At 46.7% G+C, this 109,671-nt stretch overlaps 2 protein-coding genes across 10 annotated transcripts; both read right to left on the bottom strand.

Annotated features, from left to right (window-relative positions):
• Positions 1-44,737: 44,737 nt before the first annotated feature.
• Positions 44,738-56,126, bottom strand: CLEC19A (C-type lectin domain containing 19A). Of its 3 annotated transcripts, none has more exons than XM_032983534.2 (5): positions 55,806-56,124; positions 50,005-50,170; positions 49,419-49,512; positions 48,516-48,648; positions 44,738-44,908 (listed from the first exon to the last, which is right to left on the bottom strand). In XM_032983534.2, exons 1-5 carry the CDS (start codon positions 55,894-55,896, stop codon positions 44,895-44,897), a joined length of 498 nt encoding a protein of 165 aa, XP_032839425.1. In that variant the 5' UTR covers positions 55,897-56,124; the 3' UTR covers positions 44,738-44,894. The 3 variants fall into 3 exon arrangements, with proteins under 3 accessions (XP_032839425.1, XP_032839424.1, XP_032839423.1); XM_032983533.2 differs by lacking the exon at positions 44,738-44,908 and adding an exon at positions 47,137-47,670 and having other exon boundaries at positions 55,806-56,125; XM_032983532.2 differs by lacking the exon at positions 44,738-44,908 and having other exon boundaries at positions 47,701-48,648; positions 55,806-56,126.
• A 4,023-nt stretch (positions 56,127-60,149) lies between these two features.
• On the bottom strand, positions 60,150-101,118 carry SYT17 (synaptotagmin 17). Of its 7 annotated transcripts, none has more exons than XM_042798953.1 (8): positions 101,029-101,118; positions 97,672-97,689; positions 96,112-96,260; positions 90,905-91,053; positions 89,857-90,476; positions 78,609-78,729; positions 77,628-77,783; positions 60,150-61,332 (listed from the first exon to the last, which is right to left on the bottom strand). In XM_042798953.1, exons 1-8 carry the CDS (start codon positions 101,041-101,043, stop codon positions 61,136-61,138), a joined length of 1,425 nt encoding a protein of 474 aa, XP_042654887.1. In that variant the 5' UTR covers positions 101,044-101,118; the 3' UTR covers positions 60,150-61,135. The 7 variants fall into 7 exon arrangements, with proteins under 7 accessions (XP_042654887.1, XP_042654888.1, XP_042654889.1 ...); XM_042798954.1 differs by having other exon boundaries at positions 90,905-91,069; positions 101,029-101,117; XM_042798955.1 differs by having other exon boundaries at positions 90,905-91,069; positions 97,672-97,694; positions 101,029-101,110.
• Between the last annotated feature and the right edge of the window lie 8,553 nt (positions 101,119-109,671).

Here is a 109,671-nt window from a genome sequence, read left to right as displayed (position 1 = left end):
AATGGCCCCATACACTATTTTCTGCACATAGCAGACTCAAAGCCCACGTGATATGTGGCCAGTCTGTGCAGGCATAGAGAGCCCAGGGGGGCCAGAACATACTGTACTTGTGGCACGGGCACAGCCCGTCAGCGCATGCACGGTAGGTCCCTCAGGACTCCTACTGTTTTCTTCATTAAAAATGTCGGCAGGTGTAATGATTTATGGAGATTGTACTGCCGAGCAAAGATACTGTCTATCATGAACAAACGGTGCAGTCCATATTGGGCCTACCTTGTTTCATCCCATACTGGAATTTTTCCTAATCTTATGGGGGTGTATTCATACAGAAAGCCAACATACAAACAGCCCTAATAGCAAGGCATATTGAACCATTCTAGAGTTTTGTGTTGAAAATATTTTTAATGCAAAAAAAGCCAATCTTATATTTTAGAATTCCATAATAAATGCACTGTGATTTGAATACTGACAAAAATAATCTTTTACCTTCTTTTTTTTTTTTAGATAAAATACTAAGGAAAATATTATTTTACTTTTTCTGAGTATTTATAAAACCACTTTGAATTTCAGTGGGATAGCACATGGAACCATCTGTTCCATTTCCTCAAGGTCTCTTAGAGGATAACTTTTACTGAACAGTATTCTTCTACATCAGTGCAACAAATACAATACATTAACTTTTTCAGAACTTGCATTTTTGCTCTACTGAATTTCTTTAAGGCTATTTCATCTTTAAGGCATTTTACATCTCCTAGGTAAAGGAGCATTACGTACAGTATATGAGTAAATATTTGAGTGGCTGTCACAGTTGTTCATTATAAATTTATTGCATCACAGACTACAGAAGTCCTTGGTTATGTGTATAAGCTGTTTCTTCATTTTCTGTTTATTTACTATAAGCTTCCTTAAATGTTTTAGACAACATTTACATATTACCAGCAACAGTCATATAAACCGAGCACTTCTGTTTAAGTGACTGGTTCCTAAACAAGTAGTTGTGGAATTACTTTGACCTGACAAATACATAGCCTAAAATAGTTGTAGGTCTTTAAATATTTAGATCTTGAAACGTCCAAGGAAAAATGGTAGAAAAGTGAACTTTTTTGTCGATACAATCTGCCATATTACATCTGTTAAACTTCAGCCAGGGTGAAAATGGTAAAATATCCCAAAGCAGTAGTTTCCATGCTGGTCTTCAACAGAGCAGAAACTGCAGCAATCCTTTTACGAGTTTTGGAAGCCACACAGAATGCCTTAGAGGAAAGTCATAGTCTGCATAGAGTGTGTTACGTTGTTAAATTGACAACATCATAGCAACTGGGTTAAAAAAATTTCTCAACATCTCTGAAAATCAAACTCTTTGTGGAACAGTTACATGTCTGATTGGTAGACAGCGCTGGCTGAGAATCAAGTATGCTTTTACTCATACCGACTAAAATGTGTGCCACAAGCAGAAGTTCTCTCTCTCCTGTTCAATGAGGCAGTGCCATACCCAAGGTCCTGCCCAAGATGTTCTGTTACCTGCAAACCAAACAGCATGGCTGCAGATTAGTTCATGTTGCTGCACGAGTTGGCTGTTTTGACTGGCAGCTGTTAGATTTGTGCTGCTTGCATTATTTCTGGAAAGCCTGGGCAGAAGCTTAATGAGAAACACTGCATCCTGCAAGAGTGAAAAGCTGAATCAGGACTTACAAGCAGTTGCATATTATGAAATGCTGCACAAAGCTGGAACAGAGCTGGCATTCACTGTACTGCACTGCAGAAAAAGACAAAGTTGGAGCAAGAAGCAGTTATGTTTTACCATGGATGCCAACAGTACAAGACTATTACACTGTGAAGTCCTTTTGAAAAATTAATAGTGTACTTGATGCTTCACCTTTCTGGTGAATCTGAGAATCTCCATCTGTTAAAATAACTGCTCTCTCACATAAATTTTCTTGCTCTACAGACCCAAGTTTATGTCATGTTTGTTGAAGGGGTAATTTGAAAGAAGCTGCCAGGAAAGTATCAAGCCCTTAAGGCATAACAAGCCCAGGGAAATTTGCTTGGACAATGACTCCAACTTGTTAATTTAGCTCAGTTTGGTGCTCATTGCTGATAGTGAAGTGCTATGAAAATTAAAAGAAAAATTGGTCTAAGAGGTGCAGTACAATTAGAAGTGAAACATACATTAAACTCCCCCAAGGTATTTATCCTTTAATCTTCTCTAATTTTAACTACTTTTTCTAGGCTTATTTTCCTAACTGTCTTTTAATGTGTTCCAGGTTACCAAGTCCTTATTTTTCCTTGAAGCCACCGGAAAAGGCTTTAATGATATCACTAGAGGTGTCAATTGTGTTGTACTACAAGTGACAGCTCAAAAACTAGCCTTCATGAGAAAAAATCATAGTATCAGAGCATGAAAGGGAGAAGCCATGGGGCCAGACTCAGAGAGAGATTTAAGCAGCAGGTCCCTATCCACCAGAGTTCACAGCTCTGACCTAGGTGGTCCTCCATAGGACTGATTTTATATGTGAAGTACAACCAGGTTATCCATCAATTCTGCACACATTTCTCAAGTCCCACATGGCTTTTCTCACAGTCCTTCTGAAGGGTGTTTTTGCTGACACTCGCAAGTCGTGGTATTTGACCACAGAGCTGGCAGCAGGACCAAAAGTTATTACTAGAGGACCCACATCCCACCTGCTGGCCAAGGGACCACGTAACCTCTGTGTCCACAAGAAACAAGCTAAAAAGACTGTGTCTTTCATGCCTTTGTATGTTTGCATGATAACATGCTACCAGGGTGGAAAACCACTAATCAGCAGAAAGTAAATTGAGTTGGACACCTTCTCTTGGTGCATGAGGATAAAGTTGGGGTAAACTCAGGGTCAGCAGCAGCAGAAGTTGCTCTGCTCCAGCTCAACTGTGGCTCTTCTGCACGGTGCTGCAGAGGACAGGTATCCCTGTGGCCGCAGTCACCTGGCACTATCTAGAACAAACCCAGGAGGGTTCAAAGTCTCCATAGGGGGAATTGAGGCCCCAGGCACTGCTTGGATGAAATCTCACCTGAATAGTTGTTACTGCATCTTATTTTTGTGAGAAGGCTGTGTCTGTGTCTAAATAATGACAGAATTCAAGCTGAATCAAATGAGAATAAATTGCCTTCTACTGCCAGATACATTCAGTGCAAAGACTTGGTATTAAATTGAGCCTGTGAAAAGCTTGGAGTGGGAGAGCTGTCTAGCATTATGTAAAAGAGAATCTGATTTCCCAAATAACATGCATGAACTGTAACCACCAAATCATCTTCCTGTAGCGCCCTATCTAAATCACTACAATTTCCAGCTTCTCTAACAACAGCCTTACAAACCACAGCTTCCTTCAGTATGCAGCTTTGTCTCATTTCCAGGCCAGGATGAAAAAAAAAACAGTATGTGTTCTTGTACATAAAAAGCATACACTATTTCTAGTCACCCTGAATTCTGATTTTTTTTTCCCCAATTTGCAAGTTTTGCTTTTGTAGCCTTCGTAGAATTCTCTTAATTTGGTTTTTGTATGCTTATAGAGAAAACTCCAAGGATTTAATCAGAAATATACAGAAGACAGACAGCAGATTTCATAATGCAGTATTGGCATATTCTTGTAACTTTTTTTTTTGGTGATTTACACATAATCGATACTTGTTAGTCCCAAATACTTGTGATTTCTCCTCTAAAGAACATGTTATTCTATAAAACACTGTATATTGTAAAACTTTCTAGGCAGAAATGACATCTTTCCTTATGTTTAGCACAGTAAGACCTTGATCTATTTGTGATCTTGGAGCAGAACATAACGTTAATCTAATAATTCTGCTGTAGAAGAGTCCAAGAGCCGGAAATTGGAAGCTTCATCATTTGAAGCAGAATGAGCCCTTAAACAGAGCAAATCTCTCTCCTCCTCTTTCTTTCTTTCATTGTTTTTCTAGACCACAGTTTACACTACGCTTGCCCAGTTACTTGTAACATAGCTGTCCTCCTTGGACCACAGTTCGTGCAGCAGATGCACACAGCAGTGTTACAGCCCTTGAGCCCAAAGGCCTTTTAAGAAACGTGATCAGCCTTTCATTCAGTTAGAAAGTGATTAAATGACATAAATTTATTGCTGTCTTTCACATAAGTTCCTTTAAATTCTCGTTTGAGATATTAATTAGATTGTTTTCAGCCTATGGTTTGTAATTACTTAATTCTCTTGGTTGCTTGAACTTGTTGTTCCTCAGTCTTGCAGATATGGTGATCATTCAGAATGAATAAAATTAACCTTGAAATAATCAGTAACACACAAGGACAGTGCTTCATCATGGTGCTTTTTCTTGTTATTTCTGTTCACTGAACATAAAAATAGGCAATGTTTTGCTCTCTCAGCTCGTTCATTCAGATGTTTTCGTAAAACACCGACACTGGAAGCTGCCCTGCATTTATTCCATGTCTGACGTGCCCATTAGATAAACACCTACTCTCCAGATAAATGGAATTCAGCTCCAAGTGTGCAGACCCAGTCCATCAACCCCATAATGACATGTTCACAAATCCATAAATCCTGGCTGTACACTGTCACCAACACACAGCTAAAGAACAAGCTAAGCATTTAAACGCTGAGAAGAAAACCTGTGATGAGACAAAAAAGTGACACTGCGAAATGTAGTGGTACAAACCAGAGCTGCACAGGTAATTGCTGTTTGTGTGTAGGTATCCCTCCAAAATTCATTTGCATCTATGGTGTATACACATATACACACACATTTCTATAGACACTAGCTGGATCAACATAACTGATTTCCTTTAAGTCTGGAATCCAAGTTAAAAAAAAAGAACATCTAAGTTTGAACAAAGTATATCCTTTAAATTTTGAACTTTGGAAGACTAAAAATGACACTGAAGCAAATTGCAGAGCAACCCATCCCTTCTAAGACATACTAAAATCAATTGTTCAGGGTAGATTTTTAATGAATTTCCCTCCTCTTTTTGTTCTCTGCTGCCTGTGAGTGTCAGCTGCAGTGTGCTGGCTGCCTAATGCTGAGGGTCCTTTCAGGGTATGCCTCCTATACTGGCACAGGTCTGCACTGTGCTGAACCCGCTACAGTCCAGCATATGTAAACACAGTCCGATGCACATCAGCATCATAAAGCAGCTTCACATGGAACTAACTGACTTTTTAAATCAGTGAGTAGAGAATGATTTCCCTAAGTGACAGGGAATATGTGATTCCTTTCTGTTCCCTAAACTCTACTTCGCTACAAATCATGTGCCTTAGTAAAATGTGTAAATTTTATGTACATTTTTGTAAAATACCTGAATTGGTTAGTTACTTCATTTTATTTATGTATTTAGATTCTTTTAGTTGGGTTCATCTGTTCTTAGTACCTGCTGAGTATTTATGGCTCTGTGTTGCACTAAGGTGGTGATCTGGAGACTATCTGGCTGCTTAGCAATTTCTGGGTATGGGAGACCCACACATTACTCCAGGGAGGGTAATGGAGTTACTGTCCCCATCTCAGAGACCCACTAGCCCCAGTAGCCAAACAGCAGTATATCCATTCCTGAGTTGCTGTAAGGCATAGACCAACATGTTAATGCAAACTGGAATTGAGGATTATGCTAATGTCAGACTGTGCACTGGAGTGGGGGGATAGGGCAGGGAGCTGGGAACTGCAGCATCAGCTGCCATCTCATCAGGAACCACAGAGCTCATGAGAGGGGCTATAATTCCCACCTTGAACGTGGAAATTTATTCTTTTATAAGCTACCCTATTTATTTCTAATTTTTGCCTGCTTACTTGCATCCACGCTGAAAGGGGTCATCCCATAATACTGGGTCCCCGTTGAACCAAGTTGCAAGGATTATTCTCCTGTCTCAGAAGGAAGATACTCTGGTGTGCTCAAACCCACTGCTTGCTGGCACTTCACCCAGCCATGACCACTTTCCTGTCTACCAGCTGTTGTAAACCCCAAATGATAACTTCTCTTATGTCTTGGTTTTCCTAGTAAAGCCTATCCTTCTGTACTGGCCAAAGTGGTTTGAGTGGACAGTGTCAGCTCACAGTTAGGTTCTTCCAGCCTGCTATTGCTACTTCTATTGCTGGGATGCTGCTGCTTCTAGCACAACTGCCCCTCCGCTCTCTGGGATTCAAAGTGCCACCACTTGACTGACACAAACGCAAGTACTGCCCTGAGGGGGTTGCAGCCTTCATCTTCAGAGTCAGAATGCTAACAGTCTCAGGAGCTGGTCAAACCAAGCCGCAGATCCTCCCACTCACTGTGTACTTTCACTCTGCTAGCCCCGCTGCATCATTCCCACTCTCCTGCCCTGCAATGATGGCCAACAGAGTGGTTCTGTTTCCTTCCCTTTTGCACCATTATAGTTAGGCATTTTCCTTGTTTTCATCTGGTTTGCTTTATGTAGTATCCATGAAAGACCACCATACCTGTGTTCTCTGCCCTGATCCTCAAGTGTGTGAGCTGCTTCTGCTCTTATCCCAACATGTTCAGTGCCTCTTGCTATTTGAAGACTTGTCTCTTAATATTCCTTCCTGTAATTATGTCTCCCCAGAATAAATTATTAGGAAATCCTTAAGCCCTTCAGACCTACTGTTCACCTACAGCATGCAAACACTTACTCCTTGATCTGAAATGCTCTCTTTGCCAGAGATAGCAATGGCATGAGAACTCAGCAGAATGCAACCAAAATCTGGAGAATAAGAGGGTTTTGGACTTGGAGAGCCATGCTAAGTAGCCAGGGCAAGTCTTTGGCTACCTTCCACCTGCAGGGTTTGCCTCAGCTTCAAAACTGTCCCCACTGAAGACACCTTTTTACAGCCCTTTAGAAAGCTTCGGCACAGACAGTCCCTGCCATAGCCAGGCTGGACAGTGCAGGTGAGATGCCAAAAATTAAACAGCACTCCTCGTTCTGAGAAGTGAGTTATGAAATACACATTCCTTGCGGGGCACTGGGAGTTGCTAAATGAGTTTCTGATAGTCTCCATAGCAATGGAAAAGCATACTAAGAAGAGAAACCACAGAGAAGATATATGCCAGAGATATGTCTCCTTGACAACAACCGAGGCATGGGACTGAGAGCACTGCCGGGAGAAGCTAAAGCTGGATCCTCGTGTCCTCCTCTTCTGAAGTGACTCAGGACATCAGAAGGGGCTACTCTAAATAAAAGCAATGAGTGCCAAAACAAGAAAACATGGAGCCACTAACACCAGAAATGAAACTACCACTGATTTACATGAATTGGAAGTATATGTCTGTGTGTATCAGTTCTTTTGCCTACCTATATGAATTATGTATGAGCTTTATATATTCACATGCTGCAAAGTCAAATATTCAAAAATTATCAGGCTTACTATAGGCCATGCAGCTGTCACCAGCCCTGCTGTTTTTTTGCCTTATGAGATATTCCTTAATAACATGATCAAGGGAGATTTTTCTTAGAGGACCCCTGCCTTGTCAGCACACTAGGCAGCTGATGCTTACTGAATTGGTGAGTCAATATTTTGTCTTTTCCCTGTTGTTCAATAGCTTGCCTCAGGCCTTTTTTATTTCATGCTGTACAAATGTATTCACAAAGACAGAATAAATTCCCTCATGACAATTTCTGCAGCAGTTATTATATCAGCAAGATTAAATGCTACCAAACTGAAATAATGCTAAAAATACCAGCAAAAGAAAATATGATGCAACTACAAAGGCAAAAAAGCAGGAATAAGCAAGCCAAAACTGTTCTACAGCTGTGCCGCTCACCAGATCACCCACAGCATCCCAGCAGCCAACTAATCCAGCTGTTACTTTTGCTCTCATTTCCCTTTCTATTTACCCAGATTTTGATAAATTTTTCCAGCCTGGGAGTACCCAAAGGCCCCCCTCACATCCCCTTCACTGAGCCCTCAGCCCCTCCAGGGAGAGGTCAAGTTAACTGTGTGCTCTGCAAAGGAACTACAATACTTGGGGGGGTCTAAAAAAATATAATTAATAAGTAATACCAAAGCGAACAGGACATCATTCAACTTAGTGCCAGGTTCTCCCAGTGAACTTGGCACTGAGAGCAGATGATACTGTACAGACTTGGGATTATAATTTCAAAATGGAGTGTAGGGCCCTGGTTTATTTTTCAGTCAGGTGCTGAGTATTAAGCAAAGTCCATACTGTGGTACATCATGTCAGTGATGAAGATAAAGCACAGTATTTTCAGGTATGTAGAGTATCTCAAAGCAAAAAGATCTGTCACTTTTGTATTAAATAAATATAGTAGATGAGTTGATTGAGATTTTATGGAAATTAAATCCTACTATTTCTCCCACCTTGCTTGTAATTAAAGGAAGTAATTGCTCTTTGATTGTTTAGGCAATTTAAAATTAATTCCATTGTTATACCCTACTTCAGTTATTAGCTGAAGGATGCAATTCTCTCAGGACAGTTGAATAGCTCCCACCGTGTTCCTCCTCCATCCCTCCCAGCTGATTCTTCCCTACCTTGGAGTTTTCAATATTTCCTGGAAACCAGGAGGAATCTATGAATCTTCCTGCAGCAGTGTCAGCAAAGAATGCTTTTACCATTTGCTACCAGCAGTCAGCTTAAAAAAATAAAGAAAAAGAGAAAAAAAAAGGGTCAGAACCTGGGGCCCACCAGACTCTAGTCTGGAAGTAACGTGTTCCCAAGACAGGAGGCTTGCTGAGGAGCCCCACCTTCCTTCAGGTAGCTGCTGCTGAACCCTGGCAGGCCATTCTGGACCACAGTTTGTCCCTGTAAGAGGGAAAGGGCCACCAAAGCACAAGGATGAATTGACTAACAGCTGGAGCTCCTCCTACAGATGTAATCGCTGATACAGTGTAAAGCACAGTCACGTTGACTTCAGGCTCATCCAACACATCCTCTGCTAGTAGTCAATGTTATTATTCCTTTTTATCTTTCTGAGCACAGTTCTCATTTTCTACATAAAAAAGTGGATTTGTTTTTTAGTTAGCCCAAAGCTGCACGTACTACCCTTGCTCCCTGAGGAAGTTTTTCTTCCAGAGACCATGATGTCATCAGTGACTTGGACCTGGCTATTCTGGACACTGTGTGCAGACACTTGTGTGCCAAATGAAGAAGAACAATGACAAAATATTTCACAGACTGCCAACAAGACAGACTGTGTCGCACGAGGTGCCTGCCTGTGAAGCCAATCAAATACACAGCACTGGAAGAGAGCTTCAAAATGCATTCAGCACAAGAACACACACCCAACAAATTGGCAAGTCTCAGAAAAGACAACACAATAAAAAAATAAGGGAGATTTCCTTAATGCCTTTTATCCACATGTGCAGAGCTGGCAGTCTTCATAAGCCCTAGGATAGATCTTGTTCACATTGTGTGAGTAATACCATTTGTCTTGTGGCAAGAAATGACTCCATGTCTGCTTCAGTTTAACCTGACAGCTCTCTGACCCAGGGTTTCTTTCGCTGTTGCTGCAATGCAGCCACCTCTGGAGCACAGAGCAATAGCCTGAAATACAGCTCAGTGATTCCCCATGGCAAACGCATAGAGGACATCTTTACCAGTCCAGGCTATGGGGGTTTCTCAGGCCCTTCAGGGGTCAAATATTCTCCTTGAAGTTAGGGGAATCTATACATAAAGATCAATATGGCCCAGCCTAATACAGTGACAGTGGCTGTACGTCAACTTGACTTCAGCTGCACTACAGGTAAGCAGGAGCAAGAGGGTATAGGTCCAGAACACTAATGTGAGCCCACAGAAACTGCCTTTTCTCCTCCCTTTCCTTTTCAGAGTTGTTTTTTCTTTAATTGAAACAGAAGATATGAAAGCAGAACACTAAACAAATCAACAATGAACTCAGCATAAAAGAAGGTTTTTGTGAGTATCCCAACCTCCAGCTTTGTAAGGGATCAATATTAATTCTGTACCAGATGTGGCAAGTGTAACAATAGCATTAAATGCTGCTCAGGATATTATTAAACTATCAAATAAAAGAGGAAATTGGAATACAATTGCTATGAATGCTGTTAGGCCACAGACAGATCTCAGCTGTGTGTGGAAAGATTTTTCCCTTACAATTAAGAACTGTGGTGAGAGAGAGAGAGAGAGAGAGCACACAAAGCTTTTCGCTGAGCAGGGTAAAGGAGTTGCACAAGATTTTTGCCCAAGGGAACTACCCTACCCCTGGAAGTCAGGCTCTCCCCTGTAGGGTCCCCTAACAGGGAATTTGTCCTCATATCTCTAAAATGAGTACCTTGCTCTTCTGTAGGATGTCTCCACCAATTCATTCAATAGATGTCAGGTTTATTTTTTACTCTGAGCTGAAACAAAAACATAGTTATACCCTAATGGCTACAATGCTGTACTTGAGCTCCCTAGTAGTCTTGACTGCATTCATTTGAAACAGCAGCTGGAACCAAGTTTTGCAAATTGTTCAGGTCTTTATAAAAAGACAAACTGTAAGCCTTGAAGCAGACATCTCTTATCCAAAATGTGCAGTTTCAAGCTTGAGGATGTTCCCTGTCACAGAAAGAGTGGAAACTTGAATAGTGTTGTGGTTTAACCTCTAGTTTTGAGGTAGATTTTCCATCCCACTTCCTCATGTCCTCTCTGTAGTCATGCAGGTAAAACCACGGGGTGGACCATGGTGTGTGCCCACTATACGCTCTCTTGAACAGAGGAACCTTTACTCCTAATAGCTAAGATACTGGTCCATCCAGGTGAGGAGTCAAATATATCGTCTCTAAATTGCTGGAACTCCTGGGACAGTTTCTCCACAGCCAAGGCACAGGCCCATACAGAGGGAGACTTCCACTGTATTGCTGGAGTTGGCCAGCCAATTCACCTACTGTTTGGCCCTCTCCATCCTTCCAGGTCATTCCTGCCACTGAGTTGACATACAACAGTGGTGTGCTCCATACAAATTTCTGCCATATGGGTTGTATATGCTTGACTTCATCTGGATCTTTGGATAACTGCTTGTTGTCCAGGTCATCATAAATCACCTCCAACATGGCTAATTCCCTCAGGTATTGGATACCTCTCTCTACGGTGGTCCACTTGCCTGGGTGACATATAAAATATTCCTTGAAGGGATACTTTTCCTTCATGCCTGACATGAGTCACCTCCAGAGACTAAGGACTTCTGCCATTTTTCCAATCACTTTGTCAATGCCCCCTTCCCTAGACAGGAATCCCAGCTGCTTGGCTTCCCTACCCTCTAATTCCAGGCTACTGGCCCCATTATGCTATCATCAGAGCAGCCAGGTGACATGTGCTCACCTGGATGACAGCTGAAACCTTTTTGCACATCTCGCAGCTCACTGAAGAATAGGGATTAGGTGGTTACCACCTCATTTATGAATTGACCCTCTTCCTCTTCTTGTGATGGCCTTGCCTCAGAGTAGCCTGCCTCATCCACTTCTTCCTCCTTCCCATTCTTAATAGGAGTTTCTTCCATTACTAAATGAGCTGACTCTCGCATACAATATTTCTTCTTGTGTATAGGGGTGACTGGTACTGGCACAAGTTGGTTCTCTGGTTCAGCTGCAGTGCCTGTCAGCAAGGTTGGAGTAGCCTCAGTGTCTCTCATTTTGTCATCAGATCTAGAGACCTTCTCTTCCCCTGAAGGTTACTGAATAGTGTTGAACAGGGCTCAGTAGGCCCCAGCATGTTGCAGTAATTTGTGTCTCTCTTGAATTGCCAGCATGACAGCATACTTTTTGCAAATATTTTACTAGTTTTTCAGGATTCTGCACTTGTTCATCAGGGGTGAAGTTCCACAGCATTGGAGGTGTCCACCATCCTAGGTACTTGCCCACACTATCCCACACGCCCTGCCACTCATAACTATCCAGTCTTGGTGCAGATTTCTGGGTGGTATTCTTAAATAAATGCTTAACCTTAAACAAGACCTGAAACACAATCAGGAGAGAGTGATAGGAACATGCTGTTTTGAACTTCCCAAGGATATTCAAAATTCTCAGGAGTGTTATAAGTAGCCTGGAGGAGGAGGGGAAGGTGAAGGAACAGGGGAAAGTGTCCCCTGTTGTCTCCCCCATGGACTGGCTCTCCAAGGAGAAAAGGCAAATAGTGTAATTATTAATAGTTTCCGAGATATGGTTCCCAAACTACAGAGATGATGGCAGTGGTGAGTACAAATACCAAATTAGTCTCACAACCAGTAATTTTATCATATCATAAGACAGTGTTACACAGTACATCAAAATGATAGCCTTAATCCAGTCCCTAGAGATGATAAAGAGCACGACATATACAGCAAGTAAGGTGTTACATAACACAACTCTGAGAACAAATAAATCAACACTGTGACCAGTGACTATTAAGCTAATATGATGAATGCTTGTAACAAATTTGTTTTAACACACTCTGGTCAGAGTTGTCACTATCTCAACTCTTAGGGCCCCACACTGGTTGCCCAAAAGAACTGCTGTGGTTAACCCTGGCCAGAAACTAAGCCCCACACAGCCACTCACTCACTCCCCCTCCACCCAGGGAAGAAGAGGGACAGAATCCAAAAAAAAGGTAGAACTCGTGGGTTGAGATAAGGACAGTTTAATATGACAGAAAAGGAAGGGAAAAATAATAATAACGATAAAAGAATATACAAAACAAGTGAAGCACAATGCAATTGCTCACTACCCACTGACTGATGCCCAGTCAGTTGCCGAGCGGTGGGCCATGACCCCTGGCCAACTCCCCCCAGTTTTATCGTTCAGCATGACGTCCTATGGTATGGAATAGCCCTCTGGGCAGTTGGGGCCAGCTGTCCCAGCTGTGTCCCCTCCCAGCTCCTTGTGCACCCCCAGCCACCACGCTGGCAGGGCAGCATGAGAAGCTGAAAAGTCCTTGACCTGGTGTAAGCACTGATCAGCAACAACTAAAACATCAGTGTCTTATCAACATTATTCTCATCCTAAATCCAAAACACAACACTGTACCAACTACTAGAAAGAAAATTAACTCTGTCCCAGCTGAAATGAGGACAAGTAGCTTCTGGTGAGAAATTTGAAATGAAATTGAGAAAGGTGAAACAAAAAACTGAGCTGGAAAGCAAACAAGCAAAAGTGAGTCAATACACTGTCTGTCAAATATAGAAGCAGTTTTCAAACTGATGATAGATAAAAAACCACATACTTTTTTACAGATGCAATCAACAGAGTCCCTACCTGGCACAAAGTCATTGCAGCAGTGGAATGACCCTGGGGCTGAACCAGGCATGGCAGGGGGGCATTTCAGGTGGTGACTTTTGACAGATAATGAGAATTTCTTCTCCCGCAAGAAAGCTGGACCAGCAGCAATACACACCCCAAGGACTGCTCCTTATGTTGGAGGCTCTCAGCACTGGCCATACTCCTGGGGACCATACTCCTACTGAACTCCCCTGATTCGGCATCCCTGACATGTATTTGTCACCTTCCCTTACCCAGTTCTAGCTCTTGCTGTAGGATAGCATCCTCTGTTCCCAGCTCACAGCCCACAGCTGAGACTGAGGGTTTGATGGACACAGGTGGAACTGGTATTATAACGGTGCCAGATGCCCCTGTCTCTGTTGGGGGTGGGCTCACAGGGTAAAACTCTGGCTCTGATCAGAAAATTCAGGATTAATTCAGCAAAAATAGATGTAACAAATATGCTTAAGGAAGATTGAAAGAAAACAGCTGTGCTATTATTTTATCTGTCTCTTCTAGAAATCTTTCCTGACTCGCTATTTTTCTGTGAGTTTAAAGGCCAAGTATTCCTTCTTCACCTCCTCAATACCTTTTGTGGTGTGCCAGGGAAGAGAACTTCTGAAAGCTCCCTCTGATGGGAGGAGGATAAGATAATCAAATACTGTCAGAGCTCACCTGACTGCCTTCTGCTGGGCAGACTGTAAAAATCACATCCCCTTATGCAACCTTTTTTGTAAAACACAATACCAATATCCTGAGGATGAGGGAATAACAGGAAAGGACTGTGCAGGCTTTAGCACCAGGTATCTCCTAGATGACAGAGTCAGGGCACCCATGGCCCTCTGTCCACCCTGGCCAGGGCCACTGCAGTCCCGGTCTGAGCAGGCGCATGAAACAGGGCAGCCAGTCTCAGAGAGGAAAAGGAAAACAAAACCAGTGATGAAACCTTTAACCAACTTGTTTTGGATCTGAAATCGAGTTGAGGCAAATTTAGACCGTGTCTCTGCTGTAACTGTCTCGTGTCCCTGCTGTCACCCCAGTGCACAGCGTGTTTGTCCCAGCTCATCCATCCAGACTGACTCCAGCTCGTGGGTGTAAGACCTGAACCCACTATTTTTCCCAATCTGTGGGGAGAGCCAGGAGGCTAGAAGGGCGCTGAAACACCTCACATGGGCAGTGCATCCCACTGCCCTTCAGGCACACCAAGCTGAGAAGGTGTGAAATACAAATACTGATGCTGGCAGGGCTTGGAAAGGAGTGGAAAAGTCCTGCACCCTCCCCTCTTCCTCCCTGACCCACAGCCTGTGCAGATGGGGAGCACAGGGGACTTAAGGGATGAGTTTCTATATATCATGATCTGGACAGCAGATTCTAACTTCTGTCTTATGAGAAGGGCTCATAACTTCCACCACTCCTCACCTTTTTCCTTTTCTTGTCTCCACGTCTTCCCTCATCAGCTTTTCCTTACTCTCCCAACCTCCATCTCCTCCTTCACGCAGCCTCAACCACACAAGCCAAGACTGCTCCACCTTTATTTATTTAGAGAAAAACACAAAGTGGAAAAGATCATCTCCCCTTCTTTCTTCTGACACCCCTCCTTTTGCTCTCCCACCCCCATATTGTGCCCTGGTTTTGTTTTCAGGTGTGGTCCATGGCCCTACAGGTTACAGACATTAGGGAAATGCATTTCTAGAAACACCTTCAGCCATTGAAAGCAACAAGTAGTCAACAGGCTGGGGAAAACTTGCCATGGGCCAGCAGGATCATCTACTAGTTGCCACCCACACACATTATTACAGATCAAAGTGGTGATCCCAAACCTGGATTTAGGTTTCTTATGATGTCAGGAAGTCTGGATGAGTCTGTCGCTCCCCTCCCACCATGTGGTGCAGATCCCAGTACCTCTGCGGGGTGCTGGTGTCCCCGTGATCCTTCCTCCTTCCTGCAGCAGCACAGTCGGCCACAGGTCCCACAGAAGCCAGGGTGAAGGGGATCGGTTTTGCCATGCCTGTGCAATTCTTTCTATCATCAGCAGATGGCCAAATATTACCACACATTCATAACATTTACATCAAAAAGGCCACATAATTGGGTAGGAAATGCCTTTCCTTGCCAGAGCATTTATTTCTAAAATGGCATATCTACATTTGGCATTTACCTTTCTATATGCAATATTACCAAATGTGTGACAAACGTTAACACTCATTTCCTTTCTCACTCTTGAAATGTTTGCCAAAGTGAAGGGTATTAAACAAACACATAGTAGGATAAAGCTCTGCCCTAAAACACCTAAATATTATTTCTTATTTCAAATTTATTTTACAACAAAGGAAAAACCTCCAAGACGTAGACCAGGCTTCAGTGAAGCCAATGTTTGCAGCAGCTGGCAGCAGGTGGCAGAGCAAAAGCACTGTTGCACAGAGCGAGAAGCAGCTCGAATTTGAATGCAGAAAGTGTTTCATTAAGAACATAAAAAGGCCCAGCGAGGGGCTGGTTTTACAAAATGCATAGTTTTATAGTTTTATCTGTTTTGAAAAAAAACACACAAACCTGCTCTCATGCTGCATCACAAGGGCAGAGGGTCTTTAACTTCATGCCTTAACATTTGCATAATGTCTGAAAATAATCAATACTGGCACAAGAGCTAACATGACTAATAGGAGCAAAAAGCCAAGGAATAACCTTTCCAGCATCACCTCAGGGCATGCCTGCGCAGACAGCTGGGTGCACACTGGGTTGATTCAGCCAGGACACGTGCCAGACAGTGAAAATGAGCCAGCTGTAGTTGCAGAGGAACAGGAGCACAGGCACAGCAGTACTTGATTCTCCATTGCCTTTTCGGGACCATGGTAGAAACACATACCTGCATTTTGTTGCTTTGGCCAGGACTCCCAGGCCATTGCTGCTGCTGTCTGCCAGATCCACTTTTCCCAGGGCTGGTCAGGAAATAAAACTTAGTAACTGGCTCTACAGTCTTTACTGTACATCAGTTAAAGAGGACAAAGGGAGAGGAAAAAGCTCTACCACTCAAGCATGCTTTAAGAGAAATATTTTCCAGAAATCCTGAGTTTCCAGTAGCTCAGGAATTGCAATTTAATCTTTAAGTGATTAAAGATTACTCTAGGGCACCAACCATAACCAGACTGAAACGCCTCCTCTGTTGTGCAGTACTTTTCCTCAAACTGCTTGAGCTCTGTTCCAGCTTGCCAGCTAGCTGGGTAGTAACATGGGCCACCAGGAAGGCATTTAGTGTCACCATCACCTCCAGGAAATGCATGACTGCCCCATTCCCATATCCTACCTAATTCTTGCTGACATTTATCAAGAGATGTGACCCATAATTCTCATTTACATGAAGGAGGTAGGATGGCTTTTTGAAAATGCATGATCTGTAGGTCAAGCTGGCAAAGAAGGATGAATTTATACCTGATTTCTGCCTTTTATGCTATATCAATAAGACTACAGGTACGCACTCAATGCTTTCATGCTGGGAGACAGAACTCCCACCTCTTATCCCTGTCCACAGCCTAGGAGGGGTGCGGAGATGCTCCAGATGAGATCCTGGACATAAAACACACAGCAGCATAACCTATCCTAGGTTAAACAGAGGGTAATATTCAGAGATCACTTCCCTTGAGTAGGAATCTGATCCCTGGTTTGGATGCTGCAGGACTCCTGGCAGCTTCTGACACGCAGCAGAAATCCTCTCTTGCCAGCAGCGTTCAGGCCCTGGTGCCTGACAGAGACCTTCTGTCTCACAAACAGCATCACTCCTGAAATAGCATCTGTCCTTGCAATGACACGTGCCTCCCTGATAACTGGGCAGTGGCTTATTGAGGAGATCCCAGACCCCTGTTCCCTCCTGCAGCTGCCTGGATCAAGCACCTTCCCATCCCAAAGCCCTTCCCGTACATCCCCACTTCCCAATACCTCCTTTGCCTGTGCTTAGAAACCTGTGGCTCTGCATCACCGCTCTCCAGCTTGGATGCACTCCCAGACACATCTAGTCATACATTATGAGGAGATACGAGTTCAGGAACAGGATCTACAGCATATCCCTGAGGGTCTTGGGCAGACAGGAATAGGATGAGCCCCAGAAGGCACACACAGCCTCAGCCTGATTTTTCAGGTTTATCAATTATGCCCAATTTTCCACTTCATGCAATCTCCAGTTTTGCTCTATGTCCATGTGCAAGCTTTTGATCACTCTTAAGGAATATTATTTACACTATCCTGGAATCTGAAGAGAATTAAAGGTGCTAATGAGAGGCTGCTGACCCCAGATAGCGCCCTGCTGAGAAAACTCTTGTTCTACAACAGTTCAAAGAAGAGAGTGCTGAAGGCCAAACCACATTCAAGGATGGCATTGAGGTGATTGGTTGTCCCTTTCTGCTCATCCACAAAAGCCCTCATCTTTGCCACCTAATCTCCAAGACCTGTCTGTCTCTTTATGAAGGAGGCTCCCAGGGGCAGGCACTTGGCTGAGCCACGCTGGCTGTCCCTCTGCAGTGACCATACCAAAGACAAACTGTCCAACACCACTACTGAGCAAGACCATCCCTGAACAGAGGCTGAAGGACAACTTTGCTGTCTAAATAACCTCTTGCAGTAACTCCCGGGAGGAGCTGCAATGGTCTCCATGTGCAGACTTCACTTTGCCAGCAGCTAGGATGTGCTTACAGTTGTGCATCAGCTTGGGCTTCTGCCATTTTTGAAACCAGTCCCTAAAAGTCCTGTTTGTGTATTGTATTTGTACCTACAGTAACTCATTTCAGAATTTTTCAGCTTTAAGAGGAGCCTGTCAGGGCATGGAGACTTAAAAGAATTTTTTTCTTCAGCATAATGTATTTATAGAGTTATCTATGGCTCAGCAATCTGATTTAATCAATTTAGGCAGATATAATTTAAGTACCAAACTTTTCAATTTGATAAAATAACTCCCTTTGTCTTCTGAGAGCCCTATTATGACTGAGGGTATCACTGACTTTACGACAAACATAATTCCATGCTCAGACACCAGCAATCCTGGTAGGCAGTTTTAGAAACATGCAATTCTATATATGTCAGAGAAAACAGATCATCTGAAAGTAAAATGGCTCACCAAAGAATAAACAAAGTATTCTGCCAATAAAAGATTGCACTGCATTTTCTTGGCTGCAGGCTGGGGACTTCCACAGAGGTATATTTTTGACCTCAAGCCCCTTTTTTGATGCCTGTTCCCAAGCAGAGCAAACCCAGAAGGAAGGCGTCCACTGTGCCAGAGGGATGAGCCCAGACAGGGGCTTCAGGCAGCCCCCCAAAGCCAGTGAGGGTTGTCACCTCTGCACACAGGGGAGATCAGAGCCTGGGGCAGAAACCCCCGTCCCCAGCCTTGCACACCTGAGAGCTGCTAGGTTTTCAGGCAGTGACTGGGTGGAAACTGCCAGGTAATCTCCACACGTGTACGTTAATAACTGCCTGATCCCATCCTAATCACACCAGCCATGAGGCGGCTGCTAAGCAACTAAACCCTGGCGAGGAGGCACTTTTGAGATAATGCTAAAAATAGTCCCCAGCAGGCGAGACGGAGTGAGCAGCCGTAGTGGGTGACGTCAAATTTCTTATTCCTGCCCTCCATACTGTCGCTCACAGATTCCTTCGATGACCAGGCGAATTCCTTCGGGCCTCCCTGGGAACCAAAACGGCAGCAGGGACCAGCACACTGCTCCTGTGCATCCAGCCCCAGCCTGCGCCCAAAGCTGGGCACAGCCCTCCAGCAGCATCCCTGGCCACCAGTGCTTTTGGGAGGCTGCAAGGCACTGCGACAGCCTTCCCTTGCCCTGCCTGTGCTGGATCCTTGCCTGATGTAGGAAGGAATGGAAAGGAGCCCCTGAGCAAACCTAGACTTAAAAGGAGCAATTTGCTTAAACTGACAGTCATGCACATGATTGGAAATGACAAATAACACCTACAACTTTGGTATAAATGAGAACCAGAGCATGCACAACTCTGTCTTTCCAGTCTGTTGTTGTCAGCAGTTGAAATCACTTTTGTGGCTAGTCTGTACCAAACTCAGTTTGCATCTGTCTTCATACAGAGATGGAGGAGAAAATAAGCTAAAATACAGGGAAAGGTACGCATATACTTTATGCAGTAGTGTTTGAATTTCTGGTTCCAGAAGAGAGAGAACTGGCAGGAAGGAACCTTGTGTCTTACCTGTTTGGCCCCCAGCACACTGCCCTCCTCTCAATGTGTTGTGGTTTGAGCTCAGAAGGCAACCAAGCAGCTGCTCACTCCCCCCTTCCCCCCAGTGCTGGGAAGGAGAAAATAAAGCCAAAGGCTTCGGAATTGAGATAAGGACAGGAAGGGGTAACTCACCCATTACGGTTGTAGGCAGAAGACAGACTTGTTAGGGGAAGAAAACAGAACATAAATTTAATACAGATGCTAACAACAACACCACTTAACAGAGTAGGTCAGTGAGCATTATCACATCTTAAAAACACCTTCCCCCCACCCCTCCCTTCTTCCCAGGCTCAGCTTTGCTACCAATCTCTCTATGTTCTTCCCCGCAACAGCACAGGGGGAAGGGGATGGTTGCTATGGTCAGTCCTGACACTTATTCCTTCTCAGGGTGGGGAGAACTCCTCACATTCTTCCCCTGCTCCCTTATGGTTCCCCTCTCACAGCAGACAGTTCTCCACAAACTTTTTCTGACATGAGTCCCTCCTATGGGTTGCAGAATTTCCCAAGCTGCTCCAGTGTGGGTCACCCCTACATGTTACAATCCTCCCAGCGCCAAACTACAACAGCGACGGCTTCTCCTCCTAGAGTCCCGGCCTCCTTCGGGCACAGACGCCTGCTCTGGTGTGGGCTCCTCCACAGGCTGCAGGTGCGTCTCTGCTCCACAAAAAAACCCACCATTCACACAAACCCAGCTCACAAGTGCAGACCCTTTCACTACTGGCTCAGTCCTGCCCAAATTGGGCCACTATATTTTTTTTGGAGAGGCACAGTGCGAACCACACTAAGGAACTGATCCAGTGCAAGAATTACCTCTGTTCTGTGCTGGTTTCTTTCATTTTATAATTCTTGAATCATGGCTGAAGCCAGCACAGCTGCCACCTGCAACCACCTCAGACATTACTTTTGGCAGCAAGAAATTTCTTGACCACACTCTTCCTCCATGAGCAGCAGCCCCTCTCCAGCCCCCTTAACCACATTAGGGAAATTATCAGTCTGAAAAGAGCCCTCCCACCCCCTTTCCCCAGGGTTTTTTCAGCCCAGGTCTGCTGACACAGAGCCCTGTGACAGCCACCCTGAGTTCCAGCAGGGCTGGGGTGTGATGGAGGGTGTCCACTCCCTGCAAGAGCTGTGGGCAGGGAGTAGTGCCTTAGTCACAGGCATTGAGCAACCACCTCCTCCACCTCCTTGCAACACCAACCACAGGAACAGGAAAGTCCAGGCAGGTGCCAGCCCACATTTAAGGATGACTGTTGCTTTAAATAATGCATCTGAGAGATGTATTTTACTCCTTAAAATACTACTTTCTTTTAAAACAGTGGCCCAAGATCACAGGGGACTGATAAACAAAGCTGCATAAGTAGAAAATCAGCAGCAAGAACCCCCCATTCAAATTAGCAGAGGAGCACCCCAGCAATCAACAGGGCCCCATGCCACCCACAGAGGGATGCCCATAAGGACTGGGACAAGCTTAACTCAGTGTTTCTGGTAACCTAGGCAAGCACCTTTACGATACTTTCTCCTACCTCATCTCTTCTTCTGGTAAACCAGCATAAAGTGCTTGGTACCAGCATTGCAAACTTCTGCACCAGATCTCACAGCACTTCCCTTGGAGGTACCGGTGATGGTGCTTCCCCTTCTCCCCTTAAGCTGCTGTTAAGGGCCCCAGGGGTGTAGCTCTCACAGCAGGTGATGTGTTTCCACCTGCAGCCCACACACACAATATGAATTGGCTCCTTTGGTTACCAAAAATAAGCCCCAGGAGAAGGGAGCAAGGTTTGAAGAATAGCAGGCGGTTCCCAGACTCTCCTGGCTGGCGCTGAACTGCTCCCTCTTTCTAGGACTTTCCTTCCTGCACACAAAAATGTGCTCAAATGGAGAAAGAGCAGAGTTAGGAACCAAAGTTTCAGGTTCACTGCAGAGGAAATGGCCTCTCTGCAGCTGGGGAGAGGGCCATAAATTTCCCAGTGAGCATAAGTGAGGACGTGGGTGCACATATGCTCCCAAATACCAATGCTGGTTTCAGTGGGAGTAAAAGCTAATTGATCTTTAACATGCAGCACTTAATTTCAATGCCTTTTGTACATCAACACTACTAGTGAAACAAATACCAGATTTTACTAAAATGAGTATGTGTCAACATTTTGATGACTCACACGCCCAGTTGCAAAGGGAGACTCTGCATTACTCAGAAGGATTCTGCTTCAGCATTTTCTATCCAACAATGATAGAAATATCCCAGCTGGAAATCCTGCTGTGTCCTGGGTCTTTCTTGCTCTTCCACTGAAGCTGAGGTCTCAGTGCATTTGGAAAGAGATTTACAAGTGGTAAATATTGTATGTGGCAGCTGCACACGTGCAGCACTAAAAACCTCAAGTCAGCAGCCACCACTCAACCTTTCTACAAACCCAAATGGAGAGGGATCAGCCAAAATAGGATTCCTATAAATATTTTACAGCAGGCTTTTCATTACCCTTCCCAGGTCATGCCTGCCACTGAAGCATGCCAGTGGTGTGACAGCGTGACAAGCACTGGGAAAGCAGAGCTGTCTGGGGCCCACAGATGCCCAGCCTGTGGTTGCAGACTGCCACAGCTCCACATATACTTGCTGGTCCTCCTTACTGCTTACTTTGACTGAATTATCATTAAAAAGCTGAGGGTTTGATACTTCACATCTGTGAAGTATAAGGATCTTTAGATATATCCTGCACCATAAATGTACTTGCCTGTGCTGATCTATATCTAGGTGATAAATGAAGCCCAAGACACTTGAAAGAGCTTCTTAATCTTTGAAAAGCAAACCAAAGCCAATAAACCTTTGTAGTTTTATTATGCCATCCATCCAATTTCTTTTGCTCTGCTTCCAAAAAGGTTTGTGGCAGATGGGCTGTCTCTAGTTTCCAGACTGGCGGAGTTTGCTGGTGGGGTTCATTGCACAGCATCACAGGCAGAGGCACCAATACCACTGAGAAGTGGTGTGAGGATGGGGGATCCAGCTTCAGCTGCCCTGTAGAAAAAGGGATGTGGAGGGACAGCCTCAGATTCAGCAAGGGGAGCCCAGACCCTCGAAGCATCTCCCTGCCTAACTGCAGTTTCTTGTTGCTGCAAAGACTCTCCCAGGCACCACAGCCAGCAACAGAATTTGGTTTTTCCAGTAGGAGCATGAATGCTCTTTTCCAAGAGGTATTACCACATCCCAAGCCATCTCTGAACCATCTGAGCACCAGTAACTCTCAGCAAAACCTTCCACAGTTCTGGATTTTCTGGTTTCTGTTTCAAAACATCTTTCCCTGACATGACCCTGACTCATCGCAAGCAGCCAAAGGGCTTCTTCTGGTTTACTCTCCTATCACTGTTTCAAGAAATACAGGAAGAGATGCAAGTTCTCCACTTGTGGGATGTTTTAAGAAAATGGCTCAAGGTAGACGTGCGTTGGTCAAATCCATACTTTTGCCTGCATCCTTTGGACCAGAACATTTTTTCCCTTTGATCACTGGGGCATGTTCAGGTCCTTAGTGGATGAAAAGGAAAGGATGGACCTGGGACCAGTGCTCTGTGTGTTTGCTAGTAAAAGGCATTTAGAGGCAACTGAATATGAATTCACAGTTGCAAAGGGCCAGTCTGAGGAACCCAGCAGCTCAGCAGATGCAGCTCAGATGAGTTTGGACCTCCACATCCCCGCTGAGTTATACCCACCATGCTGGCCTCAGACTTCACCAGGTTTGTAAGTCTTCCTCAAGGCCAATTTTGACAAAACCTCAGATCTAAACCAGAAAATTCAGGCTGACCTTAAACTTCTACTAGATACAGCTCTACAGGCTCTTTCTCACCTCCAGGGAAGTCTCCTTGCAGAGCTTTCATGACTCTCACAAGTCCCAGGCATCCACCCCAGCCTACAGCCATCCATAGCTCTCACAGACTCAAACCCAGCTGATTAAGACCTATCACCATCACAACCCCACAATGAGGTGGGAGGATGCTACAAAACCAAGAGCTTGTTGCTGTGCTTTATCTTCCCTCTAGGTTCCACCATAAAGTCTCTTCAATAATGTTTTTATGGCTCCATCAATCTTATTTAAACTTCAGTACAAATAAATTGCAGCACATTCATAGTCCCATCACAGTGCTCTGACTCACCCAGTCCCAGCAGACATCATATATTAAATTAATTTTGGAATGTATTTCAAATAAATTGTTTCAGCTTCTTCAGCTAAGAACTCCCCATGCTGTATGTTAGGGCAAAGCAGCACATGATATCTAATAGAAGGACTTTAATTAGCTGGTGATTAGCCTTATTAGGACTCAGCTCATGAATAATGTAAGTCAACCCTGTCCCTCTCTCATTTGGCTGGGGGAGGGGAGATACCTCTTACACTGATGGGGGGGAAAATGTGACATTGATTCTGGATATTCCTGCCCAGGATGAGGATCCCTCATCAGATGCAGGGATGAATTATGCAGTTTGTTACACCTGGAGTAACTCTAATAAATTAAATGAACTTCAGATTTACTCTGGCATCATTCAGAACAGGGTTAAGCTCACAGACTAAAATGTTTACCAACTAGGTGGAAAGAAAAAAAGCCTTTTCTGGATATTAATTTCTGACCCATCCAGTGCACACAGCTTCAGATACTCACATGAGAAGTGTACAAGGCAGGAAACCAGAGCCTGAGGTAACCAGGGCACCTGCTTAAAACAAGTTTCTGTACTGCTCAGACCTATGTCTCTTATTACAAAAATTCAGGCTATTATTTTCCAGCTAGCTCTGGCCCTTGTGGACCACTGCCCCCATATCCCAGGCTGAAAGCTCTGGTTTGCTCTGAGTTTGTCTTTTGGCCTCATCCTTGAGATGTAAGCCAGGGTCCTGTGGGATGAAAATAAAAAAGAAAGGAAAAAAACAAAACAAAACAAAACAAGACCAAACAAACAAAAAAACCCCAAACCACAGTGTTTTGTCCTGCTTTGCTTTCCTGAAGCAGTGATTGAGGCTGCGTGTGGTGTCACCCAAGAGATCCTGGGTGGTTGCAAGCCCACCTTCCCGCAGAGCCCAGGGGGATTAATGACCTGCTGCCTGTGCAGCACCACAACAGCTCACAGAGATGCTGAAGTACCAAATATGCTTCCAAATACAAAAAGGAAAAAAAAAAATAAGCAAACAAAATAGTGTGATAAAACTGAATTACTATTTGACTTACTAGCTGACAAGATAATTAGTTTTCCCACACAGCTAATTAACAAATTCCTGAGGCTGTAGTAACCATTAGACCAAAAGCATACCAAACTCCTTGCTAATTCAGCCCTGCTGCATGTCTCCTCTTATTATGCATCCTTACCTCCTTTGAGCAATGCTTTTGCATGAATAGGAAACACCTTCCTATTTAACTGCCTGTGCTCTGGAGTGGTTTCCAATCAGTGGACATCAGCATCAGCTTTGGATGAAATCTGGTTAATCTAATCTGCCTAGCTAGTTGATTACTATCTGTGAGGTTGGTGTTCAGGGCAGAACGCCTTCTGAGATTGGGCCTGGCTGACAGCGTTAATAGCAATGACTATGCAGGTTCACGCTTTCCCCATCCCACATAGTTTTGTGTGAAGGGAGCCACCTGGGCAGCAGAGAACCTTGTCTTCTCAAAGCTTGAGCTGAGTAGCTGAGGCTTTCACAGGGCAAAGCCCAGGCTGTGCCAAAGAAGCAGCTCTCAGCAATGCTCCTTTAACTTCAGCTGCATTTCCATTCCCAAGCAAGAGCCAGAGGGGAGCTGTGGTGACAAGGACTTCTGAGGCAAAAGGGCATCTCTACTGACCTTGAAAAGCTACTGAAATACTTCCCTCGGTAGCAAACTGAACTCAAACTTCCCAGGTCCTGCCAACGTGTTTCATCATTTGCTACTTTTGCTGGTGCTGTGGGTATGTACCTGCACCCACAAGGACTGGCGGTCAGATCCAGCCACGGACTGACCTTTTGTTAAGCCACACTGGTCAAGCCTGGAAAATGACAAGTACTGAGGCTTTCCTGTTAAATAACATCAGGCGGCTCAGCAAAAGCTGCTCAGTGACATCCACGTCCTGCAGGTTTCCTGGAGAAGTCCAGGTGTTCCCCAGTCCCTGGCTGTGTGCATGGGCAGGCCTGGCACTGCCCCGGGATGCCCGTTCTGCCCTCCAAACAACATGATGGCCCTCCTGGAGCCACCAGTCAGGAGGTTTTGGGGTGGGCAGTGGTGGATTTGTCAGAGGAGGTGCTGAGCAGTGCCTCCTCCTACCTGCAGGGCCACGGAGAGCCCCAGGCACTGATCATAGAATTACAGACTCATTTAGGTTGAAAAAGACCTTTAAGATCATTGAGTCCAACCATTGACCTAGCACTGCCAAGCCCAGCACTAAACCATGTCCCTAAGTGCCACGTCTACACATCTTTTAAATACCTCCAGGGATGGTGACTCAATCACTTCCCTGGGGAGCCTGTTCCAATGCTTTTCAACCCTTTTGGTGAAGACATTTTTCTTAATATCCACTCTAAACCTCCCCTGGCGCAACTTGAGGCTACTTCCTCCCATCCTATTACTTGTTACTTGCCACAAGGCAGGCACTCAGCTGCATGGACCAGAAGGGTGCTGCAGCATAGCCCAGCTGGCCTGGCTCCCCTTCACTTTAACCCTTGCTGAGCTGGGGTACAGTAGGGGAAACACTGGCTTTGCATCTGCAGGGACGCTCTGGCAACATCTGCGGTGGCATAGGGGTGGCCAAAGTGCAGGTGATGGTGGGGAGGCTAAAACCAGACCTTTGCTTTGCTACCTCTTGGAGAGTTCCCGTATCACTATCACAATGGTACCATGACACTCAGACCCTCAGGGGGCTGTGTCTGTGGGATTTGCTGGTCAGGAGTCTGGGCCACCTGTCTCATGGCTCCTCTTCTCCAGTGCCCACTCAAACAGACTCTGCCCAGTCTTTCACAGTCTCCCATCCCAGTGTGGGAGGAGGGTACAGCTTCTTTTGGTACCAAAAATAAAACAAGGTCTCTGGCTCCTGAAACCACATTTCCATTGAGTCATCATTATTTTGATGTTGAGGATGGCCAGGATCAGAGTCCTGCTCTGTCAGCAGCAGAGGAAAGCAATGGGTTTCGGCAGCCTGAGCTATAAACCACTGCAAACACCATGGCAGCTGATACCGTCTGCCGTGATGACTCACCGCTGTTGATTTGGGCAGAGGCAAGAAAAACAGCTTGAAATGCAATAGTTCAACATTCATATTCTCAGCGCCGGGCTAGTAGCTCAGAGCAGGTCCCTGTCCCCGCCCCTCACCTTCTTTCAGTGCAGCATTACTGAAATCTATTTTTCTATATTGGAAAAGTGATACATTGACAGCCTTATATTTGGGAAAGCAGCTTATGTCACTGCCAGCGATGTCACATTCAAATGGATCACATCTGCATCAACAAAATACTTGGCACAGTTTGACCCTCTAATCTCCCCAGGCAATTTTTCTTTCTTTTTTCATGGCTGCTCAAATATTGGCTTTATCACCATGGGAAGGATAAGAGTGACTTATAGATCAAATGCTCATGATAGCTTTTCAGGGCTGTTTTCTCAGGGCAGTTCTCCCAAAAGCATTCACTCCCAAAGCGATGTTTAAGTCAAGGTGAGCCCTCAGGGAGGTATTTCAGCCCAGCATCGAGCAGCTGCAGTTAAACCATAGGGCAGGAGCGCAGCCGCAATGGAGCCGAACCAAGCACCAATGGCCAGTGCTTCCCAGCTAGGGAAGGGATCGCACAGCATGAAGTACTCTCAGTGGGGTTCAAAACACACTACTGCAGCGTGGGTGGCAGCTGGGATCCAGCCTAGCGTGGGAAGCAAGCCATCAGATCACATTTCCTATATCCAACCTCAACAACCACGAGTATACACTTATATTTTTCCAACAATTTCCTTCTTTTTTTTTTTTTTTTCCCTTTTCAAAGGCAAAGGACAACAGATGAGCTATGTGGACCCACACAAATGAAAAAGAGAGGCTGCCATACCGACAAATAACCTCTACAGCTGATGGTGCCCTGGAGCTGCCAAAGCGTAACCTGTTTTATTTGAGAGAAATAACACTGGTGGAATCTGTGGGGAGGGATGGATTGGTGGATGGATGGATGGATGGATGGATGGATGGATGGATGGATGGATGGATGGATGGATGGATGGATGGAGTCACACTTAACTCTGGATGGTGTTCACCAGAGAGGGACCAGTTATCCTATTTTCTGAATTTAATTTCTGAAACCTGTTGTGCTTAGTGGTGATAGTTACCATTCAATCCTGGGCAACACACATAGAGTAAACACAGTATATAAAATAGAATGCTCACTTGTTTGCTGATTGCAAACTCTATTTTTAAACCCAGAAAAGTGCTAATTACATGACTCCAGATATTGCACTGTGCCTCTGAAGCAAATAAAGAAGCCTGAGACTTTCCATCATTCAATAATAAATTCTCAAATTTACAGAAAATCTTTATCTATGTTGGGTTGAAACACTAAAAATTTATACTTGATCAAGCTTTTTGATTGGAAGAAAGGGATGCGGTTGTCCCACAACACAGTACGGTTGTTTGGATGCTTAGCTTGGGCTGTTGGGAGCCACCACTGCGTCCTCTCGGCCAGCGCTGAGCACAGCTCTTCCTTTGCACCCAGGGTCACTTCACATCGTAAAGGGAATAATACATGGTAACAGGAATAATGGTAAAAACACACAGAACAGAGAGTAGCGCATAAGCAACATTTTCCTAGCCAATGCAAGTTGCCATAGGACCTCTCTGTAACTCCTCTACACCTCTCCTGATTTGCATAGCCAAAAGGTGGCAGCACTCTCTCACATTTGTGCCTCCGCAAAAGCTCACTCTCTCCCTAAAAACGAACACAAAAACGTGTAGAACTTTAATCCAGAGGCAATGCCCATCTGAGGGACATGTTCCTGTCTCATCTGCTGTAGCACACTGCCAGACTCCGGGCCGTGGGGCTGCAGCAGCAGCCATGCAGGCCAGAGGCACGTGTGGCAGGGACCGTGCTGCTGCCCACGTTCAGCGCCTGGTGCGGTGGCACTGGCCTTGCCCCTGCCAAGCATCGCCATGCACGGAAGTTTCTTCCAGTAATCATTTCATGCACGGCTGGTCATTCCCATCAGCACTGCGCGGATGCTGGCTCTCCATCCAGGTGTTCACTAGGTGTGAGTGAAAAGACTCATTCTTCATCTTCTGGGCGGTGTTTGAGGGAGGGGAAAAAAAAGTTAATAGCATCCTTTGCGAAATTTTGCATCGGAATGACTTCCTTCCCCTGCCACCTTGCACAGTGCAGCTCCCAGCTGTTCTTCTAGTCCAAGTGCAATGGTAGAGCTCAAGCAGAGAAACTTAGAGAAAACATTCAGTTTTGATTTTTGCCTTTCCCAAAATGATAAATCCACCATGTGATTCCATCCACTTGCCTTTTTTTTTTTTTTTTTCCCTACCCCAAACCTATTTCTTGTCTGACTTTGCTGAGCTCTTTTGTGTTCATCCCCAGGAGCCTGCTGTGCATTGACCTGCCGACACCTGAAAAGGCTCGGCTACCGTGGGATCCCGCCAGGCTCTGGCCACTGCCTGGGATCACAGCCATCCCTCCTTCATTCCTGGTGCTTTACAAACAGAAGAACCTGATGTTTGCTTTCAGTAAGTCTGACTTGCTTTATAATCCCTATGAAAACAGAAGGAACTAAAAGAGGTGGAGAGCTGCAGGGAAATTCAGATCCACAGGACAGATCATGGCATTCGCATGCAGAGGAAAATCTAGAGGTGGCAGTCCCTCCCCACCATGGGGTGACATGGGTGCCTGCGCTCAGAGAAGGATGCTTTATAATCAAGAAGCCCAACGGCAATGGGGCATAATGGTGCGACAGGAGCCATGCTGTGTTAGGATAATCACATCTTCAGTGCATTAAGGTTGAAGTCAGTGCTGAGCATTTCCAGCCTCAGGGGCTTGTCCAGCAGATCCGGAAAGCCCACATCGGGGAAGCTACCCCAGCTCTGCAAGTCAGTTTGTGCCAAATTAAGGAGAAAAAACTTAATTTCTCTGGGAGTGACGAGGCCGACATGCAATGCTGCATCCAGGGCAGGCAGAAACAAGGGGGAAACGCTGCAGCTGCTCACACTGCTGGCTCTAACAGGGCCCCCACTGCAGCCTCGTGCCCAGCTCCCTGCTGGGTTTCTCCTTCCCACGGGGCCCTGCCTGGTGTTTGCTGTGCTGCCAAGCAAGGCAGCTGGGGGGGCTCCAACCTGACCCATCCCAGACACTTCCAGCCAAATCCCTCATGATCACTCTGCTTCCCGGCCACAACCCTGCCCCAGTTCCCAGTGTTTTGGTTAAAAAGTCACTTGGATTTTAATTTACAGGGCATAAACTCCCTTAGAGGATGCTTCTGGGACTCTTACCTTTGAGGACTCCTGGCCTGTAGCAATCATCTCCCAGGAGCCGCACAGTGGAGCAGTGGACTTGGTCACTGCTTTTGGGGAGGGACAGACCCTTTATCCCTGCTCATTATTGACCATGACCACAGGCAGATTTAATGTGAACCATAAGCATGACCTGAGCCCTCTCCACTTAACACTGTTACATCAGAAGTAGCAACAGTCCCAGGTGTCACTGTGAGAGCTGGGGAGGGAAAATACATTCTAATTATGACAAATTTTTACAAAGAATAGCCTCTGAGGTGAGCCATATCTGCTTGGGTGGCAGCACCCACTGAAGCTGCTCCTTTGCATTGTGTTTTGGGAAGACCTGCAGCTCCTCTCCATCACCCCATGGAGCCTCTGGCTTGGGTTTCCACAGTGGACAGCTTACTACTACCAGTACGGGAAATTTGGGTGGAGAAGCACCTGGGACAAAAATTAATTAGTGACAGCATTAATTAGGGGCAGCAAGGTGGCCTCACCTGCAAATACACCATGCCACAGCCTCCTTGCCTGTCACAGGAGGGGAGACCTGAGCTGGCAGCACCTTCCCACAAGGCACCCACCTCCTTCAGCAGCCCACAGGAGTCAGCTTTGATAGAAAACATTTCCCTGGGGCTCTTTGCTTAAAGAAAATTAATCAAACATTTTCCTTAGCACAGAAAATTTGCTATGAGCCAGCTGCTCATTAAGCCCAACTACCTTCTGTCCTCTGCTCTGCAAGGGCATTACTGTCCAGCTGCCACTCTCCAGCACAAGTACCCAGAGCAAGGCATGCTAAAAGCCCAGATCTAGTCTTTACAAAACAAGGAATCTGGGATTTGGACTGACTGCAAATAAAAACTGACAGAAAACATACTGAGAATGCTTGGTTTAGTATTTTCTCTTTGATTTCCAACAGATCTGTTGAGTTTCCATTACAGTGCTCCCCAGACTGCAGGGCCAGACGCTGTGTCTGCAACTCCCATGCACTCACATCCGTTCCCTTCCTTTTTCTTGGTATTTTCCATCTTATCCAAGCAGCTCCCAGGGCTGGACACAGCCCAGGGGCCAGCATCAGTGCACTGTCCCTGCAGGTGCTGCTGTCCCCCTCAGGGCAAGCAGGACCGATGCTCCCCTTCCAGGCTGTGCAGCTGGGTCATCCCTGCGCCAGCCGGGCAAGCCTCACCATGGGATAACCCTGGTGCAACATGGACTACCTACCAGTCTGTGAAGAAAGGTGTCTCTAGCGGTGGGCAGCCTCTGTGACTACTTTTGGCAGTGTGTGAAATCTCAACCCCACCGATTTTTGGGCTTCCTTAAAAGTCCCTGCACTGGTAGGCACTGCCAAGCCCTCTGTGAAGCCAAGGAGAGCCCAGCGCTTCCACCCAGGCCGAATTTGGCCCTCAGTCCCAGCATGACCTCAGCAGCATCACTAGGGGATGAGCAGCAACAAACATTACAGTGACCTGCTGTGAAGTAGGATCTTTATCATCTCTCTTGCAAAATGCAGAGCATAATGTCTCCTATATTTGCTTATGCTGGCAGGCATTTCATTTGGTCTCTGGTGGCACTCGAGGATGCCTTGTCTGGTTTAATGGAAAAAACAAACACCCAGAGCCATTTGGAAATTATGTGTTCAAAATGAGCATAATAGAAAAACAAGAGCACAAGATTGTTTGTGTATTTGCAGATATGCTGCAAGGAGCAGGGTGAGCATTATCACAGTACCTGTCCGTAACTCGTCCTACGGGCTCCTCTGATGCCCAGCTTGTGCTTAAGGGCTCAAACAAAGCAGAGAGCTGAGCTGTTTTCCTAAGAAAAAGGACCAACAAATCTGATCTCCGCAGGATGTTTGTAAGTGATGGTAACAGCCTCCCTCAGATCACAGAGGGGCATTGCCGCAACTCCAGGCATCCGGCAGTGTTTCAGGCTTTGCAGAGCAGCTCTCTGCAGGGAGGCAAGTGGCATCGGGTGAACTGGCCATCGCAGGAGCCACCACATCCTCCCTGGGACACCCCACACTTCATCCTGGTCACCTTGGCAAGCGCCATGCCCTGGGTAGAAGGATGCCATGGATAAATCCATGTTCCCCAGGAACTCTCTCAGCTGCCTGGGGAGAAAGAAAGCCCAAGCAGGAAAAATTGTTATCCATGGTAGCAATCAATAACCTTCAAGAAGAGGCAGAGGCCAGCAGCAGTCATGGCTTAATAACAGTGATTTTAGGCTTTGCTTTTAAACTGCTTATTTAGTATCACAGAAGGCATTTTATGATGAAAATAGGGATCTTTCTTAGTCTGGCATATGAAAACTGTTCTCTTTTATACCCTGGGCATTGCCAGGGAAATCAGTGAAGGGGCACAAAGTAAATCAGCACAGAATTTGGCACCATTAAAAATCTGTCATTAGCAGAGAAGTCGGTTCCCCAGATCAGGTAGAGGGGATGAACCATTTAATTAAAATAAATTGCTGGGAGGGCAATTCAGAGAACCAGAGAAGGAACTGCTTTTGTTGTTCAATCACCAATTCCACACTGGCAATTGTACTGCAACCTTCTGGGCATACTTGCCAGTATTCCCTGTCTCACAGGGATTTTTCACTCTGGGCATTTTCCCATGCAGAATGCCCAATTCTTTTTATTTTTCATGTACTCACCTCTGTCTTCTGGAAAGATCCCAATCAGGTTTAATTTTTAGATTTGTATTGTCCATCCCTGCTCTGCTACAGCTCCTGGTTTTGCTGTACCTCTAGCTGCAACCTTTTACCTGCAGCATCTTATCCAAACCACTCCTATTTGTTTCACTCCAGCCAGAAAACTAGTCCCTCAGCAGCAACTAATTCTTGTATAAAAAGAAGAAAATTTTAATAAACACTGAGACATTACTGTTCCCACCACTCGAGAAGTCCTTGCTGTAAAGCAGCTTTCTGCACCCTCGCTGCCAAGACAGCACTGCAGTCTGACAAGTGCAGGGCAGGTACCTACGACAGCCCTGCCCGCATCTCCTCTTCATAATATCCAGCTATAGCATCTTATTTTGTCTTATCTTGGAGCCTTCATTCAGCAAAAAGATGCCACCGGGCCAAATTCAGAACACATAACAATTTGGATGATGGCAAAGGAATTGGAAAATAAATCAGGTCTACCTTTTTTCCTGGCCCCGCAGGGCTGGTTGGAGGTGATAATAGGAAAAAATCAACCAACCCACCCTTTACTTCAATGACACACATAAAAAAAGAAACACATCCTTCTAGTACTTGAAGGGGGACTACACAAAAGATAGGGAGGTACTCTTTATCAGAAAGTGTAGGGATAGGATGAGGGGTAACAGTTTTAAACTGAAAGAGGGTAGATATAGATTAGATGTAAGGACAAAATTCTTTACTGTGAGGGTGGTAAGGCACAGGCAAAGGTTTCCCAAAAAAGCTGTGGCTGCCCCCTCCCTGGAAGGGTTCAAGGCCAGGTTGGACGGGGCTTTGAGCAACCTGGTCTAGTAGAAGGTGTTCCTGCCCGTGGCAGGGGGGTTGGAACTAGGTGATCTTTAAGATCCCTTCCAACCCAAACCATTCTTGTGATTCTATGAATCAGTGATCAAGTTTGAGGTGGAACTCAGGGTCAGCTGTAGCACCAACTGCTACTCCCCAAGACTCTCAGGTTGTGAGTTTCTCAGGCCCACAGAGACCAGGGAAGGTAAGCAAATTTCATCAAAACTGTCATAATCCACAAGAATTATGACATTTCACAATTAGTTCTGCTCTGAAAAGCTTCGCAGAGACAAACTTGCCACCCAAGAGGAATTTTCTCTCCCAAACTATGAAAACCCATGAAATAAGGACAGTAGCTGGATTTCCACCCAAATGAAGGACACCTCCATCCCTGTGGTCTGGCTCAGACCCCAGCAAATCCCACAGGATTTTGACTGCCATTGGACCAGACCTTGTACAGGACATGGGATGGTCTGAGTCTGACCCCATTCTTTCAGGGTTACCTCCCTGGTCTGACTGCAACCCCACAGCACTGGTCCAACCATCACCCCAAATAGACCTATATTATTGACAACAACAAGATCCAAGCTGGAGATGCCTCATTTCAGTGGTGGGAGCTGTGATTCATTCTCTACAGCCTATAGCTTTTACAACATATGGCAATGCTTTTTTATAAATCCAGGATGGAGAGAGGGAGAGACAGCACGTGTCAAACCAGGGAATGTGGCAAGATGCTCGTCTGGTAACAAAGGCGGCATGTGGCTGTAGATTGGCTCCTGCATCCCTCTGTGCCTGGAGGAGACACGTGGACCCCAGGAAAGCCACCACGGCTGCTCTCCATCCCAGCACCCCACTCGCCTGCTGTCTCACCCATGTGAGCTGCACTACTACTGTTCAGTCTACTTGATTTTGAAATGGTGAATCCAATCCAGAAGATATCCCTGTGTATTTTTGGTAAATTGAAGGAGTTCAGATTCTAACTTGCAAAAAGTATTTGGGTGGCTCCTCCTCCTGTCCTGGATGGTCTCACTTCTCCCAAGATGCTGACAGGAAGATTTAGCCCAAACTAAAGACAGATTGTAGTTTCAACCACACAAACTTAAATCTAGAAGCAATTCCACTGACATTAACGGTGGTGTTCTGAGTTAATTCCAGCATGCTAGAAATGAGCATCTCACCTAGGACACAGGCAGGGATAGATGAATAATCAATATATCATTATGTATGCCTTCTCCTCCTCTTTTTTTCCTGAGCCAATTCAGGAATAATCTACCATTGCTACACATCTTAATGACTTCTTCTGAGGACTGCATTTGCAACACACATGGTTCCAGGTCAGCACTGCCACTGTGAGCTCCAACATAACATCAACAGAAGCCCATCAGGCTAGGGTAAATCCCATTTAAATGGAACCACTCTAGATTCAGGACTAAATCATTCAAAGAAAATCACAAAAAAGTATCCAGGAGTACAGACATTCAATAAGTCATCGGCGATGGCTGAAACAATTTAACCCTGCAGTTGTGGAAGTGGCACTTAATTAGCATTCTTATTGCAGAGTCATGCACTGATCATTCAAAAGTGTGTTCAAAAAGTGGCCAGAGGAAATCATACTGATGCCAGATTGCCAGGGATGCAGTGGAGATGTGCTGCACTATCTGCATGATGATAACTTGTAATACAATAGCCTGCACCAGCCACAGTCTTTCCAAGCAGGAGACACCCCTGTGACAGCTGAGCCCCCCACAGAGCGAGCAGCAGCCCCTGACCCAGCACAGCTCCCACCCAAAGCAGGGCCTGGAGAAAATTCCTGACCAGAGATGGGGTAGACTGGATTTCTGATTCATCAGGCCAAGATTCGGTCCCTGAAGCGTGTGATGTCCAGCTCTGCCTGGGACTCCAGGAGGCACCAGAGATGCAAGCTCCCAGCACTGGTTTTCCCAGGGTGATGAGCACCATAGAAGCTAATTTATTTCTGTCTCCGTCCCACTGACAAATCAAATCCAACATCAGTTTCTGTTTGATGAAGCTGCATGTGAGATCACCTCTGCTTTGCTTCCTAAGATAGCCAAGCACATGGCAGACCTTCACCACGTTGGAGGGGACACAAGAGACCAGTGACCAACATGAGCTTTCCCCAGAAAGCTGATGCCTGAGTTCCCAGAAGTGATGAAGGGCTGAGCCGGGACATGGCTGAGATGGATCCTTGGCAGACCCCGGCACACTCCCAGGCAGGTGTCGACTGCCCCAGCCCTCAGGGCTCCATGCTTAGCTTCCTTGTCACCTACTCCTTTGGAAACCTCTTGCACATCTCAGAGGTAACACTGCCATCTCACAGCTCCCCCCATATCAGAAATTGTGTCAGAGTCCCCAGCATGCTTAAGCTGCTTGGTGCCATTTTAGGGAGCCTGAGCAACCACCATCACTAAATCCACTAAATCAGTGTTTGTCCACTAAATCAGTGGAGCTTTAAGCACACACTGAGAGCCTCGGGACAGACAGGCACACATATAAAGCCTCCACTTAAAAAATTAAAAAGCCTCTAAAGTGAATGCCTAAGATACAGATTAAAATAATTTAAATTGTGTGGCCCCAGCTCCCATGTACAACCTGCCTGTGCATCAAACCTCTGCACACCCAAACATTTCCCTGCAAGATGGAGAGGTCTGAAATGTGGCCAGGCTCTGCCCCTGCATAAGCCCAGCTCCAAAATCAGTAAAGACGTTATTTTCAGGAGATCCACAATAATAGGCATGGGATTAGAGGAAAAAAAAAAAAAAAAAAAAAAAAAACCAAAACAAAACAAAACAAAAAAACCCAGGCAGAGCGCAGTTTTCAAAACTAATCTAGTCAGGGGGATGTCTTCATCTCCCAGCAGAGCTGAGCCACACAGATAGTCACTTATCCACGGGGCCATTCCCAGCACCTGGCCAATCCCCAAATCCTCATAAACAGAATTACCCCCAAACCTGTAAATATGCTCAGTGCTGCCAAAAACCTTATTGACTATTGGGTCCTTTGTCTATAAACCCTTCTCAGCAGAGTATGGGGTGCTCATCCTTCAGCTCAGCCAGCTAATCAGGATAATGAGATGATATGCACTGCAACTTACTACGCTATATAATCAGCCTGAAATTAGGTTTTAGTGTAAATCTTACCAAATATGTCACTTGGAGCTTCCAAATTATGAAATTAGACCTTTCTGCAGAAGAAATGTCCAGAGACCTCAGTGCTGGTTACTCTGCACAGGCTGAGAGGAAGGGAGAGCGAGATGTGGGACATGCAGAGGATGTATGTGTGTTTGTACATAAAATGGTTATGATATAATAGTAATGCAATACATAAATATCTATGTGTATATGGTTAAACATGTAGATATAATGAATACGTGTGTGTGTGTGTGTGTGTATATACTGGGGAATAAAAACCAGGCCAACCAGAGCAGCAACAAATGTTCCTTAGCTGCCTCCCAAGCTGTGAACCAGAAGAACAACCACCTCAAGTAAATGTATATCAATGCACACAGTCTGGGGAACAAGCAGGAGGAACTGGAGCTCCACACCCAGTCAGAAGGTTATGCTATCATAAGAATAACTGAAACATGGTGGGACAACTTGCATGACTGAAGGATCGTGATGGATGGCTATAGGCTGTTTCGTAAAGACAGGCAGAGAAAAAGAGATGGAGAAGTCGCACCTTTAATGTATAGAAGTCAATTACAGAAATTGTGGAAATCCTATGGAATGCCTCTGGATCAAGATCAGAGGGGTTGTCTCCAAGGGGGATCTTACATTAGGCATCAGCTACCGACATCCAAACCAAGACGATAAGGCCAACAAAGCAATATTTGGGTCACTTATGCAAGCTTTGGGTCAATACAACCGGGTTCTTATGGGTGACTTCAACTACCCAGACATTTGTTGGAAGAACAGTGCAGCAGCTCATGCATCATCTACCAGGTTCCTGGAATGTGTAGAAGACTGATTCTTCATACAAATGTTAGATGTGCCAACCAGGAATGAGGCATTGTTGGACTTACTACTCACAAACCAGGAAAACCTGCTTTGTAATATCTCAGTTACTGTTAGCCTTGGCTGCAGTGATGACAATATTGTGGAGTTTAGGATTCTGCTGACATGCTGAAGGTTAGTACCAAGACAAATGTTTTAGTTTTAGAAGAATAAACTTCAGCTCGCTCAGTGACCAGTTGGGAGGTTTCCGTGGGAAGCTACCATGAAGGATAAAGAAGCTAGCAACTGCTGGGAGTTTTTCAAGAACACTCTTCTGGAAGCCAAAACCAGTTCATCCTCTTTAAAGGTAAAGGAATTAGGCAGAGCAATAGACCCTCTTGGCTTAACTGCAAGCTTCTGAGTCTGCTCAAAACCAACAAAGTGTACCAGAGATGGAAAAGCGGATGAATACCCATTGAGAACTGCAAGGGCATTGCCAGGGTGTGCAGAGACACACTCGGAAAAGCAAAAACTCAGCTCAAATTGAAATTGGCCAGAGATGCCAAAAACAATAAGGAAGGGTTCTTCAAGTACACAAACAAGCAGAAACAGAAGGAAAACATTGGCCCTGCTGTTGAACAGGAGAGATGAATTAGTGACCAACAATGCTGAAAAGGCAGAGGTTATCAACATTCTCTTCACCTCTGTCTTTACCAGCACTGTTGGGCTCCAGACCCTGGGAACAAAAATCCAGGTTGATGCAGAGACCCACTGTCAGCAAAGGAAGAGTCGGTACGTGAACTATTACAGGAGCTTCACCCCTACAAATTGAGGGGCCCTGACATTACCCACCCGAGGGCATTATGAGAGCTGACTGATGTCATTGCGAGGTAGCTCTCCGTAAACTTTGAGAAGTTGTAGAGACTGGGGGATGTCCCAGAAGACCAGAAGGTGGCCAATGTCACCCCCATTTACAAAAACAGCTTAAAGGAGGATCCAGGAAATCACAAACCCATCAGTCTTACTTCAGTCACTTGGAAAGTCATGGAATGAATCCTCCTGGGAGCTATCACAAGTTAAATGAGTCACATGACTGGGAAAAGCCAGCATGGATTCACCAAGGGCAAATCATGCTTGACAAATCTGATCATCTACAACAAAGTAACCTGCTCGGTTGATGTGGGACAAGTGGTGGACATTGTCTACCTGGATTTCGCCAACGCTTTTAATATGTTTTCCCACAGCCTCCTCCTAGAGAAACTGGTGCATTATGGTCTGGACAAGGGGTCTGTGCAGTGGGTGGGCAACTGGCTGCCAGGCAGCACCCAGAGGGTGGGGGGAAATAGCTCCTTTTCAAACTGGCAACCTGTCACAAGGGGGTCCACCAGGGATTGGCCCCAACACTGTTTAATATCTTCCGAAGTGATCTGGATGATGGGATCAAGTGTACCCTGATGAAGCTTGCTGATGATACCAAACTGAGTGGGGAAGTGGACACCTGGGAAGGGAGAGCCACCCTGCAGGGAGACCTGGCTGGGCTGGAAGAGGGGACTGGCGAGAACCTTATGAAGCTCAACAAGGACAAGTGTAAGGTCTTACACTGCTGGATGGTGGGAAAACATCATCCATCAGTGCAGCACAGGCTGGGATCTACCCAGCTGGGGAGCAGCTCTGTGGAAAGGGACCTGAGGGTCCCGGTGGACAACAAGCTCAGTGTGAGTGACCAGTGGGCTGCAGCAGCAAAGAAAGAAAATGGGATGCTGGGCTGCATCAACGAGGGCATCACCAGCAGAGATAAAGAAGTCATTACCCCACTCGACTCAGCGCTTGCCAGGCCACACCTGGGACACTCTGTTGAGTTTTGGTCCCCGCTGTGCAAAAAAGCTGTGGGCAGGCTGAAGAGGGTCCAGAGGAGGGTCACAAAGGTGATCAAGGACCCAGGCATCTTGTTCTATGAGGAAAGGCTGAGAGAATGGGGCTTGTTCAGCCTTGAGAAGAGAAGGCCTAGGGGAGACCTTATCACCATGTTCCAGTATTTAAAGGGTGGCTACAGAGAAGATGGAGACTCCCTTTTTACAAGGAGCCACATGGAAAAGACGAGGGGTAATGGGTACAAGTCACTGCTGAGGAGATTCCAACTGGGCACAGGAGGAAAGTTTTTCACAATGAGAACAACCAGGCACTGGAATAATCTCCCAAGGAAAGTGGTGGATTCCCCAGCATTGGTCACTTTTAAGATTTGGCTGGACAGGATGCTGGGCCATCTTGTCTCGATCATGCTTTTGCCAGAAAGGTTGGACTAGATGATCCTTGAGGTCCTTCCACCATGGGATTCTAGGATATACATGGTTAAGTGTTTTCACTAGGCTTGCTGGAGGCTGAGCATTTGCAGGATTCTCCAGAGAAGTCAAGTTTTGAAACTGCAGTTCAGGGGAAACTAACAAATGGAAAATGGGAGGAATGTTATCCTTGAACTAACATACTATCTGCTAGACCAGGAAGGTGTTGTTTAAAGTCACACTTCAGGTAGTGTTTTGGAGACAGGAGCTCCACAAATGTTAGGGAAAACATACTTCAGCTAGTAAATAAAGGTACCATTTTAAAGAGAGCATACTGCCTCCCTTCAAGGTAGGGTTCAGACAGCCCAGATGGTGCATTTGGCCTTTTCCCAAAATAAACTCAACACTTCTCTTCCTGTTGGACTCTGCATTTCCCCATTGCATGGGACATCAGTCACAAGGGTTTGTTTTCTCCAACAGCTTAATGAGGTCTGTGCAAAAGACAAAGAGCAGGGCTTTGGGATGCACTGCCCTATCAACCTGGATGCGGGGGTGATGGTCACTGTCTCCCTGAGCTGCAACCCCATTCTGTGATCATTCTGCACATCCAAAAATACCTCCCTTGTTCTCTTCCACTTCTCATTTGTGAGACATAAGAGTTGGGGAAGGATCCCCTTCTGCTTATGAGAAGAATTTCAACAAATTTCTAATAAGGAAAAGGTGTTAAGCATGTTGTATCTAAAAATTTCCATTAAAAAAGCAATATAGCCTTTAAAGATACAGAGATACTAAACCTATTGCATTAGGGTGCAGCCACTGGGCATATGCCACTGGTTGTGTAGGTTCTCTTAGTGAGCACAGACAAGACCGCTGCCAGTGTTGGAAAATTCAGACATATCCCCCAAATGGCATATAAATAACGAGATCTTTCAGAGAAGGATCCGTGACTCATCTGAGAAGAAAAATGGGTCATTCACTGCACTGAGCCATCTGAACAAAACAGCAGCTTTTTGGGGGTTTGCTCAGTTTAAACCAGAAAAATGGAGAAAGTAATCTGAGAGAGGGTGTGGTGGCTGTAGCTGCCAGATAATATGAGCAGTGAGAGCCCGCACTGGCATTTTAAAATTAAAACCCCCACCCTGACAGGCATTTTTTGCCTTGCATGGTTGTATGATAAAATCAGAAGTGGAAGAAACTGCAAGCATCCTTCACTATCACCTCACCCTGCTCCACCCAAAGCCTCAAACTCACTAGTCCTTCCCCAAAAACTCACCAGTCCTTTCCCAAGTCACATCCTGGGGGTACTCAGAGTTGAAGGGACCAAACCCACCAGCACCAGGATGCCTTGGGAGCCTGATGGCTATTGCCCTGGCAGTCATCCCTGCAAGGGACATCCCTGCATCAGGGACTACCCAGGGGGCCAGGATAACATGCAATGAAAGATAAAGTTACTATAGATGCAGAATACACCTAAAAACGTCAAATTGGAGCAAGGATTTTTGTGCTCTGCCTGTGTTACTGCCAGAGCAGAAGCTGCTCTGTGTTACCTGTGTGGTTATGGGGCCCAGGGTAATAAACAACAATGAAATCCCAGTCAGGTCAGGGGTGCGCAGGGGATTGGAGGGATCACATGCAAAGCAACACACGGACCCCTTAGACAGCTACAGCAGATCGCTTGATGGAGTTAATGCAGAAAAAAGGGCAGGTTACAAAACTGGCATTTAAGATTTCATTAGAGCTGTTAATCTTATTGCTATTACCAAATTATAATTGCTTTCACAACTCAGCTAAATCCAGGGTAACTATCCATACTAGATTAATACGTTCATCATTTTCATTCAGCATTTATTTGGGCCCATGACTTCATATGATGCCACATTAATAAAGGCTACGGCCATTTCCTGAAAGAGTTTGCCTTATATACTGATGAAATACCACATTTAATTGCTTTAACCCTCACTTCTGCCATTTCCTTCCCCTCCCTCTGCCTATGACCTTCATGTTCAGTGTCTGCTGAGTGCAGCCCGTAGCTGGTGGTGGAAAGATGGATGAGGTTGGCCATGATGGGGAGGATGAGGTCCAGCAGCCCCATACTTGATGTGGGCACCAGTGCCAGCACTGCTGAGTAGACTGGGAGCCCACAGAAGTGTTACATCCTCATGCAATCTGCACAAAAGAAGTTCTATCTACAGACCTGTCATGATGTCCTGCCTCCTAATTTAATCATCTCAACGAGGTAAAACAGGAATTAGTGGCAAGTGGATTTTTACCATGAAACAAATACTTGACAACGAATGCTGAGCTCTTAAACTGCTGCTGGATTGTGGGTCAATTGACTTTTGGGAACTCATGGTCATTGCATATAAACAGTATGCAAATCAAATTGATTTTGTCTTCAGGATAAAAAAAAAAAAAAAAAGAAAAAAAGCCTTCCCTATCTTCTACAGCCACCTCTGCAAATTCAAGCCAGCCCTGCAGCACTGTCCTTTCCTGGTGCTCTGCAATGAGTGCCCACTTTGAAATACCAAAAGAAGAAATCTTCTCCTGCAAGCCTTCCCCTGTCCTGTCCTTATCAAGGTCCTCCACAATAAGTTACTCGGGTTTTGTGTTGTCCCAAGCAACTGCATGAGTACAAATGGATGTCAGAGGGTCCGAGCAGAGCGAGCACACACTTCCTAGGCCAGACGTTAAAGTACTGGGTTTCTGTGGGGGGGATGAAGCTGTAACACACACCACACTCCAGCAAAGTTCCCATTCAGAAATCTGCTTAATAACAGCACTAGTCACTGTCATACAGCCCTGACAAACCAGAAGCTATCGGCCTCCTGACAAAGAGCTTCACAAACCATGCAATCAACAGCCCACCATAATTTTAAAGAAATACAAATGAGCAAATATCTAGTTGCCATGGTAACCCCAAGATCCAGACTACATTTTTTGCAGATTACCAAATACAGCTACATTTTGCCAAGGCAGCAGGAACGTGGCAGCCGAGACCTCATCTGGGGACTGCAACCAGATATTGCTGAGGAGTATCAGCTCTTTCATCAATCTGCCCCAAAAAGCTCCACCCTTGCTAACTGACCCCAGGTGATTCACATTCACAGTGCCAGTTGCAATTCACTTCTCTCTCACCTCACCTGTGCTTTGGCTCAGTGGCCTTCAAGGCTGACCACTTTTACGAGCAGAAACCACAGTGGGAATGCACTCCTGTTAGATCTGTGCATTACTTCTGATCAGCAGCATCTCTGGAAATTTACACACAGGAATGAAAGTTTCCAGCCAAGTTACCAAGCTCCTGCAAAGCAAAAGCAGTTAATAAAAAACTTCACCATCCTTTGTAGGTGGCTGTGCCATATAGCCCTGCTCCAAAAGTGGGGCAGGGCTGCTGACCCATGGCCAGCACTCCCCACCAAGGCAGTTTTTGCAGGAAACCTGGAAATCCTTGGCCACAAAAGAGAGGGAGACCTTTGGAGTAACAATAAGGAGCAATCAGCAGCAAAATGGATCCTGGTGCTGGCATGAGGCAGCCCCTGTGCTGAGCCAGCCCCATCCTGGGGTCCCCCAGGCTGGAGGAGCCCCCAGCAGCAATGAACCTCTCAGGGGGGAACCAGTGCTGCTTGAAGTTTCACTGAGCTTTTGTAATTAATTAAGGTGCCATCACACACCAGCAGCTTGCACAGTTTACAAATCACCCTTTAATCATGTCTCTGGCCTTTCTCTTGACCACCATCTCAGCTGAGCCCCCTGCCCACCCCGAGGGCAGCAGGGCTCAGCCCTGCCTAGGAGATGCATTTCCCAGCCAGTTTGTCCCCGCTGGCTCCCACCATTCTGCTCACTCCCCGGCAGCAGCAACGAGCAGCTGGCACAAGGTGGGGTGGAAAAACCCTCCCGCAGAACAGGAGGAACATCTCAGTTAAACCAACATCTGCTGGGACCTGCACAGCATGAGGCCAAATCTTTCTCGCCTTCCTCATGCCCCACTGCTCTGTCTCTCCCTGCCACGCGCGTTTGGGATGCACTAAAGCTGGGGGGTTTAGTACTAATATCATCACACAGATAGGTAACAATTTGTCATACAGTTTTGTGGTTTGGGGTTCTTTTTTGGTGATGGACCTCACTGCCACAGTCAGTAAATGTCTATAATTTACTCACTGAGCTGCTGGAAGCCTTTTTTTTTTTTGGCTCTGAGATATTTTTGTTCCCTGTCAAAGGGAACTGCTCTGCAGCATCCTTGCCCTGGGGCAGGAGCTGTGCCCATGCTCAGGCAATTAAAACCAAGGGAAACCAAAGGGAGGGGGAAGGAGATGCAAAAGAAAAAGCTTGCAATTCAGCTGTGCAGGCCTTATCCTCCCAATAATTTTCAGGAGAAAAAAAATCATACCGAACTAATAGAGGAAAGGACAGCCCAGCTCAACCAGCCATCTGAGCAGTCAGGATTAGAAACTGGGGAGGAAAATCATCCCTGGGCTGTCTGGCAGCACCAGCACACCCAGGTAAGCTGCTGACAGCACAGCACTTGTCTTTGCAGGTCCCGTCCCTGCACATCCAGCAGCATATTTCAGGAAATAAGGAATAATAATACTAGGGAAAAAAAATAAATCAAAAGGCAAATGGCACAGGCAGGCCCATGTCTCCTGCCTGCCATGCCAGGGTCACTGCCTGGGGCTGAGCGCAATATTGTTTCTACAGACCAAGAAATGGGATAGAGGAAGGTAAAGGTAATTGTCACCAACAGACAATTATTTTGTTCACTCCCAGGCTACATCACACACTGCTCATGTTTACCCCAATTTTCATGCATTACAAAGGAAGATGTTCAGCTCCTAAAAAACTCAGCAACATAAAAGGACCCTCGGGCATCAATCTCTTGCAAGTGATAAGTGACGTGCAGGAGAGTTGTGGGAGAGTCGTGCCACTGCCAGGTTTCCCACTGCCTGCACCATATGGCAAGTCAGGACAGAGAAATTTGAGATAACAGGCAAATTAAGGGCTATGGGACAAGGAGTACAGAAAAATAAAATTTAAAAATTTGTCATGAAGAGCTGGAGCTCCTCCCAACCAACCAAAGTGTGGGACTGCCTGTGCCAAGAGAAAGGGCACATCCCATCTTCCATTGAGAACTGACCTCGCCAGATCTACTAGAAGTTCAATAAAGAGATGAAAACTCCTGCTATTTTCTGAATTTTATTTGATTACTGAGAAACAGAAGACACGAGCGAGGAGAGAGGGTTGTTTTTTCAGTGAGGACCTTGGAGCCTGGGGAGAAAGCTTGGGAGGTTGCAAAACAAAGCTCCTATTAACTTTGATCCTGACTTCCAGGTCACGCATGTTCAGTTCTTTTTACCTGGAAATTAAGATGTTAATTGGAGCTGACAGCTTTCATACATTTCCTCATTAGCAATATTTTTAGCCACAGTAGGGCCCAAGTCTTCAAACATTTTCCCAAGGAAAGGTTTTAACCTTTCTTTTGAAACATCTCATGCCACTTGCAGTTTAAAAAAAGAGCTTTTTTTGCCTTGAGGTGTACTGAGCCCCAGCCATGGTGAAATCTCAGTTCCTCTGAACAGGGCACACAGGAGGAACAGGGGAAAGAAACTGGGGAGAGGCAGCCTGGGTCCTGGAGTGGAGCTTGGCACCGTGTGGCAGCATCACCCAGCGGGGCAGCCGCCCCCCCGGCACCCTGACCCTCCCCGTCCCAGCGATGGGCTCTGGGCACAGCCGAGCCCAGGGGGTCTCTGCGGGGTGTGCTGGCTCCAGTCCCCAGTCACTGATCACCACCAGAGATGGGACCACCCCTCAGCACCAGAGCCTGGAACCAGGAGTCGGTCAGACCCACATCCCAGGCCACGTGGGTGTCCGACCCTGCTGTCCTCATGCCAGCACAGGACCCATCTATGGGTGACCTCCAGGGCAGTGATCAAAAGGGCTCCTCAAACCCTTTTTCTGCCAGAGATCAGATCCTACATGTTGGCGTTTTGTTAGCTGCTTGGATCCAAGAACATGTTTTTTTCAGAGCTGTTTTTTTTACATACCGTTATCATCTGTATGTAACTTACTGTTTTCAGATGAAGCAAAAGCCTTGAGAAACCACATTCGATGTTGTCTCCTGCCAAGGACTGAAAACTATGCAAGTTTCTTACTTTTCATATGTTTATATGGATAGTGTGTGTGTGTGTATATATATATAAAATCCCTTAAAAATAATATAATTTTATTCATATGTATTATCCATTTATGTATTTTTATATGAAAATATTTATATATATATAAAAATACATGATCATGGCTAACAGTATTTCCTTGCTTTAGAAACCTGCTCCAACACACATATTCCACTTACAACACCACTGTTACACCCCCCACGTTTTGCAGTCTCTCTCCAAGTGGAAACATATTTTAGCTGAAAGCTGTGCTAAAACCTCCCAGAGGAGCCTCAGTTATTTACCTCATTGTATTCAGTGTATGGCTCTGGAAAGTCTTAGTTTTGAAACTTTACATTTCTAAGATGGTGACATCAAGGGAGACCAGACAATTTGGAGGATACTTTTACTCATCTTTGCAGGCAGCAGCTGGGACAGGGCAGCCCAGGGCTGTCCCAGCTGCTTTGGTGCTTTGAGACCTTGGGGCTTTGGCAGCGTGGGGATAAAAAGGACACATCACTCCCAAGAAAGGGCAAGGAGCCAGAGCAGGAGATAGCCCCCTCTGCACGGGGCTTCTTGCAAAGCCACCTGGATGCCATGGGGCTGTGCGGGACCAGAGGTCACAGCACAGGGACTCTCCAGAGAGCACTGGATTTATTGCACTTGACTGGGTCCAGTAGTGCCCTTGCAGCCACGTCCCCTGAAGGAGAAGCATGTTTTTGCCTCAATAGCGCTGCCTTTCCCTTGGGTCCTGGCACCATCACAGCTCTATTTGCACCCAAAAGCCCTGCAAATTCACCCTTGTGCAGGGAGGAGGGTCCCATCTCCCTGCTGGGCAACTCAAACAAGGCACACTGAGGCTGGTACAACCACATGCACCTCCCTAAAAATAATTTACCTGGAAGACAGAAGTACTCTGTGGTGCCAGCATGGAACAAGAGGACATCAACAACAACTGCAGAAAAGAGCATCATCTTGCTGGGAAACAGAGTTACACCAAAAGTTACATGCTCTCCCCACCCAGGAAAGGTTTGTAAGAGTCGGCTGTCCCTTGGCTGGTGCACATCAGCCCTTCACCCACCTTCCTTGTCATTTGGGCAGCCTGGAGCAGCCAGGGCCAAATCCTGCTCATCTGCTGAGGGCAGGGCTGTTGCGAAGGTGTGGGGTGCTGGGTGGCCCCACACATCCCATGCGGTGATGCCGTGTGGCTGATGGGGCCGGGTGAAGGGCAGGGAGTGCACACAGGCTGCCCCATGGACCCCCAAAACCAGTCAGCGTCAATAAAATAAACTTTTCCAGGCATGTGCTTCCCTCCAATACACCTTTTTAATAGAGAGCAGATTGGTGTAAAACCAGCTCCTGCTGCACAAGGCCCCACGTCCCCAGGGAGCCACTGCTACTCGAGTGTTAGAAAGACAGAGGAGCCTCCACCTGCTGTTTGCCATTTATTTTAGCGGAGAGAAAAATAACACGCACAAGAGGCATTTTGCATAACTTAACAGAAAAAAAACACTTTTCCTGCACTCTTCACAGATCAATAGTCAAAATAATTTCCTACACATGGCTATTTTTTGGTGCTAAAAGTTTGGTGTATTGGTAAAATCTAATACACTGTGATAGTTGATCTGAAACCCAAAGCCAGGCTCAGGCTTCTGGGGCTCCTTTGCTGTTTAACACAGCTCCCATTGCCATTTGCCCATGGTGAGGGTGAACACTGGGTTCATCCCCATGGCACTCCCAGGAGGGATTTTGCAGCCCGGGTCTGGCTCAGGATGTGGAACAGCTCCATGGCTCTCACCACCCATGCCATGTCCTGGCCGCTCTTCCCTGGCACGGCTGGAGAGGTGACCCAAAATGAGGGGGGGGCATGGGCAGCTCCAGCAACCTCAGTCCAAGGCCAGTGAGGGGATCTTGCAAACGAAGGGGAAGGCTCTGCCGCAGGCGTTGTCATTCCAGGAGCGCAGCGCTACACCCCCGCCCCCCCCCCCCCCAAAACAAAACAAAACAAAACAAAACAAAACAAAACAAAACAAAACAAAACAAAAACAAACCAGGCATTAGCTGAAAAAAGGTGTGAGGAGGTAACATGCACTAACCTTGGGACTAGGACCTCCTGCCACTGTGGGGGCTTTCCCTGGCTGTCCTCCCATTTGGGCTGCTCCCAGCTATGCCTTCTCCCAGCATCTCCATCCCCATCCTGGGGATGCTGGCAGGGATGCCTGGCCCCAGCTCAAACATGGGAGCAGTGAGGCCGCTGCAAACACAGCCCCGTACTGCACAAAATATCACCAGGTCACACGTGGATGGGGCGTTTAGGTATGTCCACAGGATCTGGATACACCTGACTGGTCTCACTGGAGATGAGGGCGTGAAGTGAGATTTTTGCACAAGCGGGGTCTTGCCCTACTTCAGCAAGTGGGGCCTGAGCGAGGGAGGGAAAAGCTGGCAAACTGAGGGGTACTTCCATTGGCTGCACGTGGGAGGGAAAATTGCAAACTTTGACCATTGGCTAAATTCAGTAATTCTTCAAAGTGGGTGATGCTCCCCTCCTGCTGCCACTATGGAAGAGGGAGATGGGCTGTGAGCTGAGGGAAAGCAAGTGTTTGTGTGTGTGTGTGCGTGTGTATGTGCATGGTGAAAGAGAAAACACATCCTTTCTCTGCAAACTACAAAGAAAATAGTAATAAAAATTAAAATGCAAACCCTCAGCCTGCCAGCAACCTCTTCAGAAAAGCATAAGCCGCAGTGGATTGAATTTACTGACATGCAAATAAGACTTAAGGTGCCCTCGATGCCTGGCACGGCACTCACCGCTGCTGTGCCTGTACCAGATCTGCACACAGTCCTCCTCCTCCGGGATGGAGTGGATCCCATCATCTGGCTGACTGCCGTCCCAGTAGTGGTAGTCGTAGGAGGAGCCGTCCGTCCACTCGAAGTGACCCTCCTGGCACGGGGTGAGCGGAGAAAGGCCGCGATCACAGAGCCACGTTTGCAGAGGGTAGGGGTCCCTCTCCCACGTAGATCCCATCCCCATCCCCAGTGCCACACAGCCCGGGGTCACAGGGAGAGACTGTCACCGCTCAACAAAGGCCAAACAGCACATTTGGGTTTTACAACTGAAAACTGCCCCTGGAGAGCCCCAGCATTCACAGCATTCGCACCAGGAGAAGGCCAGAAATTAAGCCCATCTATTTTTTAATACACCCCTCCAATTCTCTGTTCCTTTTCCTTCTCCATTCCTTTCTCAAGATCTACAAAAAATTTGCTGGCATGGGACTGTTCTCCTGATGGTCTTGATTTTTCTTTGTTATATATTAGACTATATATTTCCAACATGTCAGCTTTGAAAAGTTGCAGAGTATTACAAGAAAGCAATGAAACTTCATGATTTTTGACACTGGAGATTTTTCAGTTTATTTGCTCTTCTTGGACCAGGAGTACAATACTCTTTCTATTAATCCATTAATAAAATAATATGTGAATAATTACTAATTACCAATCTATTAATTCTAGTAACACTTTTCTTTTAGAAGAAGACTGGAGGGGATAAAATTACAACTTTTCCCACATGAGCTACGCAACAGACCCTACAGCACCGCCTGATCAACGGGTCTATAAGGAGCAAAAAAAGAAAACCAAGTGGCTTTCCGGGGGAAACCACAGGTAAGTGAATTTTTCAGAGCCATTTCCAACATGATTACGGGGATCTCTCACCTGCCGCAGGTCGTTGAGCCCCGTCCAGATGTCGGTGGGGATGCCTGGCACACGGCTGTTCACCAGGTCGTACACGAAGACATTTTCTTCCCAGCTGGCAAAACAGAACAATATGGATCCACTGAGGTGGTATGTCAGGCAAATGGCCAGGCGTGCCCCTAAGCATTTGCCCTACGGCATGGCCAAATGGGTCCCACTCTTCTAATTGCCATTGATTACTTTCCTGGGTCTGTGCAAGAGGTGTGTAGTGTGAGTGAGAGCCAGGGGAGAGGGAGTGGGGGAAAAAAGCCTGTGTAATCGTGTTGTATTTCTATCCCTTTTTCAAGAGTAAAAAAATACAGTATTGGGAAATTTAGGGAATATTACATCAGTATTCCTGCCAGGCTAGAAAAAAGCATTTTTTATGTCACCTTTGTGTGCCCAGTGCATCAGACTTGACCCGATCACCACTGTAGAAGGATGCTTAGGGTGGAACAAGAGCTTGCAGCTGACACAAAGGTTGTGCTGTGGGACTGGGACTTCATCCCCATTTTCCTTCTTCCCCAGACCATGCCAGGATGGGATGACATATTTCTGTGCCCCTCACCTGTGGATGGAGGCCAGCTTGGCTGATCTAATGCCAATGGAGAACTCAGCACAATAGAGGTCGGCTTCAGCCCAGGTTTTGTTGATGGGGAAGTACCGGTAGCAATGGCCTTCGTACTCTGTCCAGAAGAGTGGGCAGGAGTAGGCGTGGACGGGCTCCGGCATGGCTGGGGGCAGAGCAGAGGACATCCAGCAGCTGAAGGTGAAGCCCTGTGGCTGGGCAGCCGATCAGGCAGTGGAGGCAGCAGTGCCCAGCCCTGCTCCCCCCACCTCACCCAGGAAAATAACCACCAAACACATGCATGGAAAAACTGACTGTTGCAGAAGCCATGCAAAAGTTTGCAAAAGCCAAAATAAATTTGCAGAAGCCGTGGGTTTCTTGGTTTTAGCATCTGCCTAAATCAGGAGGGACATTTCAAGCCAGCTTGACATCGTTTTAGGCAGAGGATGCTTAAAATAAAGACATGGACATTTGCTACTGAGGAAACCAAGATAAGGGCTCCTCTTGCCTCTATCAGGTACTACCAGAGCCGCCGTGCTAGGATGGGAGCTGACAGCCAGGGGCTGCAGGGTTATGGCCACACTCTGCCCTCCTGCTCTCACTTCCTGCAAGGCCAACTTGCACCTCCTCCCTCCAAGCAAACCCCCTCACTATCCCATGTCCCTGGGCCAGGACACAGCTGTGCACGTACACACGTGTTGGATTTCGGCCCCATAAATAGCCGGACGAGGCACGCGTGCCGCCGGGAATGGTGCCAGCCTATCTCTCTGCCTCCCACTGCCAGATAAGAGCTGTGGCCCACGGAGCTGCTCCTCCTCCCCCGCCACTTTTCAGCACAGCAGGGAAGTTACCCCAAAAGAGGCCATTTTAGGGGCAGGATGCATTTCTGGAGTCTTTGCAATCGCCGCTGTGTAAACACTGCAGCAGTGTTAACACATCCCTCTGACCTCCTCCCATCACACGGGGAGGATGCAGCACACACACAACACACCACCCAACACGAACACACACGCAACCTCCAGATCTTGTGGCACATAAGCTTAACTCTCTTAGGTGGTGGGTTTTGAGCTTTGGGGAATTGCCAGCGCCCCCCCCCCGAGCCAGTTCCTGCATCTCCATGAAGTCCTGGTCCAGGGTCAGTGCTGCTGTCAGAGGGACCGGGGGCAGAAGGGGTTTATGGCAGACGTCAGATGCCATGAAACTATCCAAGCAGGTAACTGGCTCAAGCCCGGAGAGGTCAGGGTGGAGCTACAGGGCCTCTGGTACACCTGGGCTGGAGGGGACAACCTTGGGGCTGGAGGGGAATGGTTTTCCCAGAGGGTAGGGAGAGCAAAACCCTGCCAGCAACCGTGTGGGATGCAGGAGCGGTGAGGGCAGCATCGGTGTGGGGAAAAGAAGCGAGGTGAATTCAAAGCAGCTGCAGGAGTGTTCATGGAGCCGAATCCTTCCCTGTGCCACCGCAGGCAGCTCCGAGCGATAATTTCATATCTCATCAGCTTTTTCCACATGGGGATCTCTGTTTTACAAACAGCCTCCAGCCAGCCCCTGGGTCCCTCCTGTCACACACCCCCTTCCAAGGCAACGAACCACAAACGCAAAGAGCCTGTTTTCCCTCCTGAGCAAGGCACGGAGGCCAAGCCTACTGCCAAGCCCTGCGGGGCTGTCACCCCATCACCTCACCTTGGGACCCCCAGTCAACCCCTCCGGAGGAACTGGCTGGGAGCAGCTCTGCACCCACAGCAACAAACCTGCTGAGAGCAGCAAAGGGCTGAGAGGCTCTCTCATTCTTATCAGCACTAGTTACTGGCTGTGGAGGAAAAAAGATAAGGCACCCCAGGCTGGAAAGGAGCAGGATAGCTTTAGGGGAAGGTGCCCAAGCTGCAGCCAGCTCAGTGGCAATGCGTGGTTCAGCTCTCTGATTCACACCCAGCCATCCTCGCATCGGGAAAAACCTTAGAACAGCCCTAGAAAATGCAAATCATTCTATTGTAGCAATAGAACAGAAGGACCAGGAACACAGACAGTTGATGTGATTTCCTGAGAACAAAGCCCTCCTCCCTCTGTGATGCTGGCCAGGGTCCCTGTCCCCACAAAAAGCGAAGCAGAGCAAAGGCAGACGGTCAAACCCACGGGAGGAGGTTTCAGCTTCACCACTGGGTCATGGATGAGGCATGTCCCCCCCATTCAGAACAGGGCTGGGATATCCTCCCAGCTCACAGCAATTCCAGACTGCTGCTCCCTCCTGCCAAGGGCACCGCAAGGGACTGCAGCAGACAGGCACCCCCAGCAACTGAGATTTTATTATAGAGGCTGTGAAGCACCTCAACACACTCTTCACCTCTAGCAGCATGGTGACAAAATTCACAGGACTTAACCCAGCAGCATCCCTGGCAAAGGGGGCCCTTCGCTCCCAAGTGCTAATTGCAGTGGGCGTCCTGGTGCCCTGGCTCCAAGCTGGGTCCTACTAGCACCCCAATCGTCTGGGAAAATCACCCTCATTTTGTTCAGAGCAGCCAAAACCAAGTCAGAGATGGAGACAGTCGTTCTTTGTTATTCCATACTGCTTCCCATTAGGCAGAATTAATTTGACGAGCTTCAGTGAACCAGAGGTGCCTGAAGGAATTTAAGGTTAAACATACCGAAGAGGAAAATATGGGAGGTCAGCATTTAATTAGCATCTTTTCTGTTAGGTCAGGATCAGAGGCTTTGCCTGTCTCTTTGGAGGAGAACTACTGCTCCCAGTTTTACAGGCAGGAACAACTGTGGGTGCTGCTTTATCTAAGGTTTTCAGGGGCTATTTTTAGCAGAAAAGCCATAAGAAATCAGATGTATGCTTGTGAGTATAGGAACCCACTCATGGCTCCGCAGGAAAACTTCATAACCCAAGCCAGCAGCTGCTGATGGTATTTGATCTAAAAGGGGACAGGAGAAGCATTTTGGGGTTATTTAGACTAGATCTTCACTTTTAAGCACTCCAGCAAAACATCAACCCAGCAGGTCCTGCACACAGGGCAGAAACAGCACAGTCACTGTCTGTGCAAAAGGGGCTCCTGCCAACCCCAAGTCAGTTCACCCATTTATCCCCAAATTCCTGGTGAAAAATGATGGCAAGAATCCTTCCTCCTTTTTCTCATTTACAGTGCGGCAGATTTGTCAGGGCCATATTTTAACACAGCACCAGCAAAATAGATGTCCAGACTTGATTGAGGGTAGGATTCATATCAGGTAGCTGTTACTAACTCAGAAAATCTGATTTGTGTCAGTGCCAACAAAACTGGAGCCTTTTTACTTATTTACTAGCTGAGACCCACTGCAGAACCACCAGGAAAATCACTTGTCAAAATCTTGCAGAAGCTGGCATTGCTCTGCCAAAAAGTTTCACTTTCCCAAGTGGCCACTTTCCAATTAGAAATAATTAACTGAGAAAATCCCAGCCAGTTTCATGAGGTTTTCTTATCCCAATATGCTACTGAAAAAGATAAAATACCAACTGTGTGACTCCCACTGACTCAGCTAGTGAAAAGCATGTTTTTTCCTGAACAGCTTCATCCTAAATTGCAATGCTGCCTCACCTCCAGCGATCTGCAGATTTGTGATACAAAGTTTGGGGCTAAGACAAGGTTGACAGGAGATGCCCATGTAAGGAAGACTCCCGGGGGCTGCAGCTCCATCAGAGGGTTTTGGACAGCAGATCAGATCAGGTCAGTGCTGGAAGCAGATGCTCTTCTTGCTGCAGAGCACTGAAGAGCTCCGTTTTATCAACAGCTGACAACTTACCAAAAAGCTCAGAGACATTAGGAGACACCTCACTGAATTGCATGGTCTTGAAAGACCCCCCCTTGACACATCCATAGCCAAATGCGGCTGTCTGACCTGAAAAAGCTGGTGAACCTCTTCAGCTCTTGGCAAGCAGCTGGGTTTGGAGGGTGTCCATCAAAGCCCAAGAGGCTTGTCCGAAGTTAATGCCAACCGAGAAGAGCTGAGGAGATCCCTGTCACATGGCAGGCTGGGTCCTTCCCAGTGCAGAGCTGCCCACAGAGCCTCTCTGCTGGTACCCGAGCGCTGTGATGCCGAGAGGGAGGGATGGGGAGCGCTGCCCAGCTGGCGGTCAGAGCTGGGGCTCAGGATGAGCATCCTGGTGCTCAGCAACACCGAGTCACCTCTCACCAGCTTGGGACCATGGGGAGAGCCAGCAGCACGGCTTTACCCTGTGTTGGCACTGCTGGAGCAGTGGGCAGTTACAGGGGATGTGTGAGACAACAGGGTTGGGACAGGGGACCCCCAGGGTGACTTTGGCAGAAGCAGCCTATGGCAAGGCTAGGCGGGTTCAAAGTGCCAGCTGAGCCAGACCTCCATCCCACCACAGCCCCAACACAGCCATCAGCCCACATCCTCCTTATCGAATAAAACCAAAAAATAAGCATTAAATCAGGGGTTTGGTGGGCAGGAGCATGTGGCAGGGTCTAAGACAGTGCTTTTGTGTGATGCTCGGATGCCTCAGGTCTCCCATGGCTTTAGGAGCACATCCTTAAGTCCCTACACTGCAGCCATTATGGACAAACAATCCCATCTCCATGTTATTTGAAATATTTGTCTTCTATTAACAGATGAAAAAGTTTCATTCTTAGCATTCACCTTCAACACAAGTAGATCAGGGGAGGGTTTTTGGTCTCCATGTGTCTGGGGGGTGTATGGAGCTGGAGGGGACAGTACCCATTGATGGACATGAAGCTCATTTAATAACTGCAATATTTTAGACACTCTGAAGTGTTTTTTAAGGTGTATATTACAAATTTCCAAGTAAAACATTAAACACCAGTTGAAGCACATTGGAAGCTACATCTGTTCACACAGAGGGCTTTGCTTTTCAAAATTCTGTAATGAAACCAAGCTCATTTTACAGCTTCAAATCTTCTGCCAGGTATGTTTGGAGACGTGAGGCTATGGCAGATGCCGGCAGCAGCCCTCCTGCAGCCGGCACTAACAGATAGGAGTTATCTTGCACAGTTTTTTTCCTCCTTAATTAGTCTGGGAGAAGCTCCCACAGATTAGGCATCTGGCAGGAAAGCCAGGCTCATATCGATCCTTTTTCTCACAAACGCACTGAACAGCACTTAACAAGTCCCTTTCTGCTCACATTCCCATGTAAATATAACAGGGTGTGAACAAACTAAGAGTAGCAACTCTCACTTGCACCAGCCCCATGAAAAGGTTTGCAAGAAACTTAAGTGACATATAGCAGCCAACATCACCAACAACTCAGGAAAAAAAAAAACAACGGGGGGGGAATAAAGGGGAATCATATATCTGTGGTTACTTTTCACATGCAGTAAGTGTGAATGAATAAAGAGGGAGTCACGGTGGCCCCCCAGCCTGTCCCGCCAGGCTGCACGGCTGCGGTCCTGCACCACTCACACGTGTGCCTCCATGCAGTTATTTCTGCCCACTGCCCCTGCCTTCCATGCTGGACCCATGGCAGAGACAGCTGAAGGTCCACAGCACCGTGTCACACGAGCACACGTTGCTGAAGGCAAAAGAGCAGCCTCTCACACACAGAAACAAAGCCAGCCCAGAGATCGCTTCAGTATCCCAGGAGAGAGAGACTGGGGCTGCTCATGGCATGTCCCCCCATTGAAGAAGAAAGTTGATTTCAAGGAAAGTCAGAGATTTCTGGAGCATTTGGAGAAAGGAGGAAGCCAGCTGCAGACCCTGCGGGAGGTACGCACGCTCCTCTCCCCGCTCAAGCCATTGCAGTTTAAGGCTACCTTTACCCCACGCCGCAATCAACGCTTTGCACTCACCTTGGCTGATCTTTATGTTTGTCTGGGGGAAAGCCTGAGTGGCAAGCAGTGCTGTGGAGAGGAGCACGCACACGTCCCAGCCAGTGCCCATCGCCAGGGAGGGAGGACTGGGCGCTCCCCCAGCTCCGCAGGCAGCTGGTTGCAGGGGTCACTGCTCGGTCCGGGACCTCCCAGCTGTGCCAGGGAGGCTGCCGGCGCAGCGGTGGATATAGGCGCTGTGCTGCTCCCTCCCCCAAAAGCAGCGGCTCTCCCAGCCACACACACCTCCCCACCCGCCGCCGGCTGAGCCCGGGCGTGCTTGTTTCATCCCACCCCGAGGGACCTGTGCTCAGACCTTTGCCCACAGCCTGGCTCTGGGGGTGCACATCTCCTCCCAGAGAGCCTTTATCACATGCCAGTCGCTGCAGGCGAGCAAGGAAATCCCTTATCTGACTCCCCCCCTCCCCAAGACATTATTTTGTGACCCCAGTTTAGCACTGCCCAGCTGTGCTGCGCTGGCCGCCTTGTCCCGCAGGGATGTGGTGGGCACCAGCAGCCAGGCGCAGAGCGGAGCTTGGGGCAGACCTTCACCTTGGGGTGCCTGAAAAATGTGCCCCTTTGGCCTTCTGTGCCAGGCCAACAGCCCTTCGAACACCAGGTAGAGTGAGCAGCCGGCCGGCCAGGGCTGTGTTAAGGCAGGGGTCCCCAGGGCTGCAGGGAAAGCACTGCCTTGTGCCAGGCTTCCTGCAGGCTGTAATTGTGGGGTTTAACCCATTACTGCCCCATTTTGTGCATGCTTTTTTGGTTTTTGTTGTTTGGTTTTATTAAAAAAAAAAAAAAAAAACCAACAGAGAAAGGCAATACTTTGACACACTAAAACAGCCGTGAAGGGGAAACCACCAGCTGTGCCAGGGGGCCCAAGGCTGTTTCAGGAACTCACACTATGCCCATCTGCCCGGTCTGTGCCAGGTCCATGCAGTCTGTAACAGCAGAAAACTTTCAGCATCAGACAGAAGTCAATATTATTAACAGTCAGTATTATCTAGCACATCTCCTTTCTGTGGTCAAAATTTTTTTGGGGAATAAACTTCAGATTCTTAAAAATACTGTATAAAGTCCTTTCCTAACCATTGCCCTGGTAAGAGAAACAGCATAGGTACAAATACTATGAAGTTTTGTGGTCCTGCTTCATTTCCAATTTATGCCTTAAATCAGCACTGAATGAACTTCTTAGGAACGCAATCAATGCTATTCCCTTTCTGTTTTTAGCTACAAATTAAAATTTTCATCATTTTCTGGGACTTCAGTTGGGATGACCCATTTTTACAGGCAAGATTCAAGTAGAAACTATTTGGGGTGACACAAAGCTTTCAGTAAAGCATCCAGATGTACTCCAGAGACAGCACTCATTCAATCAACTTTCATATATTATGTTTTCTTTGCATTAAATAAAACCTTTTAAGAAAACTTCCCCCTTGCCCCCGTTTGCAGATCCATACAGCGATCTGAAACTATGTGGCTCAAGAATAAGCCTATTGATACATCAGACAACTAAAAATTAAGGAATTTAGAGTATTAGAAGCCAAGACAAGACTTCTCCCTTCTCAACTGTGTGCTATCCTCAGATAAAGCCAGCGTTGCAAGCAATTATCAGCAAACTGTGGAACAAAACTCTTTCAGCATTATTAACCTACTCCCAAAGCACAAATGTAGATGTTTAAAAGAGGGAGCGGAGATCCAGAATAGCTTTAATCCTGTTTCCAACACCAGACCCACTGTAGCAGCATCACCCCAGCACAAGCAAGAGCATTGAGTCCCCCCGTGCTGCCTCCGAGCCAGCAGCCCCGTGCCCAGTATAGCAGCTGGGCACCAGCCTTGCTCCCAGCACTGGGAAAGTACACGCATGACCTGCACGTGGAGCCGGCTGGAGCTGCAGCTGCACTTTGGGCTACCTTCTGATTTCACAAAAAATGAGATGTTTTACCTGCTGGATGCAGCCCCAGGAGCACAGCCACAGATGACTCGTTTCTTCAGCCCTTCTGCTCCTCTCCCTCCCCACGCTGTTTCGATTGCCCTCCAGGTCGGGAGCTCCTCGGTGTGCTTCCATCCCACTTTTATTGACCTTTCTTCAGGGTTCCCTCACCAATTTTTGGCATCATCTGTATAACACCCTCTTTCCTGTGAAACAGATACCTCATGGCTCCAAGGATAGACTCATGGGCAAGAGTGCCTTCTGTTAACAATGGAGAAAAGCACATGGCAGGTCTCAGGTCAGCTCCTGTGGATGCCCAGAGCTTCTTCACCCGACCAGAGACCACACTTGGAAGAATATTAATGTCAATGGTAATGACTGCTGAAACCACAGCCCCTTGTCTGAGCCTTTTGACTTACAGGAAAAGACTGGCCTCTTATAGCATGTGTTTGCCCAGGATACCCCGTGGGCTCCCTCTCCACCTTGATTTATTGATGAGACAAACCAAGAGGAAGCCAGAGAACAGAGATTTGCTATTGACTTCGCTGCGGGACACAGGAGGAATCTCACCGTGCAGAGAGGCAGGCTAGAACTGAAACCCACCATCTACAACACGCTCGGAAGGAGGATGCCCATGGGCAGCCCTGCGGTAACCGCCATCCCTGTCGCTTTGTGCTGCGAACGTACAGCAGCCGCGCTGGAGGGCAGCGGGAGCCACGCGTGGTGGTCACTAAGAAGCAGCGGTGCTCACCGGGGGACAGCGTGCATGGCCACACAGCAAGGTAAGCTCCTACCTGTGTTCACCCCCAGCCACAGCAACTGGGAAGTGGTTCAGCAACAAGGTCACCAAGGCCTTTTTTGTCATCCTCTACCCAAGGACATGCTGTGCTCTGCCCAGGAGCAGGGTGTCTGCACCAGCCGCTGGGAGATGGCTTCTGGATGCAGAGGGGAGACAACGTATCTTGTAGCCTGCTTGTATTCGTTGCATTTCCTCCTCCACGATGGCAGGGTCACTGTATCAGACTTGGCTGTCGCATGAAGAGCATACACAGGGATGCTCTGAGCGTAGAAGGGAATGAAACACCCACAACTCGACGTAGACTGGAGCAGGTCCCAGGGCAAAGGCATGCTGCAGGGATGCTGGTATCAGGTACAACACAGACCTCCACACTGGAGCACAAACACCCTTGACAGCAGCAAGGACTATTGACCAACACACTGATATCTGCCCAAACAAGCACTGAGCTTTTTTTTTTTTCCACTTTTTAAGATTCACCTGTCCCTAACTGTAGCAGCCAAACAAACAGGGGTGAAACAGGCATATATATGTATTGTTTTCTTTTTAAAAAATCAAAATATTAGAAGCACAGGAGGTAACAGGATTTCATTCCAGGCTGCATTTGATGAACAGAGGGGAGGGAGATAACCACTGCCTGCCATGCCACATGCCAGCTCTAGACTGTCATTGCTCTGACCTCCAGTTTCAAAGGTCGAAGGGCCACAAACAAAGGCAAAGCTTCCTACACCACCCAGCCCCAAGTCCCTGACCAAAACACCACCTTTATTTTGCTCAAGGCAACTCTCCTGCTTCTATCAAAAAGGGACTGAGCCAGGGCAGGCGGAGAGCACGCTGGCTTGCACCTCTCCTGAGCAGCCAGTGGGGACCCCGGGGACCAGCATGGGCGCAGGAAGGCTCTGCACGGCGGGGCGCGTGGAGGGGGAACAGGCCACAGGCATGGGCCACGGGCTACTGCCCAGCAATTTCATCCCCGAGAGCAGGATATGGGCAGGGGCCAGGGCCCTTCCCCACCTCCTGTCTGATCACAGTAGCACTGATGTGCCAACAGAGCCGACCTGCCCATAACACTCTGAGGATTTCCAGCCCGACACAGATAAACACTGCTGAAGGCAGAACAGACTCTTCCCTCTCCAAAACAAAGACATGGAAAGACAATAAAGCCATGGGCCAGGCCCAGCTCTCTTCAGGGTAATGTCCTTTCTGTATGATTTCTTGAATGGGCTGAAAGCAAGATACAGATTTTTATGCAGTCCCAATGTTGATAAATTGAGCAATACAAATTAATAATAATTTGGGGCCCACTCCTGCAAAGAACCAAGACCCAGATGCTGGTGCAGAGACTTCAAGAGGCCGAACACGCAGTGTGCTGGGTGTGCTCTGGCTGGGAACCACGCGTGGCCAGACCAACACATCTGGCTTGCTCTCTTGACCGATATCTGTCTGCAGGTCCCCAGTTTCTCTCAACTTGCTCCTGGTTCATCTGCAGTGAGTAACAAGGGGGTAAATACCAACATTTTGACTTTTTTTGTGCCATACACGTAACTGATGAAGCTCGACACAAAGATGAATTCTGCTAACAAGTATCACCCCAGTCTACATGGCACAATTAAATATAATTTTATTTTCAATAAATATACAATCTGCATCATACCAAGACAATATGCTGTGAAAAAGTAAAACGTACAGAAGCAACCGACAGGACAGCTTGACTGTAGCTAAGTTCATTTGGTGACCAGGAGAACTACCTGGGTTAACACACACAGCACAGAAAGAAACACCGCAGTCTGTGAGAGAATTAAAATTGTGTATTTTGAGTCTTCTTAACCGCAAAAGTCCCTGCAGCAGGCTTCTTTTTGCACAACGCAGGTTTGAAAAGACACGAGCTGGCTTTTCTGGTACAAATGATATTGAAAATGTTTACTTTGCTATATCATCACGGTATCTACTTGACACACACAGACTGCTATCGAGAGTGGCAGGTCTCACCACTGACGTGACATCGGATCCATTTGACACAGGGTCGCATGGCCACACATGTGCCTGGGCACACAAATGCACACGTACATACTAACAGGAGCTTAATTCTGTTAAAACTAGTACAAGGACAAAACTGGAGTCAGAACCGATTTCATCACGCGTTCTACTGTTTAAAAAAATATTCTAGCCTAATAACCACGTTCACCAACAAGAGCACATGGGTACTTATATCTCCAAGAGGATGAGCCATGGATTTGGACTGGAGGGACAGCAAAGGCAACTCCCAACTCCTCCACCCGCTCAGCGCTTCCCGCGGCACCTCCACGTGCAGCCCACGCCACCCGGCCACGCACTCCGCCATGCAGGATGCGAACAGCGAGCAGTCCGGCCAGCCGGGCCACTGGTGGCCCCAGGAAAATGGCCAGGACCTGGTGGGACACGGTTCGCAGAGGCCAGCGTGGCCAGTTGGGTGCCGGCAGCCACTTCAATCCAACAGAGCTCCTGTGGGGTGCATGTAGGGTGTGAGGTGGGGTGTTTCGGTTGGTGGTTTAGTTTTTTTTCCCTTGTCCACCTACTTGGTCTGGCTGCTGTTAGTCCCCCACCTCATGTTACCTCCAGGGATGCTGGAGAGACACGGTCGCACTCCTCCCGGGACCGCAGGCTGTGCCACTGCTCCACGGCCGTCCGGTGTGCGTTGAGCATCCGGCGCCAGTGGTTGGACTCAGGGGCACCCGTTGAGTACTGCCCGATCACGATCCTCCCGATGAAGTCATTGCTGCTCTTCACGTTGTGCCCATACACTGGGAAGAGCAGAAACAGAAACTGGTCAAGGCAAAAGCATCGCTTGTCCACCCGGAGCCCTGTCCCCAGAAAGCTGAACGTCCTGCAAATGGCCCCTCACACAGCACGGCAGGTGCCAGCATTTTTGGTACATAACTCAGCACCTCAGAAATGTTAGAGACTGAATCAGGAGCTTGAAAGGAATAAGAAAAGCTGTACTACAGATTGAAGTACAACACAAATAAACAGGACACAAATCCAGTTATCATGATATTTAGCAAGAATAGGTGAAGTAGAATCATAGAATGGTTTGGGTTGGAAAGCACCTTAAAGATCATCCAGTTCCTCCCCCCTACCATGGGCAGGGACACCTTCCACTAGACCAAGTTGTTTGAAGACCTGTCCAGCCTGACCTTGAACTAGAATTATATCATGTAAAGAAATGCCAAAAGCTCTGCCTGGACATGGTGAAATGATGAAAGCAGCCAAGCAGCCTGCACATGGGGAAGGGAAGAAGCAGCATCTCAAATTGCCCTCCTCCAAATGCAAGTGTCATGGACTGTTCCAGTGCTAGTTGACGGTCTCCCCAACTCAGAGACAGAAATCACACATGTACAGGCTGTCAGTGTGATGTTTATATAGAAATGATTTGCCGTAATTATTGCTGCAGCTACTTATTAAAAGTCCAGGAAAGCAACTGAGGGAAAGACATCAACCCAACACCCTGTCCTTTGGATTAGTCTAGTCTCCTGGAACAACAGATCACAGACAGCAGCAAACTCTACCAATGGGGCTGATCCCAGGAAAGGCTGCATGCTCCCACCAGACAGGAGCAAAAGCACTTCGTGTTCTGCAAATAGACCTGAGTCAGCTCATTAAAAAGTTGAACAAAAAGTCTGTGCAAGCTAAAGCCAGGATATCCGTGGGCACTGGCTAGAATATTAAGGATTAAAAAGTCTCCTCAGGAAATAAATGGATTTTTAAGAACAAATGTCTGCAGGGGCTCCAAATCTACCCAGGTTTGTGCAGGAAGAGCAAGTTCAAAGGGGGAGTGCAGCCTGGCATGGAACCGTGAGCCTGGCGTGGAGCCGTGAGCCTGGCGTGGAGCCGAGCGCTGCCACCACTGCCCTTGTCAGCAGCACCAGCTCTCCAGGACTGCTGGAAACCAGTGCTGGCAACCAAGGCATGTTTGGGATTTCTCATGGCAGCACCCCTCATTCATCGCACACCCTTCCAGGCAAGCAGGACATCAAGCACTAAGCATTCAACCTCGCTTTTAGTCATGCATCTTTGTCAAGGCTGTGTGTTTCCTATTATAATATATCCTACAATTAATTAGCATTATTTTAACGTGCTACTCAGTATCTCTACCATCTCCATACTCTGCAAAGGCTGATTCCTACCTACTGCACCAGTATGGGATCTTGCTCTGGGTGATGCAAGTGCCAGCTGTCAGTGCAGTCCCAAAATGAAGCTTGTGGGGTTACATCTCACTTTATACCTTCCGACATCTCTGGCGCACACAGTTTATGAGATGCTTCTGCTATTCAAATTACCTGGGCATATTTTTGGTAACAGCAAACCTTCAAATGTCCAAATCATTTCTCCAAGTCATTGCGCTAAAAAAGAAATTACCCTGAAACTCAGAGCATTGTAAGTCTGCCTAACTACAGTTAAAAATTAATTGGGGGTACCCCCCCCATTAGAAAGACTGCATCTGTTATGCTTATCACCATCAGTTAACTAGAGGCAATGCCATCAGCTCTCTGGAATGTGCCACCAAGGAAGTGCCTCTGTCAAGAGGCCAGGCTGGTGTTATTTGGAAAGGCCACGTTTTGAGGATGTGGTAAAGAATTTTAAGCCATCCATCTCCAACTAGTACATGGCTTGTCAGAGTTATTTACAAGTTCTCCTACAAAGCAATGGATCACAAGTGTAGCTAGAATGACTATGCTAAATGTCCTGCTATGATTTATTATGTTAGAGAAATCAAATATTGTGATAAAATCACATAAAACTACCCCCAGACTAAATGCCTCCCTAGTTTTTATTTTTCCATTCTTTTTTTCCAGAATGAAAGAAGATGAAACCTAATCCTGGGAGACAATACCAAATAATTTAAACCAAGAGGTTTTAAAGTCCATCAATTAATCACAGGATAAATTAACAGTGGGGAAGCACACCAGGCATACCAATTCTTCAAAAATAATCTATGTCAGGACTGTAAAATGAGTCAGTGTGCTAACTAAGGGGACCTGTTACTTTACTGTTCATCCAAGTATTTCGAATTCTTGTAAAGCATCTTGCTAATCTCACTGTGTCAGGTAATTAGCATGTTGATTCCTTTAAGATATTAATGTGCTAATTATATAAGCACTGTTGATTTTATCGTTAACTAGTTTAGATAGCACAGAGGTAGACTTATTGCTGAAGAACAGGGAAGACATTTTCCAAGGCCAAATGCTTACTCACACACAGACCATAAGAGGTGGTGCTAAATTTGACATCAGATTTACAAACTTGCAGCTTCACTGCAGCAGCTTTCTCAAAAGATGAGAGATCTTTGTGTGCCAAAAATTCAGCTTCCCTCATCAGTTCATGAGCCTTTAAAACTCAAGGACACGCCCTTCTCAGAGGTCAGTTGCTTTATTCCACTCTTAAAATGGCCAGTATTTGCTGAGCAAATTTGCTGATGGTTGAGCTGCTGCGGGGACCTTACCCAGGAGAAGGTGCTAAAGTTGGTGTTGTGAAAACAAGCCCTCTTTGCTCACATCCAGGAGCGCAATTTTCCCTGTTGCTGTCACCAGCTCTTCCAAGAACACCTTGGAAAGGAAAACTGTAGGAGCCCATAAGCCCAGGTGAGAGGCTGAAAGCAGAGTCTGGCTGTGCTGCTGGCACTCGCTGTGCTGCGGGCCCCTGTCCTGGGAGCAGCTCTCCCCCATTCCTTCCTCTGCTGCAGCAATCACTTCTCAAACAACAGATGAGGAACCACTTCCTTGAACGCCAACAAGCATGCACTAGCCATTACACTTATTACACCACTTACACTTGTGTCTGACACTTCAGGGTGCTCCAAAGCCCAGCAGAAGTGATTAACGCCACACTCTCGATACGGACCCCATATGTACCACTCACGTACCGACCAGGGCTCCCAAAATGACGACTTTTCAAAACACAAGGCTAGCTGCACACCGTTCCAGGGCTGACCCCTGCCCTGGCTGGAAGGGGACCTGCCGATGCAGCAGGCATCCATGGGGAGACCTGGGAGCCCCTCCGAGCAGGAAACCCCTGCAGAGCTGGGGGGGGACCAGCCTGCAGAGCGGCAGGCTCGCCCAGAGCCCCTCTGCCTTTTGCACACACGCACGTGCAGCAACCTCCGTGCCATGGCTATAGTCCCAACTGCAGTGGAGCCAATTACACACAGGCTCTACTCCTTCAGCCTCAGGAGGAAAAAGACCCCTGCTCTTTCCTTTCAGCTTTTTCCACAATGGGTAGAGGTGGAGAAGTCCCTGTAGTCCAGCCCATGGGACAGCAGTTGGGCACTGCGCCACACTCTGAGCCCAGGTTACGGTACAAGGGGCCCAAGCTGCATTCCCTGATGTCTGAGCATTCCCTTCCAGAGTCTGAGAGGAGCTCAGAGTGGATTTCAGATTAAATCTGCTCTTGGCCACAATAAACAGTAATTCCGTGGAGCTACTCAGAAGCAGAAAATTAGGTAATTATCATTTAGAGTTTTCAGACTGACCCAGACTCTGGTTATGGACAGATAGACACTGCTTTCCATTTAAGAAGCCTATTTTTCCTGACAGAAGCTACACACCTGATCTCATAAGCTCTTTTTCCACCATCACAGTAATTTATACAATAGCAACATCCATTTCCAGGCCAACACAGAGCAAAAAGCAATTAAGGAAGCAGAGGTCAAACCAATTCCTTCTGCAGCTGCTCTTTACTGAGGAATGCATTTGGAACAGAAAAATCTCATTTAAAAAAAAAAAAAATCTCTTTATAATAGAAATGCTGAAATATGAAAGAAAATTGGGTTCACTTATGTCCATTAAATAGGTTGAATTCTTGAGGACAAGTAATGCAATTGTGGTAGGTTGACCCTGGCCAGACACCAGGTGCCCACCAAAGCTGCTCTATCACTTCCATCCTCAACTGGACAGGGAGAGAAAATACAACAAAGGGCTTGTGGGTCAAGATAAGGACAGGGAGAGATCACTCAACAATTACCATCCATGGACAATACAGACTTGACTTGGAGACATTAGTTTAATTTATTACCAATCAAATCAGAGTAAGATAATGAGAAATAAAACGAAATCTTAAAACACCTTCCCCCCACCCCTCCCTTCTTCCCAGGCTCAGCTTTACTCCCAATTTCTCCACCTCCTCCCGCTCAGTGGCACAAGAGGACAGGGAACAGGGTCATTCATCACCCACTGTCTCTGCTGCTCCTTCCTCCTCAGGGGGAAGACTCCTCACATTCTTCCCCTGCTCCAGTATCGGGTCCCTCCCATGGGAGACAATCCTCCACGAACCTCTCTAACCTCAGTCCTTCCCACGGGCTTCAATTCTTCACAGACTGCTTCAGCGTGAGTCCCCCATGGGGTCACAGCTCCTGCCAGCAAACCTGCTCCAGCGTGGGCTCCTCTCTCCACGGGGCCACAGGTCCTGCCAGGAGCCTGCTCCAGCGTGGGCTCTCCACGGGGTCACAGCCTCCTTGGGGCACATCCCCCTGCTCCGGCCTGGGGTCCTCCCCGGGCTGCAGGTGGAAGCTGCCCCACCGTTAACCCCCCCGGGCTGCAGGGCACAGCCTGCCTCCCCCTGCTCTGCCCCACGGGCTGCAGGGGGATCTCTGCTCCAGCGCCTGGAGCACCTCCTGCCCTCCTTCCTCACTGACCTGGGTGGCTGCGGAGTTGTTTCTCTTACATCTTCTCACTCCTCTCTCTGGCTGCAAATGCGCAGCGGTTTTCCCCTCCTTAAATCTGTTATCTCAGAGGCGCTACCACCACTGCTGATGGGCTCGGCCTTGGCTGGTGGTGGGTCCCTCTTGGAGGTGCTGGCATTGGCTTTGCCAGACATGGGGGAAGCTTCTAGCAGCTTCTTGCAGAATCCACCCCTGTAGCCTCTCAGCTACCAAAACCTTGCTGTGTAAACCCAATACAGTGATGTAAATACAACATTTGTATGTTATATACTTACTGATGCAGCACTGCTAAACGATCCACATCAAACTGATGGGAGCCTGGGTGCCACACTAAACTTTTCTTTGGGGTAGGGACCCACGTGGCCCGGGGGCTCCTGCGCAGGAGGGGTGGCTGCGTTGCACCCCCAGCCTGGCTGCCGTGCTCTCTGCAGGGCTGAGCAGCATGACATGGCAGGTAGCAGGCATTGCACAGCCCAGAGCTGCACCCCAGCAGTGGCAGGGACTGCCAGGAGATGCGATGGGACTTGGAGCTCCAACATTTGGCTCCAAGCACAACTCCAGCCTAAGCTTTCCTTTGTGTCCTCACAATCTCAATCATGTGGAATTGCTTTTCACCAGTCGACAGTTTCGCTACGTAATCTAGCACTTGCCTCTGACCCACGAGGTTGCCTGGGTGGCATCAGCCCTGGCACCAGATCCAGCCAAAATGCCCTTTACCTTCCTCTTTGCCTCTACACTGAGACTTGCAAACCAAATACCTGTGAAGAGCATAACTGAAAAGTATTTGCGATTTATGAGTTATGTGCAATAGTAAAATTTAAGCTGGCATTCCCCATACTAATCCATCCTTTAATTGAATATATTAGCAGCCTTGAAATGATCAGGAAGAAGCACTAATTCAGAAAATTTCCTTAAGCTAACTTCAAAGCTATCAGTACCATTTATGTGATGCATACAAGCTTTAAGCAGAAGTACCTTGCTCAGCTGGGGCCACAAAGCATCTGCACCTCCTGAAAACTCTCCGCCAGATGTGCCCAGCAGTTACTCAGCAGTTACGGCCACACTGCCCTGCTGAGTACAGCCGCACAGCGCCTCTGCTGCCGCCTGCAGCCGCCGGAGCGCCCGCTCCAGCCTCGCCCACCGCCTCGCAGGCGTAAGGGCAGAGAAACCTCAGTGCACTGGAGTGGGTGGGAGCTCCGGCACAAATAATTGAACACTTCTTCAGTCACCTACATCAGTTACCTGCAACGCAACTAAAACCATTTAACTGGGAGAGAAGAAAAATAACAAGCAGTAATGTGTCTCTGTTTTTCATCTGCCTTCTTATTCAGGCTAGACATCAAGCAGAATATCTTCACCCAGTTTATACTAGTTTACCATTAGCTTATTTACAGCACACCATACCACCCACTCTCTAATAAATTGCCCCCAAAGTTGTTGGTTTTGGTTTTGTTTGTTTGTTTGTTTTTAATTTACTTAATTTTTAAATGCTATTTGATTGCATCTTGAATATTTTAAAAGGCTTTAAATAATGGAGCACTCCTCAGTGTGGCTCACATGCACCCCTCTAACTCACAACGCTGCAGCACATGTCAGCTGGCGCGATTAAAGCCAGCTGGGGGGGGCAGGGGGCATTTCCCAGCACAGCAGACACAGCCACAGGAATAAGCTTCCCAGTTGAAGAAACTCTGAAGGAACCGAAGGTCATTGCCCTTTTTCTTTCCACTACAGGATAAAGCTATTTGATCTAAATATTAAAGAGTAGAAATCCAGCCTAACTTTTATAGCTGGTTTAGAGGAGAATTTTGGGTGCCTGGGTCAATCAACAGGTATTAAAGTCATTAAAAAAATCCTACTCACTATTGCATGCTTGCAATTGCTGTTGCCACAGCCTGTAAAAGTTTCATCTGATACCCTGGGCCCACCAGGCTTGGAACTGAATAAACACCTACATGTTAAATATTCTTACTGCGAGGGCTTCGCAGCACAGTCCCTAACCCTGCAGCCCAGAGACATGACTGCACCCCTGTAGCCACGCTTGCTGCCAGCCAGCGTCGTGCTGCGAGCTGCAACACCCACACCCAGAGACCTTCAGCCAGCAGCATCCTGCTCCGGCGGCCACCTTGCATGCTGTGCCCAGATGCACCCTCAGACTACAGCCAAACCAGGGGAAAAGGGAAAAATAAGCAAAAACATGGCCAAGGCTGCACACATGCAACTGAGCAGCAGTCTCCCCAAGGACAGCTCTCACCAGACCATGGGGTCTCTCTGGTAGGAACCACAACCCTGTTAGCACCAACCCATCAACACTCCCTGCCTTTAGCCTCAGGGCTTGGCAGGGTCTCAAGATGTACCTTATTTCACCGGCTTCCACCACTCCCCCAGGCAACACTTCGTCCCCCACCCTTTGCAGGCAAAAATCAGTGCCCAGACTTTTCCATGCTGGCCGCTGAGCTCTGCCATCAGCTGGTGGGTCTGACCTGTCAGGTTAAGCAGGCCTGAAAACTACTTCTATGCTGCTTGACATCAATATTAAAAAGCTCTTTAGCACAAAGAGGGTGCAGCACCAGGACTAATGATGCACACTGCGAAGGTCACAGGTATGGACCAGATTCTGCCCTTTGGTCTGTCAGCGTGGCCTGTAATATTGAGTAGAGAGAAAAGCACAGGAAAAGATGCAGTGGTTTCACATTTATCAATTTAATCTCAATCAGGCTCCGATATGCATGTAAAAGTCACTTCCCAGCATCTCCTCATGAAGCTGCTCCCTGCAACATCAGCGCCTGCCCAGCTCCAGAGGGAACTGGAACCACCTGAGCTCATGGCCAGGCCTGGCCACACGCAGGACCACCACTCCTCCAGCTCCCAGACTCTGCTCCACCCAGGAGAACACCCACACACCAAGGAGACTCTCTTTGGGAAACCCTTTCCCTCCTCGCCCTCCTGCCAGGGCAGCCCCTACACTCCGGCTGGGACAGCTGGGACGGGGACCCTGCGCCTGCACCCGGCGGTGCATCCCGAGACCAGTGTTTGGCTAATTGGGGTCTGGCCTCAGATGGGGAGAGGAAAGTCCAGCATGAAAGAACAGGGATCCAGAGAGCAAGGGAAACACAAATGCACAAGCCTGTCTTGCAGAGATCTCAAGGATGTGCAGGGATGACACCTCATGAAATTATCTCATCGGGAAAAACTGGAATAACAGACTGGATGCATCTATTGCAACAGCTTGGACAATACTGAAAAGGAGCATCTACAGCTGGCTGTTTCTACCTCCAATTCCTATTAAAAAAAAAAAAATGCATCTTAATTCTCTGCACTGTGAGACCCAGACCCCACAAAACACATGAATGGCTTCATGCATATTCACAGACCTCACACAAACAGGTTCCAACATGAACACCATACAGCACAGGAGAGGCAGCCTCTGCTAGCACGTTCACGTGTCTCCTCCAACCAACATGGGGCCAGGCACACACATTCCATCTCCAGACACTGCTAACCACCCAGAGCAGTTACTGCCACAGAGATTTTTCCTCATTTGATACACAGAAAGATTATGGCCTTGTGAGATGTTAGAACAATTTCTATCACCACAGCATGAACCAAACAAGATGAAACGCTGAGGTTGAGAGAGGCACAACACTGCTTAAATTAATGGGCTTGGCAAAATGAGCAAGTGTTGATGATCAGCCTGGTTAGAGGAGGGTTTGCTCCTTTCTTTAGGAGGAAGGGATTTCCCCAAAATTCCACTGAGCTCCAGGACAAGCGGTTTCTGCCAGGTCTGCAATGAGGTACAGTTATTAACTAGGTCAGTTCACTTGAAGAATCTAATTTTGCCTTCTAAGCAAGCAATAGATTGGCTCAGAGATTGGCTCAGGAAGTGTCAGCATCTTGTTGCTCTCACCAGGATTAGTAGCGTTTCACTCCTCCTCGTTAAAGCAATGAGTCTGCTGCAGAAAGCCAAATCCATCCCTGGAGCATCTTCCCCGAGTGACCCCAAACCAGCACCGGGGCTGCAGGACCCCACTCGGCATCTCCACCACCCCTGGCTGCCTGCTCTGCTGTCACCTGCTCCAGGCTGACAAATGGGAACCCACAGATGGGGATCTGGAGGGTGGAGACCAGTGGGGACCTTCCTCCTCCCAGAAGGGTTTCGAAGCCCGTGCACCATACCTGCTGCAGCAAGGCTCTGCCAGGCAGGGTGGGCTCCAGGAGGCCAAGGTCTCCTGCTGCCAGCACATCTCCCCGTGCCCCTCTCCCAGTGCCCCGAGAGCAGAAGATGTCCTCACAAGACCTGCTGGGTCACCTCGTGTGGCCAGAGGACCTGAAGTAAAGGAGCCAGGACCAGGAGCCGGCCAGGAGCACTCTTCCGTCCCCAGAGCCAAGCATAGACCATATGGTGTCTGGTGCATAAATACATGAAGTATTTTATAATGCCAAACACAAAGGCCAAATTCTGTTCTAAATTAGACAGGTATAAATCCCAGAAAATCCAGTGCTGACATCAATAGTTTTCTCTTTTTTTTTTTTTTTTCCCCTTTGGCTAAAATAGGATTACATAGGTTTAAGCACAGATTAGATTCTGCAGCTCCAGATATGTGGAATATACAGGCAGTCCAGTATTTCAGAAACACACATCTAATAGACAACAAGGAACAACTTTCTATCAGCAAGTTGCCTAATTATCTATCCATCTAAGAGATGTTATGGTACCCAACATGGTAGCGTTTCAAAACAGGAATCACTTCTTCCTCCTGCATTCCAGTATGGGAAAAAAAACCAGTTTCATTTGCCTCATATTAGAGGATTTTTTTCTTTCCTGCATATATGGGTGCAAAAGACAAAGTGCCTGAATATTTTTTTTTGTAGGAAAGAAAAAGCAATAGGAGAAGGAGAGATGAGCACCTGAAGCAGCAAGTCAAAATGTAGATGTGTAATGACCCCAAAGACATCACAGTTTCCATCCCTGCAAACAAGCACCTAAAGATGATTCTGGCCTCTGAAGGTCATGCTTTCACACAGCCAGGCAAATCAAAATTCAGGTATATTTCTGGAGAAGCCTGAGGGCAAAACTATTATCAGCCTTCAACCTGCTCAGATAATTGGGACATTTGGAAATCAGCCTGTTAATTAAAAAAGTACCATTGAAAAGCCTTGCTATTTCTGCATCTCATTCATGGGACAAATCTCATGTAGCCCAGGCAAACACCAAAAGCATCACCTTGTCTCCAACAGCTACACCACAAGTCTGACCACCAGAGCTGACAGGGAAAAAAACCTAATAGTTTTAAGGTCTGAGGAGCTTCAGCCACCTTCTCAACCAGGACTCAAGCCACCTGGAGGTCCAACTTTATGATTCACCCAGAACAAACCCTAGTTAGTTTTATTTCCTCCACGATGGGTAAGTGTGGGTCTGGGAGCTGTAAGCCTTTGGCACAGCAGTTTTCCCCTCCACCTAACCGGGGCTCATCTCACTCAGAAGGTGAGTTCTGGAGCTGATGACCACCTTCAGCTTTGGCCCATCTCCATACAGCCTTTTCTGCCAGGTCAGGGCTGCTCTCCACCCTCCCATCTCCACCACCACTGACTGCCCCAGCAACTGTGTCATGCTGATCAAGAGTACTCCAAAATATTTTCTATAAAACATCAAAAAAAATGCTCATTAGATAACATACAAAACCAAACTGGTCTGTACCAGATCATCTCCAACATCCCCAGGAGTGAAGGGTGACAGTGGGCCAGAGCTGTGCTCACCATGGCCTGTCTGTGCCATTAATGAACATTTATTCCAGGTGCAGAAACATCCCAAACATCCACCTCCAACAAGAAGTCAGGATTTTCAAGGAAGACCCAATTCCACTCCTCTCAAGCTGTAATGCCAAAAAAGGAATTAATATGCCCAAACAGGCACTACTTCTTCAAAAAGAAAATATTTAAGTGAAAGCAAACCAAACTAAACTACTCAGAACTGCACCAGTAGCAACACACCCCACCAATGACCTTTTTCCCCCTCTACAAATTCAAACTTCTTTAAATGGCCCTTAAATATTCCCAAAGGCCAAGGGAAAGGGGAATTAAGCCAACAGAGGAACTAGGTATATTGCTATTGAACAGCAATCTGTTATTTTAACCAAGTACTGCCTATTAACTGGAAGTTAATTAAAGCCCTGGGATAAAGCAAAGTGGTCTGGGGGTCTGAAGACACATGTTGTTACAGCACTCGGTGCACAGAGGTGCTTGATGGTATTATCAGCCCCCCTCTGCAGTAGTAATTGAAACCACAGGTATAGGCATGCTAAGTCTCACTGTTCAACAACTCAAATACTTAAAAAAATAAATACTTGAAAAAAAAAGAATAAATAATACATTTTTTAAAAATAAAATACTTAAACCCCTCAAATACTGAAAAAAATAAATAACATTTTAAAATTGATCCTAAATCTTTATAGAAAAGAGAGACATAGTCCATTTTTTAAACATACTGAAAAGTGAAGAGAATCATATAAAACCCTACAAATGGTTCAGAAGAGAGAGAGCCCATGAGCTGCCAGGACTTACGATGAAGATCTCATCAGCTGTCACGCACGTACCAAGGCCGATCTCTCCATCAACAAGCAAATCCTGCCCCAACCTGCTTCCCTGCCTGGGCAGAGCACCCTGTCCTGCTGGAGCCACGGCCACCTTTCACGCCGCGATGGTGCAGTGGGACAAGCCCCACCACTGCTCTCCATCGGACACCACCAGCCTCGGTGCTTGTCTCAGCTCCATCTATGCTCTCAGCCAGGTCAGACGGCAAAGCAAGTTCTTCTCTGCATTTGCACAGACAGTACCCAGAGCATGAAAACGATTTTTCCCTCTTTGGGGACCCTGATTCCTTCACAAGCCCTAAAGATCCTGTTGCATAAAGATGTACAAGAACTTATTTAGATGGAGAAAGACACACACACACAGTCACCACTGTACCTCAGGGAGATATATATTCCCTAACTGTGAGTGCTGAAGGTGGTATTTTTTATGGTAGGTGATCAAAAGATGTTAACGAGTCACCACGATGTGGTTTGCCCTGGTGCCTTTTATTGGGCCATCTGGGCTTCACTGCAATGCAAACAGCATTACAGACGATTGTTATTAACAACATTATAATCATTAACAAAATACCACAGTGCTCAGATTTCAGGTGTTGTCCCACCTCCTCCTGCACAGACCAGTCTTTCTGAAGGTTAGTCTGGGATTTAGAGGACAGCCTGCCCAAAATCCTTCAGTGGAGAGCACAGCATTTCTAGGCACCCAGCCCTCCTAAGAGCAGAGGCTGCAGTCACACCTTAAATATCCTTTCTCCTGCTTGGAAATGACCTCAGGCAGCAAGTGACAGCCCTGCTGCCAGGGCCAAACTCCACCTTCCCCTTACCAGGGGACAAAGAACAATTAACACCTTTGTTCACAGGTATATGTGGTTAGAACATACTGTCTTCTAAAGCCTGCCCTACTTCTCTGCAAGAGGTGAACCCATGACATCCTTGCACTCAAGCAGAAGATGGCATATGGGGGATGTGCATCAAGTTGACAAAAAAAAAAAAAAAACCAAAAAACAAAAAGGGGGAAAAAAAGAACACCCAGAAAAGTGGATTTCTGTTACAGTATGTATGCAGATGCTCATTACCTAGACAACATGTTTCATGGAGTAAATGAAAATCAAACATTTCCACTAGCTGTTGCCTCACTCATATTTTTTTTTTTTTTCTGTCGGGACATTAGACTTGTTATCAGTATCAGCTGGTTTCCTGGTTTTTAGCCTCTTTTGGTGAGAACCTATGAACAGATGATACTTGCAGAAGCGATCCTGACCCTGGACGCCTCCTCCTGGAGAGAACATCTCCATCTGAGCTATTCCCACTGCCTTTTAGGCACTATCCTGGGGCATATGACTTACTGACAACTCCAGTATGCATCTGAGGCAGGAACAGGGGGCAAGGCAGAAATACAGCTTGTACAAGGTGTCCTGCACCAATATGGAAGGTGAAGCATTTTGGTCTGTATGCCTAACGAGAGAACCAGCCCAACTCACCGCCCCCCCCCAAATCTTGGCTAACGCAGAGCTCACCCTGTGCACCCCATCTCGGAGGCACCCACTGTCCGTCTCCGAGTCTGGCTGCACTTCAACCCTGTGCTCGGTCCAAGGTCCAGCTCTCCAGAGCATCACCAGGAGAGCAGGGAACATAAGGGTGCTTTACAGAAAGCTGTCCACCCACAATGTTTGCACACACAGTCCTTGCTAAAGTCACAACAAAACAATGCATAAATTCTTACTACAGTGCCCTAAACCCAGACAGTTTGATTCAAGATGCATGGGGGGGTGGGGGGTGGGGGAGCAGGGGCACGGAAATTAATCTTACTTTGTTTAGATAGTGCCTTTTTTTGCCATGTGGTACCAGCCACACAGAGGGAGCCAGAAGCCTCAGCTGATAGGGACTGGCACAACTCCACTGCTTTCCAGTGAAGCCAAGCCAATGTAAAGACAGCTGCAGACTGGGTCCAAAATATGAAGCCACAGAAAATGTTCCTTTAAATTATTGAAGATATACTCATTCTGGCTCCCATGATTGCTTTTACAGCTTTCTCTCCAGTCAAAGCATCATCACCTACCCTTCAAGCAGGATTATTTTCCTTTTCAATTGGATTTTGACTCAACAGCAAATTTAATTAACTGACCTAATGGACTAGAGCTGTGGATTAAAAAAAAAATAAGAAATAAAAAACAATTTCCACAAAACACATAACAGAAAGAACCACCACTGCAGCCAAAAAAAAACACAAGTAAACCCAAAAAAACCTACAGAAAAAGATGTGGCTTATGCTCCTGCTCTGAAGAGATGTAAAATAATATTAAGATCCTCATGTTGTGAGGTACAGCTTCTCCATGCTGGCAACTATTTGTTCTTTATTGTCTTTTAACAGAAGATCCCAAAGCCCTTTACAAGCTTTTAAGCTGTACAATGCCCTAACATGCCAAGAAGGCAGCTATGTGGGGAATACCACTATCCCCATCCCAGAACTTCAACCACGCTGCACATTGATACTCATTTTATTACAATCTCATAGATGTACACATGAAGAAACCGATGCTGTACTCCCTGCTGGGGACACACTTCCACCAACAGCCGGAGCATCTCCATCACCAAGCTGAACACTGACCACAGCTCAGCACCTTCACTGCCACTTCGTCCCCTGAACCACCTCACTCCCATGACACTGCAGGTGCCTGTGAAGGAGTCCCAGTTCAATGGTCCTCACAACAAGACAAGCTCTTGGCTCTTCTAATGGTCTTGGCTCCTCTAACAACAAGAGGTGGCTTAGGCACTGGACCAGCAGAAGCCTGTACACACAGCAACGTGACCAACACCGCTGGCTCTCAGCTATATATTGGCTGCACAAACCACGTACCTCTAACAACAGTCCCAACCACAGCAGAAGCAGCAAGCCCAGCGTTGCCCAGCAGTGCCTTGCCCAAGCTGCACATCACCCTTCAGTCCCAGGGCAGCCACGAGACCTTGGCCCCGCTGCTCCTCCCCAAAGCTCTGCTTGCTCCTTCCCAGCTCTGGAGCTGCTGGTGACATTTCTGGCCTGGTATTATTTATGGCAATGTCCAAAGCAAGCAACACGTCACTTAGAAAGTGAAGCACCACATTAAAACGCACACCACTGAAATCTGACTGCATTACACACGATTATAAATCAGCTAACTTCCCTTTGACTTATTTCAGAATATATATATTTGCACAGAAAAAAAATTAATCAGACATCCACTCATTAATGCTAACTTCATCAGATGTGGTGAGGACAAGTATATTCCCCTCACCCTTCTGACTGCACAAAGCTGCTACTCTGTTTGTCTTTCCTACTTCTATTAGGAAGAGGGAAAAACAAAGAAAAGAGTATTTCACGCCTGTCACAAGATTACCTGATGGAAGCTTCCAAGAACAAATTCATCATTGCACATGTAAGGTACAGTCAGGGTGATGTGCATGCAAAGCAGTGATTAATTATAGACTTTTTGCTAAGGAAATTTCTGAGCATGAAGGGCAAAATTTAAATTGCTGATCAGCATCACTTTTGTTATAACGTGTTTAGAAACAAACTAATGGGCTGGAATTAGGCTCCTTGTACCAGTTTTGACACCTGTATCTGCTATGTAAGAAATACAATTTAAAAATACTTCAAAATACGTTCTTTCAGATACAGACTCCTTTCTCTTCACCGGAAGATGGTGAATAATGGGTGCAAAGTTGCCAAAAAACATGTTTGTGAAGCATGGGAGCCCAATGTGGCAGAAGAGCGTGGTTCCCACCACCCAGCCCTTCAGCTCCTGCAGAGAAGCAAGAAGGTCTGACCCTGCTCCTGATGGTGCCCAGGCTCCGCAGCACACATCAGCTGGGTGAGGTCACGGCATGGGAGGGAATCCCACCCCTTCCTTGGGGTTCCTGCAGCCCTGCCTGAGACCTCCATGCTGCAGAACAGGAGAAAAGGCCACTGGCCACAGTGGGTCCATGGCCCCAGCTCAGCCCCACCACTGCTGCCCAGCCTGCGGGCAAGGGCACAGCCCAGGGGGACACTCATCCCTGCGCTCTGCTGCTCCTGCTCCGAGCAACACACCCAACTGACAATTTCTGTTGACTGTTTTCATGCCTAGAGAACAAAAATAGGAGATCCAGAAATTGTTTAAAAATAAGAATTCCTATCCCAGCCAAACACCTCCAGCACTGACAAAGCTCTTGAGTGAGGTTAGCTCCAGGAGTCCTCCTGGCCCACAGCCTGTGTGCTCTGTGTCTTGGTTTCTCTCAGCTGTGCCACGCAGGACTTGGCACCAAATCCCAACCCTTTAGAAATAAAAGTATGAACAAACCTGCTTGCAGAACAGGTGATGTCAGTGGTAAACGCCTATAGCTACATCATCTCACCAGAAAATTACGTCAAGTACCAGAAGCTATCTTTGCCAGTGTTTGGGCTCTGGGATCGTTCAATACTTTCCTCTAATTCTGCTAATTTTTGACTTTATGCCCAAGTCGGTTGCTGCTGAGAAGCGCAATTAATGCCGCCTCCTCCTCCTCTGCACAAAGCGTGCCCAGTGGCACCAATTAAGCACAGGACTGATGAGGTGTACTCCCAGCCAGCTCCAACCGTCGGGTGGCAATGCTGGGTACAGCTTCTGCAGAGGACAGAGTGCTAATCAAGCTTCCCTGGAGACCTCAGTGATGGTCACCCCTTGCAACGTGGCTACCAGGACAGACACCATCCTGCACAGGCTCATCTGCACACCCACAGCTGCCTCGGAGATGAACAGAGGCAATCACAATCATGCCAAGTTGGTAATACCACCACATTTACCTGTGAACACCAAGCTGGCGTTCTCCAGTTCTTCCTGTGGAACCTTGAAGCTGAAGGACTCATTGTAGAAGGGATCTATCGTCCCCCGCATGCAGGAAGTCTTCTTGGTTTTTGTTAATTTTAACCCATGAACAAGTTGAATTTTCACAAAGGGATCTGACAAAAAAAACACAACACACAGGCTCTGCATTACAGGCGTTGTGAGTCAGTACCCCAGTTCGTGAAGGTTGGGCACTGCAGGGATGGACTGTGCTGGAAAACAGCAATTGGAAATGACTGGGACTTGTACCACCGCACTGCTCCCAGGGACTTGCAGTGGAGACAAGTCAGACAGCTGGATTAAAAATGCTCCCTGCCAAAACCACAATTAATGGCAGCCTTGATAGAGGCCAAGCATACTGTTCTTTTTGGAAAATGTCAATATGCTGGCAGCACCGGTGGCTGGGGCAGGGAACATAAGAAAAACACCTGAGGACATATGTAGGAAGCAGTTACCAGCCAGCATGCTCAGAAATGGCAGGAAGCAATGCACGGACACTGGAAAAACCTCCCATCAGCCACAGAGCAGCTAGATATCATAAATTAAACCTCTGCAACATTAGCACTCAGGCAGCACAGGGCATCTGTAAAACACAGCACAGCCTCCAATGGCTTGCCTTACAGAAAACAACACGGGGGTTGTGTAGAGCTCCTGGTTCCTCACCTCACCCTGGTTCAGAGATTTTTACTTCAAATATGACAAAGGTATACACACACTCCATTCTATCTCAGGGTAAGTGTTCCAAGTACTTCTGTTATTGTTGGCCATATATATATATATACAAATATATATATAAAATGAGTATCCAGAGCCTTGTATTAATAGGAACTGAGCATCCAAATCCCCCTGGGTCCCGCACAAATTGCAGCCTTACCACTGATCTGCTTTAAAAGCATATATACTCTGTGCATGAGCAACGTGAGAAATGCACTGCCCTTTACCTGAACCTTGGCTCATGTCTGTCTGAAGAAGCTGTTTTGCTCTAATGATGTCCACGTTCAGCCTTCCCGCGCTGGGTAGGTAGTTTAGTGACAACAGCAGCTCTCCCAACTCCACTTCATTCTGCAAGGAAAAGGGAACGTGGAAATTCAGAACTGAGCTTGCAGGGAAAGGGAAGAGCAGGAAGAGAAATTAAATAAACCCCATTTGTCTAAGTGACTGAAAAATACATTTTAGTCACGCTCTAAACTGCAACCAAGAACCATCTGGTGGTACCTCATGCTGAGCAGAAACACAAAATATTACTATCCCCAGGTGAAGATTGTTCTTTAATCACTGATCCTTCACCAGTTTGTCAGCAGTCATGCAAAGAGAACCTATGAGGAGGAATGAATACAAGGTCAGTAGATTCTACGTGCTCCATTTTGAACAGTTCCAGGTGGTTCTGATCTTACCAACCTCACATCCTTATTAATGTACAAAACACGGACCCACTGGAGAAGACATCCTCTTTCCTTCCCAGTCCGCAAGGACCACACCAGCTACTTGGGAAGTTCAGGCACGAGATGGTTAATGCACCCCTGGGTCACAGGAAGGCAATTCAGGGGAGACATCCCCTCATCATCCGTTCAACTCAGAGACCACAGCACTGTTTATTGTGCCCCTCCTGTTCATCAGGCTGCACTACGGCCATAGCTGCACATCAATATAGCTGTTCAGCCATTATTTCTTTTCCTTTTACTTAATGATGCTTAAAACTAGTAATTAAAAAAAAGAGCTGGAGAACTGACATCACTGCTCCTCAGACTTGACAGCTTAAAATAACCTCTGCCCCCTAGCACAACCTGGCTCTGAGATGCTGTTATTCTCAAATACAAAATACACACAGTGAAACAACTCTGGAGACTGAAAATACACCAGCCAGCCTGGGCAGAGCATTGATCCATCTGCCTTGTCTCAGGTCCATGCAGGAGTGCAAAGCTAGTTCTTCATCCCAAACAGTCAAACAGTTCAAAACCAAGCCTAGATTGGATGGTCACAACACATTCCCAAAATGAAAAGGAGCTGCAGTGATATCGCAATTACAAATGAAGTTGTATAAATATCTTTACTGATGCCCCAAATACTAGATTACAGAAATCAGACACTAAAGGACTGGGCATATAATAAAGAAGAAAGCTCTGAGATGCAGTCACAGCCTGAATTGACCCAAAGAACCAAGCTCATCAGCAGATGGGCCAGCACACGAGGTACCCATCTCCGGCAAAGCTGTCAGTGGCTCTGGGGAAACTGAGGCTAGGGCTGCCTGGAAACCCAACAACGTCACTCCTATTCAGCTGCAAATGGAAAACCACAATTTCCACTGAGCACAGGTGTATCAGAGGGCTCAGATCAAACCCGAGGAAGCACTGAGGGAAAAGCCCTGTCCCTCTGCCAGGAGCAGCCCAGCACGTCTTGCCTGGCCAGCCAGCAGCACAGAACCGCTCCTGCTAACGGCAGTCCTCGGCTCCTCACCTAACGAGCCAAGTTCTAAAACTGATATCAGGCAATGGTACTAAAAGTTTTCCCCATGGTGCTTTGTCTCCTGTCCAGTTCTTGTTGACTACTCCCGGTGAAGGCAGCAGGATGCTTGTGGCATGCAGGAGCAGGTGGCAGGCTGAAGAAGTCCTGCACCTCTGATGCTACGTAATACAATTCAATTTAGTTCATTATCTTTTTTTTTTTGGCTTGACATGGAAAATATGGCAATAGGCCACCCCATTTCACACCAAAGGTCTCTGTGTTTCAGGAGCTGGTAAAGCAGCCCCTCTGTGTTTAACCCCATACCTTTAATGAGCAAAGGACAAGGGAAGCACCATGCAGGGAGCGGGGCGAAGGCTGAAGGACAGCAGCATCCTGACTCAGCTCCTAGGCAAAAAGTGTGAATCTACACCACAGATCCTAAGGCAAACCTGCATGCTCTGCTGCCCCAGGAGCCAGCTCCAGAGCCAAGCTGGCAGCACCCACAACCAAGCTGGCCCACCTTCTGCCTGACCTTCCTCACAGGCTCTCTCCCCCACGAGAAAAAGCATCTGATTTCGTACCCTAAAATCCCTTTGTCACAGCACCTCTTAGGCCGCATTATGTGGCAGTATATGACTATACAGCACACATACTCACATTCACCACGTGTGTTTTCTTCTGTAGCTACAGTATTTTTGCTTTACTGAGAAGGCATCCCTACTCTGTAAACCTTTTCCAACTTCAAGTTCTGTTCAATCTAGGATATTTTAAGTCCTTTCCATCAGAAAACCATTCCCTGACAAAGGCCTGACCCAATATGCACACAATGCTCATAACTTACAAGGTCAATCCATTCCTACATGCCCCGTTGTGCCAAATGGTTGCAAAACATAAGGATCTAAGAAAGTCTTACAACAAAGGTGATTTAAATGTTATCTACCTAATTTAAACTGTCATCTTCGGTTTGATTTTCCCCAAAACTGTTCCTCTCAGGTCTGTGGCTGGAACACCCTAAAGACATGCTTATCATCAAGAAAAAGACAGTGACTTCTAAATCTATTACCAGGACAGTAACAAAGCATCGCAGTACCCACAACGCCACCCACAACAGGATCCACCCAAGGTACTCCTCAACCTCAGCTCATTTTTTGTAACATATCAACAACATTTTTAACATATCCAGTCTTGCTTCCACTTATATTCACCGCTGTGTTAGGTTCCATGCAGGCTTTAATTCTTAGAAATTCAGGTACATTTGGACAGCACAAATGAGGAAACTAATTAGTGGTACTATTACTGGCTGGGAAGAGACAATCAAACAGCACCAGCTGCAAATACCAAACTTCTGGCACAGCCAGGAGGCAGGCTGGCACTGGGCAGGTATGTAGGACATTTCAAGTCACCTCAAGCTTAGAGTACTGAAAATCCACATTAAGATTTGGGGTAATTACCTCTGGATTCATCCATTGGTGGAACCTGTTGACCTTATCCAAGACCTGCAGGAACTAAGGGGCTTCCTTGGATCAGGGAGGAACAGTGAAGCTCAGCAAGGGAAGGTAGATCTCCACACTTCTGACACATTTATATTTATTCTCCATTTTTGAAAAATTGTCCCACATTGTATACTGGCAACATCAGATTGGGTATGTAACACCCACCGAGGCACAGGCAGAAGAACCAGGCATCTACCCCCCTTGAATCCTCCCCAGCACCGTGTGAAGGAGCCACTATAATGTAACCATCACACTGCTACCTAACACACAAGTCTTTGATAGGTAAAGGTTTTCCATAGAACCCTGATTTTCCACAGGACCTAACCTAACAGGGATATTGGCACCTCTAGAAAAATATTTTTTACTGTCTGGGCTTAAATTTGAGTAAGGTGAGATATAAAATGCTATATTCTCTAAAAGTGTGATCCCCTGAAGTCAGATGACAGACTACCATCAGCTTTAATGAGTCTCAGATCAGGCCTAATTTCCCTAATCTCAATATCACCTTCTGACCCTTAACGCTTTTCAGGCATGCCCAGATTTCTGTTAATTATTTTAAAGGGAAGAAACATACAGTCCAACCCACAGAGGCCATGGCAGGATGGGTGTGCTCAAAGCCAACAAGAAAGCAGCAGCCTCTTTGTAGGGAGAGCACTAGCAGTATTTGCAACAATAACAAAAGGTGTTTTCAGAAGGAAACCCAGATCCCCAGATAGCTCACCTCCCCATACAAGTGACTCAGCCTTTCCAAGGCACTTAAGCACTGAACTGCCTCTGATTTTATAAGCGTCTTATTTCTAGCTTAGCTGCAAGGATCTAGGAAATGTGCTTTAAATCCTGACACGGTGCCTGAGGGGACATCAAGCACTCGAGAAAACGAATTAGTGGCCAGCAGCCACCACACGTTCCTCCCCGGCATGTCAGACCAGCATTGCCTCCACTGTACCATGCTGCACCATGCTCACTAGCTTCCTCCTGTTCCTCAGTCACCTGCCATCATTAGCAAACAAGCAATTAATGGGTTTCTCCAAGAAGCCTGAGGCACAAGGCATACCTCCTCAGGTTTGTTTCCCATGCTTTCCCCAACAAGCTCATGTCACGGCATACCTTTGCTGAGGTGACAGTCCAGCTCATAAGACACGCTGGTAGCACAGCTTGTGTCAAAGATGAAGATGAAGACAGAGCTGCAGCTTAATGGACTCACTGGCTCAGTGGGCAAAACTGAGATAACTGGGGAGCACAGTGGGTCCATCATGAAATGGAGAAACGGGACCCTTTTTGTTTTGTTAGGGGCCAGGCAAGAGACTCAGGTCACGGAGGGAGAAATAGCCACAGAGGTCTCAGGTGGCTTGTGGGGCCACAGGAGCTGCCCAGGGTGCTCCTCCAGCCCACGGACCCACTGAGGTCGCCTGCACCTTGGAAACACTCTGTATTGCCATAACCACTGCCCCCATGCCCATCACTTTGTTTACAGGCATCTTTATCAGCAACAGTGTTAAGACACATCTTTCTGGGGGACCACAGACACAGAAGCATGGCTTTTGTCACACCCTGGAGCTTCCCCAAACCTCAGACTCACGTAGGGGCTGAGCTGTGAAAAGAGATGCAAGTTTATGCGTGAGAGGTGTCATTGGCTCGTTGTCTCCCATAGGGAAAGGAAGTGCCTGAATTTTACTTTTCCTAGGTCCTTTCATCAGGAAACTAAAATGCTGTTGGCTTCACCCTGAATATTTTGTTCACAGAACACTGTGTGCAGAGGTGCCCCTCAGGCACAGCCGTGCAAAGGCATGATTTTAGTTGCCATTATTATGCTGATGACGTGCTGATTTGTGCTGAGATCCCAGATGATCCTGGAAAAGCAATTTCCTGTTTGATGAGGTGCCGGAGTGACACCAAGTCCGGGATGTCCGAGACTCTCCTGAAACTGATTAACATTTCACTTCTGGCTGCTCCTCTGTGTTACACAGCCAGTCATTTGGATTTGCAGCCTTGAGCTCGCCTGTGATCCAGAACCTTCTGCCGTTACCGTTTGGGTTGAACCAGACACACAAGAGGTTTTCTTTTTTCTTTTCTGTCATCTCTGAAACATAAAGAAGCTGCCTCAAGGGAATAGGAGTTTTTAATTAATGCCATTTGCACATCTTGTTTGTATCAGGGCAATTCTTTCCTCACAGCCCCCCTAGACTGATCACTGTGCATTGTTACAACACCAGCAAAATTCTGCAGCTGAAACCCTCCCCAGTTCCCGACAGGAACCAGAGCACATTACATCAGCACAGACATCTATGCAACGCCCCTAATGAAGTTTCAGATTGATTTTCCTCCTCAAGGTTATCTGTGACAGTGCCTCCAGGCACATTAGAAAACTGATGGTTTAGAACAGTTTGCTCTAACAGGTTTTCTACAGCTTCCTGTGACACACAGCAATCACTTTGGGAAGGCTAAGCTATTAAGGACCAGAACCTGTAAAAAAAGGTATATACTTACCAATGGATAAGAACAGTGTTACCTATGTAACAGATGCTGCGTAGACATATGATGAAAAGAGTCACAAAATCCCTTCTAAAGTCTAACTGGCTTTGAATCAGTTTGGACAGCCATGAGAAAGCCTCTCCCATGCAAAGACATTTGTGAAGATTTCCTATGGACAGGTCCTGCCCATGACCCCCACACCAACCCCTCCTCTGGGCTCCTCCACAGCAAAATACACCCCACAGCATCGCAGTCGTCTGCAGAAAGGGCAAAGAGTGAACAACACAGAGGGGAAAGGATGAGGTGACCAAGACAACAGCTATAAGCAGAAGACACAGATAAGGATAAAGAAGAGAAAATGATCAAGAAGAAAAATTTCTCAGTGCTGGAGTTTTAAAGACTGGAAAAGGGGCAGGAAAAAAAGCCACGGAAATGGATCTGGGGAAAAAGTAAAGATACAGAGTGAAAGAAAGATAGTAGAATGTCATAAGCCAACATACAACAGGCCACAGGTTAAGAGACAAAAATGTTGTCATCATAACAGACAAGCATCCATCATGGCATCCTGTCACAGTTCCCTCAACTCCAGTGACCTGCAGGGTGGTGGCATCCCGCCCCCAGCCAGGCGTTGTCCTGGGCACTTCTGCTGCCGATGCAGGTAAACTGCCAGGTTGGTTTTAACACCCTGTTAATGAGCAAGCATAACCCCACATAACCAATTCACATTCATCATCAGTGATTCTGCATCATTCTTTTAATTAAGCAGCCATTAAGCTTTTGGATAGCTAAAAAATTTAAAAAAAAAAAAAAAAAAAAAAAGAGAGAGAGAAGGAAAAACCCTGGCAACCTGCATGTTCATATTTAATTTCTTGTGACTGTCAGGAACGTGGATCCCTGTTCCACACTGACACACACAACCTTGTGTCAACTGTTGTGCCAACTCTCTGAACTAAGTCTCTGCCTGTCCAGTGCTCTATGCCTGTATGAGAGATGGGTGCTGGCATTATTTTCAATAATACACTGTGCTGCCAAAGGCAAAGCATCATCCACGTTCCCCAAGGCTGGATCCTTCTCAGGGCTGCAACAGATAAGCCAAAGAACAAGGGTGCCAAGAACAAACCTGGTACACGCACAACTGGAGGTCTCCAACCTGCACACCACAGCCCCCTGGCTGCACCGCAGAATTCAACGTGGCACCCAGGAGGAATGCTCCGAAATGAGCCATTACCAGAATTTCAAATTCATTTCTCCCTTTTCCTTCCCAACTAAGGCATGGCAATAGTAACTGTGCAGTACTTGTTGTAGGCTTATCCCTGAGATGGGAATCAAAAATTGCTGAGAGCTGCCATAGCAAGGCTACTCTATTTGTGGAACACATACCATTTTGAATGTAAAAAGCTGACAGCTCATTCTAATGCACTCATAGTACAAAGTTTAAACAGCAAGTCCAATACATACTCCCTCTACTATAAAAATGGTTTCACTTGAAGGGAGAAGGAATTTTTATGCTATTTTCCCACCGCGATGAGGCAGAGTTTTTTTCTTTTGCAGAATGATCTCCAAGCTCTCATTACTGCTGGTCTAAAACATTTATTCCTGCCCACTCAAATCTGCCAAAAGAGAAATGAATCATATGCCAATAAAACTTGGGGTCCTGAACATGTGCTTCAGAATTAATCTTAACGGTAAAATGTGCGAATCTGAGCCCAGCTACAGCAAGGCTTGCCAACTTCATTCATGGTAATTAAGCAAAGCCACACACATTTAAGGGGATATTTAAGGAGTGCAGAGTGTTCCTATGGGGACTGGACTCAAGAGCTACTCTATGAGCAGCTACTGTGCTTCAGAAACACATTAATTACCCTGCAAGAAAAAGTCTCCCAGAACTACCAAGGATGAAGAATTTGGCAATACCTGCACTGACATTTTCCACATGGAATAAGTCCTTCTGTTTAGCTGCTTGTTCTGATGATACATTGGATGGCAGTTACCCTGTGCCTCCGCTTTGGACTCGATTCCCCTAAGTGCTCAATGCATGATCCAAACTAAAAAAATCACTCATGTACAGGTACAGTCTTTTGCCCGAAGCTTAGCATCAAGTGGTTTATTGCACTGATTCCTCAAGGTTGAGAGGACAACACAGTGCTCACCTATATCGAGGTTCTCTGATGACCTAGTCCCACCATAATGAGCACAGCAATGCTGCACAGCCCGCCTCATTACATGCAAGGTAAGTTCTCAGGCTGCTAGTTAACAAGCAACTCCGTGCGGTGGTAAGGAAGATACTCTGCTATTAATGACAATAGGCTTTTACCCACTGAGGAGCTGTACATCCCACCCACAGGCCTAAGGAGCTTACCCTGGTCCAGCTCGCAGTGGAGTCAATGGAGCTCCTGGCTGCAGAAGCTGGACCATGCCTCAGCCTGGGAGAAACCCACCCATCCCTCCCGACACCATACGTACCAAAATACTGCTGGCATGGCCCACCTTTTTTAGCAGGTCTCACTTGTGGTAGCACAGTCCCGTACTGAAGCAGTGTCCCAGCTCTGGGCTTGATGGGGCTCAGCGTGATGGTGGGACAAGGACTCAGCACCTGACTTTATCAGCACACTATGGCAATGGTTCCCGGTAGATACAGCAAGTGCAAAACAGATGTTCATCTTAGCCGATACCATTTAGGCCACTTTCTCTGTCCTTTCACAAACCTTGCCCCATCCCACTCCCACCAGTATGAAGAGAAAATCTTCTCCACAGTTCCTGCCATCTGGATTCACTTTCCTCCATCTCTCCAGCTCATCATGTTTCTGTCTATAAATGCCAGTAAAAAAAAAAAAAAACAAAAAAACAAAAAAACAAAACACAAAACCACAAAAACAAACCCAGAAATTCACATATTTTGTGTTTTTTATCTTGACATATCACATCTACTATCGTCTATTTTTCTCTCCCTCCTGTTACTGGTTTTCCAAGCATCTGCTTCAGCATTTTCCCCAACGTGATCTTCATTGCTGGGGGGGTGCTGCTGCCAGATGCTGCTCTGTGTCAGACCCCATAGCAGCCAACTCAGCCTGGCAAATTTTCATCAACTAACCATTACAACTGCACCACAGCAGCTTTGCATTGCTCTCCAGAATCCAAGGACACCTTCTGCAAAATAAAATGCTATTGCACTTAGGTTTTTTTGTCCCCGTCCATCACAATCTCACAACACAAAGTACACTTCAGGAGACTCAGGTTCAATCCAGCAAGAAACTAATAAAGGCTGCCTGTCCCTCAACAAATCAAGCAAAAAGGTAAAAAGTATATAAAAAAAAAGTCAACATGTCAAATCTATCATTTCACAGGCAGAATCTTCCAACTAGCAATCAAAAATACCTCATGAATTTCTAGCACAAGCATCACTGTTATTGAAAGACATTAAAATGCAGTTTTTCAAGGTAATAAGCTTTATTGTTTTACTTCTAGGATTTACTTTAATCCTTTGACCAGTTAATTTAACTTCAATCACCACTAAGATAAAATATACCTTATTCAGTGAACATTAAAAATCTTATCACTGAGAAAACATGGGAAGAAGATACCAGACCTCCTCCCTGGACATCCTAGTACAAGAACTGTTGTTCTCTTTGCAGTTGCAGTCTGCCAGGTAAGGTAAAAAGAACAAGGAAGTACTTTTACAAATCAAGGTGTGAAGGACTTCTTGCTTAAACTAAATTTTTCCATGTGATAGCAAGCAAATAAATGCAAAAGGCTTGTAAGGTTAGGCCTGCCCATTCAAATGCAGTTTTTTCTTTTGCTCTTTCCTTTTATAAATATAAGAAATGCCAATTTTTGCATAAATAATTTATCATGAATCCTGGTGAAGCAGACAGCACTGCTGAAAACAGCAGCAGCTTTCAATGAAACTTTGGAGAGGGAGGGAAGAAGGGCTGGCTCCGAGCTTGGCAGACAAAGGCAGAGATGATCTTGTCTAATCAAGGTCTGTATTAGCTGTGGAATTAATCCATGTTACTAATAAAGATACACAATACAAAGAAGTATCTATCATGCAAAAGCCAGGGGGGCAGGGGAGAAGCAAGGCTGCATGGTGTGAATCATGGAAGGTTAACGGGATGCAAAGAGGATAGCTCTGTCCTCAGATACACAATGCAGAGCCCCAATGAACTGCTAACACCAAAAAAATACATTAAATTGTTGCACGTATTTATAAATAAACATTTAGGAAAAAGGCCCAGGCAGTGAGCGGAGCCCAGGAATATCTGTCCTTGTTCATTTTCTTTACAAACTGCTTCATAACACAGCTGTCCCCTCACCCCCCACTGCCACGCTACTGAGCAAAGCAGATCCCACTGACATGCAGACACATTGTACATAAAGACCCACTCAGGGACCCCACAATTTTCACCTGTGCACAACTTCCAAAACCTTCCTTTTTGCCTGAACAGTGTTCAGGTTAATCCCGTAATGCTCCTACTGCTATTACAGAAAATCTAGCCAGCTCTTTTTCAGTTATCAGCAGTCTTGATCTTCTTTCCCCTTACACGCTGCAGAAGGTCTGAGCAAGAGGCAAAAACTCTCTCAGCCCCTCTGCACACAGAGAGCGGGAAAAGCAGAGTCAGAAACCTAGCTGGCTTTGCATACAAACACTGCTCAGTCGATTTTACTTCCACAAGTGTTTGATCACAAGTTTCTAATCACAAGTTTCCACTCCAAATCAGGTTCTTGGACCCACACCGTAAATCAGCAATGAGGTCCACGATTTACTATCTCGTCTAATACCTCTGACAATGCCACCCTTCTGTGAATACGTATGAATCAAAGAAAATGTAAATCATCCAATTCACACAGGGTTTTAATTCAGCAAAGGCTCTAAAACTTAGAAGGTGCAATCCCAGAGCTGGCAAGGAACTGGGAGAGGCAACCCTGTTATACCAATCGCAGGTAGTACTCCTGTCCTTAGCACAAACGTTTGAGATGCTGCTCATGATACTCTCATAGCTTGGCTTTTTGGGTCCTGTGCCTCTAGCTGTGTGGGTGTTACTGCTAGTAGCAAATCTGGTATCTAACCACCATACCTGGTTGCAAAGTTCAGACCTTCCCACTGAACAGCTCTTTTCCTGGCTGGCAAGGAGGTGGCAATGACCAGAGCCCTTCCCTGAAAACAGACTTGGAAGCACACAGACCCTCTGCATCTTCTCTTCTCATCCCATCAGGCAGCTGAATCTAGTCCAAAAGGTGTGTTCAAAGTTGCAGGCATGTAACATGCCACTTACATCAGACAAAATCTCTGGCAAGTTTATTTGAAAATAAATCTACCACTACCCTGCAATATTTTGCTCACACATTATGCCACAAGCCTGTAGAGATTTTTGTCTTCTATACAGTTTATTGAATCAAATCATTACTGAACTGGCACCAGTGGTTCCCCTCATGTCCCCAAAGCAGTGTCACTGCAGCATCCGGGAATGGATGCAAGTCACTGCAGGGACAAGAATGATCTTCCAAAAGACGCTGACTTCCAAAACAGTCTTTAGTTGTTCTCATTAAAGCTGACACAGGAACTTTTGTCATGCCACCTCCTTTGCATATAAAAGACAGTTCCTCTACCTCACAGTATTAGTTGTAAGACCAGTTATAGGCTCCCATTATTTCAACCCAGCAGATGCTGTACTAACAAGATGACCGTGACTAACTAGAAACCACATTACTTGCCAAAAAGCAAAGGAACCACACAAAAAAGCAGCAAGAAAAACTGTGGCAATAATCTGATAAATTCTGTTACCTGAGAACTAGGCACAAGGGCTTTCCACCAGTGTCCACCTTTCACAAGGTCTACATCGCTCAAGGGCATTGACACTTTGCCAATAACACAATGGCGTGAGAATTTGTCAAAATCCACTACGGTTAAAAGCAGAGTTCTTCTCTGGGCTTCTAAAAAGGGGATTTCAAATGTGTACCTCTCTTCAAACACTGGGTTCTGTGTTTTGCGTTTCACTCCAGTCTGCTTGGAGTTCTTCTGATCAGGAAGAAGGCAGATCTTCACATAAGGGTTGGAGTGAGCCATGTCTTGCCTTGAACCATCATAAGAAATTGGAGGAGGCAGATCTTTAGCCTCAATGACTCGCACTATTAGATAATTATGCAACAGATCGTACTGTGTACTAAAATGCAGCATGCCCAGCTGATACTTCGATAAAATCTCCTCATCTGTCAAGGAGTCCATATCATCACTATTTGAGTCAAGAGAGTACAGTCTTGGTTCAAATTTTCTAAAATAGTCATCTGGGGAATAGGTTTTTCGCAGGATAGTTGGCTGAACTATTTCTTTCTTAGCTCCTATTATTCCAAACTCGATAGGTTTAATGTCAATTAATGGAGAACTTGGCCTCCTCGACTCTAAACCTAAATGAGAGAAATGCACAAATATGATTGTTAGAAACTCAACAGAAGCCATTACAGGTGCAAGTCAACTTGTGCTTCTCTGGGTAGAGCTACTCTGTCTGTGCAATGCCCAGCACAGCAGGCTCCCCTGTGGGACTTTTCACCATTCCATTGCCAACAATTAATAGCACCCTTAGTTATGACAAAGTGCAAGCTCAGCTACACTATTACCTCCCTCTGTCCATTTTCACGTGGAATTACCATGCATATGCTTCAGCAAGAGAAAAAGGGCTGGCCCCTTCCACTGTGTTCCTGCAGAACAGGATGCGATTTTTACCAATGTACCTTCAACTTGACTTGATTCCCTGTCTAAAAGATGAAAGAGCAAGCACTACAGTTTGATTTTCTTCCCCACAAGAATTACATTAATGTTGGAGGGACGACCTTACTTGAAATCCGCCGCGTGAGGCTGTAAGTGGACCGTGATGCATCTGAAGACGACCGCCTTCTGTCAGGGGAAACATCCTGAAGAGTGGGAGGCAGCTCACTGATTGTATTATCAGAGTCTCCATCTTTGTCCTCATTTTGGCTGCTTATCCTGTTATAAGAGAGACCTTTGGGTGACTCAATCCAGTAAAATAAATATATACAGAATAAAAATGCATTCTGGTATTCTGAGTCTAGTCTTGGGTGCACATCCCTGGATGCTGTGAGGTATCTCTTGATCTATCTGGCAAGCAAAAGGCTGAGCAACTGACTTCAGACCTATGGAAAAAACAGATTCTTTTCTCTTTCTGCCTGTCTTTCAAACAGAGTTTTATCAGTATTAGAGCAAGACACAGGCCACACAGGCACGTGTGACTCAAATCTCGATCAGAAGTATTATATTTGTCTTTAAGAAAAAAAGAAAGGCAAGACGAAAACCCACAAACCACAGAACCCAAACAGTAGCTTGTTGCTGTAAATTCACTGCTACACTTTGGAAGCACAGGCTTTACTAGGAATGAACCAGCATGGGAAACCACCTTGTTTAGACATCTCAAACCTACAATGCATCTCTCTCAGTAAAATATTGCTTTGCAAGTATGCCACTAAGGTTTCAAAACTCAATCTTAGAAATATCATTCATTAAGAGCTATTTATTGACGTGCCTTTTTAAATAACTGGCTGCTTTTTATCCACTTCAATAAACCAGAGGTGATTCTGATTCTTACCAGAGAGTAATTGTACTGTCCAGGGGTCTCAGTGAGAGCAGGGAAGTTGGCAGGATCTAATTAACAAAGCAAGTTTCAATGAGAGCTTCAAATACATCTTTGAGAAGACTAGTAATAAAGAAGTCCATGTGTAATTCCCATTTCAGTGTGTGTGTGTGTGTTGTTTTCATATAAAACAACATGCTGGTTAAAAACATCAATGTCTCAGCCACAAAAGCAGTCAGGACCTCCCAGCCTTGACTGAAAGAAGAGCAAGAGCAGACAGTAACGACTACAGGAGATAAAGTCTCCAACTGCATGTTCAGAGGGAAGAGGCTGTTGATGGAAATGAAATCACACAATGCTACGTGATGTGTAGTGCATCATGCAAAATAAGCCTCTTGGTTAATCCATGAGACAGAGCACGCCAAAAAATAGCAATGGATCACAAGTAAAGCATCAGCGTGAAATGAGCAAAGCAAAGGGGAATATTGTGTGAGTTTTGCTCCTGATTCACCCTTTCTATGTGCAAGGCTTTGTTGGGTATAAACGAAATATGTTGAATCATTTGCTTTAGTAACCAATGACTAGAGTAGAGCAATAAATATATTCTGCAAAAAGCAGTAAACTCATGGGAAAGGCCTCCCAAATATAAAATAGATTTAAACTGGAAATTCTTATCCAAACCTACAAAGTTCACAGCAGAATCCATGCTAATCTCACCAGTTCAGTCACACAACTCATTCACATTGAAAAAGTCTGTTAATAATCAAAACCACATACTATGCTAAAAGGGGCATACAATATTTGCACAAGTCTGCAGCCCATTAAAGGTAGTTGAGATCATGCAATTTGACATATAATCAGTAGTTGAAGCGCAAATAGCTTTTTCATGCCTAAATGTGGGTCCACACAATCACAGGCAGCATTTGGATATACTTGTGTTTGAGAAGCAAATGCACAGAATGAGAAGGCAGGGTGAAAAAGGAATCAGGAAGAGAGGCATTAAGGATGTTCTACAATGGGTAAATGTAATAGTGAGTTAATAACATACAGATGACCTTTAGTAAGGAAATTGCTACTGAGCCACAATAATTTTTCCTCAAATAAACTTTGGGTCTGGTTAAAGCAGCTCTGCTTCTGTTTAATCTGAAGCTTTGTGAAGAGGAGTCGCATCCTGATTTCAATTCAGTCTCATGGAGTGTGCACCGTTTATCTTTGGGGTTTGTGTGGAATATTCCACAACGGGCAGCTCCAACATACACCCTCGCTCCCAGTCCATTTCTGCAAAGACGAGGACGCAGGTACTCCTCATGAAGTAACAAGAAGCTACCATGCATTCAGGTCAGTTCAATTAGACTCACTTCAATAAGAACTTTTTTTTCTAAGTTGCCACTGTAAAAAATTCAATAAGTAAGGAAAATCAACAGATTCCCAAGAGGAAGGGCTTAAACTTGTATCTTTTATGTCCCCTACTGAATTTCCAGGACAATGAGGTGTCTCAGAGCTGCCAAAGGGAAAATCTACAGGCAAAAAATAAAGAATGGATTATTAAGCACGGGTGTTTAGATGTTTGGTAGGAGGCCAATGAAGACCATAAAAGCAGTTTTCCCCTGAGGACTGGGTGAGGAGCTAAGGAGCAAATTGGATTCTGCATTATACCAGTGTCCTGAGCCCATGAAGAAGCAGCAAGATGGAAAGATCTCAGCTGAAAACAGAAATCTGTTTGTAAAACACCTTCAGGCTGTGAGCAGGGAATACAATAAATTGACTTGTCCCCAGATTCAATGTATGCATCTAAATGCAGAATACGGCAGTGTCAAATCTGTCTTCCATTTTAGGGGTTTCCACTGAATCCAAAACCCCCTTTCTAAAAATAAAATAAACAAAAAGGACAAGGGGTCAATTGGCACACAAAGATCTCTGAGCACTTAGAAACATACCCATTAAACATCTTATTCTGAGATCAATTCCAAACTCCTACTCTGCTCATACATCTACCTCCAGACATTGTTTCCCACCTCCAAAAACACATATGGAGATTTAAGAGTATAAGATCAACACAATGAAAACAGAAATCTTCAGCTTCTGAATTCGGAGCCAGCAGAGGTTGCATGGTTCACTTCCACCTTAAAGCTGCACACACAAAAAGCATGGCCCTCCTACTGATCAAACAAAATACCCTGGTTCTACCTCTCAATTTTTACTCTCCTTTCCTATTAGTCTTACAGACTTGTACTCCTCTACAGGCTTATTTTTTTCTCCCCCTCTCCTCTCAATCACATCCCCCCAGCTCCTTTCCCTCCCTGTGTCTCCTCTTTCCTTGACCTACTCACGTGACTAATTTCTGAGTTCCCTCACCATTTTCCATCAAAATCACCCTGGAAGCTTAAAGCATCTTCCCTAGCACCCTCCTGGGTCCATCCATCTCAGCTCAAGAAGAGGAACCAACAGCCTTTTCAAGCAAGCAAAGCCGAATCTACAGCTTCCATACCAACACGTGTTAACAGGCAACCTTAGAGGACAGGATTTGCAACAGTGTCAGAGGAGATGGAGACTTCAGGGATCCTAAGGCAGCAACTATGCCTCCTCGCAAAGCAAAGCTACTGCTCCTGTGTCTCTTCTTCGGCTCCTGCTGCCCCTCTCAGGCATTACCTCTGGGAACTCACCTTTTCTCAGCACTAGAGCAGAACAGGGAGGCCCTAACGGCATCAGATGGCCTGAAGCTGGAAGGATGGATAAGTGACTTAGGCTGGGGTCCCGGGGACCCCACCCAGGGCTGCTAGCATGAGTAGGAGCAGCATAAAGCACAACATGGTTGAAGAACTGGGATTTTCTTTCAGAGCATGTTGTCTTCTGCTTATGTCCATTCCAGTAAGTTAATTGTAGAAGCTTTCAGATGGAGCAGGACTGGGGGAAAACAGTACAGGCTGGAGAGAGCATTTTATGAGTTCAAAGGTCTCCATGTTCTCTGCTTGTGGCTAAGTGCAGCTCATCTGCAGTCATCATACATCCAAGTTTTGAGACCAAAAGAACAGAGCTTCAATGCTTACAATGCCCCTTTAGCCAAACAGAAGGATCCAGCAGTGAATAACTACACCATGGGACAATCACCCCACAGCCCCAAACACACATGACATCCCTTATGCTCCTCAGCACACCAGAGAAACTCTGAAGTATCCTCCCACAACAAGCCTAGCTACTTGTTCCCACATATGTAATTGTTCCTGCAGCAATCTTTCTACATCCAATACTGCTACCTCATCACTGTGTTCTTCTGCGCACAATGCTTTCCTATTTAGCATTGATTTTGTTTCCATTTCCCTTTAAGTGCAGGTGAATCCATTTCTGGGCATATATCAGACTCTTAAATATGCTGCTCCACATTTAAGAACCATTCTAACACATCTTGAACATCTCTATTTTTATTGCTTCAGTATTAATTACCATCCTATTCTACCTGGATTCAAAAGAGTATATAGAGAAGACTGCAATCTAAACATGAGACCATTTATTTAATGCAGCACCAAGACCTGACATGCACCTTTCAGACCTGACACAGAATAACAGTGGGTACTCACAGGAGTAGATAACTGTCTCAGTGCCTAGGTACCAACTCCTAAGCACCATATGATGCACTAAATGGGCAACTCCTGTGCCACAGCTTCTGGACACACTGAGGCAACCTGCTCTCACAGAAGACAGCCCAGCCAAGCTGACAGAGCAGCCACGAAAAGACAGGAGACCCTCCTGGGTTTCACCAGTGCCTCCACAGGGTCACCTCTGTTCTGCAGATTCCCGGATGAGAGGGACTAAAACAGGGAAGACTTCACTAACTTTTTTTGTAATAGATTTGCAAATACACTAATCAAAGCCCCAGATAAAAACTGGCACTGTGGCTGTTGTACTTTAATGATTCAAGAGGAATTCTTGAAGAGTACTAAGGTGACGCAGGAGATCAAGTCTTGCTAAATGAAACTTTAAATTAATTTCCCCTTCAGAACACATAGAAGGTACGCTTTTCATCTGCCTATATGATAACCACCTTCACACAAGGATAAGAAAATATTTCAAAACAACCACATCAGCATTTCAGCTAAGTTGAAGTGCTCCAAAGGGTTGGTCCATCTGAAGAGGAAATAGGACTGAAGATGAAAAACATCTTTTGAAAAAGGTGCACAGCTAAACCAGTTATCAGCTTGCTATGATAGCTTACAAAATAACTTCTGTCTTACCCATCAGAAATGTGTTTTACAAACACTAACCTTACTATTTGAGCTAACAGAGCTGCCCCTTTTTCACCTTGCTGTTAAGTAGCCTACATTCCCACCCTCAGCAGGAGGTTCCTCCTTTCTATATGGCATCCTCTGAATGTCCTATCACCACTTCGTATCAATACTCTCATCACAGCTGAGTAGCCCTACTCCTCAGTTAAAGCTAGGAAATTGTGCATCTAAACTTACAGCCAGGCTGGAGTTTGAGCAGGAAAAGGTCCCAGGATTTCAACTTCATCTTCATTTGTTTGACAACAGCTACAGTCGAAACACTTCTGACAACAATTTCTACAAGTCCACCGGCACAGCAAGAGATCCGAGATTCTAGCAAGCAGACCCTGAAGCCATTGGAAACCAAAGTACAAGATTACAACCCATCAAATAGCTATTGAGAAATAACATTCAGCTGTATTTATGTTTGCGTTTCGGCAACAGAACATTAAGAACCATATTTATTCCATCTATATCAACAGACAAGTGCTATGCAGTTACCAGCCCAACTTTACTGATGCTGTAACAAGGCAGGAAAATAAGCATTCACTGCAGGTATTTTCCTTCTAGTTGTAATGTATTATTATGTAGGTTGGCAATAGGGTGATTTACAAAACACTATGGCATAGCAATATGCTATAGTAGAACATGCTTATTCTTTCACACACACCAAACTAACAGATCAGCAAATGTACAACAGGAGGAATTAAAACCAAAATGTAAGTGAAGCTCTGATTTAATCCAGCAAAGGTCTATTTAATTAACACAGCAGTGTAAACACATTTCATCCCTGTAGATGTATTAGTATGTAATATTTGTACAATCCATACACATACAGCATTACAGCCCCACAAACTTGCCACTAAAATGGATTAGCAAAAGCACACAATCCACATCCCTCCCCTCTACTATGGTGATTAATTAAATGAAGAATCTTCAATGATTTTTTTTTTTTAAGAAGTTACTTGACCCAGAAAAGTATTTAATTTCTTATTTTTACATGGTGGCACTGGCAGCACCACCGGTAACAGTGCTCCTCTGCTGTTACAACCATGGGGTGGGAGCATCCCATCAGAGGGGCAACAGGCTGCTGTCCCATTTCCATGCCATCCCTACAGCCTTCACTCCATTCAAAGCTCTGCTTGCTTCTAGAAGAGCCACAAGCCCAACCTTAGCTCATTTCCCACCCATGCGAGCTCCAACTTCTGCAGTTCGTAAGAAGGCTCACTAAGCAGCACAAGGGCACTACTAATAAAGGGCATTGCTCCATAGTCATGGCGGGGGGAGACACGCAGCTGCAAGAGCTCAGTACATGCACATCCCTGGTCTAATCACTTTACAATTGTACCTGATCTTGCAATGTTCCTAAGACGCTGAAGAAATAAAGCATGTGAGAATTTCTCCGTAGATATCCCCCCAAAACACTTCAGACATTTGCAGTATCCACGAGTGTGCAGATACAAGAGCACTATCACACCACACAATGGGGTTTCCTCTGAGGAACACAGATCTGCAGAGAAGACTCCACAGGAACATTTCTTTTTGCTCCAGTAAAACATACAGTTTTTTCCATAAACAAAATCTGAATGTTGTGTCTGTCCGTCTGTCCCCCCCCCCCAAAAAAAAAAAAATTACCAGCCCAAAATGCAGTACATTACTTATATCTAGGACATCAGCAAGAAGTCAGAAAATACGATACAATCCCCTCAGGATGGAGAGAGGAGACAGAGCGGAGAGTGAATCATCAGATTAACTCACCTCATTTATTGGTTCCAACTGTCCTTTTAGACATCCAGGATGAAGCAAAGGGGAACAAAATGAAAAAGACAAAAACAGGTTAGCAATGCTCAAATAACTTTAAATTTTCTGCCTTGACATGCCCCGGCCTGGGATGAGCTTGGATTTCTGGCAAGACAGTACCTTGGAAATGTTAGAGGAAGGAGAAGTCTCCTGACCAGGCATCAGCTTCTGCTGTTTCCAGTCCCTCCCCACCAAGCTCCCTCTGCTCCTCCTTCCACAGGAGTGAAATTCCCAAACCCATCCTGGAGCATGAAAATCCTGCTCATTGCCCCTTGGTAACGAGGTATCATATGCAACTCCTTTTCTTTTCTAACCTGTTTCTAATCACAGCAACTACTTGCTGCTGACAGCAAACCATACCCAAATTTTCCAGCTGGATGTCACAGTGGAAAAAGAGGCTTTCCTCCAGATTCAGCCCAACTAAATGCAGTTTCAATGCCAACTTGTTAAAAGCAACATTTCTAGGAATAGGCACAGATTCAGAATACCTTCCATTATGTACACATCACTCGAGGTAGCTGGGCATCTTCAGTCTCATCCTCAGATGGGACTTGAAGAACACAAAAATTAGAATTTAAGTGCTTAAAACTTGAGTTACGCACTCCAGTTCAAAAATCTGCTCAGCAGCCACTTCCCCCAAGTCACAGAGAAAATCTACAGCAAAAGAAGAAATCATTGCAAGCCAGTATTTTAGTCAGCCACCCTTGGAACATTATATTTGGCTCACTTTGCTGATAACTAGAGACTCAGTAGCATTTCAGATGCCTGCTGAAATGATTTTCCCATCACTTTCTGTCTCAAGTCTAGGAGTTTCTAAATTGCCCTGGCTGTCTTTCTAGAGAGGGAATCCCTATAAAAACAAACAAACAAACAAAAACCACAACAAAACACACACAAAAAACCCCCATTTCCTTACTCTTTCACATGTAGAAACTGGTTTCTAACTTCATGCTCATGGCAGAGACAAGAGAGTGTTTTGTAAAGAAGCTGGGAGGCAGAAATTGCCTTTAGTTCCAAGAACTCTCGTATGGACCATGTTTTAGCCCAAGGCTCCCTTTTAAACTTCTCAGAAACCAGTATCTGGTGAAAAGGCCACCACTTGTCAGAAGCACAAAATAAGAGACTGGCAGTGCTTCAGTGCAATGTGACAAGACAGAGATTACCAGATACCCACAGACCAACTGTTTAAGAAAATCCTCAATGGTTTAAAGGGCTTTATCATCCCTTACTAATGTAAAGTTGCAGCCGAAGCACAACAGCTAAAGCTACAGTTGTTTAGCAAAGCTGCATCGAGAATATTTAAATTGCTCTAAAATGAAGTGGCTGGATCCGTGCCACACGAGCAAACCCCATAGCACGTGCTGTGCGAAGGAAGTGGCATTTCCAAACGGCCCACAGGGACGCACGGTAGGCTTGTGTCAAACAGCCCTCCTGGTCACCATCGGCCACTGGTGATGTGAAACCACTCCTGCATGCCACCGGCCCCCAGAGCACCCACAGCGGTCCCACAGGCACCATAATAAACTGAGTCTGTGACCACCCACAAATCCCTTCCAGGAAATGGGAGGAGAGAAATAACTAAATATTATAGTGGGGAAGAGGTAAACAAGTAACCAGTGCCATACAGGGCTGAAATGCAGGGGCCCACAAAGGAAAGCAAACATTACCAGCTGTGTTCACCCACCTCGCTCACAGGGGTCAGGAGGGTCAGGGCTGGGGACGGGCAGCGCTTTAGGGAAGGATACACCAGCCAGCAGGTGCTGGGGGATCCCAGGGAGCAAAGCTGCTGCGGCGCACTCAGCACCCCCAGGAGAAGAGCTCAACCCCCTGGGTCCAGGAGGCACCATCATGCCCTGCCATGTCGTGCCAAGCCGGCCCAGCAGAGAACAACCCAGCTGGGAGCCTCCAGACATGAGCGAGGCCTCGTCAAGGGTCGGCTAGGGCCTCCCGGGTGCACCCCCTCACCCGGGGCAGGGCTGCATCCCCGCTTCACACCTCGCTGTGGGCACCCAGTCCCCCCCAGTCTGCCTGGGCCCATGGCTGGGGTCACCTGCTCCGAGTCTGCACAGCCCCACGGATCACAGCTGGGTCAACAGACCAGCTACAACAACCACCCACCATGGCGACATCCCCAGGGACGCCGCAGCAGGGTGGGGTCCCCACTGGTGACAGACTGTGTTGTGCTCCCACAGCTACACCGCCGGGAAAGGCTCACGAGCCCCGACACAGTGGACACCGCAGCTTAGGGACGGTGCGGTCCTCCCAGCCACGCACCCGTGGGTGGCCCCACCCTCCACCCCAACGTGAAGGATAAAGGGGTACTCCCTGCCTTGCACGCGGGGGCCCTGACGGCAGTGCTGCTGCCCGGCCCCACTCGAGATCCGCCGAGCCGAGGGGCCCCGGGAGCCCCGCACCCACCTGGCCGTACTCCAGCCACCCCCCCGGGGGCAGCGTCCCTCGCTCCCCCCACCCGGGCGCCGCGGCGGCTCTGCCCCGAGTGGGAGGGCGGCCGTGGGGGCACGGCGAGGCGCGGCCCCGCGGGGCGGGGGGTCATGCGCGGCGTTGATAGCGGGTGTCTCTATCAGCGCCCGGACTCCCCGCACAGCTGTAAACGCTCCACTCGGGTTTATCTTAAAACCGGGCAGCAGCCTTCGGGGCTACAAATGGAAAACAGGCAGCTGGGAACCACAGAGCCGGAGGGGAAAATCGCTCAGGGTTTAAACCAGCCCAAAATTTAATTCAGCCTCGCACTGCTGGGGGGTTCCCATCCATCACGCCGAAGGCTGGGGCTCGCCAGTGCCCCCCCACTCCGCCGGGCTGTGCCCGGGCTGGAGGGGCCGATGAAGTCCCCAGCGCATCCTAGTCTGCCCTCGGGGTTTAGCATCCTCCTCCTCCCTCCAAGAAGTCCGTGTGCAGGCTCGGGCACCCACCCGGGGCCACCCCGCTGCCCCCGGGGGAGGGGCGGGAGGGCTGGGGGGCCGCCCGCCGACCCCGCGGGGATCCGCTCCTACCCCGGCGCCTCGCCAACAGCAGCGGGTTACAAGCTCCGCTCCCGCCCCGGGCCCGCCTGCCCCCCTCGCCGGGGGCCGCCGCCGCCGGGAACTCCTCCCCAGAAGTTAACCCGAAGTTGCGCACCCGCGCCGGGCAAGGAGCGCGGAGAGGGCCCGCCGTGGCACCGGCGCTCATCCCGCAGCCGGAGGCGGGGGTCCCCCCGCACACAGCCCAGACAGCGCCCCTCCCCTCTGCCTCCTTCCCCCCCCGCCCCCGAGACACGGATGGTGCCGGGGTCCCGCAGCGCCACCGCTCCGCACCCACCTGGATGTACGCCATCTTCCGCGGGGCGCTACGCGGGGCGCGCACGGCGCCTCCCGCCGCGCGGCTCCACCCGCCGCGCCGCAATACGCCCCGCGGTGCGGCACCGCCCCGGGCGGGCGGGCGGCTCCGCGGCCGCGCGAGCACCGCGGGTGCCGGGGGGCGCCGTCAGGGCGGGGAGGCCCGCACGCACCCCGGCTGGCCGGGTCGGTAAAACGCGCGTGGGGTTTGCGCTCCGAGCAGGCAGGCTCCCGCCCGGCCCGGCCCTGCCCGCGGAGCCTCCGCGGGGCTGCAACAGGTCCGCTGCAGCGCGGGCGAACACTGACCTCCAGAGGGCCCGGCGCGGAAATTCAGGGCTGGAAAACCCTCCCGGCCCCCGCGGGGGGAACAGCCGGCCCCGGTAGGAGCGGAGGCACGGCCGTGCGGAGCGGTGGCCTTGGCTGATAAAGCAGTTTTTATAGCAGCGTTTTCCTCCCAAGAGTTTTCCTCGCCGCGTGAGAAGATGCTGTAAACGCAGCGGAGTTTCAGCAAGGATGCAGTTGTTTTCTGAGCTTTGGGTGAACAAAGTTAAAACACGTACGCTCGCATCTTCCCAAGTAAAGATGAGCTGGGAGTGAGGAGTGGGCTTTTAACCCAGAGACCGCACTGAGCGTGGCGTTGTCTGGCTTCACGTCCCTGGGGTGACACATCGGGCCCCGGCCAGCGGCAGGGGATGTGGTCCAGCGACAGCCAAATCCCAGCACGTGGGTGGCTGGACCTGGAGAACTCAAGGAGGAGAGCACTCGGTTGAGGTCAAACTCTTGGGAAGGGGAAGCACAGGAAAGGTGGAGATTTGGGACTGTTGCTATTGAGCACCACCTTGGCACCACACAAATTTGAGGCTTCCCAGCGTGCTGCTGTAAACAAAGGCTTCTGCCCTCAGCTGCGGAGGAAACTCTCCGGCCACACCTCTGGCACCTTCCTGGCACATGGAGCTACACTAATCCCCGGGCAAAGGCAGGAGGCAGCGGCTCAGAGCTCAGCCCAGCTGGGCAGCCAGCAGTTGTGTGCTGCAGAGCACTTCCCCGACTCACACCAACCCTGTTACGTTTTGGTTTGCTGTGGTGAATGGTAAAAACACCAGGATGGTGCTCCCTGCTCGGGAGAAGGGGATACACACAGCTTCAGATGTTGGCCAGCATAAAACCAGCAGTCACTGCTGCTCCTTGGTGTAAGGAGGGACCTTCAGGGGCAGGATGGCTTTGGAAAGCTGTTGCATTACTGATCTCATTTAATGGCCCATTTAAGTTCTCATTGAATTCAATGAAAAATTCCTACTGACTTCTGTGGAAGGGCCATACTCTGAATTTTAAAAATAAATTCTCTTTTTCCCCAGGGAGAGCAGCTACCACTTTAGAAGAATAATTACCACAGTGGAGATAAGCAAGGAAAAAAAAAAATGTACTTATTTGTTTCAGGCACTTGTGAGCATATGATTAAACTGTGGTGCATGTTGTTCGTCAATTTCTGCTCTGCAGTTCTTTTTAATTCCACTTCTTTCCAAGTGCCAGTGTTTAAAATGTCAGCCTTTACTTTGAATATTGTTCCTCTTTTCATCTTGACTCACCACTGCCTTGATGCAACTTGCAGTAAGTGAACACATAGATTTATTTCTTTTTCCCATGTTGCATTATAGGGGAGAGAGGCTTAAACTTTTCAGACAGATTTTTTTGACTCCTTAAAAGCAGAATGCTGTGAGTCACAAAAACTATGGCATGCCTCACTATATAAACATTGTGTGCACATTTCTACATACTCCTTCAAAAACATTTAGAGAGAAAGATCAAATGCCTCATCAATTATCACCAACTTTTTTGGCTGACACATGTAAGCGTTATGAACCCAAAAAGAAGAGCAAAAGAAGGGGAGATCGCTAATGCTATTGATTTTTACGTGGAAAAATGCCTTTTTTTCCCCCCACATGCTTTAGTAGCAGACCAGCACAAAGCCATAAGATAGATGTACTTCCCTTGCACACTCATACATGCATTTAAGTGCCTTTTACACTGTTGCATGAAGGCTTTTAGATTATATTCCCCCAGCACATATATTTGCCAAGCAAACACAGCTCTAGCCCAAAGAATATGATGGATTTGAAGCAGCAGACAGGTGGCTATTGTAAAATCTAATTTCAAATCTGCATATGGCTGATGCTCTGATTAAGCTCTGCTTCTACAGCACTCAGAATAAACAGGCCCATTTGACATGATGACAACATAACCTTTGAATGTCCTTTGCTGTGCACGCTCTGTGTCTGATAAGACACATTCCATACTTCCTACATATAATGGCTGCAATGCAGATGGTGAGGCTTGCAAATGAAAAATTTCTACACAGAAAACAAGGAAATTAACACTGCTTTTGCAGTAGATGATTTTATGATAGATTTCTGTTCCTACTGATATTAATACACATTGGGAGTAACATCAGCTACATCCAGAGCACGCGCTTGAATCATTACAACCAGCCCAGCAAGTAGCAAAATCTACCTCCAGCACAGCAAATGAGTTCAGCAGTTTCTCAGACAAACTAGAACTGGGGCTGCCAGTATGCAAAATGCCATAACTGCATGTGTCTTCCAGACCCTAGTCAAAGATTTTCAGCTGCTTCATGCCTTAAAGGAGAAGAACATCACGCTGAAAAAGTGGAGAAAGGAAGGAAATCTGATGGCTATTTCAAAGGATTTTCATTTGAATCCTAAAGCAATTGGGAATGCTTTCTGCTTCAAGAGGGAAAGTGAGGAGAAAAGTGACGGTACAAGATAAGATGAGACGTCTTACTCTGCTGTTTGTACGCCAAATCCTTATCATCACTTGAGTCTGCTGGAATAGCCGGTTACCACTCTGCCTAAAAATAAGCTTCTTATCTCCAGATATTTTTATAAATGGCAAGTCATTGTAGCTGGTGCTTCCCCACAGCAGTTGGCAACCCATGAAGGTCCAGCTTCTCTCATCATCCCAGGATTAGCTTCATTCCCCCACAACATCATCCCTACAACAAAGGCATCTTCGTTTCATTCTTCTAGAGCCATTTCTAACAACATGTTTGTCTCCTTGCAGGTTTCATAGAAATGCAGTTTCCTCTCTGTGTTTTTTTCAGGCCTTTTTCTGCCTTGGGTTTGTACTCTGAAGAGTCAGGTCCATGACGTTTTATTCAAGTTCTGGGCAACTAGAAGCAGGACCGTTCCCTGCAGCCTGCACCCAGGAAAGAAGGGCTGGTGGGCACGAACACAGAAACCCCAAGCAATGGAGTGGCACAGAAGCTGGAAAAAAAACTGGGTAAATGCCCCTATTTGGGAATGCAAGCCAGGCTCTGAAAAGCAGATCTACCCCAGCTGTCAAAGTAGAAAGCAGCAAACTCTACTCACCTGCCTTCACCCCCAGCTGCGTCCCCACAGAGACCTGACACACAGTGCAGGTGAGAGGGATGATTTTCTCTGGGGCAGCACAGCTCTGCGTTGCTGGCCCCACACCTCACAGTCTTGCAGCAGCAAAGATTAGCTTTGACTTTGCCACAGGAACCTGTATTTATTCTAGCTCTAGGACTGACTCAGTGTCAGGGTCTGTGTTGTGCTTTGTTACAAGTGCAGAAAAATGACTGAAATGACCTGAGCCGAGTTCTGTTTCCTGCTGATGGCAAAGGTGCGAGATAAACACCACCCAAGCTCATGTGCTGATCCCTTCAATCTTTTCTCCCCAATTCTCACGTAGCAGTGTGCCCAGACAGCTTTGTTTGGAGTAGGGAAAGGTTATTCCCTTTTTCCCAGTCATTCCTGGTGCACTGCAGGGGTCAGCGAGAAGCCTGGGCCCCCAGCGCCTCCATCCCGAGTTCTGGCCCCTTGAGGCACGTGAGGGTCACAGCAGCGGGTCTTGTGCCAGCGATGATGCAGTTTCCAGCAGGAATGGGGCTGACATCAGTGTAACAGACACAGATTCCAGCCAGCGACAAAAGGGGAAGGTGCTATAATCCATTTCCATGACTCATACAGCCTTTGGTCTCAACTGCCTCTAGATTAGCCCATCAGCTCCATCGGCACCTGTGAACCTGCCCAATTTGAAGCCAAGATACCATTTCCCAAGCTTCTGCATTTTCAGTAGCCAACTGTTCTTTAGCTTTCATTGCATTCCCCTCCTCCTTCTCTGCAATTTTCCTAAGCTTTTGTTCCTTTCTGGTTTGGCATTACCTACCCCAGGATCTCCCTCTTGTCACATCTCCCATACCCAGCTCGTGCCTGCAGCCGGGAGGAAATTGCCGGCACTCCCCCGGCTTGTTGCTGTGCCCTGGAAAGCACTCCTCTGCTTCGCTTCAGAAACAGCCTCTGCTGATGCTGCATCTTCTGCAGCGCATCTGGGTTATTAACTGGCCACCTGGCAGCTCCCTAATTGGCAATATCAGTAAAAACAAATTTTTCTCTTAAGTCTCCATATCAAGTGGCTAAATTTGATCTGAAATCCTCAGATCCTCATTGTCTCATATAATTTATAATGGCCTTCCTTATGCCATAAAAATTACAACTACTCTCTTGCACTCACACTCTTTCTATTTTGTCTTTAACATACGTTCTGGCAGGGAACTGAATGACGCAGCATAATCTACTAAAGCTATTTCTATAGTAAACAAAGATAAAAACCACAGCCAAAGGGCACGCAGCCTCTGAGGAAGCAGACACCGCATATTATTGTATTGAGTGCTTGAATACAAGTTCCTGCTCGAAGGAAACCTGTCCCCGGATGGAACTGTCACCGCCTGGTTAAGTCATGTTCCATTCCAACACGCTGAGCACATCTCAGCACTAATCCTGTCGTAGCAGTGCCCTCGGTGGCTTCATGCAGTGTCACTACGTGCGAGCTGAGTGTCATCAGCTGACGGCGCTGAAGGCAAATGGTGACTGCTAGGTCACATGTGTAAATATGAATTTGAGGTCATGTTCTTTTGATGACCTAATTTTTCAGTAAAGACAGGAACTCTGTGGCCTGTGACTCGCTCGCTCACAGGGTCCCCCCTGACTCAGTGCAATTTCAGCAGCAGGAGAGTCCCCTGGAGAAGGCACAGAACTGCCAGACTCTTCTGCTTTGGAACTCACTACTTGCATTGAGGCCAAAAAAGCTTGGATACGGTACGCTTTGGGTCATGCTCAAAAGCCCGGAGTATTTTCAGACTTCCGAGGAGAGAACACTGTATTTATAGGGAAGTTCAGTTTTTCAGTTCTTTTGTAATTCGTTTTGTTTATGACTGGTTTATTCAAGCTGAGGAGTTAGCTGCTAGATTTCTTTTCCAGGCTCACATTTCTAACTGTTTGCAGACATAGGACAGAGCTATTTTTGTAATATAAATCATTACAGAGAGAATATCTCACAGTCCCCACTGAAGCAAATTCCTAAGGAAGTGATCTCTATTTTTAAAGAAAATTTCTACTTTGTATTTGTTTTAATCTAATGACTGAGAAACAAGCAACATCTGTCTTTCTGAAGCTGAGAAATAGTATCCCCATTTCTCAGGAAGACAAATCGAGCAGAACGAGAACAATTGCTACCAAGAGGAGCTGGCTGGGAGCTACAGATGCAGCTTCCCAAGTCCCGGGGGATGCAGTGTGACCCCAGTGAGGGGGGCTGAGCGAATGGAGGACAGAACCCAGGTCTCCAAAGTGACACAACTTTAGAGATAAGGATACTCAAGATACTTCCAATGCCCACCTTAAAAAGTAAGAGGATTTCTTCTGAAAAGGTCAGTGTGGGATTTTATAGAATAAGGCAAACCTAGTCTCACACTCACTCAAGGTCATATCTCTGAGACTCAAGGATAAAATTGTAAGATAAATCCTGAGAGCTTTGGTTACATTACAAGCTCATGGATGACTTATTTTAGAACAGTTTCATCCCCCATAAGTTGTCCAAATGACTGTGCTATGACTCTTCCTATTTGATTCACACTAATTTAATAAGTCAAAATTTTAAATATTCATTTCCTATTCACACGAACATTAAAAACTGTATCAAACCTAGAAGGAGGATGGGGAGGAATTGGCATTTACAGTTTCCTTCTTTCTAGCAGTGGCCTAAAGACATAAGTTAACACAGAAACAGATGTGGTCAAGCACACTTTCTTCAACTAAATCATCAAGGCTTTATAACTAAGCCCTGGGGTTGTGCAGCTGTAAAATGCAGCAAAAGTTATCCAAAAACATTTAAATATGTCTGGTAAGATAAAAGATTTTGAATTATGAAACAAATGACCAAAACAGAAAAATAGAGATTGCTTAAAGCTTTGGGAAAAAAACAGTATCAACAGCAATCAAATCCACTTCTGAGCTGTGAAGGAACAGCTATAGGAATGAGTTTAGGATCATTCAGCTGCAAATACCAAATCATCATTTGCAAAAACATGCCCATGTCTCCTTCAGAATTCAACAGGTTCAAAAGGGCAGGACTATTTTTATTACAAAAGGCTCAGTTTCCATTTGTCCCCTCACAGCAGCAAAGACCATTACATCTGGTTTTCCCATCTCATTAAGCAGATGTGCAAAATACTGTATCATGCAGTAGAGCTAAACTTGGTGGGTTAAAGGGGTAATTTGCATTCTAAACCACTGCAGTGCTGCAGCTGAGAAATAAATGGAATTACTCAATATTTCTGCTTCATAGGGACCTCAGTTTCACCCGACTGTTTCTGTCATTCAAATCTTTTTCCTTTCTCCCCATTCCTATGCGTTTACCCTGTGGTGTTTTCACAAGGACACTGCTCTGCTGAAGAGGGAAGCTGCAAATGCAGCTAAATGCAACCAATAGAAATGAACTGAGTCCTTTCCAAATTAAAATTTCCTTCTCATGAGGAATCTCTTCTCTGGACATTAATGGAAACCAAAATCACTACGCACAGCACACACTGTGCTTTCCACTCTTCAGATTCAGAGCCATACTTGGAAGGCAAGCCTGTCTTCATCACAGACTGAACCAACCTCATATGCAAAAGTCTGCTCAAATCCAGGTGATAATATTCCTCCTTGCCTCTGGGCCTTCCTCTGGGTGTCTGACTGAAGAAACCTGTTCTGATAGATTAGATGGTAACACATTTGATTGCAGGTTTGCTCCCTGTATTCCATAGGTAGCAGCATGTTATGTTCCTCCCCCCACATTGTGCCCAATAACCTGGTCAAGCAATGCTGCCAGGGAAGATGTATCTGTTCCTGAGCAGTGTCCTGGTGTGGGTCCAGCCCCACCTGCCACCTTATCCCACTGTGCCCATAGCTCAACCTCTATCACCTGCCATCACAGGTGACAAACTGCATGCCCGCTGACCTCCGAAAAGCAGTTTATATGAGTCAAGGACTGCATTAACCCTTTCCCAAGGGAGAAAGCTTACTGGTCCTCCTCCCTGCAGCATCCCTTTTACGGTGTTGAACCGGGGACCTCGTTAGCAACGCAAATAAGTTTCCATGCAGAAAAGGGAAAAAAGAAAATCTGATCTCATCCTGGCTTCCACCCCCACTGGAAGAAACAGAGTGGCTGTGGCCAGCACGTGATCACCATCTCGTCCCCATTCTGATGGGATGCCATTAAAAGGTTATGAAAATACTGTGCGGGAGGGAGAAGGGAGTTAGCCATCTGCTCCCTTCACTGCAACGTCCTGCCTCCTCTGCAAGCCCAGACCCATCATAGGGTGGGAAAAATCTGCTGAAAACAAATGCTAGTTACTCTTGAGGGGCAAAGATGTGCCAGAGCAGCCAGGACAGTGTATCCTGGTATGTGCAGGCTCCCGTGTTCAATCAGAGCGGCACATTATCCACCCAGAATTAACCTTCTGCTCCGCAACTCACAAGTTCCCAGGGCACCTGTGTTTGCTAACCACTGAGAGCAAGAATTTTTATTTAAATAAAATACCTGTGCACGTCACATGCAGCTACTCCAGTGGCAGTCAGGCAAATAGATACTCAAACTGCTGTGCTGCCAGAGCCCTTTGATATGAGAGTCTCATTATCAAGGTCTTTATCGGCCAAAGAGGTGAATTTCAACACCAAAATGGCCCTTTTTCAAGTAGCTGACATCGTACCCCTCCAGCCGCCAGATGGGTGAACAGCACTTTCACCAGCTGACATTTCAGAAGGCAGAAAGCATGCTCAAACCACATCATCTTCCATAAAATCTACAAGCCCTGAAAGCTTTGGCTGAAGAAGTTCATGCAAATCTCAGAGTTAGCCCTCAGAAAAGCCACTGAGGGCTGATTCTTCTGATGACCATCCAGTTAGTCACCATCTTCTCCATGGTAACACACCTGCCCCTCTTTGCAGAATAGCTGCTGCACTCCCTGCTTTCCCCTTTCTCCCACCATCTCCCCTCCAACTTATCTACATGGACATTTCTGTTGTCACTCTAAATTAGATACTAATTTCATCCCTCAGCATCTCATTATAGTTAGCTCTTAATTGACACTTAACACAGGAATCGTTTCGGAAGACCGTAACGATTCTTCCTTGAGGAATTATTTGAGTGTTGAAAGCTCACTGTGTGTCCCTATAAACATTTTGGGTAATGTGAATGATTTCAAGAGGCAAATTCAAAACCCTGCTGCTCACACAAGCTCTGCACACAAGATTTGTATGGTTTTTTTGAG

This window comes from Tyto alba, unplaced genomic scaffold, assembly GCF_018691265.1.
Source record: "Tyto alba isolate M040663 unplaced genomic scaffold, T.alba_DEE_v4.0 Super-Scaffold_28, whole genome shotgun sequence".
Classification (NCBI taxonomy): domain Eukaryota; kingdom Metazoa; phylum Chordata; class Aves; order Strigiformes; family Tytonidae; genus Tyto; species Tyto alba.
The sequence above is the reverse complement of the archived record's forward strand: the minus strand, read 5'-3'. Positions and strand labels throughout refer to the sequence as shown.

Coding starts and splice junctions, on each gene's coding strand:
- SYT17 (XM_032983818.2), bottom strand. CDS start 97,875: ATGCCTGGTCAGGAGACTTCTCCTTCCTCTAACATTTCCAAG. Junction 91,054..96,111: donor GCTCAAACTCCAGCCTGGCT/GTAAGTTTAGAT, acceptor CTCTTATAACAG/GATAAGCAGCCAAAATGAGG. Junction 78,730..89,856: donor CCCTTGTGCCTAGTTCTCAG/GTAACAGAATTT, acceptor TTTTCCTTGCAG/AATGAAGTGGAGTTGGGAGA.
- CLEC19A (XM_032983532.2), bottom strand. CDS start 55,896: ATGGGCACTGGCTGGGACGTGTGCGTGCTCCTCTCCACAGCACTGCTT. Junction 50,171..55,805: donor AAACATAAAGATCAGCCAAG/GTGAGTGCAAAG, acceptor CTCTGCCCCCAG/CCATGCCGGAGCCCGTCCAC. Junction 48,649..49,418: donor GGCTCAACGACCTGCGGCAG/GTGAGAGATCCC, acceptor ACCCCGTGCCAG/GAGGGTCACTTCGAGTGGAC.